This window comes from Colossoma macropomum, unplaced genomic scaffold (assembly GCF_904425465.1).
Source record: "Colossoma macropomum unplaced genomic scaffold, Colossoma_macropomum, whole genome shotgun sequence".
Lineage (NCBI taxonomy): Eukaryota > Metazoa > Chordata > Actinopteri > Characiformes > Serrasalmidae > Colossoma > Colossoma macropomum.
In genome coordinates, this window is record NW_023494806.1 from 28,168,334 (window position 1) to 28,312,512 (window position 144,179).

Sequence of the window (144,179 nt, forward strand, 5' to 3'; positions counted from 1 at the left end):
CAAATAGCGAAGTTCAGGTTGAAAGAAATGGCATTTCTCTTCAAATTGTGTTGCTGCAATCTTTCCAAAACCATCTCAAGATGCTGCAAGTGAGACTCAAAGGAGGAAGAAAAGATCACAGTGTCATCCAGATACAGCAACAAAGATTAGAAGTGTTCATCTCCAAAAATCCATGTTCCATGAATTGCTGGAACATGCTGGGTGCATTACATAGGCCAAATGGTATACGATTGAACTCGAATACAAACGGGGTGCAAAAAGCAGTCTTTTGCTTGTCCTCCTCTGCCATAGGAACTTGGCTATACCCACTGGTCAAGTCCAAAGTGGAAAACAACCTGGCTCCTGCCAATGCATCCAGAGATTCCTCAATTCATGGTAAGGGGTATGCATCCTTCCTTGTCTTCGTGTTTAACTGTCTATAATCTACACACAACCGTATGGTGCCATCTTTCTTTTGCACCATAAAGATCGGAGAGGAATAGGGACTACAGCTCGACCACACAACTTTTCTCTCCAACAGCTCTTGAATGTGCACTTTGACCTGTTCATACTGTGAGGGTGAAAGGCGGTGGTAGCGCTGCCGGATAGGGGCATCATCAATCAAAGAGATCTTATGATGTACTAAATCTGTACACCCCAAGTCACCCTCGCTCTGACTAAAAACTCCACTGTACTCCTGAAGCTTTTCTACTTGAGCAGGGGACAATGTAGGCCATGAAAGACTACCCAAATCCAGTAACTGGCCTTCTGTATGTAGTGACTGGATGACTGCAACACACCCTTGACTTTCTACCCTCTCCTCAAATGTGACCACTTGACTATTTATTTGAAGTTCTGCACAAAATAGGCTTCTCAACACAGTATGAGGAGGTAACCACACATCTCTGGTTTCAACATTAACAACTGGCACATAAACCTGCCCCCTATTAATGGAGAGAGAGGCTCTAGACAGCAAAATACCTGGTGGCAGCCTGCTGTTCACTGGCTCAAGCAACACTGAATGCAGAGAAGGCCCTAAATGTTGGTTGCCAACCGCTTCGACTAGTTTAACTGACCCTGCAGGAATACGCACAGCTGTCCGTCCTGCCACCTTAACCCAAGCAACCAGTAGGTGGCAGACAGTCTAACTGGTGACATTCCATAAAAACTTATTTCCAAACACTCCCCGCTGACTGCAGAGGTGGGGCCTGGAACAAATCAGAATGATGTTGCTGGAACAGCTCATCGTAGCACTGGCTAATCATTCATGCCCACCAAACCAGGCACACTAGCCTTTTGGGCTTTAGTATGGGGGTCAATAGAGTCCCTGACCACCAAAATACCCATCCCTGGTAAAGTCCTACTCAATACTTAAATATCCAGCTCCAAATACCCCAAATACGGAACTTCGAAACCATTGGCTGCTCTGAGCTGAAGCCAGCGATATATATGCCCAGACTGATTACAGTGTAAACAAATAGGCTTACCAGCAGAATCATAACAGTAATTTCGAGCAGGTTGAACCATAGGTGCCCCAGCTACCGGTGGCTGCTTATGACCCAAAGCGAAATGTTTTAGCAGCATATCTAATTGGGCCTGCTGTTGTCTTTCAATTCAGACAATTCATTACCATGTTTAGCTACCACAACTTGACTGGAAAGATTACACTCACCCACTACCTCAATTTGGGCATCACAGGAGTATGCACGATAACCCTGGGACTTCTACGAACTTCCATTAAAGATAATAAGGCATGGGAGTACTCTCGCAGATTCCCCTTCTAATTGTCTTCGTTGGAAAAATTGCTTCTGTAGCCCGATATAAGATTGAGAACAACCATAAATATCAACCAAGATAGTCAGAAGTTTCTCAGGGCGAAACTTTATTTCGGTTTTAGCTTCCCCATCTAAATGATCATATATAAACAAGGCCTGTCGCGCTGGGGACATGTAACGGATTTCCAAGGATCTGCGCATCTCCTCAACCCAATCTTCCACTGTTAATGAATCGGAGGGTTTACCAGAAAACCTAGGGCACTTCCTTTCCTTTGGCACATACACATACTGACTAAACCTAACTTGACCAGTTTCAGGGAGGGTACTACCTCTAGCTCCCTCAGCATTAGTAGCACCAACACTAACCCCTTCTTCTTGTTATTGTTGCACACGCTCTGTCAAAGCCCTAAGCTGTTCTTCCAAATCAGAAGTGGTCAGAGACATGGTGTACCAAGAAAAAAAAATACAAACACCCCCTAAAAATTTAAAAAAGGCAAAAAATAACACCACTTATAAAAATAAAAGAAGAGCTCAGGACGAGATCGGCAGCACGTTCCAAAGACGATCCTTGTTGCTGTCTTCCTTGTTGACTTCGTCCGTGGTAGTGACAAACCTTCTGATGATGACTGTTTTTCCTCCCTCCAATAAAAAAAAAATACTAGGTGCCCCCAACCTGCCGCTCACTAATGCCCTTACTTTGTCCCTATATCAGCACTCATGTCCTGCTGACTACACCAAGACTGTGGCCTTAATCACTGCTGGCAACAGTATAGTAATAGTATGTGCTAAAGGGTTATTACAAAAAATAGTTGGAAGTAACCCTTAAAAAAATGCAGCTTAACTATGGCTTAAAAAAAAGAGAACAGACCCTGATGTTGTAGGTAAGGCCCCACCCCATTACTAACCAAAAATACAATATGCAAAAACAAACCAAAGACACAAATACACTACAAAAGAAAGGGTAATCAAATAAATAAACAACCAAAAAGATACACCCAAAAAAGTACACTCACTCCAAATTGTGACTCCAACTTAATTAATGGGATGAAAAGCCAACCTACTTAGACAGGATGCTGTTAATTTAAAACGGCCTTAAGCGCAACCGGCTAGGGCACCTATGGTCTCACTAATCAGTCCAAAAAAACTAAAGAACAAGCAAACAAAGAGGAAACACTAAAAGGAGACACTAATGAGAAAAGCTAAGGAGGAAAAAACAGTGACCATCACCAGTAGTATTGCTCAATCTGTAATACAGATAAAACATAAAATTAGCTCTTTAACAGTACTGACTTCCAAAGTTTAAAAGTAAATATACTCATAGTCTTGTACATGTTGAAATGACAGCACTAGTTGCACTCAGTGCCTGATCTCCCTTTGTCTCACTGCACACAAATACTCTGAATGCTCTGCAAACATGAAGGAAGCATATATTTTTTAAGTTTTAACCAAATATTACCCATAAAAAGGTAGCATCCAAATGCACACCACTTGTTCCTAGATCACCCACTCTCAAAAAATAAAAACATTCTTTAATATTTGAGCTAAAACTTGGAAAACAACCACTCTCTCTACTATTGCTACCAATATGCTATTTACGCATTGTTAGAGAGCATCAACGCTATAAAAACGGCTTACTTTCACAGCCCACCGTTGTCTGCTGCCATGCACGAGACCAAACGCTACTTTACTCTTGTCACGCGAGACTTTAAGCATTCTAGGAATGTCGCAACTGTGATTTCATTGTCAAAATACAAGTGCCCTAAAAACAAAGCCTTTCAGCCCTGCCGGCTACACTAGCGCACTATTTTCTGATGTATCTCAAGCCATCACTAAACTAAAAACTTTAGATATTATTTAAATATAAATTTATATATATTTAGATATTATTCAAACACGGTTCAACCAAACGATTAGACACTGATTACCCCAAGATTTTTTTCTTAAAAGGAATTGATGATCTTAAATAATAGTGTCTCAATGTAAACTCAAAAGAAGCATTGTTCAAAGCAATCCTAACACTGGTGAATCTTTTAAGCAGGATCTGAAGAATGCCCTATATTTGCATGTTTGCAATCATAAACTACATGAAATAAAAGACCTAAAACACACCCTATGTAACTATGTAAATGCAAGTTAGAAATGTGGTTTAGCAAGCTTTAGATGAAAAAGGTTTTAATTAGTGAGAATGTCAGTGCTGTCGTCCTGCTGCTCTCATACACTCCTTCAAGTTTGTTGACAGGTGCTGACATCTCGAGGATGCTTTTTCTTGCTCTCCTTTTTCAGTTAGGTTGTAATAGCCAGACCTGCCAGAGTCACTGCTTGAACTCTGTGAACACTTTGTATTCTTCTCAGTCACCCTAAACAAAACTAACTGTTTGTGTGTTTCGTTGCTGAGCTGAACAACTGCATCCTGTGTGGTCTAATGTTGCTGCTTCATCTGCCTTGATCTTGTGCCCCTTCTCGCCTGCTTTCTGAACCACCGTGTCTGACCACCATGGAGCTTCCTGCTTTCCAGTGCTGTGGAAAAAGCTTCACATGCATGGCACTCACCCTCCTTATGATACTTGTGTCTGCACAGATTTAAACTATTTGATCATAAACATCATTTCACCTGCCTCACAATACACTGAGATCTTCTCATATTCATGCTAACATATTATTCTAACGGTAATCATTGAGGTTCATAGATTTAACTCTCATTTTCACTGTGAGAGTAGTCATCAATTATTATTAGTTAATCTAAATACTTCTGTCTAATGACAAGCTGTTTTTTTTATTATTTTCTCTTTATTAAATATCATATACTAATTGAAAAATGTTTCTCTATTTACATTGCTTGTTGTATAATGGGTTTGCTATCCAGTGTCCACCAGAGAAGGATGGGTTTTAAAAACTTAGAAAGATTAACACATTAAAGCACATACTGAAAAAATACGATAAAAGACCTTGTGTAATAAATGGGAGGTGTGACAAACAAAAAAAATTATGTTGTCCTCTACAGATGGTTAACCAATGCTATCCTAGAATGAAGCATGGCCACCCTTCTGGCCACCCCAATTTTGGAAAGCCAAACAGTCAACGTTCATCAGTTAGCCATCATAAATAAGGCATCAGTTACACTTTATGGTAAAAATCTGCCATCGGGATGGTTACCAAAAAGTTACAAGAGTATTATGACATGGCATTTAATAATTAGCGTGTCTTGTTGCAATAGGATAATTTCCTCAGCAAACAGGTGAGTGAATGTGCACTGGATCCCTTCAGTGGTGTTGATCTGTGAGCTATATTTATAAGTAGACTGTGCAATGGTAAGATGAGTTAACTTTCAGCTATAATGATTTATTATGCTAACTTTTTACAGTTGAATATGTTCGTGTTGTAGGTTCATGCGGAAATGAACAGATTTAGTCATGTTCAGAGAGAAAAGAACAAGAGGAACACCAATGCTATTTTATTTAGTGTTTTTGTACCACAATAAAATCTCTGGTTCATACTGTTCATACATTGTAGCTATGCCCCTGGTCCTCAAATATGAAAAAAAAAATGCTCCCAAGGGTTTTTTTAGGACATCAGCTGAAAAATAGCATACCTGTTGCTGAAAAGATCTACAAAATGGGGTTTGAAAGTTTGAATGGGGTCTGTATATTTAGCAGATAAAGCTGTATTAATTGTGTCAGAGCTAAATAAGCCTGACAGCAATAAAACTAGCCATGCTTTTGTAGTTACTGTTGTTAGGTTGGATAAAAATAAAAAAAAATCACATAATCCTGGTAAAATCCCATTTAAACTAATGAGAATTGAAATATGTCCATTTCCTTTCTAAATTTAGAGGTAATTTCACATGATTTTTATTTAGTATGTATGTAAATGTAAAAGCTTTCAACTTTGTCCAAAAAGTTCTGATCAGTTTAAAAACTGAAAATAGCCAAGTTCACTACAACAATAACAAACCCCGGTTCTCCATTGAGCTCAGGGACCTGTGCACAGCCAAGGAGGAGCCTTCTAGGAGTGGTGACCATAATGCATATAAAAGGGCAAAGTATGCACTCAATAAAGCAGTCAGAACTGCCAAACACAAATACAGAGGAAGACTGGAGCAGGAATTCTCCTCAAACGAAGGAAAAGAAAAGAGCTGTAACAGACTACAAACCTAAAACTTCAAACAAAGCAGCTGCACCCAAACTGGTTCAATAACTTTTACTCAAGATTTAAAATACAAAGGACATCTCCCTCCAGTCTCAATTAAGTCTTCAGTCTGCTTGCTACACACTGTCTACAGCCTTGTCAAACTTTACCCCCACCTGCTCTCTCCTCCACAACACCTACAACCCTCTCCCCACCACCTCCTATCACATCACTGGACAGCAGGTCAATCATGTTCTCAGGAAACAGAAGATTAGGTAAGCTACTGGCCCTGATGGTGTCTCACCTGCAACACTCTCCCACCTTCGCTGGTCTCGCCAATCAGTCCAAAACCAAGTCTGTTGCAGCTGCTTGTTATAAGACCTCTGTTGTCATACCAGTTCCTAAAATGCAGAAGAGCCTTTTACTTCAGCACCTCAAAGTCATGACGGATACCTTCCAGGACCCTCTACTGTTTGCATTTACAGCTCACAGGTCTATAAATGATGCTATTAATTTAGCTCTGTACCATATCCTACAACACCTGGCTGGCCCTAACTCTTATGCCTACATGCTTTTTGTAGACTTTCGCTCTGTTTTCAACACCATCACTCCCAGCTTTCTACTGGATAAACTGTGGCAGTTTAATGTCCTTCTATTCTGTCTGCTACTGGATCCACAACTTCTGGTCCAACAGAAAACAATATGTCAGGGTAGTTGACCACATTTCCAACCTCCAGCGCTGGTGCTCCATAGGGCTGTGTGTTCTCTCTGTTCTTTATACCAGTGACTGTGACTCTGTTAAACTTACTAAGTTTGCAGATGGCACCACCCTGGTCAGTCTAATTTCAAACAATGATGAATCCACATACTGGAAGGAAGAAATGCAGATGGTGTCATGGTATGAAGCTAACAGCCTGGAGTTAAACACCCAAAAACTGGCGATCTCTAATCTCATAAAGAAACTCAACCCACTGCCTTCACTTGAAATAGCAGAGCAGAATCTTAGAAATTCCTGGGCCCCACCACTGATCAGGATCTTAAATGGGACAGACACATCACCGCAATTATGATCAGTTATAAGAGTTTTAGTGCTTGTGTTTCCTATGACAGCTCAAGAAATGTAAGCTGCCACAAGCACTGCTGGTCCAGTTCTACATTTCCCATAATAGAATACATCATCACATACTCCATACTCGTTTGGTTGGGCTCTGCTTCTTCGCACACAAAGTGTGCGCTACAGTGGATGGTGCAATGTGCAGAGAAAATCATCGGCTGTCAGCTATCCTTGAAGACCTTTACTCATCCAGGATTAGGAAGAAGATGAGGGTGGGGAAAATCATGGCTGTCCCCTCAAACCCCAGTTACTTCCCTTCCAGCACTTCCTGTCCCAGCAGAGACCAAAAGTGAGAGCTCTAAAGGCTTGGACCAACCGCCACCTCCACAGCTTCTTTCCGCAGGCCATCATCCTCCTAAACAAAGACACTTCTCACATCTATTCACTTTAAACAGCTGCAAATGCACTTTATTAACCACATTGTAATAAATGGTTATGGCACCACTAGAAATTCTTGGAAACACATTGTAACTGAAGCATTTTACTTTTTTAAGTTGATCAGAGGGTCTAGGAACTTGTACTGTGGTATTAATAGGAGGTGACACAGAGGTGAAATTCTCTTAGACTGTGGAGTGGATAAGCCATGCTAGCTAGGAAGGTAATAAGAACCCAAGGAACAAGACTCCTTACACTACATTCACCCACATTTACAGCATGATTAAATCGTTAGTCACTCTAGATAAGATTGTCTACCAAACACATACATGTAAAATTCACAACACACCTAGATCCCAATCTCCTGAACAGCCCAAGTGTTGAGATGAGCATTTTCAAAAGGGAAATTTGCTGTTTGTTTGGTGAGGGATTTAGGTGCTCCTCTGTGTCACCACATGTACTGCTACTAGACTGCACTTCTGCATCCACTGCATCCAACATCTTCTTAAAGACATGCCCCTTGCTGTATATAGGGATCTTGGGGAACAAAGAGGACACCCCTCCTCTGTGAATGGAGTATGTTTATGGAAGTGTAATGTCTATCTGAATGCACCCAACCTAGTCCTAACACCAGTAATCAGTTGCTTGCTTCCTCATTAAAGTAACTTTAGGCTATCACAACAAAATACACTGCGTATTGGTGCAGCACAGTCAGACTTTTAAAAGTGACTGTAACCTTCTGTGATGGCAGACTTTAACCACAAAGTATAACCATTCATATAGGGTAAGAGACTTTTTCTGTGGTGATTGCTTTATTGATGGTGGCTGACTGTCTCACTTATCTATAACTGAGGTGGCCAGAAGGGTGGAAATGCTTTGTGCTAAGGTGGCACTGGCCACCCCTTGGTTAAGGCCCTGTCTGAGGGCTTTATAAGAGTGGTTTTAACAAAATCCTGCTAGGAATCACCCTATTTTTAATGTATCTGTAATCTCATTACTTTATTTTTTCTGTAACTGTAATGATATATATGTAACTATGTGCTTCTAATGAATACAAGCACTGTGTAAATCCAAGTCTGTTATCTCTTGTCTATGTACTTTAAGGAGACTGGCTGATTTAATTAGACCTGGCTGGCATTAAACATATCCCTTGCACCCCAAAGATGACAAAAAACAAGAACTCTTAATAATTTGATGAGTGTGTTTTTGTCTTTCTTTACTATTAACAGAACTAACAACAAATATTAAATCTCTAAAAATCAAGTTAAGGTTATGAAAACAATAAATATATAAATAAAAACTAGCAACTAACTATACTTTATACTGAATATACACTATACAGTGAAGTTGTGTTAATTGGGCCCAAAAAAGCAATGAACAAAAAAGAATAGTTTGAAAATAAATCAAAATGAGATCTTAATAAAATAAATAAACAATAAAATATTTCTAGTACTCATCAAAACTCAAGTTCCCCTTTCCCTGAGTGCATTCAGTCCCTACTACCCTTACACTACATAATGTCTCTGTCCCTGATTCTAGAGATAGTGAGTCTCAGGAAGTTGAAGGTGTGTTGTTATGATGAGTGGATGATGACATGGCTCAGTAAGGGCAGTCCAGCTTACAGCCAGAATCTGTCTATCATGTACAAAGTATGTGTGTGTGTGGATAGTCTTCTTTAATATTCTGTCTGTCTCAAAGTATTTTCTTAGTCAAAAAGGTCTAAATTATTTGGAGACTTGCTCTGCTATCCGCTCTGCAGTTTGAAGGAAAATAACACCAACATTTTTAACCGACATTCTGAAATTTGTATTTAAAGGAACAGTACAACAGTGTGCTTGTTCTGTTAGACCAACATTCCATGTTTGTTAAAGGGACAGTAGAACAGCGTGCTCTTGCTATGTTATGAATGACATACAGAAGGTTACATACAGTTACCTCATTTTTGTATCAGAATATATAACACTTTACTACTGTTACTACTCGTCCCAATTCACTTCTCCATGACCTGGAAATGATTACCATGTTTCCATCTTGCTGGCTATCCCAGTACCAGAGGAGTTAAGAGAACCTGCTCCAAACACCTCCTGAAGTGGCTCTGAGCAGAGGATACACGAGTGTATGCTTCTGGAAGTCTTTTTCAGATTTTAGAGTGACATCACTGCATACATGCCCAGAGATGATCGACAACATTCTGTGTTTTAATTAGATTTATATATGCTGAGTGTTTAATGTAAAATAAAGTAACAAAATGGAGGAGAAAGGTTACACACACAAATGTGGCCCTTTGTGGCAACTGTGATTGGCTGTCAGGAGTATTAGGGGCATACTTTCAAGTGAGACTATGATAGGCTTACTTCATTAATAATCAACATAAAATTAGCTGTCACTTTTCCCCATTACTGCTCGTTTTCTCCATTCCTCCTGGTTCTGTCCTCCCAACCACTCCTCCACATTCTTGCAGGGTAGAAGAGGAGCAGTAGCACACGTTTCAAGCTGCAACCAATGAAGACAAGATAAAAAAGGATCTAGTTGTTGAGATACATTAACAAAGACCCAAAAGCATACAGATCCAAAATCAATTTAAAAGTCTACCAGAAGTCTACCATGTAGGGTTGAAATAAAAGAAAAATGGAATAGAAATGCCAAAAACATGCTCAGACATGCAAGACAACTGCAAGACTTCATCAGGCTAGAACACTAGGCTAACAAAGTATGTACATACAGTCTGCATCATCAATTTTCATACAAGCCACAGTAAACACTTTGATGACAGCGACCTCTGGTGGCAACTTTGGGTTTCCACCACTACAGACTTGACATTCAGGCTTTGAACTCACTCTATCACGCTAGAAAAGTGCAGCTAAAAGCACGGTAAATCAAACCATTACTGTCTGAACTTTAAACTCGGAGCCCATGATTGTTATGATATTCTCAAAGAGCAGATCTGCACCAACAATAATGCTATGAAAATATCCAGATAGTCATACCTCTCTAGTGTAATTAATACACAAATAATAAGTCGTCCTTTTTTCCACCATAGACTGACCAATTAACCCCACCTTTTCTGCTAGTGTGCCTCAAATTGATTTATCTTCTAAAATTTGTGAAGAGTTTGCAGACTTTTTCAAAATAAAATAGCCTTGATAAAACAGAGCATACCTCAGCCTGCTGAAACAAGTTCCAGTAACCTTTGTGATAAGCTACCTACATCAGTAATGACATTTCTCCGTTCTAAATTATCAGTAGGTTACAAGTGTTTCAAAGAAATTAAGTTCATCCACATGTAATCTTAAACCTGTCTCTTCTTCATAACTTAAAATGTTTTTTTTTGACTGTGTTCTAAATGATGTTTTAACTACTGTAAACTGTTCTGTCAAAAGGTGATTTTCTAAATGGTTTTAAAACTGCCCTAGAGAAGGCTCTGCTTTAAAAAAGAGTAGCATGAATCCTTTCGTAATATCTAGACCAATTTCTACTCTCTCCAATCTGAAGTCATAGAAAACTCTTGTTTTCAAACAATTAAATATGTATGTAGTGTCAACATAGTTATTTAAGCAATTTCATTTAGGTTTTAGTTTTAGGTTTTAGTGCTGAGACAGCACTGGTTTGTGTTGTCAATGACCTCAGGATTTGTGCTGATGAACAAAATACTTCTGTTTGGTCTTATTGGAGCTTAGTGCAGCTTTTGATACCATTGATCACAAGATTTTAATTGACTATCTTGTATCCTCTATAGGTCTCTCAGACACAGTTTCAGAATGGATTAAATCATATTTAATGAATAGACAGTTGTTGCTTTTCTCTTTGTACACGTTACCTCTATGTGATGTCATTAGGAAACATGATCAAGAAAAAACTGAAATATTGATCCTTGGTAATTAAAACTTAAGATTCTGTGGTCTGTTTTATCCTGCATGTAAACACAGTCACAAAGTAGCTTATCATTTGAGAAATATTGCTAAAGTTCAGCTTTTTGCATCTCAGAGAAACTTGCTCACTCATTGTTAGAAGCAGAATTGATTACTGTAATGCTCTTTTTGCCAGGTTTTCTTATAAAACAATTTGTTCTCTACAAACCAAAATGCAGTAGCATAGATCCTAACAAAAACAAAAAGATAACTCATATCACCCCCATTTTGAAAGAACTGCCTTGGCTACCTGTATCTTTTAGGTAAGATTTCAAAGTTCTGCTACTAGGTTTTAAGGCTCTAAACGACCTCACACCCACTTTCCTCACAGAATGTCTGTTTATGTTCCAACACATGGTCTTAGATCTGCAAATACTGCCTTTCTGCAAATATCTTCTATAAAATGCAGAAAATGTGGAGAGACCTCCTTTGGTTATTATACTTTTAAACTGTGGAACTCAGTTCCACCTTTTATTAGACTGTCAAGTTCAGTGCACACTTTTAAGAAACACTTGAAAACATCTCTCTTTAACTTAGCATTTAATTAAAACTCTACATCTCTTTGGTATTTATATTTTTAGTTTGATTTGTGTCAGTCATATGATGTTAAATTAATACTCAGTTTCTTCTACTGTTGAGCTTAATCACCTGTAAAGCACTTTGAACTGCCAGTGGTGTAAAAAGTGCTCTGTAAATAAAGATATTTTTTTTAAGTTGTTGTTTGAGATGTCAAAAAGGATCATGAGTAATTATTTGCTTTATTAAACAGTGTATAATGGCTATGCAAAGGGACTGTCAATCTTAACAATAATTAACAAAAACTGAGAGCAAATGAGTTACAAAAGGAATATTTTATCCATTTATAAGTGATACAGTGTACAATAGTACTCATTGCTAATGGGTTCTTTAAATGACATAGGGTGTGTAAATACCCTAAAACAAAAATATGGGAGTAGCTGAACTGATTAGGAGGGTAACTGAATTGGTTAGGAGGTTTACTAAAGAGGCGTAGCCAGAGAAGTGGCACTGGCTACCCCTGAAATCTGGCTGGCCACCAAGGCATCACGTCAAACTTTCTGTCATGTAACTGGCTGATTAGAATGCCTCCTTCCACTTACCTGGGAGAAAGCTGAAAAACACCAGCAGAGAGAGAAGCAAAAGTGAGTTTTGCAGAGCTGCAACATGATTTTAATGTTTTCTCCATGTCCTCCCAGTAAACTGGCTATTATCGACCACCTAAGTAAAACACGGTCTTTGCCATAATGTCATGATATATGACTTTATAGTTAACTAACTATAGTTAACTAACTATAGTTAGCTAAAAAATGAGCAAACTGAAGAGCCTAGCTAGCTAGCTGCTAGGAAATGTCAGCCAATCTCTGCACATAGAGAAGTTTGTCATTTTGCAAAAGCTCATCAGAACCCACAACTTATTTTTTTTTATTTTATTGCTGTGTAAATTGTATGAGAAAAACAAAGTATATTTAATTAGCATAATAGGAGGCAAAAACCTTATTGTGTGGGTGTGTGTGTATATATATATATATATGTATATATATATATTATATATATATATATATATATATATATATATATATATATGTATATATACATATATATATGTATATATACACACACCCACACCCACACATTAAGGTTTCTGCCTCCTATTATGCTAATTAAATATGTCAAGAGCAAAACACCCTACGGATAGGTACAACAGCACACTGCCCGATATACTGAAAATCCCAACACTCAATACACCCCTAAGTTTGTAAATACACACCCTAAACATACACACACACACACACACACACATACATACACATATATATACACATATGTATATGTGTGTATATTATATATACATATATACATACATACATACACACACACATATATATAATATTACTAGTGAGTTAACACCAATGAAGGAAAGAGGGTACTGACCATAACAGTCAGTAATAAGAATATGCACCATTTAGTCCAGATAGCAGAGTTGCAGGACATGTGCATTCTAGACCTCAATTTTTGAGAAATAACAAGTGCTTCGCAAATGCCATGCTGAGCTTCAAAGCAGGGCATGCAGTGATGATGAAGCTACCTGAAATACAGAGTGAGAGTTGGGCAGGGCCCCTGGCTGAAAGGGCTGGATCTGCATGGAGGCAGCGGAGGGAGGCGAGGCCACGGGGGGACAAGAAGATGCTACAAAGAACAGGGTCCAGCAGCCCGGGGGGAAGAGTATGAAGTCCCAAAGATGGTGAAAGAAAGCAGCAAGTTGTTGTGAAGCAGGGCTATTTTCACAAGCTCTGGAGGAAAACCCCTGAAGTCTTGTGGCATTTGAGATGAAGGCGTGCAACGATCCTCCCCCATATGCAGAATAGCCAAAGAGAAAAGCAACCCGCAGCAGTTAATATGTTTCCCATGGTGTCCTCACGCAATTCTGAAAAAAAAATGACTCGGGGAACACGGCAGCAATCAGAATGTCAAAGTTAAAGTCAAAGTTTATTTATATAGTGCTTTTTACAACAGGTGTTGTCACAAAGCAGCTTTACCGAAAAATTCAGGTCCAGGCCCCCATGAGCAAGCCGGTGGCGACAGTGGCAAGGAAAAACTTCCTAAGAGCAACAGGAAGAAACCTTGTGAGGAACCAAGACTTGCCTTTCCACCCACTGGAACTCCTTCTGGCCCTAAGGGCAATGTAAGACCAGCAGCATACAAATCAGAGACTCTGGCCCCACCTAACAGAGGAGTAAATAAAATGACAGCCATGAGGAAAATCTGGAAAAAAAGAGTTTGGGTGAGTTGAATGAACAGCAGCGAGATATGTTTGTACAGCGTTGTACAGCGAGAAGCTCCATGGTGGTAAACCGGTCCAGAAGGCTGGCGAGCAGTGGGCATCTGATCAAGGAAAAAGAAGCAACAGCATCAGACCACACAGGATGGGCAGTTGTTCAACTCGACAAAGAAAAAAGAAAACACACAGAGAGTTAGTTCTGTAAAGAGTTACTGATTACAGTTTACAGGGTTAGCAGAGTGCAGCAGAGACTCCGGCAGGTCTAGTTATTACAGCCTCCCCTCCTCTAATGTTAGTGTTGTTGTTTATTAAGTAGCGATGATGTGAAGATGATGGACAACTCCGCAGACACTGTGTTGCTAGTAAAATGTTTATTACAAAGTAAAACAGTATCATATCAAGCACCATAAAGTACCTGAGAGAGGATCTGTGCCAATTCTAAATGTCCCCTCCCGAACAGACTGACCAACAGCATATATATATGGTTCTTGTTGTTGAAACAGGAGACAGAACATATGGTTCTTTTTAAAATGATCTCATCTATTGGGACCTAAGAGAAGAAGAGAGAAAGTGAGAGGCCTACTCCCAATGGGAGCAAAGGGCCCCCAACTTACATTCCTAACCCCTGCACAAACAGAGCACACAGAGACCTCCAGGCCCCAAATTCATGCTGAAAGAGTGTTTTTACCTTCTTCTATCAAAATGTTCCTTTTTAAATATACTTCAGTGTCACAGCCTAGAGTTCATGATCACCTATGCCATAATTCCGTTTGGCTGGTTTGAGTTTGTGTGAATAGAAGGGTACAGAATGAAGTTTCTGATGTTTGCCTACATATTGTGACAACACAGCTCCTACTCCAGTCTCTGAAGCACTCACTTCCACTACAAAGGGCACCGAAGGATCAGGATGTTTTAAAATTGGGGCAGTGGTAAAAACTGGTGAAGCCCAGGAACCTTTGTAGATCTTTGATTGTGACAGGAGTTGGCCAGTTAACCACTGCTTCTACTTCATGGCCAACCATTGCCACAGTGTTAATGGCTATATATATATATATATATATATATATATATATATATATAATATATATATATATATATATATAAACTAAGAAGGTGAAACTCACCTTTCTCTCTTTTGACATACAATTGATTCATCAGTCTCTATAGCACCTATTGCTCAATGTGCATAGTAATGTCGAGAGAGTAGATCAGGAAATCATTTATATATGCTATCACAAACTGGCCTATCATGTCCCTCAGCGTGTCATTTGTGAAAGCTTGAAAGACGGAGGGGGCATCAGAGAGCCTGAATGGCATGACCATGTATTCATAGTACCCTCTAGCAGTGATAAATACAGTTTTCCACTCATCTCACTCTCTTATGAAAACTAAATTACAAGCACTCTCGAGGTCTAGCTTGGTAAATACCTTGGCTCCATGTAACTGTTCTAGGGTGCCTGGAGTAAGTGGCAGAAGGTAGGGGTAGGGTTGAGATAGCTACTGAAAAATTAGTAGTTAGTTACTTTGTAGCTACTTTCCCAAAATTTGTAGCTAGCTACAATTTAGCTACTTTTCCAGAAAAAGTAGTGGCTACTTTTTAGCTACTTTTTGAAAAATAGTGCAGTACTTTTTATCCACTAAGAGCGCGATTGTCAGAATGTTTGTGTATCTCCACCTGACACACCAAACAAGCCCAACTGATAGTGTGAACAAGACACTGCATTTAATCATGTGCCAGAAAGAAACATACAATTGAAAAGCTGCAAATATACAAAAAGATCACCAAAAGGTTTAGGTGTAACCAACAATCAAACTTACACAACCAAAGATGTGATATCCAACAAAAATTTTGACTAAGTAAAGGCAAAGTCAATCATTCCCAGTTTTTTCTAGCAAAAATGAACAAAAATAACTGTATACAAACCAAACAGTTTTGTGCATTGCATTGTCAGCTATTGAAATAAAACTGCTCCAATTTAAACTTTTCAGCAAGATATGTACAGACATGACATTCAGAGTCCTTTGTTAAACTTCCACAAGACTTCAGCCTCAAAATTCTCATCAGGGACCCTGGCTCTGTTTGGGGTGAGAATCATGCCTGCGCAGCTGAGTAATATCTACACTGCTGCAGAGCTGTTGCAGCTCCACAGCAGAACTAGAATTTTAGGTAAAATGACAATCCTCCTTTGCTGTAAAATCGTTTTAACATACAGACTGACGCACAGACTGCTGTTCACACAGTAATGCAGACAACAAAAAGGCAAAGAGAACGATTTAAGATGAACATCGATAATTTGGACAAAACGGACTTATTTGCATTTATAAGCACTCAGCTGATTTCTTGCTATGTTTAATCTGCAACAACTCGCGAAGCTGAAGTCAGCTTCTCTTTCATATTTTCCCATTCCAACTTAAATGGCGCAGCAGTACAGTCTGGCACCTCAGGCACCATTTAAGGTGGAATGGGACAATTTGAACAAGAAGCTGAAGAATGAGAAGCTGAATTCAGCCTTGTAAAAAGTCAAACACTGAGAGATATTTGCGGAGAAGTTTTCTGAGAGGCGAGAAAAGCAGCTATAGCTGAACTGAAGCTTAAAGCAGAGCAAATTAAGTCTGCATTTGTGTTTATATTCTATTTTTAGCCTGTACTAGCACATTAGCACATACTGAGACATATTTACAGCCAAGATGGTAAAACGGATATGTAATATTGTGGCTCTCAGGTGGTTTCATTTTTGTTGAAAGGACAAAATGGCTCTTCTTAACATTTTGGTTGTGACCCCTGAGCTAAGCCTACTAGTGAGGGGTAATCATCGCATGGGGCCAGTGCGTGCCTGTTTGCTCAAACTGTCCGCAGCTCAGTCAGGATTGCCCAGTCACCACCTGCCCAGTTAACGACCATGTTCTATATTTCAGATTTTGCGCGGATTGCCTGAAGCCTGTAACAAAATTGTAGCAACAATGATCTCTATCTTTATTTAAGGCTGTTACTATTGTTACTATTGTAAGTGGGGTTTTTAGAGGCTCTACTGGTATCTGTAGTTTGTAGACATGCATGATGAATTACACTGTATTCTGCAAGGACAACCACACACTGTGTAGACCACAGGTGATCGCTTGGAGCTGGACCGGACCATTTGAGGACTGGGTGTAACTCTTTGGGATTTGCGATCATGTAATAGCTGATCCAGGTAAACAGCCAATGCGATAAGCTGGTCAAGGGACAAGTCATCATTGTCATCATTGAGTCTGTTACGAAACAGAATCATGAGTGCCGGATCGTTTCAGCCACCGCCAGAGACCAGCGTACAGAACGCGGTTGCATTTTCAGAAACCTGGCAGTTTCCCTTACAAAGCTTGGAGAGTAGTTCTCTACAAGTTCCCCCCTAGTGTGGATGATAAACAGTCTCAAAATGAGAAATGAAATGATCACATGTAAGATCTCGATTGTTAGACCACACAGCTGTGGCCCACTCCAAAACCTTGCCTGTCAACGCTGAAATGCTAAAGGAGATTTCAGTTGCATACGAACTAGGCAGGGAGTTACCAAAAAATACAGAGCACTGCAAAAGAAAACTGCAACACTTCTCAGGTGTTCTGTTGAATTTTTCAGATTTGCCTACAAGGAAAGCAGTAGCAGGAGCTACAGCAGGAGCTAGAAAGGCTAGTAGCAGAACCAGTCAAACCCAGTGATTGCAACTGGACAGTTAGGTTTTTCTTGCTGGGTTAGTTAAGCCTGCTGCTCACTTTGCTGTTGAGCCAGGTTACTCATGGACTGGCTAAACCTGGAAAGGAATTGTTGTTGTTGTTGTTGTTGTCCCAACATTTGGCCCTGGTTAGAGATTGCCTTTTGTAAAGCCTCGAGGTCTTCCGTCTGCATTAGTGGCAAAGTATTCTGTAACATGGCAGAACAGACCAGACGCTTGCAGTAAAAACAAAAGTTGGAGGCTTTAATGTAACGAGGATCAAACACGACGCAGTAGAACAGGTGACAGTCAAACCCTGACAGAGGCTAGCAACAATAATTAGAGATGTTAAAGGGATATTCGAGGGCAAAACAGAGGTGAAAACAGTGTGGCAAAATATGAGAAAAAGTAGACCAAGCCAAAAAGGACAAATACAAAAATGAGGTCAAAAACAAGCCAGGTCAAACACAGAGTAGCAATGCAGAAAAGAATGTTTGGTATGCACAAGAACCAACTGTGGCAATACTTCACAAAGAAGTGAACAAACTGAAACAGTCTTTATAAGGTGTAGTGTTGACAGTCAGTTGTGGCTGGTTAGTTATTAGGTGACCGGGATCTGCAGAGTGCTTGACAGTCGGCTGATGCGGGTAGAGTCAGCGTCACATGCTCTCCTGGAAGACTCTGGAAGTTGAGTCCAGAAGAGGACCACAGAGCCAGAGATGACTACAGAGCCCTTGGCAGGTGTGACAGCTCATCTGGATCAGGTAATTAGTTAAACAGAAACAATCCAGAAAGCAAGTACATGGATCAGGAACACTTAACACATCAGAAACTCTTAATACCTACCTCAAAATGTATTGTTCGAGAATAGTAAATGTAATACAGCATATCTTAATTGCATCTGTTTTGGTGCTACTATACTAATTTACTAAGAAAGCATAATTATGGGAATGTAGAAAAATATTTATATAGTTTATATAAGCCAAATGTTAATTTTAAAAAATAGTATTTTAACAACACATAATTTTATGTTTATATATTGGTTTAACACATTTTACACATCCCCATAGAAGTTCCAATCTTGGACATATTGAAAAAGTGTTCCCTGTATAAATGAAGCTTAGAAAAAAACTGCATGGTAAAACTTGATGTTAAAATAAAATAAAATAAATATCTTGACAATTGTTAAAATCTGGGAAGGTGAAAGAATCAGTCTTCCAATTATCCTTTACATTAGCATTTATTGGCCTCTGTGAAATGAACCAAGTAAAATACATGCAAAATGAGGTTCAAATATGCTGAGCATATAAAACATTGAGGACACCTGCTCTTTCTTTGACTTAATTTCCCAGGTTAAAAAAGGGAAAAGCTATGATCCCTTTTTTGGTGCAAGCTAAAGGGAGTTTAAAGAAAGGTTTTAAGGTAAGAGAACTCAGACCTGGATATGTAAGGGAGAATAAGCAAGAATAATACAAATATTTTATTACAATTTTCAAAAATGAACAGGGTTTGATAGTCATCATATGATGGGTGCACTGAGTGTGTCGAAACCTGTTGTAATGCTGTGGAAGGCGATGGAGTCATGGGCCAGCATTTTCGAAAACTGCTTTCAATACTGTATTAACTCTATATGTCAACAAACTAAGGCTATCCTGAGTGCAACACAATATAAGCAAGGTGTCCTCAATGTTTTGCATCCTCAGTGTACAAGATTCTTTACTCTCCCAAGTACATGCACTATATATTTACAATTCGATATTTAATAATCAAAACAGCAGTTCATTCCAAGATATGTGTACTAGCACAGACAATAGTCAGGCCACTCAGCAGGAGGGAAAATGAACAAACAAATGACTAATTTGACATAAATCATTAAATTGTGTCCAAAATGCATTGTTATCTAATGGGTCAGAATTCATGGTGAACGTATCCCACTAGATGGCAGAATTACTACATGTGTGAGTTTGCAACTCAGTGCTAATGTTCTGAGTGGTGTTATTTAAACTGCACTGTAAAATAACTTTCCTTGAAAAAACTGCAAACCCATGCTGTGATTTAATCAGGTTTATCCTATTAATTTAACAGATTATCAAGTGTGTAACTGAATTTACTCAAGGTTGTTAATTACCAGCAACCTATACTTGATACAAAGCAATGAGGTTTAAAAAAATATTGTGAGGTAAATTTGAGAGACTAATTTAATTATACACAGACAACTGTAAAGGCTTAATGGGCCAATTGGATCTCTAAAGATTACGAAAAGCAAAACAAGACAAGAAAAAAAAGAAAAAAAAATATTGCATGCACACACACACACACACACACACATATATATATATAATATATATTATATTATATATATATATATATGAGAAAGAGAGAGACATGCATAGGTTTTTATAATGAAAACTTGCAAAGTGTACAAATCCCGAAATTACGAGGTCATTCCATTGTATAGTAATGTGTGCTTTCCTTTAATATTCACAGGTGCCTGGGCTGTAACTACAAGGCAAAGGCAAAGCTTCAGATGATTCGTCTGGAAAAGAGGTCTGTACTCCCTAAGAGGAGCAACTGTGCAAGAGACACTGTGGATAAATAGAAGGATCACCCCTAGAGTATAATAGCCCAGGGACAGAAACTGTACTCACTTTTCATGCAAATGTGGTATATCCTAACAAGAGAACTTTATGGAATTGTGCCCTGTAACAGGATGAAAAATAGCAGAAAGACTAGAGCATGGTGTAATTGTGTGGATTCAGTACAAAAGTGGTTATGATAGAAAATGCCCTTGCTTACATTTACATTAATACCTAGAACAGATTGCACATCCATTGCATTCTTAAATATTTGTACCTAAGTATTTGTACTTTGTGAACAGCTGAAATAAAAACAAAATCCACATGCTTTGCATGTTTGAAATTATTCACATTAATATATATACAGTATGTCTTTATCAGTAGACCACAAACAGCATAGTTTGTCCTCTTTATGGCTACACCCGGATGACCTACATTATGCAGCTGTATCGATCAATATCTAAACACATAACATTAATCATAAATAAACATCCACACAGACGATCACGTAAAGCTCCTTCCATTTGTCAAGTGTAAAGATCAGCATCACATCAATGTAAAACCAATGTTCCAAGTGAGGCTTTTTCATGAACCCCTTAAACTTGGACCTCCTATTTAACCTGCTAGTAATAAGAAACAAATAAATGTGCAAAATATATGCTGCATGGTTACAGGCTTTTGTGGTTTTCTTGAGATGTGAGCTCAAGCACCAGCATTTAGTGATCTGTGGAACATCATGCTGACACAAGTAGTGTTGTGTCTAGACTGCTTCACTGAACTTAAATTTTTAGGATTACAATCTGCCAGGCAACCTTTCTTATGCTTTTAATTAATGAAGAAAAGGCATATGTTCTTGATTTTGCTTTAAGCCATGGGGTGTCAAGCCACCACAATAGTTAACCAAGACATACAGATACAATGATCAATGCCCAACAGCAAATGTAAACAGTGTTTGCCCAACAGTGACTTTAGGAAAAGGGACTGAGAGTGCAAAGATGTGAAAATGTGCCTTTAGGTACATGTTTACAATTCCAACAGTTGTTGAAAGCAGTGGACCAATGTAAATAAATCAAAGAAAATTTTACTATGCTACAGCAGCTAACTAAGAGCATGTCTACTCACTGCATGCTGTTTATGCACTTTTTCTTGACTTAAAGCAAACTGAACTGAATTCAAGCCTTTTTTCCAAACATTCACCATGTTGGAAGCAGGTAAGGAGACAATTTTAGATAGAACAATGCCTACAGTGAAAAGTATGAGAGAATATGTAAATTCTAGTCTAGTGAAGGACAAAGGGTAAGAAGGGGTTACAAAATGACAAGGTAGAACTAGGATTAGAGTAGTCATCTAAGGCATGCATAAAGACTCAAGGCATGAGCCTTAATCACTAGAGACATGATTTTCATTGATCAATGTGTGCCAGCGTTCAATCTTCTTGTCTTTGTTCTTGAGACACTCATACCAATGTTTCAGACGTTCCCCTTTGGCACTGATACCCAACTGGCATCCCCCTAAATATAAAAAGAATGAATTACTTTTAACGAAATACTTCACACAAAAATTCAAACACTGCTAATTATGAATTAAAGCTAATGCCATTATGAAAGCAAGCTCACAAAATAGAGGCTACCAGCTATCATTCACTCAGACATATTAACATTTTCAGTGGAAGTCCGTATTTGGTCTTACTATGTAAATCAAACTGACTAAGACATAACATCTTACAACAGAAAAGTGTATAAAGCAAAGATACTGCAGCTGATTTTACTATTAATATATGAACATATCAACATATACCACGTAGTGCCTTTGTATTCAAACATTAAAACAAATTAATGCTGTACCTATATAATCATTGCATTTGCCAATATCATAATCCCACACAGAGATATCCAAAGTCTTCTTGGCTAGCTCTGCATGTTTGATTTCATAGCTGAATTCCTGCACAGAAAATAGAGATGATAGATAACATTTATTAACATCTACAAGTATGCAATTATTCATCAATTTTCAGCAAGTTAGCAATCTTGTCTTTCCTGCATTAGGGATTCAACATTATATAAAGTTTGATTCTAGAGGAGCATACAGTGCCCTTCAGAATTATTGCTATTGGTATGTGTGCACGTGTGTGTTAGTATATATACACTCATCGTCAAAAAATAGTTGCACCTAGAAGGAAGTATCGGATTGCAATGCTATTTGGAAGGAAAATAAAGGTTACCAGGAACAATAAAGGATTACAATAATTAGAGTGATATGGAAATATTTATTAAGCTACACATACAGAAGTAGTGTCTCTCAAAATGGCATCGGGCCACCATGTTTGCTAATGCAACATGCCAGACGTCTCGGCATGGAGTTGTGGAGGTTCCTGATGGTGTCCTGCAATAATCCATCCCATGCAGCTCGAATATTCTCATGCAGTTCCTGCAGATTTTGTGGTAGGGCTGGAGTGTTGATAGCGTGTCCAATAGCATCCCATACATTTTCAATCAGGGACAGGTCTTGCGATGTGGCTGGCCATGACATAGTATTTGTATCTTTAAGGCAAGCTCTTGAGATGGCAGCAGAATGAGGACGAGTGTTGTCCTGTTGGAATAGTGCACCGAAGTGTGCATTCAGAAAAGGTAGTGTTGCAACCAAGAGCTCTCTCTTTTTGCCCAGGGTCTGGACATTTATAAGTAACTCTAATATTATCTATACTATTGCCCTAATAACTATCTGTAATCTAATATCTTTAAAAAGAATTAAAAGAATCAAAAAATACCAGCAAAAATGAAAAAGGATAAAAAGGAATGCAAAAAGACTTGTGAGTTCTTGTGTAATGAAGGAAAAGGCCTTCACTTTATTGAGCGTCAAACGGCAAGATGCTTCCCGGTCAACCACAATGCAAAGAACATCTCAAAACATCCCTTTTTTATTCCCCTCTGGGGCGATGAGGTAATCTCCCCACCCCATTTACACAATTCCATACCATTTTAGTCCCCATCATGTCCTTACACCTTTTTGGTAACCTTTAAAACCAAACGCATATGATGTCTTTTTCTTTTTTAAACTCACTCTGGTCTGACTCTTAATAGATTGTTCTCTCCTTACAGGGCCCTCCTGCACAACTCTCCATAGGGCCATCTCACACAACCCTCCACACACTAACTTAAACTAACTTAATAACTTATAATAATAACTTAAACTGTCATCTGGCACAGCTCCATTCTGTGTGCCCAGAAACTCTTTCCCTGTTAGAGAGTCTACTGCTTACAATCCATAGTCTGCTTCCCTATATTACCTTATTAGGAGGGCTCTCTAGTCAGCCAATGTTTAGTTTATTGATTAGGGAATATTTTATTCAATCTTTCCCATCAGTAGGGCCACTGGTTGCAGGACCTCATTAATGTTGGGTACAGCGATAAGGCCCATCCTTGCTTACGTCACATGTTCGGCCGAGCGTGAAACGTGAATCATTCGCATGTCTCATGATGTCAAAACTACCCACCAAGGTTCATTCCTGTCGGTTGATTCCTTCTGGGTGCAACTGTTTTATTGACGATGAGTGTATATACATACACATACACACATGTACACACACACACACACACACATACACACACACACACACACACACACATACACACATACATATTATATATTGCATCACCAACACTGATTTCATTTATTGAAAGATTGATTAGCCACACTAATCAATCCTGAATGGCATCTGCAATTACTGGCCTTCTTCAAGGAAATTTTTGAAAATTGTTAAGCTATCACACTCACACATATAAAATCACAATACAGTATTTATTTGTTCATTTATATTTATTCTAATTTAAGTTATTTTTTGACAAATAAATGCTTAACGCCCAGACAAATACTTAGCAGATGCCGAAGGCTTTTCCAGAGAATAGTATATATTGGCTGTGACAAAATAACAGCATTAGTCTTCACTTGTAATTCTGAATGAGGTTAAAGTTCGTATATGAAGAAAACTCCTTACAAATCTCTGCAGATGTGCAGAAAGTCATCCTTCAACTATCCTACAGGTTTTCACAGGGGTTTAGATGAAGGGATTGAGAGGACCATTGCAGTGGCTTAATTCTGTAGTCAGTGAACCATTTTTGTGTGTCATTTGGTGGTATGCTTTGGATAGCTGTTCTACTATTGCTCACTCTCAGTGCTTTCTTTGAGACGATTACCCATAAAATTCTCACAGATAGATTTGACAACTGAGTTGTATTCTCAGAGAACTGTCCTAAAATTATTCTGTGCAAGGCAGAAACTACTTTGTCAAACATTACATTTAACTTGTACATGCTTACTCTTGGCCAAATCCTGAATGAGATATGTTACCACAGCTATGCAGATGATACTCGGCTTTACTTGGCCTCTCCCCCAAACAATTATGGTCCCCTTGACTCACTTTGTAAGTGCTTTGAGCACATCACTAACTGGATCAGACAAAACTTTCTGCTGTTAAATAAAGGCAAAACAGAGATTATTTTATTTCAAAATAACAACAACGCTAATCACAGACTAGCTGCCTATCTAGATTTGAGAGCCCTTAAATCTAAAGAACTAGCATGTAATGTTGATGTACTAATGGACTCTGATCTCTGTTTTAGCAGTCATGTCAAATCAGTTACTAAATCAGTTTTATCACCTTAAGATCATCAAAAACATTACAGATTTTCCTATTTTACTAAACTAGACCTGGAGAAACAAATAAATGCCTGTATTTCTAGCTAGATTGATTTCTGTAATGCTCTCTTAACTGGCCAGAATGTAACTGCTGCACCATTTGAGGAACGGGAAAATTCAAACGAGAAGCTGGAGAACGAGAAACTGACTTCAGTTTCACATGTTTAGTGTTTGACAGTTTCTTGTTGCAGATTAAATGTATCAGGAAACCAGCTGACTGGTTATAAATGCATTCCATGCAGGTCCATTAGTCTCCAAATTATCGATGTTCATCTTAAATCTTTCTCTTTGCCTTTTTGTTAGCTTAATTCCATTAACATTAATTACATTAATTCCAGCGTTTAAGCTCATTTATTGTTAAAACTGTGTTTGAACGATCAGCAGAACTTTATTTTACTGCAAAGGAGGATTATTTTATTTTTACCAAGAAATATAATTCTGACATGGAGCCGCAACAGGCCAGTGAAAGAGCCGTAGGTTGCCGACCCTTGAGCTACTGCATGGAAGTGCCTTGGCTTCTGCGGAGTTGAGGGATAAAACCATATTGCATGTTTTCATCCATTTTCCGCCCGGTTGTAGTTGCTGCCAACCAGAGGACCATCGATCAAGCGTTGTCAAAACTTTCACCCAACTCGGAAGGGACGAAGTGAATTACAAGCTCTATCACAACTTTTATTGCCAAGGATTTGCACTCTTACTCAGTCTTTGAGAACCAGGGCTTTCGCGCTATGCTGAGCATCCCATCTTGAAGATATTTTACTGACAACCAAAGTTATGAAATCACTGAAGAAAACGGGTAGAATAGCTGTAATCTGTGGCATGGACACCCGTTGCCACAGGATCTTATTTCACCGTAACTGCTTATTTTATCGCAGATGAGTGGCAGCCTACGTCTCATGTGCTCCAAACAAAAGCAGTGAATGAGATCCTTCCAGTTCACTTGCCACATCACTTCCATTTGATTTAGTAATAAAAGATATTGGAAGTAAATTCATTGTGGATCATTACAAGTACTTTGCTTTAAAAGTTCCAAGTTTTCACACAGTGAGAAAAAAAGAAATCCTGTATAGAAAAAAAGATGCATCAAGATGCATCGATAATCGTTTATAATCATCACAGCCCTCTGAATCGTAATCGAATCGAATCATGAGGTGCCTAGAGATTCCCACCCATAGTTGACAGAGAGCATTAGAAGATCCCCGACACTAGACACTTTTAAATCTGGGCTGATTTGAGCAGGCTTTTGGCTCAGTTTAAAACCCTGTTAGCTGTACCACACTTCTCTCAAGTGCAAAGGCACTTTATTATCTTAACTGTTAGGAGAGTATTAGGAGAGTGTTGAGAGTGTGTGACCCAGCATGGAAGATTAATTTTATTTACTTAGTTAGTTTTATGCCTTTTAGTGTCATGCCTTTTATTTTCATTTACTTCTTTGATCTGTTTTATTTATACTTGTAGTTACCAGTATTTATTTAAATTTCATTTCTTAATTCTGCTTCTAATTAGGTTTTTATTGGAGCTAATGCAGAACGTTACTGGCACCTTGGAAACTTTTTAAATGACGGGACACACAGAATTGCTGTCAAAGCTGTTCCCGTTTGATCCAGTGGATCTTGAGGGCAGAATATCTGTGCTTTACCAAATTAAGAAAGATAAAAAGCTATTGGAATCCATGCTGTGGTAAGCTGTGCTACCGCGCACGCTACCACCACTGCGCCTGATGTTTCAGCTGAATTGATTCACGTTCTCCATCATCAATCATGGTTGTGGGCAGCACTTACACAGCGGAAAGTGAAAAGGGTCAAAAGACTTATGCCAAAATGAATTATCCAAACAGCATCAAAGCATATTTACACCAGTCTTGAATGATTTTGCTTTCCATAGTAGCAGTTGTTTGGTGCTGATAGCTGCTCAATGAATGTGCGCTTGTGAGAACTTGATTCGTGAAGAGGAACGTGATTTTGAGGGAGAACTGAATTGGATGCAACACCGCTTGGATGCATCAGCTCCCTGGGAGGACACTGTCCCGCGTCAGGACACCTGGCTTTGGCTAGGAGCATGACCTAGAGTGGTCTGCAGCTCGACCCAGGATCTGTAGCGGCCCATGTTGTGTGTTTACTGGGACTGTGGACACTCTGTAATCCCTTCCAGGCTGCAACTGCGAGCGGGAAACGCTGTGCCCCCACGCACAAAGGGACTCTCCGCTTGGGAGTAGGGGTGGCATCCCGCTACTGACTTGTTCAGCCGTGGACATTTGGGAGGCATAGCCATGCAGGAGCAGCGAGCACGGAGCACCATGGATACCACTGTGGCAGCAGTGAGAGAGACTTAAATATGTGAATAATTGTTGTTGTGCCTTAAGTGCTGTATATATGTGTGGGGGCTAGTGGTGAAGTATAAGTGCCTACTGTCCCATTGAAGTGTGTGGCTGCTGGTGACCTGCCTGCTATCCTAGCCATTCAGTAGCGCTGAGCGGCGTGTTTCTCCTGCTTCTGAGTAAATACTAGAGCTTGTTTAAAGCACCGCTTCCCACATCATCTTCTATGCTGATGTCACATTATTTTTAAACCCAAAACATCATCGTGTAACTTGGGAAAATCTTGTATAAGTATTTATAGCTCAAAATTCTAGTAGTATGATTATCTTAAAATTGGGACTAATAAACATAATATTCTTGGCTCCAAAAACTGTCTTTGTGCATGAGCTCCTTTTTTTAAGTTATTTTAGCTTAGTTGAAACATGGTTAAAAACACACTCTATTATAGTGTTTTAAATGAATGTACTACTTCTGGTTATAGCTATAAACAGAAACCTCACACACAAGGACGAGGTGGAGGTGTTGCTACCATCTACAAAGTGACACTTGGTATCACAGAAAAACACTTGTTGACTTCTTAAAAGAACTTTCAGAGATTTTTTTCCAGTCTCATCTTGTCTACAGACAAAGCTTTAACTGTGGGTGATTTTAACATTCAAATGGAGAAGCAAAACGACCTTCTAAGGACAGTGTTTATATTGATATTATACTCTCTTGGTGTTTCCAGCATGTTTTAGGTCCCACTTAAAGGTTTTATCATACCCTAGATGTAATTTTGACCTTTGGTGTACATATTAGCAAGGTACTTACAATTTCAGTGAATGAAGACATATCTGATCATTGTCATCACTGATCATTACAGCTATAAGAAATTATCATTTACTGCAATCATGCTAAAAAATTACAAACTAAGCTAAGTCAAAGACCACAGAAGTTAGTATATACTTTCCACAGCTACAAAAGAACATTTAATTCCAATTCTAAAGCCGTGCAGAGAAGTGTTCCCATAAGATGGCCTTTCTCAATCAAAATCCAGGTAGCATCAATGAAAAGTATGTAATCCTCTTGAAATTAAATGTGATTTTGTAGAGAGACAAGCAGGATAAAATTTAGATGAATAATAAATACAGTAAAGTGAGTTTGTTTTCCAGGCCTTACTTCATTGAACTCTGGGTTTAGGGTCTTCTTCTTAATCTGGGTCTTGTTCTTAGCCTTCTTCCCCATATCTGGCTTTAGGCATCTGCAAAAATTGAAGACGCAGAAAATATTAACAAAAATTGAACAAATAATTAGTATTTTACATTATAGATTTCTATGGCCAAGAAGCTGAATGCAAGCCTTACATCACCAAGCACATTGCCAGGCATCGGATGGAGTGGTGTAAAGCGCCACCAGTGGAGCAGTGGAAATGTATTCTGTGGAGTAACAAATCATGCTTCTCTATCTGGCAGTCTGATGGACAAATCTGGGTTTGGGGAATGCCAGGGAAATGTTACCTGCCTGACTACATTGTGCCAACTGTACAGTTTAGTGGAGAGGGGATAATTCTATGGGGTTGTTTTTCAGGAGTTGGCCTAGGTCCCTTAGTTCCAGTGAAGGGAATTTTAAAGCTTCAGCATGCCAAGACATTTTGGACAACTGTATGCTTTCAACTTTGTGGGAACATTTTGAGGACGGCCGTTTTCTGTTCCAGCATGACTGTGCCCCAGTGCCCAAAGCAAGGCCCATAAAGGCATGGGTGGGTGAGTTTGACCCACACAGAGCCCTGACACCCCACACCTTTGGGGTGTACTAGAACGGAGATTGTGAACGAGGCCCTCTCCTATAACACCAGTGTCTGACTTCACAAATGCTCTTCTGGATGAAATTTGCACAAATACACTCCAAAATCTTGTAGAAAGCCTTCCCAAAAGAGTGTAAGCTGTTATAGCTGCAACTCCCCAACTCCATATTAATGCCTATGGTATTAGACTGGGTGCCATAAAAGCTCCTGTAGTTGTACTATGTACGTGTAAGTTCATTGTTCGTTCTGGATGGTAAATAAAATGACTATATATGCACTGTAGACATTATGACCCCTGTTTCCTATCACTACCACTATAAAGAAATCTAAGTAATTTTCTCTACAATGCTATTTACTATCAGTGTTATGAATGTGTTAATAATACAATATAATTAATGGGATTTGGTTAATGAAATTAATGAGTAAATCAATAATCTCTATAACATTGTTCTTCAATATTTAGTTAGGTTACTTCCCATTTTGAAGCTCTGAGTTAGCAGCTACAGTCAGAAGTCACATGGCCAATAGCAGTCTGATGGGGGGCGGCAGGGTGGGGGGCTCTGAACCACTGACCTTTTGCCTTCAGACTGTACAAATGGCCTTTTGGTTGGCAGGTGCACTTGAGTTTTTCCCCCATTCATTTTATATTTCAAAATACAGAAGAGTGTTTAGAAATCTAGTTAGTTAGTAGAATAAAACACCCTGCTTATGAGCAATGGAGCAAAAAGTATGAACATCAGAATAAACACCAGAAGTAACTGTGACTATGTTCATGTTATTACATATAATTCAAACTTCAGCTCTGTTGAAACAATTTCAGTTGACTCACATTTTAACAAAGGGGTCAGAGTAGCCATTAGCATCCATGGCTGCAAGATGAACACACCGTATTACACCCACGATGAGACGATTCTGCTGGCTGTTATACATTAGGGAGATTAGGATACGACCTCTCTCCTCCGCTTCACCTCCATCCTTACCAGACTACATATACACACACAAATGTTCCACATACATATATATTGTGCATATACACACGCAGACAAAAACAACCATACAAAGAGTCAAATAGAGAATTTGATTTCTTCTTTACACATATAAATCTACAAATTCAACCCAAATATGTTTTAGTTGCTGAATGTTTCAGTTACATTCCGAGGAAATCATTATGTAAAAATGTAGTGTGATGCATAAATCTGATAATTGATATAATCAATTATAATACCAAACTATAATTGGAAATTTTTGAATCAACCGTCTAGTACGCATTTTTTTTTTAACAAAAAAGCATCAGCAATAGTCACCACACATGGTAATATAAAATGTAAATTCTATCTGCTTAAATTTCAGTAAAAATTGAATCAATAAACCTAGCATAACCTTCTGGATTGCTGTGCATTTACCTCATCCTCATAAAGAGCTATTCCTCTCGCAGCACCAGCAGTTGCTGTTCTCTTTGTCTATAGCAGAAGAAAGATGACACATACAGCTACAGTTCTATGACAAGAACAATATCATCGTTGTGTGCGAGAGAGGGGAGAGAGAGGACAAGAAAGAGAGAGAGAGCGAGAGCAACAGGGAGTGGGAGAGGGAAATACTCACCGGCACCACTCTCTCTAGACATACATTGAAATTCTTTTTCTGGTTATTTTTGAGCTTTTTCAGAGCTACTCTGGTCTCCCCAATAAACTCATTGTGCCCAAACTTGTCCTCGTCACAAACAGAAATTCTGCAGTCAAAGAGATAACAAAGAACATGTCAGTGAAATGTATAAGTGCAGATGATTTTGGATAGAAAGACAGAATTTATATAATAAGCATATTTTAACTTCCTTAAAATAAAAATCTCCATGTGTGGTCAGATATTTGCCTTTGAGAACAGTTCCTTCTCTGTGTTGATTCCAACTATATTTGTTTAATTTTAATAATTAATTTTAATTGTTGTGTGTATGTATGTATGTATGTATATATATATATTTTGCAGCACTGTAAAATTATGGCACTCCTATCTCATATTTATCACTTGTTTTACAAAGACAACCTGACTAATCAGAAATTATCATTTTATTTTATTAGACAATCAGGATCAGTTAAATTAGATACACCCAGGCTTGATTAATGCTTTGCCTGTTGAATCTAAACATGACTTTAATAAAACCTTTCCAGCAAAGACTAAATGTTGTACATTATTAAAAAAAAATCCTGAAGAGATGAGAACAAAAGTTAATGAAATATATCAGTCTGGAAAGGGCTACAAAGCCCTGGGACTCCAGCAAACCACAAATGAAGAAAACCTGTCAGTTAAAGTCAGTTAAAATTTATTTGTATAGCACTTTTTATGAACTTTTATGTCAAAAAGTAACTTTACACAAATCTGGGTCCAAGCACGTAAGCAAGCCAATTAAGCATTATTAAGAAACCTAAAGCTGTTCTTTACAGTAATACATTTTTGTGTTATAAAAGATGTAAGATATTCACATCAAGTGTGTGAGGATGTTCCAAACCATGATGATCAAAATGTTGCATATTTATGTAAATGTGAACACATGCCTGTACATTTTATTTCTTTCAGGCTTGAATCAGTACAGCTTTTCAGTATAGGTGTCTGATGTTGGCTTGAAAAAACGTGTCTTATGGCTCACATTGTCTACTTAGCATGCATGTATCAAATTAGATTCTTATGTCATTTTCCTGTTTTCAAATCATTTTATTGATTTTTGTTTTTAGCAGCACATATAACATCAGTGTGTTCGCTGACCTGAGAGTCTTGCGCTGCATGTCGTCATCTGTCAGGCCATGGTACACCAGTGTCTCATTCCAGGCAGGATTCCGGGTGTTGCGGAGGGTCTTTGTGCGTAATTTAGTTGACTGCAGTGACAACAAAGACATGACAGTAGAGACACACTGTCTGTTTAGCCAACTTTTGCTACAACTATACTTTGTCCAGAATTACTCCTGGGGCTAGCATAATCATTGTATAAAATGAAAGGTAGACAGCTAACTGCTGCTTGTCCAAATGGTCCCCCTATTAATTCTGGGTATTACTATGGCATGTCCATAATTACTTTATGTAGGTATGTTTGCTCACAGGCTGTCTATGTAATTATAGCAACATTTTGGCAAGCAAAATCTTTTTATTACTAATGATTAAAATGTCTTTCAGCTAATTTCATCTGTGACATTCATGTAAGCAAAATAGTTGAAAGAACAATTGAGCAAATAATGGAGAATTCAGCAAGTAACAATTTAGCAAAACTCATGAAAAGAAATAAAATGAAACCAAAAACAGGCAAAATGTTAATGAAAATGAAAAAAAAAAAGATGACTGCAATGAATACCGCAATCTTTTGAAAAATAAAGTAGATTAAATTGTTATTATGCATTATTTGCAATAAAAACTATTTGCCTTTTGATATAATTTTATACTATATTTGTTTGTGAATTTTATCTATTAAGACTTTTGGCACAACACCAAAGCTGCATTCAGTTGTTCATCAGAAGGTCATACATTTCAGACATTTAACTAAAAATATGACTTCATTCCATTTAGGTGCTTGCTGGAAAATCTGCCCATAACATGGGAAAATAATAGTTTTATTTTGCAATATTAAAATCATATAGAGATGTGTTAACAAGAAGTTAAATGCACCAGATATATATTTTTATATTCACTGCCAGTACAGACATTTTTGACTATTGGAAAAGGTGAAAGAAAAACTTGTGTATCATGTCACTCCCGAGTTTCCCACTTGTAAATATGGCTTTATCAGCTGTTCAATAATACCTATAATAACTGTGATTGACATACACTAGTATTGATCTCATTTGCATAGTGATATCTAGCTTCTGTTAGCTATCATTCATTACAAGCAATATTGACTAAACCTCTTAATATGGCTACACACTAATAATAACCTCATCATTTGTGCAATGGTAGCAGGCCCAAACTATATTTTAGATCTATATATAATCTATATCTATATATGGTCTGTAACCATGTTAGGATTTGGGGTAAGAGGACTACTAAGCAGACTAGCAGACTTTCAAGCAGACTAGCAGCATTTGGAGTAAGATCACAGAGGACTACCAAGTAGACTAGCGGCATTATAAACTCACTCACTATCTGCAATTAATGAGCTGCCCACTCAATCTGACCTTGCTTGCTCCAGGTAGCAGATGCAGCTTGACATAGGGATCAGCTAGTCCATTGGAATCCATTGGCTTCAGGCCCTGGAAGGAAGAATGACATTTCTAGAATTTTGGCCTCAACACAGCACACCAGTGCCAACAACACACAGTTTAGCAAGGACAAATTATAGGATGAATTAATTATTAGAGAAGCAAAAAAGGAGAACCTTTAAGGATATCACCAAACATTGGATACACAAACTTTTACTTTATATTTTAAAACAATATCAATGCCTATATTAAATATTCTATCATGGAGAAAGAAAGAATGCTTGTGTACACATGGTCAAATTTGTGTTTCTGGTGTTTTACCTTAGCTCTGATAATGTTGCAGTGGAGACTGTTATTCTCTTGTTCGTACAGCAAGCTGAACTCAAGTGCTCCCAGAGTCGCTACAGCAAATACATTTGACAACACAATCTGAATTGGAATACCATGTTGTCAGATACAAAAAAGCCAAGAACGCCAAAAAAAGAAAAAACAGGTGTTTCCAAAACTGGAGCTAAAAAAATATAAAAAGAATTGAACAAATGGGACTAAATGGAACTAAAATGTACTAAAGCTGTTCAAGACTATAATGATTACAAATGGTATTTTATTGAATAGCTTATGAGTGAATGTGTGGTAGCAGGTGCACCTTAAGACCAGCATGACTCTTAATTTAAAGGTTCAGACAACATAAGAAATACCTCAACATGTGCAAAAAGAATCAAGACTATGATTAGAAGCATCATTTTTGCAAGAACTGAGAATAAGCATTCAATTCTAAATTGGAATAACTTTGATAACAAAGGATGGAAAAACTCACACAAGAAGCTGACTGCAATACTGTTTAGTTTTACAATAATTACAAATTGACCTAATTTGTGTGAAAATATCTTATCTTGTCTGTATTTTTAAACACCTTTTGAATTTATCCACAAAACATGAGTAAAGTTCTTTTAGTGCACTACACAGCAAAGTGACTTTCTGGGTATGGTAATGTGATAATTGACTTGAGAACAGTTTGGAAATCTATATTTAACCCTTGTGTTCTGTTGACAATTACTGCCTTGTCGTTTGGGGCATACTGTTGTATGGGCAAAATAAAATTACACCGAGTTCAAAATGAACTATTGTTCTTCCAAATATTATATCATTCAAGATATTTTAACATAGTACACTGAAAATAAGTGTATTCGTCACCTCTTTTTAACAATAAACTGGGCTTTCAAATTTCAGGATGGTGAATAAATATGTAAATTCCCATAACAAATTATTATTAGGGCAAACAGAGGTATTAACATTATTAAAGCTCATTGACAGATTAGGAAAATCATATCCTAGAAAATACCATCAGTCAAATCCAGGATGACCATCATGCCCTGGTTCTTCTCTGGAGTGCTATCTGGAGTTTTTCCTGTACAAATATGCATTTTCCAAGCATAGCTTGATAGTACATCACAGGCACCCCATATTTGCTGGTGTGTGTGTGTGTGTGTGTGTGTGTGTGTGTGTATATGTGTGTGTATGTTTGTATGTCTGTGAGAAACACAGAGAGAGAGAGAGAGAGAGAGAGAAAGCAGATTTTGTAAATGTGCGTGTGTGTGTGTGTGTGTGTGTTTGTGTGTGAGTATGTGTAAGAGAGTCAGCTGTCACTTTAACACCAGACAAAAACTAAAATCTATTGCCTCTGAGACCCCAAATACAAAGTTGTGTATAAATTTCTCTAGGGGGTGTTTGGAACACAATATCAGTATAAAAATATTGTTTATTTACAGTTTCCATAAAATTAGGAAAAGTCATGAAGTATCAAGTTGATTACAAAGATTAAGGATACTTTGTAAGCTGCTGAAGAGGCTCTGTGGTCTCAGGGACCCCAAAAAGAACATAAAGGTTAAAGGAATGATTTCATTTATTTCAAAAACGTATACTGCTCTCAAGAAAATATCTCTGCAAACATAGGTAAGAGACATGCTGGATTAAAGTACAAGCTTGGCTGAAATAAGGCAATATATGTATGATGAAAGAAATGTTATTTAGCTTGTCTGCCTTTCTATAAGAAAGAAGTATAGACTCTATAATAGTAATTATTCAAAGATTTGCATTTATAGACAAAGAACATATATTACCCATATAACATCCATCCATGTTTTGTAAGGTACTGGTAAATAACTGCAATGAAGAGGCACTCACAGGCACTGGAGAATTTGATTGTGTAATGACTGATTCATAAACTGAAAATTAAAGTTATTAATTTGAAGTTATTATTAAAAGTTATGTACATATGTACTTAATAAACAATGATTGCTTAATACAATGTCATTAATTATTTTTGTTTATCCTTGGAAATCTCTGGTATGTTAAGAGTATTTTTAGAGTACAGGGACTGAAGTACATCCTATATACCAGCTGCAAAATCATTTGATGCAGGTGTTAATGAACTACCCAAATCACTGATTGAAATTGGGAAGTAGGGCGTTGAATAAAATAATATTTTAAGATAAGACAATTTGGAACAATGAAATCTGTTACTTAGAATGTCACTGTGGTGATTCCTTGGGGAGAAGTTCCAGCTGCTATTTCTGATCAGACAGAAACTCCAGGGAAATCTATTTCTACTCTATCTACTCTAAGGCCTCACATTTTATGTAATGAGACTTGTCCTCAATGCTTAGCTTTCCTCATTGTAAACAAGTGGCTTCTGTGCCAGCATACATGATCCATACCTTACCAAAACATCTGTGAATATACTAAGAGCATAATTTATGTTCTGTTGGATATCTCTTGGTTTTTGCTACCAGAATATTGATTTCTGTGCTTTGGCAGCAAAGAGGGATGATCCATCTCTAGGAGCATTGTGGCACAAGTGTCTCTAGACAGAGCACACACTCGCAAACACATGTCTCAAAAAGATGTATAATGTACAGGAATCACGCTAAACAAAGATGGCAGCAAAAATATTAACTGAATGTGCCACACATCAGGTTAAGTTACGTTTAGACTATCTTTCATAAAAACAGAAGACAAGAACAATGGACATAATGAAAAAATAAATACACTGCATGCTCGCACTGCCCGAGTGCAAATATTAAGGACAGCTTTTTAATAAATTAAATTGCCATCTTAGATAATAGTACTGGATCCAATTTTACATGTTTTTCATAGGTATGGTACAAAACATTTTGTGAAAATGATGTCAATTCTCAAGGGCTTTTCTACTGATTTCTTATACTTCAGTTTCAATCGATTTCCGTTTTCAGTCGATCAGATCCATTTACTATTTCACTACACTGTTGCCTTGAATGTACATAATTTCAATTTCAATCATTATGTAGCCTAAACAAGGAATCACACATTTGTGACCTTAATATGATATTCTAGTGAACTGTAATGTGAATTAGAACTAGAAACCAGGCAAGAATTGCAAGCTTCATAATCTGCTTTCAGTAATATTTATTTTCCCAAATAATGCTGCAGAGCACTGTAAAGTATAATAAATAAAACCATTCTAGTGTAATTTTTGCCCCATCTTTATAAAGTTCACCGGCAAACATTCCAGCTTCACATACATTTTTGACTGCATTTTACATGGACCAGCTAAGAACGCTATTGTCTTTGTGGTTATATCAGCTGTATACTGAGTGTAGAGTAAATAAATCAAAGACACAAAGCACAACTGATCTTACTGGTTTCATCAGAGTCATAGCTGTTGGCCTCATCCTCATACTCCTCTGGTGGAGGAGCCTGATGACGGGCTGGTGGGGTATTGTAGGAGGCTGACTGTTTCCTTTCCTCCCTCTCTGCAGGAGGTACTCTGTCCAGGAACCCAGTGGTCAGGTAGGCTCCTCTCTCTGGTTCCTGGAGAGCAGTAGCTGCAAACAAAAATGTATTACCAAACTAGAAATAGTCAGACAAGAACTCTCAGTGGGATGTCCAGGTCTGAACTCACTCTGGTGGTTTTTCAGCGCTGCAGCTGATGGGGGTGGTCTGGAGCTATGTACTGCAATTGCCTTTTTCATCACAACAGGACCATCTGCCTCTGAGTAACAGGCACCGGCAATGCTGGTCGGCTTTGGAGCCACAGCTGGTTTTGGAGCGACAGGTGGACGTCCTGTGAGCACAGACAGTCTAGTCACTTTCGAATTTGAAACCTTTAGAAATTAGGTTATGCTGTACATGAGCAGTATACATCTAAATTTGATGTAAATAAACGCAAGTTTTCATGGAGAAAATCAGAATCATTGTCATTCTCACGGAGCAAGCATCAAGAAAACATTCTGACATTCCCATAAAAAAAGGCTCCATGCTCTACACCTGCAATTCTAAACCCTGGTCCTAAAGTACCCCTTACCTGCATATCTTAATCTTCTCCCTGCTCCTATCTAGGGCTGCAACAAATGACTAATTTGATAGTCGAATAATCTAGCGATTATTGAAATAATCGATTATTTGGATTATGAATCACTAAATTGCCAAATAACTCTTATGTAACTGTCAGCTTTAAAAGTTAGCTTGAGGTTGTTTTATGTATTTGCTAACTAACAATGAAGGCAATAAAGATGAATAACTTTTAATACAAAAGATAACTCCAATATCTTTTTCCTGTCAAAATTTAAAACCAAGGGTGTGCAAAGTAGCAGCAATAAAATCTAACAAAACTAAATCAGTTTTCCTGATCTAATAAAAAAATCAGTCTGAATTTAAATGTAAACTGTGCAGTCTGTGTTGTCTTGTTGTGAGAGGCTTGCTCTCTCCTGAGGGCAGATACTCCCCACTGCAGAGAAGATGCATTCTGATAGAGTGGATGGGAAAGTGGCAAATGTTTGTGGCAAACTTGTTCTCTATGAACAGTTACATTTGAACGATTTTGTGTCAACATTCATTTCAGCAGTAATCCTTCATCCAGCTGCCTTGTATGTTTGCGGTGAACTACCTCCTGAAACTGTTTGCAAGTGGTGCCAAACGTTTGCGGAATACAGGAAACTGTTTGCAACTTTTTGAAAACGTTCTCCTATGTTCGCTGAATTTAAACGCATCTGTGGCCTTAGTGTTAAGACAGCGATGCAGTGTTTAAAAGTGTAAACATTATTTGAAAAATGAACAGGTTCGTTGTGAATCAGTTAGTTGCTTCTCTGTTTCAACTCCATTAATGATTCCAAAGACCATGCATTTCGAAATAGATGTTACAGTTCAAAACATGAAGTAGGACAGATTTTAACATTAACATTAGCTAGTTAGCACAATCTTACCGAGTTGAATCTTCATCCAGTGAGCTGAAGTGTTTCCTCTTCAGATGCTCCAACATGGAAAATGTGCTCCCATGCCAGCTAAGGTTGGCTTTACAAATAGCACAACTGACAACCTTTTTTTTCTAAGTTTTGATGATTTTTTTCTTGAAGCTGCCTTTACACTTTTGTCAACTCTCCAGTAAGCAGTAATGTCAAAACATTCCTACTGAGCGCAAGAAAGATACGTTATGACATCACCAACTAATCGACTATTAAATTAGTTGCCAAATAATTTGGTCGTGTGGTCGCTACCTGATCCAACTAACCAGCTCATTAACAAGCCCTTTATGACTTGAAGTGGGTGTGTTGCAACAGGGAAAACACTAAAATGTGAAGGGCAGGGAGTATTTTAGGACCAGGGCTGGAAACCTGTGCTCTACAGCAAAGATTCTTAATCCTGTTTCTGGGAACGTGCTGCTCTCCATGCTTTGACGTAATCTCTGCCCCAAAACACCTGATCCAGCTCATAAGCTAATTATCAAACCATCAGACACATGGATCTACACTGTAAAATCTAACTGCACATCTTAATGAAAGAATTAAGTTAACACAAGTGAAATACAACAGAAAGTTGGAGTAACTTAATCAGAAAAATTGAAATTAACTCAAAAATGAATTGGGAATATAGTAACTGAGTCATTTTGAGTAAGATCATTTTTTAGCATATTTTAAGTTAAGGTAACTTTATCCAGAATATATTACATTAAATATTTTTATTTGAGTAAGTAAATACATGGTTAATTTGTAAAAGAACATTTTGCAACATGCATCTGTTGTATCAAAATATTCCACATATTATCTTATATGAGGTTTATGAATTTTAACCAATTTTCTCCCAGTTTAGTCATTGCCAGTTCCCCCTCACATGATAACTACCAATGCAGGATAGAGATGGCTCACAATTCCTTCCCCTGATTTACTTGAAGCCAGCCACAGAGAATTTCTTGAGCTGCTGCTCATGCAACGTCACAGGGGCTGAAGGCGGTTCAAGGAGAGCAGTAATTGTCCAATTCTGGTATGTTACCTAACAGAGGGCAATTATTTAAGATCAAACTGAATGACGATTTTCCAATGACAGAGCAGTTGTACCATTCAGAACCAACATCTGTAATCAAATAACTATAATACATACAATGTAAATACATACAATATAAAACAATAACTAAGTAATAATACCTGGACCTCATTCTCCAATATCTTCCTAAGTTTGTTCTTAAATGTGTTTTTAAGAAAGGTCTTAAGAAAAGGTCTACGTCAGATTCATGACGTGTTCTTAAGCGCAGAAATATTCTCACCTTTGTGCACCTTTGTGTGTGTGTGTGTGTGTGTGTGTGTGTAGATTCTGTTCTTACCTAAGAACAAATTCCAAATAAGAAAACATTGGTGAATGTCAGAATCTTCGTAACAGCTGTGTGAGTGGGTTTTAAGAAGAAATTATCAAGAACAGTTGGTGAATGAGGCCCAATGTGTTCAGAACATACTCCACATGAGACTGACATTTTTTTCAATGCTTTGTCTAATGCTAATTATTCCCACTATTCTTGTGTACTCCAAACACTATGCTAAAGCACCCTGAAAGAGAATGGTCTTCCAGTTTCCAAGAATCAAGACTCAAGGTCCTCTTCATGTACCACAGTGCTATATGAATAGACTTTTCTCCAGAGCGTTGGACAAGCACAAGTACAAGCTTGTTTCCCTTTCAATTGTAAGGAACTAAATTAAAACTAGGAAATATCACGGGGCTGGGCCATCTACATCTGAACAGGCCACCATATCTGAGACTGAGAAAATTCAGAAAAACAGGCATGAGCCAAGACATTGAGAAAACAGCAGTGAGCAGCAGTGCTGGGCTTCATGTGTGGGAGAACTAAAAATGAGTAACTACCTCCCTGTGTTCAGGAGTCTTTTCAAACAAGCCTTTGAAGCTCAACAGTTTACACTGTTATCTGGAGACCAAACACAGTGAATATTTGTCTAAACTGTCAAACAGAGCAAAAACTCTGTTTGCAGATTTCCTCTCTTCAGCCTATTAAAAATCCTTTGGGTCACAGAAGACTTTGTGGTCATTTGTGTGGGCTGTAAGTTGCAAAAAAAGGTTGATATCCCTTCATATGAGGTTATTGCTCTTACCTGCTGGCTGCATTTCTGGACAAGCTGCCTGACTCTCCACCAGATCTGGGTGGTAATGAGAACATAATACAGTTAAAATGCACAACATGCTCACACACAAGTAAAGCATCACTGTATCTTTTATCTAGTCAAATACACTATATGAACAAATGTATTGGGATGCACCTCTTAATCACTGAATTCAGGCGTTTCATTCAGTCCCACAGGTGTAGAAAATCGAGCACCTAGCCATGTAGTCTGCCTTTACAAACATTTGTGAAAGAATGAGTCGTTCTAAAGAGCTCACTGAATTTGAGTGTGGTACTGTAATAGGCTGCCACCGTTGCAACAAGTCAGTTAATGAAATTTCTTCCCTCCTAGATATTCCACTATCAGCTGTGAGTGGAATTACTGAAAAGTGAAAGTGTTTAGGTACCACAGCAATTCAGCCACAAAGTGGCAGACCATGTAAAGTTACAGAGCAGGGTCACCATAGAGCATAGACCCCTGACCTCAACCCCAGTAAAAACCTTTGGGATGAACTAGAAAGGAAATTGCGAGCCAGGCCCTTTCATTCAACATCAGTGTCTGACCTCACAAATGCTCTCCTGGATGAATGGACAAAAATTCCCACAGATACACTCCAATATCTTGTAGAAACCCCCACCAGAGGGGAGCAGAAGCTGTTATAGCTGCAAAGGGGGACAAACTCCCTATTAATGCCAATGGATTTAGAATGGGATTTCATAAAAGCTCCTGTAGGTGTCCCAATACTTTTGTCCATCTGGTGTATGTTTATCAAATCAAACTTTATCAAACTTCATGAAAATGACTTAATTCAGTCTATCTAGTTTGGAGCTTACATTCAGTGGGAGCCTAATTAACCTAAACATAATTGCTGGCAGTTAAACACCATGAGTATCTTTAGTTTGCTCTTACATACTTTTATGATATTTGGCACAAGTGACCATTTATCATGAAATTACCCTATCTAAATTACTTTAAGTATTTAATCTAGTTCAAAAGTTGTTATATGTGTTTGTACGATATTTTTTTTGTCCTTTTCTTTTTATTGTACTAATTTTAGAAACTGAAAAAAAACTCTTACATATGTTCAAATCTACTAGACATAAGTAAATGCTCATTACTGATTACGAATTCCAAAATTACTATTATTAGGAAGTCTACGTGTAGCATTATAGCTTCACAAATATTGACAAAGTTTTCAAAGGATACGGTTAATAGTTATCTTAGTTACTATTAGCCTGTGGTTTTGGCTGGGCAGCAGCTACAGATGCATCAAGTGTAGCCTGGTTCTCAGCGGCCTTCTGGAAATTAGGCTCTTTGGATTTGGAAATGGGCATAGGTGAAGGTAGAAACTGCTTAGGTAGGCCCTTAAAGAACCAAGCCCCAGATCGCTTCCATACCTTTGGAAGAAACAAGAAATAGACAAAATAAGGTAATGCCTCACATTAACTCTGAAAAGCAACAATTATTTGCTTTGTTTGTTTTTTATATAACAGCTATATCAGCACATCAGAGAGGGTGTAGCCTCTTATGTAAACAACGTTCTCTAAAGAGCATTTATGTTTGTCCTAATCCTCATTCATTCCTGTGGCAAAACCTATATCCTAACAATGCAACTTGGTCATCAAGTCTCTGTCTCTCACCTCTCGCTGTTCATTACAGATCTTGCAGAGCCATACAGACCGTGGACGGCTGTTATTTTGCACGCCACACTTGGTGCACATGTTCTAGAAAAAGACACATTTCACTGAAAAACATAATTTGAAAGACTCATCATTGCAATGGCAGTGTCACAACTTCATCCATGCCTCTTGTCTTACTCAGGCGCCTCCAGCCTATTGACCACCGGCTCTGCCTAGTTGCCTCCCATTCATTACCATTTCCTCCTGTTTTGCACTATTGACTCAGGCACTACCATTGATATACATCCTCTGGTCTGTTTGTTGCTTTTAAAATATCTCAGTGTTTCAGTGTCTCTGTCCCGCTCTGTCTTTCTGTAGGCGGAGTGAGCTGTCAATCTTCATCCAGCTAGTGTCAGCCACCCAAATAAGCACAGTCTTGTGGTAAAAAGAGGCAAAGCTTCCCATTTAAAAGCAGCGTGGACAGTGCGGCTGTCCTCACTCATTTGCCTCTAGCTCTCGTGTTTGATTGATGATTCGCTTATACTGAATTGTTGATCTGTTTAGGTTGTTTATTCCATTGTCAGTCTGTAGCTAGTTCGCTAGTGTTGTTAGTTCTGTCCAGTGTTTTGGCTTCTTATTGTGATAGGGCTGTTAGCTCTGTCTAGTGCTCTCACTTCTCCCTTTTATCTCGTTTTTCTCATGGTAGTCCCCTCGGTTTAAGAACAGGTTAGATTGTGCGTGCACTTACATTACACCACGTAGATAAAATCTGCTGTCTAGGCACACTAGGTTAGAGGGTGGGTGCTGTCCCCTGTAATTTTGGGAAGGTTAGCTTAGCGCAGGGGTCAGCAAAAAGGGGCTCCGGAGCCGCAGGTGGCTCCTTCACTGCCCTATAGGCCCTTTTCACATTTCTGCATTTTTTCTGCAGTAAGTAGTCGTTGCAGGGTAACGCTGCTTTCTTCCGTTTCATGTGAAAAGGGCCTATTGCGGCTCCAGAGCAGAATTAGACTTTTAGATAAAAATTACTGTGCAGTAAAATAAAGCTCTGCTGATTTATTCTAACAAACAGTTCTAACATAATTTTAACAATAAATAGTCTTAAATGCTGGAGTTACATGTATAACTGCTTATTCACCCTTTAATCCTGAAAGTCAGCAAACAGACTGCTGGTCACACAGCAACGCAGATAACAATCTCTCCTAGCTAGTTGCTAACGAAATGGCAAAGAGAAAGGTTTAAGACAAACATTGATCATTTGGAGACTAAATGACTTGTTTGCATTTGTAAGCATTTCAGTTGGATTCCTGATATGTTTAATCTGCAACGAGAAACTATCAAACACTAAAAAGTCACGAAGCTGAAGTCAGCTTCTCATTCAAAATTTCCTGTTCCACCTTAAATGGTGCAACAGTTAGCTACATAGTTAGCTACCTTCTGGCACCACAGGCACCATTTAAGGGGGGACGGTAAAAATTCGAACAAGAGGATGGCGAATGAGAAGCTGACTTCAGTTTCGTAAAAGGTAGAACGTTAAGAGACATTTTACAAAAAACTGTTCTACTTTTGTGGAAAAGTTTCCTGTCAGAGTTGCGAGAAAAGCAGCTACAGCTGAGCTAAAGCTTAAAGTAGAGCAAAATAAGTCTGCATTTTTTATCTACATTATATTCTTAGCCTATACTAGTACATTAGCACATGTGGCTCCCAAAGTGGTTAGATTTTTGTCAAAACTTGACAAAATGGTTCTTCTCAACATTTGGGTTGTCGACCCCTGGCCTCATGTAGCTTGTTAGTTTTGCTTTCTGTTTTGGTAGTTTGGCTAGACTTCAAAAACAGTACAGCTCAGGGTAGTTTTTGTTTTTTTCTGTTCATTTCTTTGTTATCATCCACATTCTCTTTCTGAGGTAAGATTAGCTCAGCCCCAATACTGGTGTGTTGTCTGTTTGTGCTTGTAAGTCCTACACCATTGTCTGTTGTCTGAATCCTTTTTTTTCAGACCATTTATTTATTCACATGTAAGCCTGTCCTAGGTAGTTTTCCCGTGTTTTCAAATCTTTGGCTATTTTTATGCTTGTGGGTTAGCACATTTCTGGTCTAGACTGTTTTCTGAAGGTGCCTAATAAAGTCTTATCAGCACACGCACTAGTCTCCTCCACTACTGTGATAAAGATAGCTATTAACACATTTACCACATTTCCAGTGGTCAGGAAAGGCTTATATGCACTGTAGGACTATAGAACTACATGCACATTTTTGAGCAGGTAGCGCTGATGCTAGAAATGTTTTGGTACTGTATTGTACCAAAAAAATGAAAATATTGTTGCAGTGATAATAAAAATCCATAATAATAAATATAAAAAGTGCAAATAACACTTTTTTGTGTAGGTCAAGTTCATAAGGCTACATGACAGTTAAATAAGGCTTTCATGACAAATGACATGCATAAAGGCTTTTTCCAACATGCAGTAGTTTTTAAAACTGCTTTTGTCAACTTCAATGTCAGGTTGACAAAACACTATTGCCAAGTACGTCTTGTTAGCATGTTATAACAACTGATCTGGAAGTTCAGTGCATTTTTGATCAGACACATAATAATAATTATGTTACACAACTTAACAGGTGAGAGAGGTTGCAAAATCAAAACAATCATATTGTGAAGGTTTTAATGCTGATGATCTGTTAAGACACATTTATGTATTTTTTCTCTGACCCTTAAGTGTCATACTTATAAATATGATATATGTATCATGTTTATAAAAATTTTATTAAGCCCAATGGCAAGGCCTAGCAATGTACTGACATAGTTCTATATTTTTCGCTGGTACTTAAGTAAAGTGAATGACTTGGATTAGAAATTTTGTCAGGATTAAAATGTCCAGTATAGTATTTAGAAACAGATGATGAACTATCAAATTGAAACAATGCCATTAAAAATTAACAATCTCTGACATTTCAATCAAGAAGGTGTTATGAGAAGTGTTATGTTAACAACCACTTCATATTGACAAATGCAACCTTTATGACAACTGCTGCTTATTGGAATGAGTCTTGATAAATGCTCATGTAGGTTTACATCAGTGGTCATGAAAAGCTTATGTAACTGTCATGTACTCTTATGAACTTTACCTACAGTAAAATGTTACCAAAGTCCATTAACCTCCTTCATCCTTCTGTTGGGCCAGCTAAGAATGATGCAGCTGCAGCCATATAAGTCACAGGTTTACTGCATATTGCAATTTAAAGTTCAGCATGCCATGCTTACATTTCTATTCCTCTATAGGTAGAAATCTATTATTTCTGACTATAAAGGAATGTAAATATAAACAGGGCATGCTAAACAATATCTTGCTTAGCTGTTTTCTTCTCATTTGATTTTACAAAACTTTGTATTTGAATGGTGACGACTGGTTGATTACTACATTTTATATTACATAAAAACAACAAAAATTACACAAGACTTTTTTTTAGATGAAACCAATGCAAAAACGAATGCAAGATCACAATAAGAAACCAATGTTTACCTTTTTACAGTCTTCACAGACTACAGACTTCCCAAGAGAACCTAGCTGCTCCCCACACAACAAGCAGCGAGACACCCCATCTCCACACACAGTCTTCTTCATATTATCCAGACGATTCATCAGACGCCTACCATACACAGAAGGTATGAAAGCATATTTAAATAATTTGTTCATTCAAGTTTGAGCATGAATGTTTCCTTGAACATCTCTGTCCAATAGAAACCTACTATTAGTAACACAAGAAAGATCTTAACTAGTTTTTCCAGTGTTCTATTTATGGCCAATATCTTACTGGGTAGAAATGGGTCAGAGCATAATGGAAACCCTGTTCCAGGAGTAAAGATTGTGAAGGAATAACCTTATGACTCGAGTTCTGAAACTCTTTAACTCTTTCCGTAGGAAAACCTTATATAGTGGCCATGAAATAATGTGTCTGGTGAACACACCTCAAGCCTTCAGCCTGTAGCCTATTGAGCCAATGGAAAGCCAAGTCTGCCCACCCAGTCTCCATGGTAATGCATGTGGAGTGTTTTTATTGTGAAAATAACCAAGAAACTCACAATCAGAAAGAAAAGACATGGTCTACTTTATAATTTCCTTAAAACCTGGTGACATTCATTTGGATATCAGGTCTACTCTATGTAAATGAATACTTTTTTTGTAGAATTATGTGTTTTTTGTTAAAAATCTCTGTCAGTGAGCTTAGTTTAAAATCCATTCTAAATTGGCATGTTAGCAAATATAATTCAAATAGAAGATATTGACTGATACTGCTACTCAGCCTGCTGATGTCAGCCATTCATTACGAGCTAGCCAGGTATCTAAATATTAGCAGTCACAATTAGTCACAATATTAACACAATATAAACAGTCTATTACATCAATACAGTAAAACTATCTGGACACTGGAGATTTTTGACAGATCACATCATGGAAAACGTATTTTGCAATAGTAGTTGTCTGACAAGCATTTGACATTTTGCTGGCTCTTTGTAGTCTTTACTTTGTTAAAAAAAACCTGTCTCGCTTCCTGTCTGTTATGTCCCTTGTTAACGGTCATTTCAATGAAAGTGCCAGTACATTTTAGAAGACAATTTTTTCATGTTGTGTTGTTAGTTTTTTAAAAAAAAATGTTTGTACCTCTTCATTTATAAATCAACTCAGCAATGTTTTTGAGCATGAAAAGAGACAGATTGTATTAATTTTTCCTGGCTATTCTTTGCCTGCTTTCCATGGAAATTTTCCTGCTCTCTACAGAAATGGTCTAAGGTTTAACCCTTTAAATGGCCAGAGCCCTCTGGCAGGCCCTGAGTTTTATTACACACATCTATAACCTAGGAATAACAATAACTAGTTTGCTTTGAAGTCCCTGTATTTATTGAATAATAAGCCTTAGTGTGTAATAAGCCTGGGATTTCAAGGGGTAAATTTGCAACTAAACTGTTTTGTGTTGGTGAATCCTGTATTTTTTTTTCAAAGCACTAATGATGAGGGAAGTAATGCCTAAGCTGGATAGAGACCTTGAATTATTTGCAACAATCACTCAGATATACTGTTGGCAACAAATTGAATGTTTTTATTCTTTCAGCTTTTTTGTGAAAATATTTTTATCAAACATTTTCAGTACAAAAATAACAACAGACAACAGACAAACAGTAATAAAAAAAGAGACACAATTAAATAAAAATAAATTCAGCTAGACTAGGGCCTGTCCCAAACTTTAAACAAAGTCAGCTGCCACAGACTAAGTGACCACATTATCAGCCTTTGCTCAATTCAGTCTGGCAGTTACCCACTCCAGTACCATCCATAAAACAGAGCAAGAATGTAGACCTTGAGTGCACACTCGGTTCTGTACGAAATTTCAAAATTGCCTTCTTCACTGCTGTCAGGGAAGACATTACTATTTTCTTTTGTCTGGGTTTTAAGTTAACCCTTGTGTGGTGTTTGTGTTTTTGTCACTCAGTGGGTCTGGTGGACCCACTGCATTATTGGTTATTTAAATAATAACCATAACAATTTACTTAAAAATACCAGATGTTTTAAATATCACAAGTGGACAGCGTAGGGTTCTCCTTCTGCAGCTGTAACCAGTCAGCAGCCTGTCCATGTTGTCCACCCTCACACACACATATACAGACACATACACACACAGACACACACACACACACACACACACACATACTAACAGCAGGCCATGTAAGAGAACAAAGTGAAGGGACACAGCACCTCCACACTTCTATTCCCCACAGGTTCACCCCAGCACCACATGTGTAATATAAATGTGTAGGGGGTGTACAGTGTGAAGTCATTGAAAATGTGTAATTTTTATGTTCTTCATAGAAAATGATCAAAGGCCAAGGAATCAGGAGTTGAAATAATAATAAATCGTTTCATTTTTTATTTTGGTACACATTGAAAATGGGTCCCACAGACCCGAACACCATACGAGGGTTAAGTATTGAAATATCTCAGAGGAGGAAGAAGGATATTAGGGCAGGTCTACTTCTAAAAGAGAAGAGAGCAGAGAAGCTATCATTTTCCATCTGTTCTTTCAGCTTTTACAAAAAAGGTCAGAGACCCCTGATGTGAAGTAGTGATGTTAAGCTTCAAAAATCAGCCAAGATTTCAGTTCTTACAATAACATTTTAATGATGGACGTGCACTAAATCTGATTCATTCTGTCACGTTACACTCTCATCTCTTACCCAATTCTTTCCTGCTCCATGGCTTCCATCTTCTCAGCTCGAGCAATTACAGAGTTAATAATCTCTTTCTCCTCATCAGTCAGCTCTGGACCAGGGCCAGGCCCAGACTGTGAATGGATACCCCTTGTGCCTGTCATTGCATCTGTCATGATGTTCAATCCAGTGGAATCTCTAAAGCATTTTAAAACAACATAAGGAAAAATTTTAATTGTCAATTACACAAGCTGTATGATATCATGGTATCTACAATGTCAAAGAAGCTGAAAATGTAACGTGGAATTTTCAGGGCTCTGGTCTTAAAAAGGTTTGAACAGAGGTTTTATAAACTCTGTGAATTTGATCAAACTGTGCTGCAAAACAAGAAGCACTCTTTGGTAATACAAAAATATACATATGCCCACAACAAACACTGAATAAACACTTTACATTTTCAAATCACATTTTTTGATTACCCACAAAAAATGTTGCTTACTGTACCATGTCCGATATACAGTAAGGAATGCAGCAACACAATGTTACAATATGTAAGTGTACCTAAGCATTATCTTCTTGTTTACATAGGATTTGCCACAATATCTAATTTACAGGACAACTACTCTGTTCCTGGCTGAACAGCTGTGAGGAACGATTGACTCATCCCTCTTATGGCTACTGTGTGATACTGTATCTTCATATGCTCCATGCAGAGCCTCAAGAGTTCATTTTGGTTACAATTCATTTAACTTCCACAGAGAAACTACTGTAAAAGACAGATTTTTTTGCTCTTTATAATATTAAGACATTTAACCAAATGTTATTGACTAATTATTTGCAAAAATATTTAGGTCAAAATTTAGGTCAACCTTATTTATTAGTCTTGGCTATGCTTACATTTTCAGCGCAAGTCACCGTAAAGTGTTTCTCTTTTTGTTCACATGAAATTAATACATCATGAATAAATGGTTACAAACAGGGTCTTTCAAAAAGAAAGATATCGATGCTGGGTCACCTACAAACAGCCACCATATCTTAGACTGAGAAAAACAAAAGTAAACCGAAATGAACATACAGCAGAGAGTCTCAAACCTTATCTGGAATTTTATGAGAGCTTTCACACACAGCTTAATGTTTGCAACTCAGTTTCAGCCTTGTTTGAGTTAATTTTGGAGATGCTAACACCATCCGTGAGAAAGCAGATCACAAAAAAAATCCTGTTACCAGCAAAAGTTTGCAAATATCAAACAGAGTGCAAATAAAACAATGTTGCATTTTCACCATTCTACACAGCCCCAATAAAGCTTGGTGATTTACTTGGTGAATAACATAGGTGTTACATCTTCCATCAAAAATTCAACAAATAATGACTTCATTGAAATAATGACTCAGATAGACGTAAAAGTACCTTTCCAAAAACCAGCTTAAGCAGAAGTACAAAGTGCCAGGTAAAAAAAAAACTTAAGTACTGAGTAGAACTGCAGTCAAACTTGAAATCTATTCAGCACTATACTTCCAAAACCAAAAATAAACCAAAATGAAGATGCAGCAGAGAGTCGAAAATCTTATCTGGAATTTTATGAAAACTTTCACACACAGCTTAATGTTTGCAATTCAGTTTGAGCCCTGTTTGAGTTAATTTTGGAGATGGTAACACCATTTGTGAGAAAGCAGATCACAAAAGAAATCCTGTTACCAGCAAAAGTTCGCAAATATTAAACAGAGTACAAATAAAACTAGAAAAGTGCATTTCCTGAAGGAAACACGGAATGGTTGCGCAGTGGTACTATGGAAGTCTATAGGAGGAACGAGGGATGAAAAAACTGCACATAGAGGAGTGCGGGTCAGTAGAGCTTGGAGACCTGATCTGAGTGAGTACATGTACTTTGGTGGCTGTTGAGAAAAAGACAGATTAGGGCTTTTGTTGCAAAAGAAAACGAATGGGACTCTATGGGAGGAATGAGGGATGAAAAAAACGACAAATAGAGGAGCGCGGGTCAGTGTGTCTGTGATATAGAGCTTGGGGACCTGCCCTGAGTGAGTATGTGCATTTTGGTTGCTGTTGGGCAAAGGAAAAAACAGGGCTACAGGTCAAAAAATAAATAGGACTCTATGGGAGGAATGAGGGATGAAAAAACGACACATAGAGGAGTGCGGGTCAGTATGGCCGTGGATTACTGTTGGAGGCCTGACCTGAGTGAGGATATGTAGTTTGATGGCTGTTGGGCAAAGAAGTAATAGATTTTTTGGGGTGGCGAAAATGAATAGAAGCCTATGGAAGAAACGAGGGATGGAATAAAATGACAAATAGAGGAGTGCGGGTCAGTATGGCTGTGGATAAGAGTTTGGAGCGGTGCCCTGAGTGAGTACTTGCATTTTGGTGGCTGTCGTGCAAAGACGTAATACAGTTTGAGTGGTGGCAAAAATGAATGAGACTCTATGGGAGGAATGAGGGATGAAAAAACAACAAATAGAGGAGTGCGGGTCAGTATAGCTATGGATTAGAGCTTGGGGGTGTGCCCTGAGTGAGTACATGCATTTCAGTGGCTGTCGTGCAAAGAAGTTATAGAGTTTGAGTGGTGGTAAAAATGAATGAGACTCAGTGAGAGGAACGAGGGATGATAAAACGACAGAAAGAAGAGTGCAGGTCAGAATGACTTTGGATTGGAGCTTGGGGACCTGCCCTGAGTGAGTACATGTAGTTTGTTTGCCGTCGGGTAAAAAAGCAATAGAGTTTGAGTGGTGGCGAAAATTAATGGGATTCTAAGGGCGGAATGAGGGATGAAAAAATGACAAATAGAGGAGTGTAGGTCAGTATGGCTGTGGATAAGAGCTTGGAGTGGTGCCCTGAGTGAGTACTTGCATTTCGGTGGGTGTCAGGCAAAGAAGTAATAGAGTTTGAGTGGTGGTAAAAATGAATGGGACTCTATGGGAGGAAGAAAGGACGAAAAAACGACAAATAGAGGAGTACGGGTCAGTTAGGTGGTGAATTAGAGCTTGGGGACCTGCCCTGAATGAGTACATGCTTTATGGTGACTGTCGGGTAAAGAAGTAATAGAGTTTGAGTGGTGGCGAAAATGAATGGGACTCAATAAGAGGAACGAGGGATGAAAAAATGACACGGGTCAGCATGGCGGTGGATTAGTTCTTGTGCTAGCTAAGTGCAATTCCACCTTAAAAGCAGTTCCACCTTAAAAAAATCATTATGTGTGCTGACACTGCTGAGCATTAAGCTGTGAGCATGTGAGACATTGTGCTCTGTGCGTGAGTTTGTATGGGTGTGTGAGAGAGGGGCCCATTGTGACATAACGTGTGGCATGCTGCCAACATTTCAGTCAATGTAAGTCTATGGGAGAAACGAAGGATGGAATAAAACGACAAACGGATGAGTGCGGGTCAGAACAACAGTGAATTCATGCTTGGGGGCCTGCCCTGGGCAAGCAGAAGTACCTTAGATTGGCATGCAAATGTTCACCCCATTCATTCTCTATGGGAAAAAAATTCACAAAATTCCACTGCTACACGGAATCCGTGCATCCGATCAAAAAGCTGTATACAAGCACACATCACACAATCAGACCGGACAATCCGGAGTTGGAATGGTGTTGATATTTCGAAAGCTGCGGGACGAGTTACGCGGCAAAGAAACGCGGTATAATAATAATAAAAGACGAGAATAATGTAAATCGGATAGAAAGCAATGCGCAACCATAACAATATAAATCGGATAGCAATAAAGTTGGGCATTTTGCGTCTGGTGTGCAGTATATTTTCAGTTATACACATGATTTAATTAACTTACTGTTGTCACAAAATACTGCACAAATAAATCATGTTTGGTGTGTAAAGGCTTTTAGGCTTCACATGAACAGAAAACAAATAACTACAGCTTTAAAGCCACACAAATGATGCTGTCAATTGGAGGCTAAACAGATATGCATCTAAACCTATTGAAATTGAATTTCCTCAGCATGTCATTCAGCACTTGGTAGCTGCAACATCAGCTAACTCATTAGAAGAGTTAGAAAATGTTTGGTGATTTTGTAGTGTTTTGCGTTGTATTATAATACCAAGCAAAATTGTCAGGCTACGTTGATTTTGTATTACATTTGTTTGCACTTTAAATTATCTGGTTGAATCTTGTGGGCTGTGGAAGCTTTTGTATGTCAGTTGTGTGGGCCGCAGGTTAGAAAAGGTTGGGAACCTCTGTTCTTGTGGGCTGCAAGTTAGATAAGATTGGGAACATCTGTTTTAAATTCAACCATTGAAGGATGGTTGTACACACCTAGTGGAACTGTACACTGTACAATTACTGCTTTTAAGATTGCTGCAGCATGTTAGTATACCAGATAAAGCAGTGCGTTTAGAAGAACAATTGTCACAAACTTGATAAAATATTACATAACTGCAGCTACTGGCTTTTTATCACAACAGAACCATCTATCTCTGAATAAGAGGCACCAGGCTTCAACAGTGCTCCACTAGTAAAGCAATGGTTGCACACCTCTTGGGGCTTAGGGACTTGTGATCAAATCCATAATTGATGTGATATGTTGATGAGTATATGGAGTATATGAGTTTATCAACAATGTGCTTTTTGCATATGGGCTGGGATGGAAGCTAGGGTCAAAGAGTAAAAAATGTAAACAAATCACTCTAGCGTTAATTTACATACTGTTGTTACTGCTAGAGCTCCAAATTATGCACTGCAACCCAGTTACACTACCCAGTTGAGCAGTCTTTGTGACTGAAGCACTGCTTATGTTTCTCCACTAATTTATTCAGGTTTTTCCTTGTATTTGCAATCCATCTGTGTCTCCATCCATATTTTGTCAAGTCATAGGGCTATTTACACTACTTAGCAGTATTGAACAATTTCCCAACTGCCAAGCCAGCCATTACATTTATTAGGATTAATATTTTTATTATGGCCTTTTTAGTGCTACCTGATCAAAAAAATGAAAATGCAGCCTTTATGCATGCTGTCTTGAGTATGGCCATTTTCAAACATCTGAAAACACAGCCCCAATAAAACTTTGTGATTTACTTGGTGAATAACTATCTACCATCTAAATTGTACTTAAGTTCAAGTAATTAAGTAAGTGTAGCTAGTTACTACCCCTTTCTGCACTTTCATTAAATAGATCTGGGTGCAGAAACAGACTTGCATTGTAACATGGTGTAGAAAAACAGTTGTACATACTGCGACTCCAGTGGCAGGTATACCTATGCAATAAAGACCCCCTCTTTTCCTTTGGGGCTAGGTGTGCAAAGGCTTGGCAAGAACGTCTCTGTAGTTCTTTAATATTGATGATTATTTGGGTTTTCTGAGGTCTCGTCACTCAGTGGCATTGGACTAGAAATATAAAAAGAAAGAGAGGAAGACTGAATGGGGAAAAAACAGAAAGAGATGGAATGAGATGGTAAGCAGAGATCACTTAACTGTCTATGGAGTTCAAATATAGCACATCTTAAAGATTTGCTTAATCAGATGCTACAATCAGTGCCAATGTATGTGTTCAACATATTGCTTCTTTTCAAATGAAACACGTCTACTTACAATGGGTTCTTATGTAAACTCTTTTGATGAGCTTAAATATTTCGAAGCACTTGAGATTACATTTAGTTTTATTTATTTATTAATTTTGTTGAATTAACTTATAAGAGTACAGGTGTCAAGCACAGGTAGACAAAACCCAGCATGATAATTGAATTTGAGCAAGACAAATGACTTGTACTTTTATTGACATCTCTAATCATAGGCTAATCAATGTTTCATAAGACAATTAATCCAGTTCTAAAATTATTAACAGAGATCCCATCTAATTTACTGAACCCAAAGTCCACATTTCTGATGTTTGTACATACAATAAGAATTAGTCGGTTCTGCCACAATATAGTGTTCCTCTAGAACTCCACAGATGCTTTTATGAAGATTAACAGAGTTTTCAGTCCATCACTAACACCACAGTGCCAAGCCACACAGAAACAAAAGCACAAGGAAGAGAAGAAAGGAAATGAAAAGGAAACATTTGATTTATGCTGTCGTTGCCACCATCAATATCATTCTTCATTTGCTTGGGGGAAAGCGCAGAATTGCTTTTCATACAATATCAGCTAATTTTATTACAGCTTATTTAATATTTTTATGAGAACATCAATATCTGAACCTGCATTAGTCACACTAGTAGTCCTTACAAAAGACTACTGCTAACCGAAACCGTCATTAATTGGTAGCTCCATTCTCTTGCGATTTGCACACTATTAGTACTGCAAAACACAGGACATATACAAAAATATAAAACACAGCATCAAGCAGAACCAATAGCAGTTCATATAGGACAGCTTAAAACTGCAGGGGCTGTTTTGGTTTAGGTGGTAGCCCTTTTATAGAGCTTTTCAGATTAAGTTTACTTTCTGTATTATTTAAGTTACGTTTAGTTAAGTTACATTTACATAATTCTTTTTTTAAGATGTGCAGTTAGATTTTACAGCGTGTTATTGCATATTTGTCACTTTAAATAAAACCTACTAGATAAAGGCGAACCTAAATGAACTGATTTCACATTAGATTTTTTTATTGCTTAATACTATTTAATTTATTTAATCAACGAATCTATTTAACATTCACATCTCTTTACACTGCATATCCTTTAGCTGCAATAAACACAATCAGATGCTTGTTAAATTCAAAAGCAGTCTTTCACATGGCTGTGGAGAATTTTACTAGGTTCTTGAGCACGAACAGCTTGTTTCAAGTGCTACAAAAGCACCTTTAATTAGTTCTGGACATTGACTTTGGCATTTCAAAACCTGTAGCAATTTTACTTGGACTTCATATTACGTTTTGGACTGTATGTCTTGCTGTAGGACCAAACACTTAAATCAAGAAGAATAAAAATCTTTTAAGGGAAGCGAACTGTGAATTTCAGAGAGGTGTCAAGAAGGACAAGGACCAATACTACAACAACATCTGTGAATCTGTACTGAAAATGAGAACAAACATGCAAAAACAAATATTGTTTTTTAGAGGATATGTGAGATCAAAAATACATTACAGATACATGTGAGTATACTAAGAGATGGCAATGTACAAATTAAAACAGATAAAAAAAAAAATCAAAGAACAATGGAAGGAATACATAGAAGACCTCTACAAAAAGATGTCATTTCCAAGACAGTGATGTTGGTTACACAGACGAACTTTCACTGCTAGAAGTCAGACAGGCCCTGAGAACATTGCCAAAGGAGAAAAACACAGGAATCAATAACATGACAGTAGAAATATTTTAAGATTCTGAAGAAGATTCTGTTAAAGAGCTCACCAAATTATGCTAACAAACCTGTAAAACAGCTCAATTGCCAGCAGATTGGAAGAGGTCAGTTTATATCTCAATACCAAAGAAAGAAAACAAGGAAGAGTGTGCAAACTATCACATAATTTCCCAAATACCATATGCCAGTAAAGTTGTGCTCCAGATCATTCAACACAGACCTGACAAATGTTCAGGCAGGATTCAAAGAAGTTAAAGGAAAAAAAGAGTATCATTGCTGATATATCCTGGATTATTGAAAAAGCCAAAGTGTTCAAGAAGGTCAGCATGTGTTTTATTAATAACCTTCAATATAAACATCAATAACCTTCAATATGCAGATAATACAACACTCATAGCAGAAAATCTGGAAGACATGAAGGCCCTTATAAAGGAGGTTAAAAAACAGAGTGAAAAGATGGGACTTAAGCTCAGTATGAAGACGTCCAAGGTTATAATGACTGGAAAGACTGCTAGCTTTACCAGTGAAGGAGAAGATGTGGAAATTGTGGACAGCTTTTGCCTACTCGAATAATTTATTAACAACAAAGGCACTCAAGATACATGATACAGGTTACTACTACTACTATTACTACTACTGCTATTACTACTACTACTACTACTACTAATGATAATAATAATAATGATAATAATTACCACACAACATACCAAATCATGAACAGAGTAAATACAAGGATGTATGCGGCCATGTGAGAATGACGAACAATAAGCCTGACGAATGAAATCACTTACATTTGTAATAGATTTCACAGCATTCACATAGAGTTTCTAAAGTTAGGAAGAAAAACATCTTTTGTGCACACTATGTCATGTCATGTTAAGACCAGTTTAGATTACTGACCAAGCCACTGGGACCAGTGCCCACAGGCCTCTGACTGCCAGAGCTTGAGACTAAATAAATCTCAGCCCATGCCCTGCCATATTTTAAACACTGAAAAGCCCCCAACACCAAAAATGTGCACAAATATAACATGCAGAAAATAATACACTATTGCACATTAACTTAGAATGAATAATTTTGTTTGTTTACATTTGTTCCTGCTAACACAAACATGGACAAGTTTTTATTGAAGTTATTTCTCAGGTCTAGTTTCTTTTTTGCATTATTGTCAGAGTGTGGGGATGGGGTTGAGAGTATGTAGGTGAAATATGTAAACATCTTCAAACCCTTCTGTTTGCATGCTATATCAAATTCCTTTACTTAAAGAAATGTTTACCAGAAATAACAAAGCCTCTCTTATCAATAATAAACTCTTCTTTTAGCAATGGTCACATTAAATTAGCAATAATTAAACTTCTAATTAATTAACCTAATTCAGATCCCTATCAAAGAATAAACCTTAAATCTTAATGTTATATATCTTGAATTTTCCGAAAGAGAAAGCTGTTGTGCAACAATTTAATTCCTACTTGCATAGGAATCACATACATTAAAATTTTCAGTCTGGATTAAGCCTCAGACAGCAGCGAAATTGATGTATTGATGTATTATTATTTTCTGACCAAGAAAATGTTTTTGAAGGTAAACAGCGAATGATCTGTTCAAACAAAAGTAAAGTATGGTGTTCCACAAGGCCTTGTTTTAGGGGCTCTTTTATTCACATTATATGTACTATCACCAAGTACTGTTATCAGTAAACATATCAACAATTTCCACTGCTACGCTGTTGACACACAACTGTATATATTAGCCAAACCAGATGATAAATTTTAGCTTAATAAGGTTGAGGATTGTGTAAAAGACATAAAAGACTGGATGTCAAATAACTTATTCAAGATGTTGTTCTTCTTGGTCCAAAAGCTATTAGAAACAACTTTGTAACAGTGTAATTTAATCTTAATAACTTCTCAGTTTCGTCAGGTCCATCTGTGAAATATCTTACCATCATATTAGATCCTTAGATGCACATTTAAGCAATATTACTAGAGTAGTTTTTCTTCATATTTGAAATATTGACAAAGTAAGAAATGCACTGCTTTTACAGAATGCAGAAAAACTAGTTCACGCCTTCATTGCCTCAAGGTAGTATTAACATAATGCTTTACTATATAGATGTTCCAGCAAAAGCATTAACAAGCCTCAGCTAGTCCAGATTGCTACAGCCAGATTAACCTTCATTGTTAGAGCCTCAGACACAGTCTAGGCTAAAAACCTACTTGTTTAGCCAAGCCTTTGTTAATTAGCTTTTCCCATTAGACAAGAGATCTTACAGTAAAATGTCAGTGCTGTCATCCTGCTGCTCTCAAGTTTGTTGAAGCTCACTCGAGTTTGTTTTCAGTGGAGCAGAGGCACTGACATCTCAGGAAGCCTTCATGTATTTGCTACCTTCTGGCTCTCCATTTTAGTTAGCACTTCTAGTTAATAGCTAGGCCTGCCAGAGTCACCGGTTGCACTCTGCCAAACATGGTATGTTGTCACAGGCACAAACGGATGTGAGCAGGTCAGGGGGAGGTCTTGTGCTAGGGCAGAGAGAGGCACAAAGCTGATGCAGCTGAGGCAACAGGGCGTCTGAGACCTGTGCAGGGACTGCTTGAGACACAGTGCATCATGCCATGCTGAGGGCGGGTCTGGAGTATGTCATCTACAACGCATGTCACAGCTGTCCAGGCAGCTGGAGTGCCATTGACTGGTACTGCTGAGAAGGCAGGTAGCTGGGCCCAGTAATCAAGTGACTTAAAGGGAAAAGAACCAGTATGAGGCCATTTTGTTGTCCCTGTGAGGCCTCTGGACCCTGACCCGGCCCAAGACAGTGAAGGTTGGCACATAGCCAAAACACGCATATACTGAGCACCTGGGACCACTATGAAAATCCCATTCACCACATGAGCTCCATTCTAGCAGGAAAGGTCCTGCTTGACTCAGAGGAATGCAGCCAGCTCTTTTGGGACCCTGTGAGACCAGCCATCTTGGAGGATGGTGCAGAGCTGAGAGAGAACTGGGTCCAGTTCAGAGGCTTCCCTCAGCTCCCACAGTGAGACCATGACCCGGAGGGGTCTGTGTGTAGCATATGTCCTGTTCCCTATGTTTCGTGTCCCTGTGATGGAATGGGGCAGAGTCACAAAGAAAGAGCAGATCAGCCACAATGTTGTCACTGCCTGGGGTGAACTGAAGAGTAAAGTTGTACTGGCAAAACAGCCTGACCCATGGCCTTGAGGGCATGCACAGCATCACTACATGCCTGAGACCACACCCACAGCTCATCCTTACACAGCAGCTGGTGAAGTGGGGTTGTAGTGGTGGAGTTCTGAAGGAGGAACTTTTAATAATAGCAGCCCATCAAGCCCAGGAAGGAGGCAACCTGAGCAGCAGAGCTGGGCTCAGGGATCACTAGAATTGCATCCACATTAGACTGGACATTAGACTGGAGTAAGGTGATGTCACCTGCTGACAAGAGGAACCCCACATACTGGTATAGACAGGACACACATGTCAGCCTAGAGTGTCAGCTTGTGTCTGGACAGGGCTGCAAAGACTCTTGAGTCGCTTGTCGTGTATTTCAGTGGTGGGCCTAAGCATGACAACGTCATCAAGGTAGATGATGACACTTGGAATGTCAGCCAGGACAGAAACTATGAACTTCTGAAAGCATACTGGAACATGCCCACATGTGTCACAAAGGTAGTGAGTTGTCTGCTGCTTGAGAGCAGTCTGTTCCTTGTCTGAGGTTGAGTTTTGAAAACACTGTTGAGCCATGGAACTGAGCTGTATGTTCCCCAGAGGTGAGGAGTGGATATTTTTCAGGAATCCCAACCTTATTAAATGCTGAGAGGTCCATGCAGACCCTCAAAGCCCCTGACTTCTTCTTGGCCACCACCTGTTTAGAGACCCAGGGTGAGGCATCCACTGGCACACCAGCTTCAAGAACACCAGCTTCTAGCAGTTTCTGCAGCTCAACGATGACTCCACTGCAGAGAGTCCGCAGGATATGGTGCAGTGGCAGCATGACTGGGATAACAGAAGCGTCAAGGAGAGGCTCATGTGCAAAGGCAGAGAGGCAGCCCAGCCCCTCAAAAAGCACAGGCCATTTTGATGGCCAAGGTTTAGCCACAGTCTTAATTCCACAACGCCCTTGGGTGCAGAACCTCTGGGTGCAGAGTGGTGAAGCAGTCCAATTCCGTTAGATGGGTCTCACGGCAGGCAACAAGAAAGCCAAAGCTAGGTAGAACCTTGGTTCTGTAATGAACCATCATGTGGAGGGAGCCCACTAAATCAATTCTGAAGTTGCCATAACCACAAAGGGCAGTAGTTGGCATGGACAATGGCAGTGAACTAAAAATTGTTTGTGTCAACATTCAGGAGAGACACACTGGTGTCTGTGTCCAAGAGTAATGGATTATACACATCATTGAGATTAACTGCACAACTTGAATGTTACTAGCCCTGAGTTCATATTGTGGAAAATGGTGGTTGCAGACTCAGCTGAGACAGAGTGACATACATGAAAAATGATTCAGCTTAATGCAGCTGCCACATGTCTTTCCATGAGTTGTGCAGGTCTGGGCTCTTGTGGTATGAGACCTCAATCCACAGTTGCCACATGGGTGCTGTGAACATAGCAGAGAATGCTGTAATCATCCCCGGTGCATTGACAGTGTCAGTGGAGGAGTCAGGCTGCTGCGTTTTATTCTGCCTGGAGTGCGGAGGAGGATCTGAGGAGGTTGCTTGGCTGGAGGTAGGCCCTTGCTGTTTAGTTAAAGGACTTGAACATTCAGCTGTGCTCTTTATATTCAGTACAATGGTCAGGGACAGCTTGACATTTTCCAGTAACAGTGCCTCTTGTACTTTGGCGTTATTTGTGTGCTCAATTAGGTGGTCGTGTATCATCTCATGCTGCAATGTGCCAAACCTGCATAACATATTCAGCCCCCATAAGTTAGCAACATATTGCAACAGATACTCGGAGACTCACTAGGCATTTGGCGACATTGCCTGAATATAAACCTTTGTGAGAGCACGTTCTGTGGAGCAGCGAAATGTTCGTTAAATTGTGTAGACTTCTGGCCGAACCATTGCTTTAAAGTGGTAGAATGAATCAAAAGAACAAATCCTCTTTGATTATGTCATAGGGTCCTTTGTCCTACCTTCATTACAAAGCAAGTCCATAAATGAGGATTTTGCTTTTGCTTTTTAGAGCCTGCATTTAGTGACTGGTGGGATGATAAAGAGGTGTAAAGTAGATGTTTGCCACCACAGTTTGCCCTAATCCATAACTACGTGTACAAGGTTCACTATTGGATTTAGTTTGTAAATTATTTCAATGCTGCTCAGACGAGGTTGGCTTCTTTCAAGGGTTCAGTTTCTTTAGACTCTATACATTCTAAGTATAGAGTTTTAGTATTAATTTCTGTTTGCTGTTTGGTTAACATGTCTGATATGAAAATTTATGTAGCAATACAGTTGTTTAGACTTCACTACATTCATCCTTTAAATATTCAGTTACAATTTCAGATGTAAATTACTATTTTACATTTTTGATATACAAATGTGGTTTCTGAGGTCACAGCATTCGCGTTTTGCATTTTCCCTGCTATAGCACAGGAAAAGCTATTCCAGCCCATTAGCTAATTCCAATTCATCCAGCTTCCAACTCATCAGCTAATTACATTTAACAGTGAGGCATAGCATCAAAGAAAGTGGGTTCAGCAAAAAAAAGGGACAGGATGCTAAATTTAATCACTGTGTCTGATGTTTTTGAAACACTTTACTTTTTTCTTCCTCACTGCAGATGGAAAACATCACTCAGCACTTCTTAATTATTTATACCCATCTTTGCCTCCACCCCAAAGGACTAACTTATGCCTAGTCCATATGCAGTGTTTTTGCCTAGCTCTTTAAGGTATTGCGCTGCACTTTGATTACTGGTTCATTTGCCTCAGACCTTGCTATGCATACAAAGCGGTAATAATCCTTAATGAATGCTAAACCTAGCCCAGAGTAGATCTGCTAAAAATCATTAATGTTTCAGAGTGTGCCTCAGAGGATTCAGCAGCTTTTGTCCTTAGTCACCGTAGCTCCTAAACCTGCTAGGTTTCCTTCAATCCCAGATCAAGCTTGGTCTGACACTGGGAGCCACGACTCCCTAGCCTCCCAGGTCTTCCTGAATCTTGGATGACCAAACGGGATATCCTGGCAGTAGGGGACCAAGCCGCTCACAATCCAAGGGACCACAGCTACTCCAGCACTCCAAACATCAGTGCTTCAAACATCCAGCTGTAAAGCAAGAATATTTTATGTTGATTATGCTACTGAACGCTTAGCCTCAAAGTTATTCTGAGGATGTGTGCCTCTGATGGATTCAATCTGTCCAGCCACTGACTTGGATCCAGTCACTTGGCTCACTGTTGAAAGTTCTTTCTGATTCCGTCACACATTCTGCTCAGCTCCCTATGACATATTCTACTCAGCTACCTTTCACAAATTCCGTGCTGAAATTTTAAATCCCAACATCTTTTTACCAAAACTAAGGAATAATAATACATTGTTTATTCTTGAAAAAGTAGACAGGTTCATGTTAAATAGCAGGGTAATTAGTTAAATAAAACAAGTTGCTGGGATGTTTGGTTATAGTTTGGTGAAAAACTATGCATACTTACTTAGTGCCTTGTTCAAGTATTCTACTTGATACTGAATAAACAAACCTGATCTATCACCATTTCTGCTAAGAAAGAACTGCTTTACAGCCACAAGTCATCAAGACAAAGTAGTCTCCACTGAGGTCAATGTTTTGTCTATGATTACCGGCAGCTCAAAAAAGAAGGGTGGGAGGTTAGTAGAGGTCTTTCAGGTCTCCCTTTGGCTACAGAAAATGCATATTATCATAAGCTGTGTGATAAAATAGGAGCACGGAGAGCCTTCTGCCCAACCATCTGTCTAGGGCTCAGGATCACCCGTTTCAAATCATTATAAAACAATGTAAGAGAAGGGCCAGGAATGCTGCTGATTCCAGCTTCCTCTTGAAAGGAACTATTTCAGATCCTGTCAAAAGCAAACAGTTTAAACCTTTTCAAAGCCACTATCAGTGATCGTAGTAGCAACAAAATCTCATTTTCTTCTTAAAACATTATTAACAAACTTACAGCATACTGCGGTGTCATACAAATGTAATGGTTTTACTAAATGTGCCAAAGGTAATAAATGTAGAGGCGGATACAATTCATTATTAAATCACTGTTGTTTGCTAAAGCTGTGCCCCTTAACCTTTCTGAAATCATATTGTTCTTTTTTTTTTCTCAGATGGCACCAAGGACTCGTACAAGTACTTCAAGCAATCACACAAGTAACAGTAGAGCAGAATTAATCTCAAGAAAAAGAAAGTTTTCATTTCTGCTCTGTTTTTTTCAGCGTTGGTTGATATAGAGGCAAGCTCAGACGTTTCCTTACAGCAACTATCTGTCAATGGCCAAATCACATCAGCCTCAGACTATTAGCTACAATTGCCATTATATATGGTTGCTTACCATCTACACTGATGTTTTTGTGAAAGAGATCGTTATGAAGTGAAATGAGACAGCTTACACATAATATGTACTCTACCAAAAGTACACTCTAAAGTTTGTACACCCCTTACTGTATGTGTTTAAATTTACTTAAATGCATGTTGATCTAAAGGCATATGCTCAAAATGTTTTAAGGCAAATATAAACATTAAAAGTGATATATAAAATTATTGTCCAAAACTAAAAACAACAACAAAAAAATGCCCAAAACAAAAAATGTAAACAATGTTTAAAAGCTGTTTCTTAGTAGGACTTAGAGTTAAAACCACAATCATTATATCTTCTTCTGTGTGTCTTGTTAAAATAGTGGAATGTCTGTTCTCTTTAATGCATTTCAGCCAGTCAGCTGTGTTGTGATGGGAAGGCAGAGTATAAATAATCCTATTCAGAAGAAGGCCAAAAAATTCAGGTTAGAGTGATTCTATATGAACCCATTTCTATGTTTTAAGGTCTTCATTAATATTCTAAAATGTGATAAATAGAAAAGAAAGTCGCTATGTCCAAACTTTTGAATTTTAGTGTATATTCTTTGGGAAGTTATTTTTAACATATTTCAGCAAAGCTTATATGGCAATGAATCTTGCATCCCTCACAGGGAGGGTGCAGGAAATGAAGACGAAAGGCTCTGGCACAGTGCAGCTAATGGCAGTACCTCAGTCACTGGCCATGCACTTCCTGATACAAAGTTTCTTTACATGTGTGCTTCCAGTTAATTCTTTATTGACTGATACAACAAAAACGTCTCTCATGGGAAAGCAGAACTCTCTATAACTCACTCCATAAATAAAGCAACCCCTTTATAAACAGAATATGCTTGTCTTTTCTTTCTTTTTGACTACTGCTCAAACCTTCTTGAATATTACTCTGAAGCAGTGAAACTGTTGTGATAGGTTAAGGATTTGGAATAAGAAAACACAACAGTAGATATATATCAGCAAACTCTTGGATAAAATCAGATAAGTGAGATAAATATTAGGCAGCTAGGTGTCTAACATTACAAACTGTCAAATTACCATACATACATACATCATCTAAACCGCTTATCCTTCTGGGTCGCGGTGGGGTGCTGGAGCCTATCCCAGCTGTCATTGGGCGGAAGGCAGGATACACCCTGGACAGGTCGCCAGTGATATGATATTCCTGCTCCACATTGACTCCATCTTAGTTTCACCCAGGTTTCATTATGTTAAATTCTTTCACTTGTTCCCTGTTGGTTTCTTTAATTGACTCTTTAAATAGGTTTGTTCTAGTTTTTGCTGATCCTTACAGACATGTATTCTTAGGCTTACATGCATAGAAATCTTAAGTTGTTGGTTCTGTTTTATTGTGTGATAGCATGGATTACTGTGTGTACACCTCTGTTGACTGATTTACCTTTGTTAATGTTAATACAACACTTACAGCAAACATTATGCCACCTCTAATTTTTCAAAAGTACAGTGTGGTTTGTTTTTTTGAGATTGTATTATGTTACATAATACAAAAACAATCAAAATGTTGAGCTGTAGGTTAGAGCTTCACATTATACAGATTATAGCTTGGACTGCTAATAGCATGCAGCTAGAACAGAGTATGGCAAAATAGATGTATTAATGTATAAAGACATTAAAGATCATGTATGATCTGTTAAATGCTTAATAAATATTCAGGGTTAAGAACAGTCTTTTTTGCAACATATTAGGATAGGAACAGTTCAACCATTACATTCGCACCTTACTTTCCATTTCCTCACTGATACTCCTAAGCAAACAACCAGGGGCATGGTGCTAGAAACGATTACCCAAGAGAAGGAGCTTACTCAGCTGTCCTGCTATTAAAGTTATGGGACTAAAGGGCCATCACACTTGTGCACTATAATGAGTTGTGTGATGTGCAGAGATGTGACCTGGACTCGAGTTTGACTCGAGTCAGAGATTTGATGACTTGACTCGAGAAAATCGAGAAAGATATGCGACTCGACTTCAACACTCGGACTCTGACTCGGACTTCAGTTTTAAGACTCAGTAAGACTCGAGAAAGTAGAAGAAATGTGGAGAGTCTGACTGAACACAGCTACACAGTCGATTATTTTTCTTGTGAATGGATTCATTTTCTACTGTAAATTGAATAAACAGAAGCATCGTCAAATGTCTGTCACTGTGTTTATGCTCGGTTTATTTTATTTTGGAAGACAAACAAAGCATTTAGAGTTCAAGTTCGCCTCCATAAGCTGGAAACAAGCAAAGCATCAACAGCATCAATGCGCCCTCGCTCAGCACTTACACTCTTACTGGAGAAACTTACAAGGTGAACTGGCCATTTTCCTCACGGCAGCAAAACTAAAGACCCAAAGAAACACAGTTCTTGCTATTTGATCTATTTTTAACAGCTTCTGCAGGTAAAACAAGTCTAACATTCACCACAAGGCTGAAGTTGACTTCTTCGCCTGCTTCATATTGGAATTTGCCATTCCACCTTAAATGGTGTTTTGGTTTCTGTTGTAGTTGGCTGAGCTAGTTTTTATTTTAATCCTATGGGCCACGTGTTCCCAAAAACCGTCAAAAATTATCTTCAAATATAAAGTTTTTTACTTTAGTTCAATACATACACACACTTTCTAAGCCGCTTATCCTTCTGGGTTGCGGGGGGAGCTGGAGCCTATCCCAGCAGTCAAGCCCTGATAATAAGAGGATAGTGGACCACTGTCGGCCTGCAAATGGCAAAGCTGGTGGTCTGCTGGCGTTTTGCTCATTGTTTTCTGGGCGGCCCACTGGTGGTTAAGCAGAGTAATAGACAAAATTCCACTTACCATTGCTCATTTCTCCCTCACAGTCGAACTTACTGATTTTCCCTTCCTTCATTTCTTTAGTTATACTTTGTAAATTACTTTAGTAAATAATTTTAATCTAGCACAGGGTCAGCAACAACATTTTCTATAAAAAATTTTATATCAGGCCTAGTCATTATTTTTTTCTCTCAGTTGTTTGTAATATTTGTCTTAGAAATAAAGTTTATTTTCTAAAATAAAAGTCTCTGTGCATTTAAAATCTGCTTGAGGAGATTGAAGAACTAGTTAAAGATTGTGTGCAGGACAGTAATCTGGGTGGTCCGAATGTGGACCAGTGGTGGCAAACACTCAGCGGGGTGCCAACCTTATCAAGCCAGCGGACTGATATATGCTTGCTATCTGGGTGGACTGAAGGCAAGACACACCCTGGACAGATTGCCAGTCCATCGAAGGGCAGATAGACATATACATCCACACACACACTCACACCAGGAGGCAATTTAGTGTGTCCTTACTGCATGTCTTTGGACTGTGGAGCACCCAGAGGTAACCCACGCAGACGCATGGAAAACTCCACACAGAAAGGACCCTGGGGAATCAAACCCAGGCCCTTCTTGCTGTGAAGTGACAGCGCTATCCACCGCACCAGCGTGCCACCTAAGTTCAATACTACTTTTAAAATTCTTTTCATGTGTAGTGCACTACTCTTTGTGTATACCAGTATGTCTGTCATGCACTGTTAAAAAGGATGGTTCTTCAAAGGTTCTTTGGTAAAGAAAATAGTTCTAAAAAGAACCATGAACACTCAAAGAACACTTTGCATTATTAATTGGTTCTTCAGATTAACGGAAAATGTTCTGTAGATGGTTCTGTATAGAACCTTTTTGAAAAGGGTTCTATAGAGCACCCAAAATGGTTCTCTTATTGTTACAAGCTTGACATCGTAACAATAGAAGAACCCTTTGGGTGCTATGTAGAATTCTTTTCAAAAAGGTTCTATATAGAACCATCTACAGCACATTCTTAAGAACCCTTTCATGATGCAAAGAGCACTTTAACCATGCAAAGAGTTCTTTGAGTGTTTTCAGAACTATTTTCTAACCCTTGAAGAACCATCCATTTTAAGAGTGTGGTTATCTATGTACCATTAATTTTGTTGGAAGTATAAATTTTTTTTTTGAAAAATTAATATATAGCCACGCACTGTTAAACATGCTGTTTTAACATGCTGTTGTTAAAAGCCTGTATTATTGTTACCTTTATTCAATGTTATGGCTTTAAATTAGCTTAGAATGCATACTGACTTGTTTAGGACTCAAAGATAAGGACTACTGACTTGGGACTCGACTTGAGACCCGCCTGTACTGACTCGGGACTTGACATGAGACTCGACTATCTTGACTTGGATCTTGAGTTGAAGACTAACTTGTTGCTTGCAACTTAGTGACTTGTTCCCACTTTTAGTGGGAAGCATTTTGAAAATACTATAATAGTGTACAATAAAATGTTACAGTATAGTGGAGAACAAAAAAAAACAGTGGAAAAAACATGCCTTTTTTTCCAAGACCATCAAATGGCAAAATGATTTGTATTTCAAATATAAATGTTGAATGCAAATATCAGAAAAACCGCTGTCCAGAAACCTAACTTCTCTAAAAAGGAACAAATTCTATTGCAAAATGTAAAGAACAAACCAAAAAGTAGATCTACAAGATAGTACTCTGCTCAGTCATGAGAGTCTTTTCCTAAAAAGAAATTGGGGTTAAAATGGTTGTTAAAGAAGTTTTTTTTTCAAATATTTATAAATACAACCCAATTTCCAAAAAAGTTGGGAATCTGTGCAAAATGTAAATGAAAACAAAATGCAATGATATGCAAATCATTTAAACCCTATATTAATTTGAAAATAGCACAAAGACAACATATCAAATGCTAAAACTGAGAAATTTTATTGTTTTTGGAAAAAAATATATGCCCATTTTGAATTTGATGGCAGCAACAGGTTCCAAAAAAGTTTTGATGGGGGCATGTTTACCACTGTACTACATCACCTTTTCTTTTACCAACACTCTGTAAGCATTTGGGAACTGAGGACACCAGTTGCTGCAAATTTGAAAGTGAAATATTTTCCCATTCTAACTTAGGATTAGATGATGATTAGGCTATAGGATTTTAGCTGCTCAACAATTCAGGGTCTCTTTTGTTGTATTTCTCATTTCATAAAGTGCCATATGTTTTCAGTTGGTGACAGGACTGGACTGCAGCCAAGCCACTTTAGCACCCTAACTTTTTTACTATGGAGCCATGCTGTTGTAACATGTGCAGAATGTAGTTTGGCATTGTATTGCTGAAATAATCAAGGTCTTTCCTAAAAAAGACATCGTCTGAATGGCAACACTTGTTGCCAAAACCTGTATATATCATTCAGCATTAATGGTGCCTTCACAGATATGCCAGATATGTCACCCATGCCATGTGCACTAATGCACCCCCATACCATCACGGATGCTGGCTTTTGAACTGTATGCTGATAACAAGCCTTTAGCCCAGAGGATGCAGTGTCCATGATTTCCAAAAAAGAATTTCACATTTTGATTCATTGGACCACAGAACACTTTTCCACTTCGCCTTAGTCCACCTCAAACGACCTGTTTACATATGATTTCTTCTTTGCATAGTGCATTTATGGATGCAGTGATGAACTGACAGTGGTTTTCAGAAGTGTTCCTGAGCCTATGCAGTGATTTCCACTACAGAATCAGGTCTGTTTTTAATCCAGTGCCACCTGAGGGCACAAAGATCTTGGCTAGCCAATATTGGTTTTCGGGCTTGTCCTTTGCATACAAAGATTCCTCCGGAACCTTCCTGTCTAAATCTTTTAATGATATTATGTACTGTAGATGATGAAATCCCCAAGTTCTTTTCTATTTTACGTTGAGAAACATTATTCTTGAATTGTTGCACTATTTGCCTACACAGTCTTTCACAGAGTGGTCAGCCCCCTCCCCTTAACTTCTGAAAGACTCGGCCTCTCTGGGATGTTCTTTTTCTACTCAGTGATGTTACTGATCTGTTGCCGATTAACCTTAAGGTGTTTTTTAAGCATTAAACAACTTTACCAGTCTTTTGTTGCCCCGTCCCAACTTTTTAGGGGTCCAAGCACCTTTAGGTGCATGGAACCCTATTGCTTTTGCTCGGATTTTTCTTCTTTTTCTTATTAGGGTTCAAGCATGCAATGCATTGAACCCTATTGGAATTGTAAAGATTTTTCTTATTATTTTTCTTCCCTGAAACGGAACGCACAGCCCAAACCGCAGGTCCTAGAGACATGAAACTTGGTCAATAGGTAGTAGTCCCTCCCGCTACTCAGGCGCAAGGAATAAGCCCAGTCGGACACAAGGGGGCGCTACAGCGCAGAAAAATCAGTTTTGCCTAATAACTCCTAAACCAGATTTTTGCCAGCTAAGCCATATTTTTTTCCTGGTTCTATGGGTCCAATCAAACAACTTTGCCATTTGGTTCGTCAATCTCCGCCCAGAAAATTTTTTCGCAATACTGCAAAATATGCGAAAACTACTTGCGAACTAGTCCTACAGTTTTTGCCCAATCCTCATGTCTTTAGTGTCAAAAAATTCAGAAGAGCCTGAACCTCAATAATTATCAAAAACATTTTGACTTGTAAACAACATGGTTATCATATGCAAATGAACCCTTCTGGATAAATTCAAAATAATTCAGAATTAATTGAAAATTCTGTAACTCAACAACCCTTCAGCCAAAAAATTTCAAACTTGACAGACACATTTGGGAGAAGATTCTGAGGTTGCCATTCGATTTTTGTGTGCATTAGTAATTAGGGGGCGGAATTAATGCTACATGGCTGTTTCTCAGCATCCCTACATCCGATCAGGCTGAAACTTTGCAGATACCATCTGGTGGCCAGACTATAACGGAATCCATAAGGACAATTTGATTCATTGAAGTATATGGTCGCCATCGGCCAATCAGCATTTAGCAGTCTTTTGACAGGCTTAACATTGACCAATCATCATGAAACTTGAATGACCTCTACATAAAGCCAATTTCTAACAACCAATCAAGTTTCAAAACATTTGACCACTGGGGGGCGCTATTCATAAAAATCAACATATTATTACATATTATTACTATTTTATTACAAGTTTGCTTGAAAGTCCTTGTATATCATATGTAGTACATTATTCCAAACAATTTTGCAAATGAATATTTATTACAAAACTGCATAGTTTTTTTGTAATCGGTAACTGTTTAAAAAGCCTACTTTTCGAACTTGTCCCTGGATTTTGATCCAATCTTTTCGAACTTGGTCTAGAACAATTCTTTGGCATCTCTAGGTAAATAATTATCAAAAACATATTGCCTTTCTACTCAGGGTCATGTGGATCAATCGATTAATTACAGTGACCATGGCATTGTTAGCTTGATTAGCTATAACTCAACAGTGATTGGTCAGATCATGTCCAACCTTTAAGGACTTTTACAAATTTGGACTGTAATGGTGTCTGACAATTTTGGTCCAGATTGGCCTTTAGGGGGCGCTTTAGCACTCAAAAACACTTAAAAATCAATTAAAATGCTATTAAAATGTTATTACAAGGTCGACAGATAAACAAATGGTGCCATACGACTCAGGTCACTCACCTGAACAACTTTCTAAGTACATCTTCTGTCACAAATTGTACTGTTTGTCTGGTATTTTGGCTTATTCATTCGAAGACTACATTATACGAAGGCTTATTATACAAAGGTCAAAAGGTCAATCTGACCAAAACTTGGTAAACATCTTTGGATATGGTCCCTGATCAAGAATCATACCATATTGTGGCCTTTTCACTAATTCTGACCCACTTTCACTGAGCTCATACTTTACTTTAGCCCTATGTTTCAACTTTTCATCTTTCTCAACTTTACTCATATTTTGATCAGAGTGAGATAGAGACAAAATTCCTTTTTCTGCTGATTCCTTGGGATGTACTGAACAAGTGCATCTAGTCACTTTTAGCCCCAGCCCCTTAGTTTTTGAGCTAATTTGCATAATGTGAAAAACCTATTCTTGCGAACTAGTCTCAGGATGTTTTGCCAATTATCATCAAATTAGTATCTTAAGATTCAGAAGACACTGATCCTCAATAATTATCAAAAACATTTTGACTTTTCTACTGAGTGTATTGAAAATTAATCAATTAACTACTGCAACCATGGCATTGCTAGCTTGATTTGCTATAACTCAACAGCCATTGGTCAGATCATGTCCATTCTTGGTTGATTTGTGCAACTGAAGACTATAATGGAGGATGCCAAGTTTGGTCCAGATTGGCCTTTAGGGGGCGCTTCAGCACTCAAAAACACTTGAAAATCAATTAAAATGCTATTACAATGTTATTACAAGGTCTGCAGACAAATAATTGGGGCCATTTGACTCAGTTCAGTGACCTGAACAACTTTCTAATTACATGTTATTTGAAAATTTGTACTGCTTGTCTTTTATTTTGGTTTATTCATTCAGAGTCTACATTATACAAAGACTTATTATACAAAGGTCAAAAGGTCAGTCTACTCAAAACTTAGTTTACAGCCTCGTATATGGTCCCTGATCAATAATCTTACCATATTGAAACCTTCTGACAAATTCTGACCCACTTTCACTGAGCTCCTCACACCATTACTGCGCCTTATGAGTGCATTAGGCCTCACTGTGGCCTACATCAAATCAAAGGGTAAATATAGAACCAATCCACTGTGCAAGTGCTACTATGTGAGAAATGCTGCCATTAGACATGTAGTTTTGACATCTATGTTGACGACCTCTTGGATGTTCTACAAACCGGTGTAGATCAGTACATATGAATGTAAACCTATAATGTGTTTAAAGACCTCTACTCATTGTTTAAGGCAACTTAAGATCTTTTGATGAACTGAGTTCCTTTCAGTTCTATTCACTCTGCTTATGAATAAGACCCACAGCTTGAGGCCTTTTTAGGCCTAATGGGCTAAACCAAAAGCTTGAGGCCTTTTTAGGCCTAATGGGCTAAACCTGCAGAAGGGCCCATGCTGCTGTTGCATGCTTGAACCCGCTCATTGCCGCTCGCGGCTATATTTATTATTCTTTTTCTGCCCTAAAACGGTTTGTGAAGAAGACACTGTAAGTCATCCAAAGACCAAACTTAGAGGGTAGGTGTAGATCCCTCCCCCACTACTCAGGCAACTGAAATGACCCCAGTTGGCCTGATGGTGGCGCTATAGAGCAACATTTTACGTTTTTGCCCATATCTCCTGAACCATGGGGGCTAACCTCAAAATTGCTTGTGCATAATCCTTGCTTTATTCTACATCAACACACCACTGCAAGTTTTTAGCTCCACCCCCAAATTTATCATCATAATTGGCAAAATATGTGACATCTACATTTTTCTACTAGTCTGAGATTTTTCAAGATATCAACACAATATTAGTCTCAAAATGTTCAGGGGAGTCTGGAGGTCAAGAAATATCAAAAAAACATAACATAAATGGCTACAGATCGAGAATGCTTTGGCCAATTCACATCAAACTTAACAGTCCTGTACCCCACATGATTCTGTGGAAGCCCACCAAGGTTGATACCAATTCCTCAATAGAGGGCGCTATAACAGCCAAAAATCTGTTTTTCAGCAACCGCTTGGCTAATTGAGCTGAAACTTTGCATGCTGTATCCATGGCCTAATATTTACAAGATCTATTAAGGACAATTGAATCATTTGACAAATGTGGCCGCCATTGGCCAATAAGCTTTCAACAGGCATTTGGAGGGCTTAGCATTGGCCAATCATCACAAAAATTATATCATGTGTCCATATAGGCAATCTCTAATAGGCTATAAAGTTTGACCTCAATTGGCCATGAGGTGGTGCTATAGAGTATAAACAAGAATAAGTCCTATAAATTTTATCATATATCAAAATAAATCAATAAATATCATTGCTTACACTGAGCAAGACATTTTATCTAATAAAAGTCTTTTAAAATTCTGTAAAGTTTTTCTTTGATTGATCAATGTTTGAAAATTGAGCTTTTCGAACTAGTCTGTGGATTGGTGGTTTCAATTTTGGTCTTAAAACAATCAGTGTAGTCCGTAGGTAAATAATTATCAAAAAAACCTTGACTTTATTGCAAAGAACAGCCATGAGACACCAATGAATCTGTTCGGCCTGGCCTTTTCTGACTTAGGGGGCTATAGATTCTTTAGTTTTTAGGTGATTGTGATAAATCTTGGTAAACTTGTACATTACTGTTTTCTGATGATACATGCAAAGTTTCATTTAAATTGATTATCATAAGCCCCTACAATACTTAATCTAGTGCATAATTATTAAAATGTCATTATATACTTCTATGAATGAAATAAAGAAAAGATAATGGTTTTAAATTACACATCTCTAAAACATTGCAATTATATGTCTGTTCCAAAATTGCACAGGAAATGTGGAAATTTGAGTTAAAGCCAGGATGGCCACATAATTAATAAGGGTAATATCTTTTCTGCCCAGCAGAGGGAGCATCAGCATTAAATGCAAATTATGACTTCAAACATACTTATGGTCATAGTCTTTGCAACATCTATCTTGCGGCAAAGGAACTTTCTGAATTTTATGTATTCCACTGAGCCAAGCAATTTTGCTTATACAAGTCTTTTAAAAAACTCTATTGTTTTTCTGTAAATCATCAGAGTTTGAAAACTGATGTTTTCATATTGCTTGCTGCAATGTTTTTGCAACATCTCAAACTTGGTCTCAAAACAACTGTCGAAGTCTAAAGATCAATAATTATTTAAAAAACCTTGGCTTTTAAGTACAATGTTATTGCAAGTTATGGATCAATCAGTGCGGAAACAAGGGACCACAAATCTGTCACTTATGCTCCGATTGTGACTAAAATTGATATATACATTGCAAATAATCAGCTGAGGAAACCTATGAGATTTAGTGTGAATTGGCTTAAGTTGGCTCTTACAATGCTCAATGTACTGCCAACAATCTAAAATGTAATTATTCCTGTCTAAGATTAAAATAAAGACATGATTATTGTTTCAAATCATGCATCTTAATGACACATTAACACTTTGCATAATGTGTAGGTTGTACTGTACAGGAAATCCTATAATTTGATTTCAGCAAATTTTGGTCAGATTTTTCTCTGGCCACCAGAGGGAGCCAAATCAGTAACTGCACGTCATTGTTGACATATACATGGAAAGCTTTACTGTATGTCTTTAAGCAAAGAGCATTTCTGAATGTTATGTTTTTCACTAAGCCTAACAATTTTGCAAATACAAGTCTTAAAAAACTTTCAGTAATATCACGGTTGAAAAAAGATGGAGAATAGACATTTCTTAATAATTCTTGAGTTTAAACCAAATTAAATTTTTCTTAAAACAATCATATTGAAAATATCATGACTTAGGCACAGTGTGGCTGAAGATTAGAATAATTTGGTGTGAATTGGCTTATTCTGCCATAAAAGGCTAAAAATACACCAATAATTGTCTGAATATAACCAAATTTGACACAAATATACAAACTGACAAACTGACAGTGTATTATGATTTCGTTGAAATTATACTACTCAATAGTCACAGTAATTGCAAGGTGGAAACTATATCCCAATGGGGTGGTGCTAGGTTCCTTATTGCTCTAGACCGATAAATTCTCTCAAAAAAATAGGTCTGCTGTGGGCCTCTTGAAGATTAAGGTCGTAGGTTTGATTCCCTGTACTGGTGTTGGATGGTGCTGTAGCAGTTGTTGTGAACACACGCTTAATTATCTTAATCTTAATGAAGGGTCTTTCTTAAAAATCCAGAATGTCCAGAGACATGAAATTTGTTTATGCTGCTACTTTGTCCTAAAATGGTGCGTGGTTCCTTGTTGTGTGCTTTCAATAAATTGTTTCAAAAACTGCAGTTTTGCCACAGACGTCTTGTGGCTCAGCGTTAGAGCCTCTGCCTTTGAAATCTAGGGTCATGGGTTCGAATCCCTGTCATGGATGTTAAAATGAGTTGCGTAGATTGTAGCAGATGTATCAGCTAGTGGCCTTAATCATAGGAAAAGGAGAACTTTCTTTAAAAATCTGAAGATCTGCTGCAGTCTACGACCAGGGGCCACTACTTTACTCCTCGAGGTCTTCCAGGTGCTTGGACCCCGCAGATTGCCGCTTGCGGCTATATTTTGGAATGTGTTGCTGGCATCAAATTCAACATGGGCATACATTTTTCAAAAAACAATTAAATTTCTTAGTTTCAACATTTGATATGTTGTCTTTGTACAATTTTCAAATAAATATAGGATTTAAGTGATTTGCATATCATTGCATTTTGTTTTTATTTCCATTTTGCACAGCATCCCAAACTTTTTGGGAGATAGGGTTGTACTTTTATTCTAAGAAAATGGCTTTTAATGCCTTAAGATTTGGCCTATATTTCAAACTCAAATTTGATGTATTATTGTACTCTAGAATGTACTCTAGAATGCTTAGATGACACTAGGTTACTGTGCTAAAATATCTGCAATTTATTCCTTTTACTGCACTAGTAATTTTACAGAAATGTATACGTTATGTACACAATTGTATGCAAAAGTCATTTATTCCTCCATGTTCATAAAAAATTTTAATCTTGTCAATCTTCCATGTTGGGGATATTGTGCTGACCTCCCAGAAAGACAAGAAAATGCATGAATAAAGACAAAAAACAAAAGGAAGGATGAAAACAGCTGCATAGAAACATACGCTGGAAACAAAATGAAAGGCAGCAGAAACGTAGGCAATAATGAGGAAGATGAAAAACTGCAATTAAATATCTGTTACCACAAAAGATATATATTAAGAAATATAAGATTTGTTCAGACAAGTTTTTAAACAGACAATTTTTTTCTGTTTTTGCTCAAATGGCACCTAATGTTGTGTGCAGATTGGGCAGCTCTTTGCAGCAAGCTGAAGCAATTTAGTAGCTTATAGGGCAGCACACCTAGCATTATAATTTTCTCAAATTAAATACCAGAAAACAGTTATGTTACTTTATTAGAAGCTGTTATTCAAAGGTCAAAATGGCCTTGTCTCAATATATTCCTGCTTTTTCAGACCCTTTGACTAAACTCCTGGGTACTAAATCATCAGCCACAACAGTTCATAAGAACCGAAACCCCATGCCAAAACCAAACGTATTCTGCTGTAAAGCCAAAAGTTTTGTTATCAAAGTAATCAACATCAACTTATCAATCTTATGCTTGAATGGCACTAGCTGTTATGGTTAACATTGTTATTTTCTATGGCTTGAGGGGGTGAGCCTTCTCCTTCACTTGTCAGGAGGGTAAGTAAATGGGAACACAGGCCTTTCATAGAACCCCCTCCCCCACCTTGTGTGCTCAAGCCATATGCTTAGCTAACTCCCTCAATTGCACTTGCTCTTTCTTGCACTCTCTATTTTATTTCCTTTTTCATCAGCACTCTCATTCAAAGAATTTTATCATCACTACAGCAAAATAGACAGACAAAATAGTGTTTTATTGGGTTCATTTAAAAGATATTGAGTTATTGCATATGTTTTATTTTTCTTGTGTTTCAATTTGAAAAATAGATAAAAGAATCATTAACAATGCTATTCTTAACTTTACACACTCCAGCCATGGAGTTATACAGTCCTTATGATCACTATTGTTCACTAAGCCTGCCACACATATTGGAATTTTGTTAGTTGCATTCTCAGTAGCTATCCACACGGCCAACTCCACTCACTTCCGTACACAGACTTTTTTTTATCAGTACATTGAAAGAAATGAACAGTGTGAAAACAATGAGCTTTTGGAAGTAAGATTTAGTGGCACAATTTAGAAAAAATGATTATGAAGTTTACAGCATCACAGCTTTAAAAGTTATTTGAGGTTTCTTTAAAGCATTTAAAGAATGCATGTTTGTAATTTTGCCTCTGTGCACCACCACAATGGATTTGAAAAGAGGAAGTCAAGATGTGTAGACTTTCAGCTTTAATTCAGGGGATTTAACAAAAATATTACATTAACAGTTTAGGAATTACAGCCATTTTTCAAATAGTCCATCCATCTTTACAGATTAAAAAAATTAATTGGAAAAATTAATATAATTATAAATACAAGGATTATTTTTAAAACTTGCAAAGCCTTTGCAGTCAATGACTGCTTGAAGTCTGGAACCCATGGACAACACCAAATGCTGAGTTTCCTCTCTTAAGATGCTTTGCCAGGACTTACTTGTTTGTAAGTCTTTCTGCCTTCAATTCTGTCCTCAGTAAGTGAAATCATGCTCAATGTTTTGACGTCAGGTGACTGACTCAGCCATTTAAGAACATTCCAATTTTTGGCCTCAAGAAGCTCTTGGTTTGCTTTCACGGTATGTTTTGGGTCATTGTCCATCTGTACTGTAAAGTACCATCCTATCAGTTTTCCAGCATAGCTCTATATACTTCAGAATTCATCCTGCCAACTTCCTCGAGAATGTCCTTGACTAGATGTGGTGAAGGGGTTTTTCTTCACCAAAAAGAATTCAGTAATCACCCAGTTGTATTCAGTGGTCTTGTTGACTCAAAGACTCATAAAGTTTCCAGTATATGTCTGATAGTTAGCCTAATCATGGCCTCTTTCAATAGCATCAATCTCCCATGAACTGCTGCAAAATGCATATTCAACACTAAATTTTTTCTCCAGACCTTTTATCTCCTTAATGTGTCATGAAATAACAAGGAAACAGGCCACATCTGGACATGAAACTGTTTATTAGTCAACTGACCAATTAATTTTGAGCCTGTGAAAATGGAGGGACTATGGCTGCAGTTCCTAAGCTGTTAATGCTATATTTTTGTTAAACCCCTTGAATTAAAGCTGAAAGTTGACACATCCGGACTGCTTAATTTTTTTAAATCCATTAAGGTGGTGTACAGAGGCAAAATTACAAAAAAAAATGTGTCACTGTCCAAATACTTTGATGGGTGTCCCGCTTTGCTGTAGGTGGGTCTATCTAATTTGAAAGATATTGCCTATGAGGTCCTGGGTTAACTTCACTCAACCTAACAGTGGACACTTAAATTGCAATTGTATTGTGGGTTATGTGTTTCAGGCACACATTGTGTGTGACAGACTTTGAGACAAGCATCCACACTGCTCCCATCAAATCTAACTTCTTTTTCAAATGATTTTGCACAGATTTGGCAGTTTATGGAATGCATGGAGACGTTGGCTCAGCTTCTTTTTTTGTGCCCTAAACATAATAAACATGACATTAGGGATTTCAGTAAAAGTATGTTTCTAAAATGACAGTGGAGGTACTGTATGAATATCTCTAACATCATGGCTAATGTGCAAGTCAGTTTACAGACTAGCATCCAATGTGCCTTCCATTACATGCTGAAGGATTTGCACATCACTGTGTACATACATTCATGATTACTTGCCTTTTTAACTTGTTCTATATCAAAATTATCAAGTCTCCAGTTCAAATAGGCCCCAACTGACAGGCACAAATCACATCCAGGTCTTCATTAACGTTAGCTAAATGCCTTGGGTAGCCATGCCCCTCATGTGCACACACCACACACAGGCAAATGGATACTAGATCACATTCACAATTTGTTATTTCTATTTATAAACAAATAAAATTCAAGATTATCATTATTTATAAATAGAAACAACAGAAATCACAAATTTAATCTGTAGCATGCATATGTCTATGTGATGTATGTGGGCGCAAAGGGCGGTCAGAAATCTACCATACAAAAATAAATGTATGTACATGAATTTATCAAATACATTTGAAAATGTATGAAAATAGCCAATTTACTTGTCTAATGCACTTTACTGTTTGGAATAAATCAAAGTTTATGATCATTAGTTGAAAAACTAGTTCATCACAGTGAGAGTGAACAAGTCTAACAAAAAGCTCAGCTCTTTAGTGAAGCAAAAATCATAGCACTATGACCAGTGTGCAAAATACCCCCCTGGTCATCAGGGGCTCCCATGTTGTCTGGCTACTCCAGCTCAGGCTGGCTGCTAACTTACTCGCCATAGCAGCACTGATACTAGCTTCAATGGCAGCAAATGTTTGGTTTAAAAATTCTTCTGCTGAAAATGGTTTTTCAAGTTTGGTAATGCTTTCTTCTACATATTAATTGATCTTGAACATTTCCTCTTGTGTCATCAGTTCAAATGAGCAAAGATTCACTCTTTTCCACCAAACTCTTAGGACATTTTTCAGATTTACAAATGTATTCCAGCATATTGTAAAGTCTTTCTAGGCTATGAAAGACCAACTGGGTGAAACAATTTGGTACAGTGCCACCCTGAGGCAGGCCAGTGTTGCATCTCTAGTTAGTTAGGAATACCAACGACAGAAGCTCGCAGATTAATAGGTGAAGCATCTAAACAATTATTTTTCCCTGAATTTGTATTTAAGTGTCTATTGTTTTCTAAAAGAGAGGCTAACTTCATTTCCAGGGACCCCCCAGAATTTTGAATTTGAGACATTCAGGGGGTCTAAGTGGTTAATTGGAGTATCCTGGACCCACCAGAACCCATGTATTTCATGGCTTGATTATGGTTTTACTTGAGCTGCTGGCCTTTCATGCAGAAACTGTGTATTCATATGGTAAAGTATGTTTGAAAGCATCTACCATGTTTTGTGAAGGACATAGGCCTAAATGTTTTCAATGAGGGAAATCTGCAGCTCCATCACACTTACAGTGAACTGTACTCCACGTTGTATTAAAGTGACTACTGAATCATTAAGAATGCTATTAACTGTTATGTATTAAACTTCTCTAACCAAATCCATATAAACTGACATCTCAGCACAAGTCATTATGTACTTAAAGACACACTGGCCAATAATAGTGAAACATTTAGAAGAAAAAAACACAATATTTATAATCTGATGATTTGTTTTACAAAACTCCAGTTATTCAAAATGGTTTTAGAGTTTTGATTTTTTTTTTTTTTGAAGGCATAGACAAGACAAATAGAAGCGTGCACATCATAACTTACAAGTAAAGGAATATAAAAAATATTTTATACATGATAATGCCTACACATTTCATTCATAATTATATCAAAGATGCCCAGAATTATCTTTAGAGAAAGGAAAGTTTGAAATCAATATTTCCTTTGTAGGTGGACCATATATAGCACAACTCTGTTAAATTGGGAAAGGATGCATGCTTACTGTGTTTTAAATTTGTTTCTGATTTCCAAAAGTGCTTTGAGTCTATAATGTTAAAAAAGTTATAAGAAATGGTTGAAAGCAAAAGAGACCATATAAACCTCACAACTCACATATAATTTAGTAATCTACTTTTTATACAATAGTTGTTTTTGTTCAGTCATTTTTATCATGTTTTTCTTAGATCAAGGTCGTGAAACGTTATAAAATATCAGTTTTGATAGGATTACTGTTTTTTCATTGAAGCGTTTTCTCCAGGGCAAAATATGTGATTGAACATGCCAAACTACCCAAAGATGCTATTGCGCACTTCCTTTTCAAGCTGTTTTAACAGCACTCGTTCCAGATATTTAACACAAATTTTTTGCACCCTATAGCGAAGTGTTTGTCCCTCTACTCTCCCAGCCACGGAGACGCCTCTTTTGTGCCAAGAAATTATTTACAGAGGAAAGATGCTGTCTTGAAAGCATCCTGCTTCCTAATGTTCATCCTATACAAATAAAAGCCAAATACCTGAATCGTTTCACATCTACAAATGTAATTTTGTATTGTACACGAGTGAACGCAAACTGTGTTTTGCAACGTACAGCATGACTGGTCAGAGGCGGTGGCATGACTGGTAAAAAAAGCTGACTTCCAAAACATAATCTTGTCTTTTTTGGAAAAATGAGAACCGAAATGCTAAACATGCGTTATTAAAATTCATTCGAAAACCATCTTTACGATGAAACAACAGCAGACATTCCGCGTTGAAAGCCACGAAGCAATGCGCCTAGCAGCATCTTTAAGTCCATTCATAACGACGATATTATTCTCATCATTTACGTGTTGAATGATGAGAGTGTTCCGCTGGCGTTTGTCAGAATTCAGTATTGACTTTTCGCAAAGATCAGAATTAAAGCGTTGTATTTCCGGCAAAAAATGGCTAAAAAATGTACCTAGGGATGGGTTTTTCACCATCTGTCGAAGACGCAAATTAATGGCAATATTGTATGCCATTTCTCTCCATCACAGAACATTGTGCAATGTCGTATACAGGTTATGCTGCTGTTGATAATCTGCATCAGCAGAGAACAAAGTAAAAACGGTTTAGTATGCTTACCTGAGGTCCCTGCCCACTCGCGAGAGAGGATGTCTGCAAACGATGCGGACTAATTCAGCGTAGAGTCACAGCAAAGCGTCGACGACTGCGCATGCAAGGACTATTAAAGAGAGCATTTATAGCCACGGGGGGTGCTCCCGATTGTCACCATACTGCAGCGAGAAACCGCATAAATCTTTTCAGATCTTGCCATAGGCGCTCATTGAGCTTTGCGTGGGACACTCCTCAAGTAGTCTTACTGTACAGCGTGCCCTTGATACTTTGCTTTGGAAACCCCACCACTCATGAGAGAGAAATGGATGAATGAGGAGGAGAAATGGGGAAAAAATATTCCATTTTTTCCATTTTATGTTCTTCAAAAATCCTATTTCCAATTTTATTCATGGGACTTTATAACTTTCAGAGTAGATTTTTTACACGGTTAGACCGATTTTTAATAGGAATATTGAAATTCTAACCCAGAAGGGTAAGCGGCTTAGAAAATGTGTATGTGCGTGTGTGAAATGGTTGTGGTTACCAGTCGTTTCAGATAAAAGCAGTTCATTGTAGCCTATGTCACATTTGCCTTGTAAGCTTCCACAAATTTCAAAGACTGCCTTATTTCTAGGTTTTGAATTACCCTACATTGTGAAAGGCGAGCAGTACCACACTGAAAAAAATGAACTTGGCCCTTAGTAAATTTTACATAATAAAATTGTGCATGTTTTTCTCAATTTAAATGTGTTTTTGCTTCAACTAAATAATAATAAGCAATGCTGAAAACCAGTAAACTAAACATATGAAACATGCCTAAAGTGAATTAGAAATAATTATGTCGTGTCAAGGGGTAGAAACTGCGCGTGCGCATGCACAACTTTTACCCGAGCTGACTGCAGCCATTTTCTACACCTCGGCTCTGGCAAGATTTGACTTACCTGAGGAAATTCTGTCATCTTACATTTACAAGGTAGGATATTGTATATTGTCTATTGTTTGTCATTATGGACATATAACATGTTCATGACATTTACGCAGAAAAATATTGGCAAAAAACGTAAAGTTAAGGGAGGACTTAGCATGGCTTAAAATTCGCTAGCTTAGCTAACTTAGCTAGCTAGCCAGGTTAGTTTAAACCGACGCATATTCAAAGTACACATAACGTTACTCAGTCAAATAATCACTAAACTTACTAAAGCTGATCGCAGTGTTTTAATTGCAAAGCTCAGTGTTTTAATATTATGTGTCCTTCATAAGTATCTGTCTATGTTGAGGTCACTTGAGGTCCTCACTAAGTTTGCTCATGAACACAACCGTTAGCTAACGTTACTGTTGACCTAGCCTAGCTAGCTAAGTAACGGCGCCATTTTCTGAAGTTCACTGCAGACGAGTGCGTTTAGCTGCTGTGTCATCGTACAAGTACACGGTAAAATATTGTTTTGACTGTTGTAGACGCACACAACGCAGCGTTGGATATATCTTTGATGAAACGTACAGTTAAGGGACGGCTAGCATAGCATAAGTTTGTGAGGGGCACAGCTCAACACATATTCGAAGTAAACAGACCTAGCTAGCGTTAGCTAGTTGTGTGTCCTTGACATGGCCTGTAATAATCTTTTCCCACGGAGGAGGCTGTGCTCGCTTCGCCTGTGATTTTGGATCTGATGTTTGGGTACTAGGTGTCCACAAACCTGTGTAATTTCAACCTTAGTTAGTTAGGTTAGCTAGCTAGCTAGCTAGCTCCACCGAGCCTGGGGTTTGGATATGGAGCCTGCAAACTCTATTGTAGCTAGCGTTAACTTAGCAAACATAGCGTTGGCAGCTAGTAGGTTACAGACATCAGCTAACTGGTTTAATTTCAACGTTTGTCCATTTAACACTTAATGCTCCGTTCGATGAACCAAGTTTGCAATGTGATGTTCGAACTTGGACTCTGATACCGTTCGCGCAGCTAGCTAGCGTTAGTTAGCTAAGCAAACGTTAATGTTAGCAGCTAGCTGGCTAACTTAGCTAGTAGGCTACAAGCACCACGAAGCAGGTTTAAGATTAATTTCAGCTTTCTGTTCCTTCAAAACCAATCGCTCGACTTTGCTCTATCAGAACTGTCAGTGGAGCTTTAGTTCGGCATAATAGAATCCGTTATCTTGTTAATTAGTAAGCTAATGCTAACTGTTAAGCTCTGTAGTGGAAAAGAGGTTTATGTTTGCCCACATAACAGCAGAGTGTCATTGCTCATTATTATAATCAGAACATTATTTTGTATATAAGATGGTGCACACACACTCACAAATGTATTTTGCTCATGTAACTCCCCTGTCATTGTTACCAAAAGGGGTTTACCTTATGTTTAGTCAAGCAGCATTTATGTTAAACATTATGGTCTTCAAGTGCTAAGTGGTAGAAGTAATTATTATACATTGATTTTGATGCTCAATAATGCACAAACCCTAGACAGGGAATCCTGATAGCCATATTGATTAAAAGAACCTTGACGTGACTTAAATATCATAGTTGGTTTCAAACTAAAACAATGTTCACAGGATTAAAACAAATGAGTAAAATAATATATATTATTGTAAGACAATTAAATTTCAGCCAAAATAATGCACTGTTATGTCCTTCCACATGGTGAGATAAAACATTAAGGTAAAGCAATAAAACATTAAAGTAAAGCTTATGTTTAAGATAAAATGTTAACATGGTCTTTCATTTAATTTTATTTAAATGCCCACTTTGTTTATAGGTTACGGCTTACCAAGATTGTTAAGTGCCATGTTTTAAAGGATTCTCTGGCATGTTCTAAGTCTCTGGTAAGTGCATTTTTATGACCCAGATTTGATATTTAACTATGAGGCTATTTGTTTTGTAAAGCTACTTTTTATTTATTTGTTTTATTGTTCAAATGAGTAATCATTTTTCAGTCTCTAAGATGATTGGGATTTTGATGTTCATATGTTTCTTTTATCTGTTCCTTGTATTCTTGTCAAGTTAATGTACCTTTTAAACAGTTGAAGATATATTCTAACAAGTGCAATCAATATGTGCAGGCGAAGAATGTCCACCTTAAAAGAGAAGCCATCATAAAAGCTCTTTGTCGGCACCTGAATGATGATGATGATGGATTTCTTATCAAGGAGTACAGGGTAAGTCAGTATGTGACCTAAGCACATCACCATCATTCTAATTCAATTCTAATTTCTGACTAAGGTAAATTCATCTTATTTTGTATTTGTGCTCTTTTAAATACTGTGTGTGTCTTCCAGGCACCTCAGTTCTTATATCAATTGCTTATAACATTTGCTTAATACAACCAGCCCCCTCCCATCTGTGTAGTAAATCCAAATCGAAAAGAGGCGTTGATGTGTTAGTATGTTAGGACCAACCATAGATTGTAGGTGCTAATGTGAGAAGGGTGATCTCGAACTATCCATTTTGTAATGTGTATTTTACCATTGAATGGAGTTTTGTGGAGATGGGGGCTGATTTTATTTATATTCATCGTAAAATAAGTATTTGATATTAAACTGTCGGAGATACCTAGAAGTATTTAGAAGAGCTCAAATGAGAAATAAACTGAACTTACTCTTTATGGAGCAAGAGTACAATGGAGTTTAGTATTAATAACAAGATTTAATTCGTAGGACGTTCATGGTGAAGACATATTGAGAGACCAGCACAGCACTGAAATGGGCATTTATGTCATCAGAAGAGGGTGGAACTCTTGGAGAATATGAAGACGTTGACGCTGATGGAAACGTTATTGTAGGAAACATCAAATCAGTTGCACCAGACTGCACAATGGGTGGAAATACTGCTATGAATTTGTACATTCCTCATGCCAAAGGATGGTGCAAAGCTCTCCCCTAATATTCTTGGTTTGGAGAACAAAATCTTGGGATAGTCAAAATAGGCTGTCCATTCTGGAAATATATGGAACTTTTCACACTAGCTTCTGTTTTGATTGAAAAGCAATGGGCTTTTGAACAATGCTTAAGTCACATGAAACAAGTATGGCTGTATTTGTCAACATCTCTTTTAAAATTCAATGACATTTCAGTGATTTTCTATACAACATGTCAAGATCCTGGTCATGTTTAGGAACAATTTGTCTTAAAACAGCATGCAGTTAAATTTTAGTCTTTTTTTGCTAAAGCTGTACAAAGTAGTCTTTTGAACAATTTGAGGTCTATAAATTTTCACCCTAAATTTGCAAAGTCTAACAAGCAGCATAAGGTTGTGCTAACTAGAGGCAGTGCTTTGACAAGAAGGCTGTACTCTGTAGGCACTATTTCTGGGGCATTATTTTGATCATTATACAATATCCAATTATCATCAAAGTCATATAACATTTAATACTGTATTATTGTGCTGTTCTATTTTAAATATCTGTTGTTGTAAAGTTGCACTTAAGGTTGGTGTTATCATTACATAATTACTGAATCTTACTTCATTGTTTCATAAATTCTGGGCCACTACTTAAGACTTAATTAATTGTGATTAAAGGCACACACATTTAGGTGAATGTGTTTATAATTGCAGTGTTCTATTTGAAGCTTATTGTTGTATGTAAAGTTGCATTTTAGCTTGTGTTGCCTGCAAGACAAGCAATAATGTATTGATACCTGTGCACTTTTAGAGAAGTATTTAGTCTATTTTTTTACTACTTTGCTTTATTTTGTCTACAGTTGTTTTATTACTTATTATTCGGTGTTTTTCTAAAATTGTACATTAATAAATGCTCTGTGATATAATTAAGCTGTTGTACATAATAAACAATGAGTATTTGGAAATACATCAGAATTTAGTAGTTTTACTAAAAAGTTATTTAACAATCTACATCATTTAAAGAAATAGCATGAACATGATTAAATTTAGTTAAAATTACACTTCAAGGAAATTTTACAAAATATAATTAAGCTGACATAACTTACAAGCAATGAGTAAATGTCATCAGAAAGGCATCAAATTTGAGTTGTTTTAACTAAAGTTGAATTTATAGCAATCTACATAATTTGCCTAAGTAGAAAGAACATGATTCATTTTAGTTAAAGTTACTGAAGTTATTGAAGTAAATCCTGCAAAATATAGTTAAGTTGACATTGCTTATAGGTAATAAGTAAATGTTACTATTATTATATTTCTGAATGTAGATAATTTAATTTCGTGCAACACTTTCATGAAAAAAAAAAAGTAAATTCAAAGTCATTTTTTTTGAGTGCAGTCTACAATGCTAGTGCAGTACAGAGTGAGAGTGTGTGTGTATATATATATATATATATATATATATATATATATATATACACACACACACACACACACTCTCTCATGGTGTTTTTTTTTCTCTTTTCATAACCAAATGGGTCATGGGTGAGATTTGAGAGTGGCTGATAAATGACACACACAGTACATCGATTTTCAGCAAATACTAACACAGAGCCAATACAGCAGTCTTCAGCTAGTACTATCACAGACCAAGGTGAAGTATAGGCAGCCTCAGCCAGTACTAGCATCAGATACACTTAGTAACATTTAAGATTGTATGGCAGATGTGCATTTGTGTAAATGACTGTTTAACTAAATAGGTGATATAATTTCTAAGTTTCTTTCAGACAGTCCAGATAGACTGGTGCCCCTGCTGATGCTGAAAATGTCCAGGCTGTAGAGGAAACCAAGAGTTAATCACAGAGATTTAAGGGATTTATTTTATTATTTTGAGATAGCTACAGCCAAATACCAGGCAGCAGAGCCAAAGCTCATTGTTACATTTTCTGTTTTTGTAATTTGATATTTTCTATGTTTTTTTTTTAGGTTCATATGTTAATATTCACTTCAATAAATATTCTATTCAATAAATATTATTTGTTTTTACCTTATTCTGCTCTAAATAGGTCTACTTATTCTTAGACCAACAGATGGAGCAAGGAGGGAAGATTGTAGTGGGAGCACTGGGGTGTGTGGTTTCAACTTCAAATGGTTTACATGGCTCATGGGTCAGGTAGGAGGGCTCCTTTGCAGAATTTTACTTTGGGATCCAGAAAGATAAGGAGGACCACTCTCTTGCATCTTTTACCATAAATAGCTCATGTTTAGCTACCAGCCTACTGGCATGTTGCATCCTTATAATTGTCTACTACTACCAATATTACTACTACTACTACTACTACCCTATTTCCAAAAAAGTTGGGATGTTGTGCAAAATGTAAATAAAAGCAAAATGCAATGGAGTGCAAATCATTTAAACTGAAAATAGTGCCAAGACAACATATCAAATGTTGAAACTGAGAAATTTTATTTATTTCTTTTTTTTAATATATGCCCATTTGGAATTTGATGCCAACAACACGTTCCAAAAAAGTTGGGACGGGGGCAGGAAAGGAAAGTTGTGTAATGCTAAAAAACACACCTGGTGATTAATTGATATGGTATAAAGAGCATCCCAGAGAGGCTGAGTCTTTCAGAAGTAAAGATGAGGTGGGGTTCACCTCTCTGTGAAAGACTGCACAATCAAATAGCGCAACAATTCAAGAATAACGTTTCTCAACATAAAATAGCAAAGAACTTTTACTTTTCATCATCTACTGTACATAATATCATTAAAAGATTCAGAGAATCCAGAGAAATCTCTGTATGCAAGGGACAAGGCCAAAAAACAGTATTTGCTGGCTGTGATCTTTAGGCGGCGCGGCATCAAAAACAGACCTGATTCTGTTGTGAAAGTCACTGCATGGGCTCAGCAACGCTTCTGAAAACCACTGTCTGGGAACACAGTTCGCCGGTGCATCCACAAAGGCAAGTTAAAACTCTAAAACGCAAAGAAGAAACCATATATAAATAGGATCCAGAAATGCTGTCACCTTCTCTGGGTGTGAGCTCATTTAAAATGGACTGAGGCAAACTGGAAAAGTGTCCTGTGGTCTGACAAATCAACATTTGAAATTCTTTTTGGAAATCATGGACGCTGTGTCCACCAGGCTGAAGACCACTCGGCTGATGATGGTATAGGGGTGCATTAGTGCACATGGCATAGGTGACTGGCACATATGTGAAGGCACCATTAATGCTCAATGATATATACATGTTTTGGCAACATATGCTACCATCCAGATGACGTCTTTATTTCAGCAAGACAAGGCCAAACCACATTCTACACGTATTACAGCAGCATGGCTCTGTAGTTAATGAGTCCAGGTGCTAAACTGGCCTGGCTGCAGTCCAGTCCTGTCACCCACTGAAAACATTTGCCGCATTATCAAATGAAAAATACGACAAAGGAGACCCCGAACTGTTGAGCAGCTGAAATCCTGTATCAAACAAGAATGGGAAAACATATCACTTTCAAAACTACAGCAGTTGGTCTCCTCTGTTCCTAAACGCTTACAGAGTTTGTTAAAAGAAGAGATGATGAAACACAGTGGTAAACATGTGCCTGTCCCAACTTTTTTGGAACATGTTGTTGGCATCCAATTCAAAATGGGCATATATTTTTCAAAAAACAATACAATTTCTCAGTTTCCACATTTGATATGTTGCCTTGTTGTAGTATTTTCCGTTAAAAATATGGTTTACTTGATTTGCATATCATTGCATTCTATTTTTATTTACATTCTGATCTTCCAAATTTTTGGAAATGGGGTTGTACTACTACTGCGACTAATAGTAGTAATAATAACCTTTATGTAAATGGCCCTTTTCATTTTAGTTATGAAACCTTTTTTGTATTGCTACCCCGTTTCCAAAAAAGCTCAGATGCTGTACAAAATATAAACAAAGATAGAACACAATGATGTGCAAATCATTTAAAGCGTTTTATTTAAATTAAAATAGCACACAGAAAACGTATCAAATATTGAAACTGAGAGATTTTTTTGGGTCTGAACTGGAGGCAAAGCAGTTGCTGAGCCATGCTGCTATAAAAAATGCTGAATGTGGTTTGGCATTGTCTTGTTGAAATAAACAAAAGATGTCATCTGTATGGCAGCATGTGTTGCTGTATTAAATATTTAACTAGGGCCCAGAGAACGAAACCGTTCTTATGTGCTTGATTTTTTGATGTTCTATTCAGGGCCTAGACCCTGCCATGATGGCGTATTACCCCATAAAACACTGTGTCACAGCTTCACATTCCCAAGCCCTATTAAAAAATCCAGGACCAGAAAATTACCTTAAGCTCTGGAGTTCAAGACCTGAGGTCTGTACTATACCGGGTCCCAAAGTCTGACCTAATGCAAATTTTAGCAGATTGCTTGCTTACTACTAACACTGATGTCACAGTCTGTATATAGTAGGGCTAGTCTGGACAGGTCCGAATTCTGAGACACATGGAACACTGGCAAAAATGCTACAGACATTCAATCATTTTTTCCTCTCTCTTTTTTCCCAGACCCCATATGGCAAGCCATTTTAGTCTAAAATGACACCAGCAATACAAGCTGTATTTCAGTTTTTACTAGTACAAACATTATTCTGACTAGTCAAATTGTAATTCTGACTAGTAAGAATAAGAATAATAGATGTGTAATTTAATTTTAACTACTGAAATATATATGTTCACTAGTAAAAATTATATTTTTACTAGTCAAAATTTTATTACAGCTCTCTTTAATGTAATTATACACTGATTAGGCATAACATTATGACCACCTCCTTGTTTCTATGCTCACTGTCCATTTTTTGAGCTCCACTTACTATATAGGTGCACTTTGTAGTTCTACAATTACAGACTGTAGTCCATGTGTCTCTCTGTATACTTTGTTAGCCCCTTTTTACCCTGTTCTTCAGTGGTCAGGACCCCAGTGGACCCTCACAGAGCAGGTACTATTTGGGTGGCGGATCATTCTCAGCACTGCAGTAACACTAATGTGGTGGTGGTGTGTTAGTGTGTGTTGTGCTGGTACAAATGGATCAGACACAGCAGTGCTGGTGGAGCTTTTAAACACTGTGTCCACTCACTGTCCACTCTATTAGACACTCCTACCTTGTCAGTCCACCTTGTAGATGTAAAGTCAGAGATGATAGCTCATCTGCTGTCAGTTTGTGTTGGTCATCCTCTAGTCCTTCATCAGTGGTCACAGGATGCTGCACACAGGACGCTGTTAGCTGGATATCCAGCAGTGACACTGAGGCACTCAGACCAGCACAACACACACTAACACACCACCACTACATCAGTGTTACTGCAGTGCTGAGAATGATCCACCACCCAAATAGTACCTGCTCTGTGAGGGTCCATGGGAGTCCTGACCACTGAAGAACAGGGTAAAAGGGGGCTAACAATGTATGCAGAGAAACAGATGGACTGCAGTCTGTAATTGTAGAACTACAAAGTGCACCTATATAGTAAGTGGAGCTGATAAAATGTACAGTGAGCATAGAAACAAAGAGGTGGTCATAATGTTATGCCTGATTGGTGTAGATATTAACTAGTAATTATTTCTTATTAGTAACAATAAATATAACCAATCTCATTTATAAAAATATTACTCGTTGATAGATATACTAGTTAAACTAATGTTTCAGATATCTAAAACTGACTTCTCACTAGTCAGAACTCATACAACATATGCTAATTTATAGATGACAATTCACCTCCTCTTTTCTCTGTCACATTTTAAGCACAGATTCCTTGGACTGTATTTCAAAATAAAAGTCACTCATGGTGTATGGCAGGTTACTATTATTTAGTTCACAAAATGAAATTATAACAACGGCCTTTCATTGTGTAGCGTTAAAGCCCTGTTATCCCACATGCAGCAGTCTATCTGTGTACTCGACAACCCAATGCATATGTGTGGTGCATGAGGCAAATTTCTCACTAAGATATCTGCATTTGGCAGGAGGTGGAAGATGCTCTGGCTTTAACATTTATGTATCAATTAATATTATAATGTATTTTTCATGGCTTGCCAAATTGCATACATGCTAATGCATTTTTAGCTTATTTGGTTAAATTCTGGTTAACCTTTTAATTTTTTGGCTTGTTGGCTGCACAAGATTTAGATTTTGACCTGATCTAGGCCAGAAACAAAAAAGATTTTGAGTAGGCCTGGTTTTCACTTTCACTGGAAAAACAATCTATCCACATTAACTCTCAAAAGTAACCTGCTGTTTATTTATACTGGCACATTCATCAGGCACACTTAATAGCAGTTCAGTTTAAAAGTTAACATACTTTTAAAACTACATGGTGCAGTACAATTAGATCTAAAATAAATCATAGACAAGGAAATCACAAATTAAACTCTGCTTTATTTTATCCTTTAGGGTCCAACCCACCACAAAAATGTCATGGCCAGTAAAGGTATTTGGCACATGTGTTAGCTACTTAAAACTGCTGATAGTTGTTGATAATTTAACTGCTCTTCTTGTTGCTGAAATGTTGTTGATGTTCCTGGAGCGCTCCAGTAACTCCCTCACCAATATGATCACATTTAACACTCTAAATTGGTCAGATTCTTCCTCTACCCTTCATTCCTCTCCTTCTCAACTGCCTTCCATCCTGTGCCCTGCACTGACTTGCTGCACACATACCACCCTTTCCCTGCCTAATATCACTCTCATAAATATGCATTAAAAGACAAAATTACAATAGTTTATGTATTCATTAAACCACTGGACAGATTTAAAACATAACTTTGACTATTAAGAATTAGAGCTGCATTTCAGAGATTATACATAATTATACATATCTCTGATGCATATTATAACTAGTCATAACTAAATTAAAGATATCTTGAATTGGTATTTCTAATAGTCACAAATCAATCATGAAATTATAGACCTGGATTTTTTACCAGGCAAAATTAAAGTGTAGACATCTGTAATTAGAATTTCTACCAGTACAAATGTAATTGCAGATATCTATAATTGTATTTTTTACTAGTAAAAATGTAATTTTAAGTAAGACAGATTGGAATTCCATGTAAATCAATGGTAACAAATGACTAGTCAAAATTATATAATGGATATGTCATCCTGGCAATATGACTAGAGAAAATAGCCTTATAGATATGTATACTTGATATTATGAGTAAGTAAAAATGCATATCAGACATGGAATCATAGTTTTTGTACCAGTAGAAACTGAGCTGCAGAGCTCTCGAATTTGAGTTTTTAGTAATAAAAGCAAAGTTACGACTTGTATCGGTAGTATCATTTTAGGCTGAAATGGCTTACCATAGACCCCACCCCTGAAGTCTGGGGTGAGGGTGTGTGAAAAACTACATTTCTCTGTAGCGTCATAACCCACCATGAGTTTAGCTGCAGAACAGAAAAACGGAGAGCGAACACGGTCCTCTAGCTACGCCTAGATTAAGCCTTGTCGTTGCGTTTTGTTGTGAGTTTAAGGACTAATGCCTTTGATGGTTTAGATTGGCGTATCTAGGTCTATTGCCAGCAATAACATAGTTGACTGACTGAAATATTCATGAGTAGCAAATAGAGTGCTGCGACCTCTCGTTTTATTTGAATCACGTTATTTCTTTATAAATTTGTGACAATATGAGAATCAGAATTGGCTGTCATTTGGCACTTGTGATAATACTCTGCAATTCTAGAGCTATGCATTCAGACACAAGGAACCAACAATATGAGCCTTTTTGTCTTAACACGAAATCAGCACTCGGTCGCACTCAGTGTAGTTTTCTTCGAAAGTCTGCGGCGACAGAGCCTCTTCTCTTTTACTGGACCGTTTGGACAGCAGACCACCACGTCGAAGAGTGCTCGATAAGCGCCGAAAGATCTTTGATACAAAATTATTTGACATTATGTCGTGAAGCGCGCATATGGGATTCAGATGGCACGCAATCTTTGCGTCTGAATATAAGTTTGCTTTTAGATCCTCGTAGTCCATGTCAATTTCGTCTAAGTGCAGTTGGCAACTTGATGCGACAGAGGAGCCTGGGCCATCACGTAGGAGCAAAAATTCGCCAGAAACGCGCTTGGATTTTACCTGGGACACTCTGGTGCGGCCGCGGAAGCACCGCTGGAGATTACGAGCAGTTAGGTTAGTAGATTTAGAACTAACAGCCATTTCCAGTTCTTCAGTCTGCGTCTGACTTTTCATGAATGTAAACTTTGTAGCAGCTCTTAGTTAATTTAGCATATGCAACATTGAACTTAAAGCAAAATCAATGGTAAGTAAGAAAAACTAAGGAACACTTTTAGAAGTTTATAATAGAGTCATGAAGTATTAGGACACTATTTTACATCTACATTACTTCTGTCAAATTACCTTTTGTCACCTTTAGGAATGTTTGAGCGTGTAGACAGATGTTGCCGAGAGCACGATCACTGTAGCTACATAATTCGGCCCTTCACTGTGAACTTTGGCGTCTTAAACCCTTCTCTTTTCACCATTTCACACTGCGACTGTGACAACAGGTGAGTGCTGCTGGGGCATGATTGCATTCCTCTCATATAATATATCTTCATAGCCTACAGGAAGACTCCTGAGAGTCGTAATTTATCCTCTTACCACCTGCATATTTCTGTCGCTGACATAGACTAAGATAGAAATTACCTGAAGGATTTCATTTTCTATACATATTCAACAGTAAATGGGAAAGTACCAAAAAATTATGAGAGCAAAAACTCATTTCACAATAATTTATAGACAGTACATTTGCTTATTAGGCACTTGCACAGTAATGTAAAGTAATGCTGGATTCTAAAGTTATTTATAGTATCTTGTTGTAATATCTGCAAGACAGTTTTTTCTCTAAATGTTCTCTAAACATCATGCAAATCTCTCTGTCTCTCTGTCTGTATGTGTTTTTATTTCCCTGCCTTTCTCTCTTCATCTTCTCCTTTCTGAATTTTATGCTCTTAGGTTTAAGCAGTGTCTTCTCAATGTCAATGATACAGTCTCAAATATGGTGGGCTATACTTTCTTTAATATCCTCAAGCTCCGCTGCTTTAATCTTATCCAGAAGAGTCACTGCACTCAGCTCAACTGGTTTGGAATGTGAGTGTTGAAAACAGAGTATGTTAGATGGCAATATGATTCATTTACATTTATTATTATATTGTTTTGTCTGTTATACTTAAAACTGGGATCAGACCATCAGCTTTGTGATGCTTTAAGCTTTAAACACCAGGAGAAGGTTTTAAAAACAGCAACAAGACCTACAGTTTGAAATGTCCATTAAAGTGAATTATTTATTGCATGTCTTAAGATTGAGTTCATGCAAACAATCTTATAATCTCAGTCATGTGGAAAAGCAAATTACACACTGGTTAAGTAGCGCTTTTAGACCAATTTAATAGGCCAAAAGCATTTTATTAGCAAAGACATGCTTGGTGGCCTAAATGCTTCTTTAGTTTTGCCCTGGAGCTAATATAGTACTATACTCGTACAAACAAAATTGAGCCTTCAAGATGGTTGCTACTACTTGGTTTTTGTTTGACAACTTCTATTCTTCTGTTATGATAGATAACAGTATGTAACACAATGTCAGAACTCTCATTAATAAAACTAAAACTAAAGTAAGAGATTACTTCATAACTTGACATAGTTTGATGATTTAGCATACACTTTTCATTATGGTAACTTGTGGCTATAAGCTTCTATTAGGAAAATTAGCCTTATAACTCTAGTGCCATACCCAGATTTAAGGGCAGCTTGTAATGTCTGTGGCCACTTCTGAAATTTCATTTCTCAAATCAGATAGGTAATTTTTCAGTTTGAATTTGCAGGACTTTGTTCAATTATGATTCCATTTTCAACAGTTATCACATTACACACCAGTGCACTGCTTGTGGGTAGATTAGCTTGTCTTTTCATTGTCATTTATCATTTATTTATGTATTTATGGGAAAAAAATTAAAATTAAGTGAAATGGTCAGTTAGCAGTAGTGTTAAAGTGCTCCTTAATGTCCAGCACAAAACTAAAGATGCAAACCTCTGACACCAAGCATGTCCTAGCTGACAATTTATCCTGTATTTGGGGTAAGGGGCAAGTGTAGAAATTTTTGGCCTTCCCATGACTTTAAGAAGTCTTTCTGCAGCCTGTGATGAACACTTTGGTTCATTTAAATGTATAGAAAATTGTGACATATAAAGTTGTTATTGTGTATTCACAGCTGCTACAATGAAGGCTATTGAAGCACTGGAGTTTAAGTATCTTTAGTTGAACTGCATGTGTTGACTTGTCTGACTCCTTTACCTGTTTTTGCCTGTCTCAGGCAACACAACTACATTGCTATTATGTTCCCATAGTAGTCCCTCCACGTGTCAGTGATAGTTTTTTTCTTTGTCTTTTCTTTGTCAGCCTTTGGATATATATATATTTATGGATATATATATATATATATATATATTTTTTTTTGCGTTTGGGCTTGTGTAGCTTCAGATCTTCGATCTTTCTTTACAGGTGCACATCGGTTCAGGTTGCGCCTTTTGCAATCCTCAAAAATCCCACACCATATAACCTTACAAATGCAAATCCAGGGACCAGTGGCATCTCTGATTCACCACGTGAATATCAAGTGCACACTTCAGCTAAAGGCAAGGAAAAAAACATGAAACCTAAACGAAGAAAGCAATCAAACATGAAAAGGAGAATTCATCCAGTAGTGCTTGCAAAAGGGGATACTCTTTTGTTGAGTGAAAAGATGCAGCAGCGTTATGCAAAAACCAAGAAACTGTCACCAAGGACTACCATTCTTCCTTTAGTTTGGAAAAGCGCAACACCACCCAGCTCAATCACAATCAAAAACTCATTTTTCCATTCAAAGAATCAAACCATAAATAAACTAAGGACATTATCAGTTCATAAATCTGAGCTTATGCAAATTACTCCATCCCCAGGACCCACAAGAATCATTCATACTCATACTACATTGTCTCAGGCAAAAGGATTTAGTGCTGAAATACTAATGATTACTTCGCTGACCAAAAGTTCCACAAATAGAAGAAAGGCAACCACATCTCAAAATGCCACAATACAGATTAAGTTGGTCCAGACCTCTCGTAAACCTCCAAAGTCAAAGCATAATTGTGATTACATGAAACCTCCAAGGGACTTTAACTTCCAGTCACCACAAGAGAAGGGAAAGGAATACAAAGTGGACATATTTCCAAGGACTGGCAGATTATTTGTGAATAAGACACAACCCAGAAAGAAGGCCATATTTTCAAATAGAACAAGTGCACCCCAAAAAAATACAGTGTCAACCAAATTCCAAAGCCAAACAAATTCAGGTCCAACTTCAACCATGACAACTACACATCCAAAGCACAAAATCAAAGGCAGCCATTTAGAAAACAAGTCAGCTAACATCACCAAAAGACCTAAGATCAGGAACCCAACTCCAGCTAAATATATGCCAACTACAAAACCTAGAAGCATACTCTGGAAAGACATTATTTCATCCCGTAAGACAACATTATTTGTCGGTGTGCCTCTATTAAAGTCATGGAAAAGTGCTTCATCGACAAACCAGGAAACTATATCTTCAGCCATGAAAAATATTTATGTAACGAAAAAGTGTAAATCTCCCAAAAATTCTTCCATAGTAAATAATGCTTCTAAAGGAACTATGACCACAACACCAAGAAGAACTCCAAAGCAAAAATCTACATCTATTCCACTAAAAAAGACAGTATCTTCAACTGAGACAACTGAAACACTCAGTTATTCTTGGAAGGAAACCAACTCTACTTCTAAAGAACCAACAGGTAAAGTCTTTGCTCCATGTTCTGTTGTGTGTATATTTGAAATTTAGGGGTTAGGGTTTGGGACAGCCACCTCCCAACAGAAAGTATCCTATAAATGATGATTTGATGATTGTATCTACATATATATATGTAGATACAATCATCAAATCATCATTTATAGGATACTTTCTGTTGGGAGGTGGCTGTCCCAAACCCTAACCCCTAAATTTCAAATTGTGAAAACAGTACCTTTTTTGTTACTTTAAAATATTGTTTCAGTGTTGTTTTTTCACAAAGTCTTTTCTTATTTATTTTAAAGTTGAAAATTTTAGATTTATCATCAGTTTAATTTTTAAATAAACAACTTTATTCAAACAATTCTGTCTCACATTTTTATGTCACTACCAAAACACAAAGAGTTTTAGTCCATAGGCTGAGCCTTAAGTTAGCTGCATCCCTGCATTTCAGACCAGGAAGTGAGACTGTAGGGTCATGTGGTGAGTAGTTAGATCCCATTGTTTTTAAGTAAATGTGCCCCAACATCTAAAAATCAGTGTGTAACATTAAGAATTGTCAATAACATAACACATATTTTCTTCAAATAAGTAAACTAAATAGGGTCACTCAAAGCAAAAGGATCTTTGTCTAAAGTCAAAGTCAATTAAAAGTCCGAAATATGTTTTCAACTCTGACTTTGAACCAATTCAGTAGAATTAACCTCATACAGCATTACAACACCCTGATTACTGTATTAACTCCTAAAGTCCTAAGGGCTCATGTGGTCACCACACTTCAGGTTCTTACTGTAATACAGTCGTATGCAAAATTACATGTTCTGTTGATTTTCTAAGTGAAAATACACATCCTCTAACACACTTCTGCACATTGAATAAAATTACTGTTTCTTTGCTGAATGTTAGATTTTGTATTTCAGCTAAATTTTTCCCAAAATTGTTAAACTCAGCAAATAAATAGAAATTGTGCTCTACATTTGGCAGAAAAATTACATATTGAAGTGTGTTCCCTGTGCAGGATGTGTCAACAAAACAATGTTTAATTAGAAAATCAACAAAACATGTAATTTGACTGCATACAACTGTAACTACATAATTTAAATATTAGTTTCATAGCAGTTACCTAATGTATAATAGTACTTATTGAATAGTTATTGAGTTAACAAGAAAAATTCACTATACAGGTAAGTTAGTCATTTAAAGTGCTATGTAGTTTTTAAAGATTAAAAGTTAGTGAAGATGGGTTAGCATGATCTTATTTGCATAATGTCAAATAGCCTTTATTTGTACTAACTCTTTCATTCACCATTAAAACAGAGGCACTGAATATAATATCAATTTAAAGCCAAATCAACCAGAAAAATGAAATGTAAGAATTGAGATGAATGAGAAGTAAGAATTTTTGTTTATGAAAAGCAAAATTTGCTTTGCTTAAATATCTTAGCTCATTACAACTGCAACAGCTGTGACCTGAAACTACATTCCCCCGGACCTGTATATCTTACAATTCCTAAAATGATGCTAAAGAGAACTGGAGGATGTATTTTTTCTAACTCTGTATTTTTCTAATTAAATGTATACTCCATTAATTGTAAATGTTGAACCAAATGGGGATAAGCCATCATTTACATTTAAGGTAAAACTTTTCACTGGTAGCTGGAGCCCTTAAAGTCTCTATAGAGACATCAAAAAACAGACCACACTGGATATTAAGCTTGCCGTTGCAGATGTGGAGCATTTTAACATTGCACTGCATGTCATATCTACATTTTCAACATCTGATTTGGCTATTTTTATATAAAAGGTGGGTTTATTTTGTTTTCTAGGATCCCCACTTATATGTGATGCATTTAGATACTTGGATGATTGCAAGTACAAGATTGGACCAATGGAAAATATATATGGTCATCACAACATGGAGTCCACTACAGTCTACCATTGTGACTGCATATATAGGTCAGTAAATAGTTTCATTTAAAAAGGTTATTGATTAATTTCTTTTAATTGTCTTATCTCACTCTTTTTCTTTCAGGTTTACCAACAATTTAAAACAACTTAAGAAATCCAGTATCCTGCAGTTTCTTCTTGGCAAATTTGTGTCTTTCTCCTGCATCGAAATATCAAATATTAAAGAATGCAACAAAACCACAGGGTTTGTACATTAACAATAATGCACAAACAAATGCACAAATAGTCTGCTGTTGTTCAGTCAGCTACATAAGTTTATTTTAAACTTTTCCCATTTGTTTGTTTTTTTTTCTATGTGCATAGCTGTTTTGCCATCCTTTCCAAGACCACAGAGCTAGATTCATCACTGAAGAAAATGGAAGAAGATCAAGCCATTACAAAACATATTAAACGGCTTACAAACAAAAGAGCTTTTCACAAACTTTACAAATATTGTATCAGCATTTTAAATCCCAGAAATCCTAAACATGTAAAGAAAAGTCCTTCTTCACACCTATAATACTGATGGGAAAATAACAAAATTAAAGAAATTGATCTGTTTGTTCTGAAATTAAATGTCTGTGTGCATCAACACACCCAAAGGCTAATGTTGAGTTAGATTTGTTCATAATTGCCTGAGCTACAAGGCAAGGAGATATATTCCCAACAAAGCTAAAGAGAGCAAATAATAAAGTGAGATCATTTTATCCAATTCATGCAACAAAATGTGAATATGTACACTGCGATTCAAAAGTTTTGTTTTTAATTGTTTTCAATTATACAAAATCAATTTTATTGCAGGCAAGTATATGAAATTATTCCAAAGTAGTAGTCCTGTTCTGCTTCACAAGTTTCAAATAATTAGTCAGACACTAGGACGCTGTAAATAAAAATGAAAAAAATTTTGATGTGTAGAGAATGACAAACCAAGCTGTAGATGATTATAAAATGGCCGAGCTATGTGGTTTTAAGTTTTTTAAGTTTTAATAAATAACTGAAAGTTAAGCCTGTGACACAAGTTGAAACTCAGTACTTTTGCAGTACAGTACTTCAAGTACTGTAGCTAAATATTTCAAGGTAGGGGTCGTACCTAGTGTTCAGTGATGTGTTTCTTCATATTGCAAATGATGGCCAACTAAGATGAATTCCTTCTTGCCTAATGTTTTTATTGCTTCATATTTGTGTGAAAGTTCCATATGAAAGTACATGTTCCATGACTTATAATTGATCTAACTGGTCTGGCTGAATATACAGGGTCTTACAACTATCTGAACTTTATGTTAATAGTCATGTTTGAGTCCAAAACAATAAAAATGCAGTCATCTTATTTCACCATAGTAGTTCCATATTTAACACACTATTATTTAAAGATATCCGCAGTAGCACAATTTATTGCTGTCTTCTTTTTTGGTATTTTTTTTAAATATTTTTTTCTTTTTGTCTTTTAAATAATTGATTCTGCTGAGTTTGTACCGCGATGGACTGGTGTCCTGCCTTCCGCCCAGTGACCGCTGGGATAGGCTCCAGCACCCCCGCGATAAGCGGTTTAGAAAATGTGTGTGTGTGTGTGTGTGTGTGTGTGTGATTCTGCAGATTTACCACGGATTTTCTAGAACATCCCTAATATTCAGTACTGGGCATCACAGTAATCATCCACGTGATGGCGCTACTGTTCCATACTAAAAACAATCAAACAGTCATTTCCATAAATTAGTTTTGAATGCAGGAACCTGTACTATTCAAAAGTAACCAGTGATATAAAATGGTTAGCAAGACAGTGAACATTACACATTACTGAAATAACCATAAAGGGCCAGAATCAAGAGCAGTACAAACCATATCTGTTAAAGGATATTTGATCACGTAATAACATTTTGTCTGAACGATTTATCATTGGAACGGGTTGTTGTGTATGTACAAAACCGCGGTGTACACTGGGAAAACTTGGCTCAGGAAAAATATGGCGTCTTGCTGACAGCTGTGCAGGTTTCGTTATCTAGTTGTCTACCAGTAATATCAGCAGTGTAATTCAAGGCGCACCGCCTTTGCACGTATAGTCTATTTTTATGGTCTGCATTTAGATCTTGATTAAAAGGGATTTAACTGACATAACTGTGGAAGAGCAGTATATTAGATTTCTGTGTCACGCCCACCTTTCCGAAAATACAAGAGCATAGCTTGAGCGGAGAAGCTAGCCGGCCTGCAGTGCCAAGGGAAAGCTAGCCAGCTAAAAGTAGCGAGCGTTCATTCTAGCTTGTCTAGCTAAGTAGCTAGGTAGGTAGCTCGCTTAGCTGTCTCGCTAAACGGGCGTTGCTTAGCTTAGCTGACACCAATGTACTTTTGTCGTGTTTTGCTGACTGAGGAAATTATGTAGGCTACAGGGCACAACTTAAACGTTATATGCTCTCGTTTAATGTCTGTAAATTTTGAGACTGTCTTCAGGGGAGAAAGAGATGGGATCAGGGGCCGTGGATTCGTCCCAATGGTTGTCTGTAAAGGAGGAGACTATTTTTCTTCACGATGGGCTGATTCGGGTCACGGACCTCGCCGAATTACCCAGCGAAATTGGAGTCTCAGAGCAGGGTGACGCTGAGCAGGAGGTAACCCATAGCCTATACTTAAATGGACAAATTCAAACTATAACTGACACGACCTGCTTGTTGTTAGCATACGGGTATAGGTTAAGTGGTGAGTTAGGCCAGTTGTTCGGGTACGGATCATCGACATTCGTTTTGAAACAACGGAAGTTAGAGTTATCTAGCTATTTACCTTAAGTATATGGTTCGCCTGACATCGAGGAGCTGTATGGTTGCATTCTAGCTAAGAACATTAGTAGGTCACTGTCTGATACGTTTAAGTCAGCCTGTCTTATAGTTCATCTGTAGGCGCCTCCCTTACATCGAACTGCCCAGCCCTTACAACTAGCTTACGCTAGGTTGCTAAGTTAGTTAGCCAGCGTAAGCAGAGGTTAGAAAGGTAGCTTAGCAATGTAACCACGTTATGTATTTAGCTAAATAAGTTAAGTAAATGAAGTTCTAGTAAGTACATGTATGCATGCTTAGTCAAGGTTCAATTATTAGAATAGATGGTAACATGACATCCACTTAATCTAATGTATCTGGGTAATTTGGTATAGGAGTTGGCATCTTGACAATTAACATGACGTTGACCTTTTCTGTCATGCAGGGAGTAATTCATACAGTAGCATGGTGCACTTACCTGGGTTCTAAAAATACATGAAAAACTATTGGGTCAACTAATTACAGTGTCTTGCAGATGATGCTGTCGAGGTCGAGTAGAAAGGCGGTGACATGGGCAGGCAGGTTATTAGTGTTTATTAAATTGTCACGAGAGTTCTGCTGAAGATAAGTTAGTTTATCAAGACTGGACAGAAACAGGCTGCAGCGTTGCCAAACATGCGTTTGCTGCTTTCACAACACCAGAGTCATTAGTGTATGGCAAAACCCTGTTAACACTGCATGTTCTTTCTTAAACTGTCAGAGTTTCAGTATGTTCTGTTTTCCATGTTCTGTTTTCCATTTGTGGACAGTAGCTATGGAGGATGCTTTTGTTTGATCAGAAATGTTTTGCAGTGTCTTTAAAATCAGTTCTTCATAGAAAGCTTTAAGGTATATTTTTACGTTAAATCTGTGTTTTACACCACTTTTCAACATTAAGCCCAGTGGATAAACTGGGTGGTCAAGTAGAGTGAGGTCTAATGCACTGTCCCACATGCATGCAAGAGCAAATATTTCATAGCCGTGCCTCATCTTGCTGTAGACCAAAATCCTATTTATTCCAGCTGTTGAAGTCATGTTAATATTGTGCAGTTGCTTAACTGTTTTGCCCATTGTTTTCCACTATATAACCTTACTGCAGTATGAGCACAACAAAGTCTGCAGTGATTTGCAACCTGACCCTCCTAAGGACTATGGTAACCCAATCAGAGCCTTTTCACAGTAGGCAGTGGGAAGGATGAAGTGGCAGTAAGAAGGACACTGGGAATAAAGGGAGACGTTATATCAGAGTAAAATTTAGAAAAGAAAGGGCAAAAGAAACACAAGTCTTAGGAAACCTGCTAAAAAAATTATGTGTACATTGAAACTGTGGAAATTTGTATGCAAACCCACTGTGAATGTGCTGTTATTCTTGCCCATATAAAATAACTCTTGGAGCTGACTCAAAACAACTAACATTGTTTCATTAGATGACATAAACAAAACATCAAGGCATCTGTTTTATAAAGAATTATTTTACAAATGTCAGTAACAAATGTTTGTAAAGATTAAGGTGTTGCTATCTGATACTGTCCCGGGATTGTGGTTAGGGCTGGAGCTGCTAATCTGAACAAATTGCTCTCTGTGAGGTTTTTAGCTTTTCCAGTAAAACCCCCACACCAGAACCCATAGTACTCTTTGTCTAAGTACAGAACTGAACCAGATGTTGGCACACTAACTTGGCAAAATTAGTAACTCATCAAAAAGCATTAGCAAAGAAATAGAAAGTTGGGGAAAGCATTAATATTACACAAACATTACACAAGACTGAAAGAATTTTCTATGATTTTGTGGAACTCACAGTCATATTTTCATTCTAAATTTCATGTCTGTGACACGCTCCAAAAAAAGTTGACACAGGAGCATGTTTACCGCTGTGTTACATCACAACGCTTAATAATAGTTTGAGGACTGAAGACATAAATTTATCCAGTCATATGTCGTATTTTGACCTCAAAAAGACACACATTTTCAATAGGTGGAAGTGCTGGATTGCAGGCAGGCCAGTTTAGCATAGACACTCTCTGATTATGCAGCCAATGTGGCTTGGTATAATGAAAATAAAGTTGCGTGTCCTTGAAATAGACGGCTCCTAAAAGGCAGCATGTGTTATTCCAAAATGTGTTCAGTGTTGATGGTGCTTGTGCAAGTTACCCACTAAACCTCCACCCTGACCCCCCAGTACCATGACAGTCTGGCTCCTGTTGGCTGCTGTTAATATGACTATGACTGTGCATAGTACAGTCTTAACTTGCATTTGTGGACGCAGCAAAGAACAGTTTTTCATAGTATTCCTGAGGTCATGCAGTGATATATTACAGAAATATGTCAGTTTTTAATGTTGTTCCGTTTGAGGAGTAGAACGTCACGGGCATTCAGTTGTGGTTTTCGGCCTTATCCTTTACACACAGATTTCTCCAGATTCCCTGAATCTTTGAATGAAGTTTGGCAATGTAGAGGGTGAAATGCCTAAAATCCTTGCACTTGCTCACTGTGGAACATTGTTTTTAAACTGTTGGATTTTTTGCTGATGCAGTTTTAGTAAAGTGGTGAGCCTCGACCCATCCCATCCTTGTTCATTAAGAGCAAGGCCTTTCCTGGATGCTCTTTTATATCCAAGCATGATTTTAGCTCCTGTTTCTATTCATAAATTGCCCCAACTCCCAACTTTTTTTGGAACGTGTTGCAGGCATCAGTTTCAGAATTAATGAATATTAATATGAAAACAGTGAATTTGATAACATACAATATTAAATAGCTTTTATTGGTACTGTTTTCATTCAAATACAGGTCAAAGTAGATTTGTAAATCACAGCCTTCCGTTCTGTTTTTTGTTGCATTTTACCTGCTTTTTTGGAATTGGGTTTGTATTTTCATTTTCAGTGGCTTCATTTTTAGTTTACTAAGATGCTTTGCATTGTTTTGGTAGCCTATTCACTTTTGACATGGAATTATATAGAAATAAAGTGATGTAGCCTGCATATTAACTTGGCTTGCTGTAGGTCATGTCTGACTCAGTTTTGAGGGTACAAAACACAATACCTCACTCGGACAATGGCTGTGGATGTTCCTGGATATGAAGCCCATCTGAGGTTCATCTTAGTATTCCTATTCTGGAAGACCCCTATTAAAGATCATTTAGATTGCACTAGAGCATTTGTGTGTAGGATCAATATAAAATGCCCCAACTAAAAGGCATAATGGATGATATGAGCCGTGTGGACTTTCTGTAATCGATAGCTGAGGAGTTACTTCCCCAGTACTGCCATCTGTTTGGCACATCATAATGTCAGACACAACAGGTTAGTTTGATGTACAGCAGAATGAAGGTTAGTGCTGACTTAGGGGTATGGGAACTGAACATCTAGCCTATGCAGAATGGAATATCTAGAAAGTGGCAATATTCTTTTACATTGCCTTTATAACTGAACATGGACCATGCTGCATTGTGTGTGTTTTTACAGTAGCTTTGGGTCACAATGCTTCATTATGGGCAGTTGTGTTAAATCAATATAACTATGTTTTTTTTTTGCTCTCTAACACCTTGTGTAGATCCTTACCTTTGAGACCAAGAACCCAGTGGAGCTAGCTGAGCGCCTGCGTGCTGTTTGTGGCAACCAGAGCAACGCGTATGCCCGGCTCCTGGAGTATCGACTTAATGCTCTGCGTGGCCTTTGGGGGGCACAGCGACAGCTGGCTTTGGAAGAGCAGCAAGAGCGAGAGGGTGCAGCAGCAGCTGCTGGCACCGGAGCAGGGACTGATGAAGAGGCCTTGGCCCTCCTGAAGCGGCAGGGCCTCTTGCAGCAGCAGCAGCACTTACTTGCCCACCACCACCCACCGCTGCCTCCAGGGTCAGATCAGGCTCCCTTCACATCGCGTGTGGGACTATTGCTTGTCTTTCCTCTGCTGCAGTCGCAGACCCGCCATGACCCAGCACTTGGCGGTGTCACTGCTGAAGTACTGTTAGCATGTCTGCGTGACTGTCAACCACTCAGCCTGGGAAAGGAGCCTGCTGATTGCCTCAATGGCTTAGAGGGGCTACTTTGCACTTGGTTGGAGCAGGGGGGTGAACAGGGAGGAGTAGTTCTGTCACAGGAAAGGCCATTGTTGACCCAGCGGCAAAGGGAGAATGCAGCTGCTGCACTTGTGGCATTGGCGTGTGCCAGGTATGCGCAATAAAAATGTATAAAAATGTTATATTAGCTATTATTAAAGATGTACGTAAGCCAAAAATACTAACTTCACTGTAAGAGATGAAATCTAGCATGACCATGCTAACTGCGAGGTTTTGTGCCATACTAGTTAGCTGTGCTAGCATTATTGTTGGAATCCTTTAAAATTACTGTCAGTTATTGAGGTTGGGAGTTCATTTGTAATAATTCAGCACTACTGTCACAAAATTCATTTTTAAACAGTCTCTCAAAATTTTTGCTTAATATGAGTCCTGATATATCACTTGCAGTTACAACATGTTATTTAATTAATCCTTTGTAGTCTTTTTTTATGGTAGTGGAGCCAGAGCACAGATAACCTTTAGGCGCTATACCGTCAAATTTTTTGTGTTCTCACTTTGTCCAGTGAAGCATCCAGCTTGTGCTCTTTTAGATGCCCTAGTGAATAAAGTGCATAAGCCTGCGTTTAGCTTTCTGAAACAATCTAGACACCTCCGGTCAGTATGGTCTGTGTGTGATTGTGTAGTGTTTCTTTAATGTTTTCACGTAGTTTGCTGTAATACATTCAAAAAGTGAATTTTGTCATATGTCCTCTTGGGAATTTACTAAATTGCATGTAGTCTTGTGTTCCGTCACAGATAATGCTTTCTTTGGACATTTTGATTCAGTAAGTTTCAGAAACTATATTAAACTTTTGGTGAGACTATTGCGATGGGATACAGTACAGGTAAAAGACCCTACTTAACTGGTAACTACAGACTCTAGGCTGTGGCAGTTGTGTGAAAGAGACACATGTACACAACCTGAAATTTACTTGTACAGTGACATACACATAGACATGCATTTAATATGCAAATATCCAGAATGTTCAGCCATTCTAATGTCAGTTCTAACTTGTCGTATGACAGCTCTCATTACATTCCATTGAATATGAAAAAAATACCTTTTTAAAATTACCTTATAAAATTGAATTTTTGTTTCTTTCTAAGATTTTTTTTTTTTAAAGTTTGACTACTTCAGGACCTTTTTTCATACCTGTGTGTCTAGGGGATCTTTGAAGACATTCATCCACACAGTTCACCTACTGCAGAAACAAACAGACCTTGGGCAGCTTCCTGTGGCAGATGTCCTGTATAGGTCAGGCAGAGTTGTCAATTTTGCAATGTTCTCAGTAGTAAAATAGTAATTGTATTGTTCTAAACAATCTTAGCAGAGCAAATATTTATTATTTCTTAATGAGTCTTAATACTTACCTAAGTACTAATGAAATGATCAGGAATATAACTGATGTAGACCTGTGGCACGTGCAGGTCATGTGTTTATAGCATTGTGCTTTTCTTTTTTATGTTCTTAATTTCTTTCTCCCAGACTTCTTCTTCTTGAAGGGGGTCCAGGCTCTCCATCGTGTTTATTAGGAGGTAAGCATATCGTCTCCTGGGGCTTTGAAGACATGCTCCCCGCCCCAGACAGCAGTGCTGCAGGAACAGAGGCTAAAGGTATGAACATGCTAGGGAATGTTGCAGTCTTAAATGTGGTCTTGTTAAAAGATCACAGTTCATGTTATTTCTCTAAAATACTTAAAGGAAACTACTACTATTTTCAGTTCTTAAATAATGAACATTTTGAGAGTTCAGAGGAGGTTCACTGATTACACACCTGGAACAGTAAATTTTATATTTTGTGAAGTCCTACTAATGAAGTTTTGACTGATACATTTGAAGGAAAAAGCTCAAATTTGGGATCATTTTCTCTTATCTTGCGCTTTTCTCAGGGTCTCTGTGGTTTTGCTATGGAGCAACTTAAAGCTGTAGTTGAAAAATGTAATCAGTTTTTATCTGTATTCAGATCGTCGATCATCCAAGACGTTTGGTGTCCAAAGTCTGCCTATAGTAATGGAAAGTAATGAAATGCTGCACCATTTAGCATTTTGCAAGCTTTTTCCCAAAACTATCACTTGCCTCAAACCATGTTGAGGTAATTTCCTGCAGATCTGCTTATTTGGTTTCTGACACTGCTTTTGTCAAGTTTTTAATAAAATTTAAATAAATTCAGTATTTATTTATACCATGATATTGAACGCACATGATATTGTTATTATGGACACTTTGAAATGCTGCCACTGCATTTCAGTGAATTAGGTTTCAGTTTCAATAGAGATTTTTTTTTTTCCAATATGTAGAGGGAGCCAGGTTTCACAACAGGGGATACAGGAATATTATGTGTTTTTTTTATTTTATTTATTTTTTTGCATTTTGTTCTTTAATTAAACAGTTTTACAGCATTTAGCCTAGCCATTGTGGCTCATTCTTCAAAGCCTCTAACTTTTTTGTTGTAGGTACTGGTAAAGACCCTTTACTTTTTAGATATGGAGCCTAACTCTCTCTCTCTCTCTCTCTCTCTCTCTCTCTCTCTCTCTCTCTCTCTCTCTCTCTCTCTCTCTCTCTCTCTCTCAGACACGGACCTGGGCCGCTGCTTGGCTACAGATGGCCTATATCTTTACACGACTAACTCTTTTGGGAGAGGCTTGAGCAAGCTGGGCTCAGGCCTTCATGGCACACTGAGGTAATAGGAGAACCATGTGTTCATCACTAAATACATGCACAATTACAGTCACATCCTCCCAACCTCCCTCTATCTCTGTGACCTCCAGGAAGGGCACTGTTGCATCTTGGTATCTTGGTATAGATATCCACATCAACACTTGTCATTTTTTCTGTTAACCTATTTCTGTACATTTGTTTAGGTTTCACCCACATCCCTCTGGCCCACCTGTATGTTTTTGTATTCTTAGTCTCTCTCTTTTGGCTGACTTTGCACTCAATAACTGCACCTTACATACACTGTACTGTTGCTGTCTGAATACTACTGTTTACATCTTTTACTTGCACAGAACACTACTGTTTACATCTGTTACTTGCAACATACACTTTATGGACCGCTGCTCTACATACTTGCACATACGCACGTCACTTTAATTTTTCTTTCAATTTTGCACATATAACTGTACTTTTTTGTTTTTTTGTTTTTAGTGTATTTATACTTATTCAGTGTATTTAATAAATTCTTATACTTTATACATATATATATATATATATATATATATATATATATATATATATATATATATATATATAGGTGAATGGATGTCTATATATATATATATATATATATATATATATATATATATATATATATATATATATGTTGGTGAATGGAGGAACAGTAAAGTAAGAATTTCATTGTACAGTGTAACTGCCTGTTTCTGCTGTGCGTATGGCAATAAAACTCTCTCTCTCTCTCTCTCTCTCTCTCTCTCTCTCTCTCTCAAATACCCATGTGCTATATACATATATATATATATACTGTCTTGTAGGGGTTTTGTGTACTGTCGAAATGAAGACCTAGAAGCTGGTTGGGTAGTGCACAGCAGTGGTCGACTACTCCACCGCCCAGCCTCCTTTGATTCTAAACCTCATCAGCTTTGCCAGGTCATAGACCCATTCACACTACAGGTAAGCTATTAACACACACACACACACACATACACATACACACACACACACACACACACACACATTTTTCACTTAACCCAAACGCAGTCGATTAGTTAAGACATGTTTGGTGTCCAGATTTCATCTTTGTGTAGTTTAGAACGGGAGCTGCTAGCCTAACAGTATTATCAAACACTGGAAGTCAGTCATTACCCAAAGTGATTCCAAAAATACATGCCAAAATCTTCATATATTTTTTTGCATTGTAAACTCATTTAAAATAAACAGTTTACTAACATGGCATGAATATACCTTTTTGACACTTTTAAGCTAAAATTGGAACTACATTATCCTCATATTGTCCCACTCCCTAGTACTGTTCTGCATTCAAATTCTCGGAGGTTGGAGCATTGGAGGTTTGTGTTGTAAAATGTCACTACGCAGGTACATAGTAGTACCACAGTAATACCTAGTGCTTAATTATAATAAAAGTTAGAAGTTATATATCAAATAATGATAAACCTTAGGTGTTTTGTTTTAGGTGTTATTAGGTGTTTTATTTTGCAGATTTCTTTTTGCAACAACAAAGAAATCTGTGTGTACTCTGGTATGTAACCAACAATTTCCTGCTGATGCAGGGACATGCAAACTCTGGCTTTTAGCAATTAACCAGAGACTAGCAAGAGTAAAGTTACAGTGCAAAATCTGTGGGTACGTTGATGAAAGCTAGACTGACCATTTTTCCCCTGGTAGTTACAAGGAAGATCTCCAGCGGGATGTTCAAAAATCTAACGCTGTACTTTAATTTGTGGTAAGCGTTGTTAACTTTTTCTTTCTCTTTGTTACTTTGATGCTATACATAGCCAAGAGGTGGGTATAGGGTGTCAGCAGTGGGTCCGGCATGCAACTGATGCAGTTCTTCATGGGTACATTCAGGTTCATACATATGTGCCATTGATTGAGTACACTCACTTAGCTTCTCTACCTGTGTTGCCCTACAGTGCGTCTGTGTTGTAAATTCCCTTAGGGCTATGGCTACCCTTTCTTTTAGCTAAACAGAGATGTTTTTTCATTTTTAATCGTTCACAGTGAGTTGTACTATGTTCTAAACTACTTCAACTTTTGCGCAACCTAAATTAAGGCCTGTAATGAAGTTTGAGCGGGCTAGGAAAAGTTTCAGCATATATTTATGTAATACTATTGATTTCCAGTGTTCGTTAGTAATATTAACAATACTGCAGCGCCTAGAAGCTCCAGTTCTTAACTAAAGAAACAGATTCTGGACACCAAACATGACTTGGCTTATCGACTGCATTTGGGTTAAATGGAAAAATTGTGTTAATTAAATTTTCCCCAAACTTTTCCTTTGAGCCTTCACTTTGTTTCAGCTGTGTCCAGTTCTCTTCACTTAGTCCATGTCTGTATGAAGGTGTGCCAGATTATGCCCATGCCTGCTCATCACTTCCTCATGGGCAGCAGTTTGACCACACTGCACTTGTGTTCTGATGGTACCTACCTCTACTGGGTGTGGTCGCCTGTCAGCCTCAATGAAAAGACCCAGAAAGGCCACTCCGTCTTCATGGATGTCTTCCAGTTAGCGGTACGAACTGGAATGTCCTCTTATTTGATCTGTTAATAATAGCTTTTTTCAGCATAACAGGCCTGAAAAATTTCGTAGTTGATATATATTTAGATGTTATCTCTTATTAGGTGGATATACATTTTTGAATGGAATTTTATTTCTGTAATTTTTTTATAACTGAGTAAGTAAGTAAGCCGCGTTCAAATGCGTAGGCTTAAAACATACACATACTTCAACTTAAAGGAATAAAAGCTAATTATCACTGCAAATTAAAACACAGCTAACAACATGGCATATACAGAAGAAGACAGCACTGTAAATAAGGAATAAGATTAAGGAAAACCAGAAGAAGAAATGCCTCAAATTAAATAGAAAATTCCACACTAGCTTTTTGCGGGATAATTAATTATTTTATTTTTTTTGCCCACCATTTTTTTCTTGCACCTCCAGACAGAGTCTGGGTTATGCGCGGTTACTCCTCTGCGGGAACGGGTGATTTTGTTGCGGAAAGAAGGAGAGCCGTCCAAGTGTCTAAATGAGTTGCTGATGAGCCGCATGTCCCGCTTTCGCGCTTCACACTCTGCCACACTTGCCGCCCTTACTGGCTCTGCCATCACCAACCCTGTTAAAGAAGAGCAGTCTGGTAGGTTAAGACACACACTAATACACACATTCAAAAGTATCCAGATACCCGTTATAATTATGAATTCAGCTACTTTAATACACCCATCACTGGGACAGGTGCACAGTTACGCACACACAGTTGTGCAGTCACCATAGAAAGGCACTGCTGATAGAACGGGACACTCTGGCGTAGTCGCACATGAGCCTGAGGTCACCATGCCAAGCATCGGCTAGAGGAGTATAAAACTTTACAGCACTGGGCTGAGGAGTAGTGGAACTGCTTTTTCTAAAGTAAAAGAGCACCATCAAATTGAGTGGCATTGTGCATGCAGTTCTTTGGCTTGTGTTCAGGTATTCAGCTGCCATTGTTGCCATGGAAACCCAATCCATGAAGCTCATAATGAGCAGATGACCTTGTGTTGACATTGTTTCCATAAGCAGTTTGAAACTCGGTAGTGAGTGTGGTAAACGAGGACGGATGGTTTTAAAGTGCTACGCACATTAGCTTCCATCCTCTGAGCTTGCGTGCCCACTTCATGCTAACAGCACTTACAGTTGACCAGGGCAGCTCTAGCAGAGCAGGAATTGGCTTGAACTGGCTTGCTGGTAAGGAGACATACTGTGAAAGTGCCATGGTGTGGCCCATTCTACTGCAACTGTTTGAATAGGGAGATTGCATGACTGTATGCTTGATTTGATACATCTGTTAGCAATGATTGTAGCAAGAAACCATTAATTAGAAGAGTTCCCTCATTCTTTTGGTGTTATAGTGTACTTGTGTATTTAAGGAGCCTTTAATAATAATTATGGAAAAACATGTCATGAGGATATGTAAGCATAGCACTGTCAAAATCTTAAAATAATAAATTGTGATTTAATTGTAATATGTTGAGGAGTTAACTGTGTATTGTCACATGTATTGCGTTTATTACTTTCAATAACTCAAACATTTATTTATTTTCAAACATTTCTTTTTTCACGTGAATGAAGGGTTTGCAAAAACCTGAACATGCAAATCATGTGATTTCTGTAGAGTGAACTTGGTTTTCAATTTTTATCACTGATGTGAAAGCAGCGGTGGTTGCATGTTCCAACCAATGACCTTATCACAGGCCCCTTTTAAGTACATCTACCTTAAATCTACATTCATTGTCCATTTTATCAGGTCCACTCACCATGTAAGTGCATTTTGTAGTTTTACATAAACAGATTGTACTCTCATCTGCGTAATTTGTTAACCTATCTTGACTCCATTGATCAATTGTCCAGACCCCTGCAGGAACACCACTGCAAAGGTAAGTTTTGGGTGATGGGTAATTCTCAACGTTACAGTGAAACTGAAATGGTAATGGCATGTGTGTGTGTGCTGCACATTGTGGATGAGACAGAGCAGCAATGCTGGAGTTTTTAAACAGTTGAATTTTTAAACAATGCTGGAGTAATTTTGATGGTGAACTATTCTCAGCCCAGCAGTGACAACCAAAAATATCCAGCCAGCAGCATCCTGTGACCTAAAACTGACCACTGATGCATGGATGAATAACACAAACTGTGCAGTAACAGATGAGCTATTCTCTCTAACTTTGCATTTATATGGTGGTAATAGAATAGAAAATAAATGTACATAGTGTTTAAAAAAAAATCTTCTGCAACACTGCTGTGTCTGATCCACTTGTATCAACACAGCACCTGCAAACACCCTACAGTGCTCATCCAGATCGTACCTGCTCGTTCTGGACTAACTGAAGCTTGTTAAGGTTTTTGCTGGAACATCCAAACAGCAGGGCATTGCAGTAATCTAGCCTTGAGGTAATAAATGCAGGAACTAGCTTTTCCTGTAGAGATAATGCATTTCTTAATTTAGCAATATTGTGGAGATGCAGTAAGGCTATTTTAGTAATATTCGTTATATGTGCGTCAAAGGACAGATCAGGATCTATCGTGACACCAAGATTTTTACAGATGAACCTGACGCAACTGAGAAACTATCAAGTTTAGGTGTTACATTAGACAGTTTGTTTCTAGCAGCTTTTGGACCACATTAACAAACTGATAGCAGTAAGTGAGGTAAGATCTGAACCAGAAAAGAGCAATTCCTGTTACCCCTACAAGGTTTTCTAGTCTATCTAGTAATATAGAGTGGTCTGTTGTGTCAAATGCCGCACTAAGATCAAGGAGGACTAGCAAAGACACATTTCCTTGATCAGAGAATAATAAAAGATTGTTTACAGTTTTCACTAGTGCTGTCTCTCTATTACGATGTGGCCTAAAACCAGACTGAAATTTTTCATGTATATGATTCCTATGCAAATAGGAACTTAATTGTTTTGCCACAACTTTTTCCAAGATCTTTGATATAAAGTGGAGACTCAAGATAGGTCTATAATTTGATAGTTCACAGGGATCAGGGTTAGCTTTCTTAATCAAAGGTCTAATTACTGCTAGTTTGAGTTTTTGGGTGTATAGCCAAGGCTAAGAGAGGAGTTTATTATTGACAGAATACACTTGGTCATTTTTGGTAAAATTTCTTTGAGTAAACCTGTAGGAATCGGATCTAACATACAAATAGAACATTTGGCAGAGGAAACAGTTTTAACTAGTTCATTTTGTTGAAGCAAGGTAAACGATTCTAGCCTCTCTGCAGTAGTTACAATATACTCAAGATCTAGACTGGCATTATAAGGCAGCAAGTTTCTGCCTAATTTTTTCAATTTTATCACTAAAGAAATTCATAAAATCATTGCTGCTATAGGCTAATGGCATCTGGGGTTCAGTAACTGTTTGGTTCTTAGTTATTTTAGAAGTTGTGTTAAATAATAATCTAAGATTATTCCTATTGTTTTCAAAGAGAGAGGAGAGGTAGGTTGAGCGTGCCGCAGTAAGTGCCTTTCTGTAGTCTATTAGGCTCTCCCTCCAGGTGGACTGGAACACTTCTGGTTTAGTCAGGTGCCGTTTTCGCTCTATTTGTCTGACAGTCTGTTTTAAAGCTCGAGTATGATCATTATACCATAGGGCAAACTTTTTCTGCCTTATTATTTTACTTTCTAATGGAGCCACATTATCTAGAATAGATCGAAAAGTATCCTCTAAGCACTTGGTCATGATATCTCATTTAGTAGGATTAGATGGACAGCTGATAGAAGCTGATTATTGTGGAAGGTTTCTGATAAAGCTACCAGCTGTTTAGGAAGTTATAGTCCGCTTAACACGATAGCATGGTGATGAACGTACATTACCACTAAGGCGAATTTCATATGAGAAATTGTACTCTGTACTCTGGGGGAGTAGTATTATCTACACTGTATTGCCAAAAGTATTCACTCACCCATCCAAATCATTGATCCATGGCCACAGATGTGTAAAACCAAGCACTTAGGCATGCAGACTGCTTCTACAAACATTTGTTAAAGAATGGGACGCTGTCAGGAGCTCAGTGAGTTCCAGCATGGTACCGTGATAGGATGCCGCCTGTGCAACAAGTCCAGTCGTGAAATTTCCTCACTACTGAATATTCCACAGTCAACTGTCAGTGGTATTATAAAAAAGCAGAAGCGATTGGGAACGACAGCAACTCAGCCATGAAGTGGTAGGCCACGAAAAATGACAGAGCGGGGTCAGCGGATGCTGAGGCGCATAGTGCACCAACTTTCTGCAGAGTCGATCGCTACAGACCTCCAAACTTCATGTGACCTTCAGATTAAGTCAAGAACAGTGCGTAGAGAGCTTCATGGAATGGGTTTCCATGGCTGAGCAGCTGCATCCAAGCCTTACATCACCAAGCGTAATGCGAAGCGTCGAATGCAGTCGTGTAAAGCACGCTGCCACTGGACTCTAGAGCAGTGGAGATGTGTTCTCTGGAGTGACGAATCACACACTTCTCCATCTGGCAGTCCGATGGACAAGTCTGGGTTTGGCGGTTGCCAAGAGAACAGTCCTTGTCTTACTGCATTGTGCCAAGTGTAAAGTTTGGTGGAGGGGGATTATGGTGTGGGGCTGTTTTTCATGAGTTGGGCTCGGCCCCTTAGTTCCAGTGAAAGGAACTCTTAATGCTTCAGCATACCAAGAGATTTTGGACAATTTCATGCTCCCAACTTTGTGGGAACAGTTTGGGGATGGCCCTTTCCTGTTCCAACATGACTGCGCACCAGTGCACAAAGCAAAGCAAGTCCTTACCATAACCCGATAGAACACCTTTGGGATGAATTAGAGCGGAGACTGTGAGCCAGGCCTTCTCGTCCAACATCAGTGTCTGACCTCACAAATGCACTTCTGGAAGAATGGTCAAAAATTCTCATGAACACACTCCTAAACCTTGTGGAAAGCCTTCCCAGAAGAGTTAAAGCTGTTATAGCTGCAAAAGGTGGGCCGACATCATATTAAACCCTATGGATTAAGAATGGGATGTCACTCAAGTTCATATGCGTGTGAAGGCAGACGAGCGAATACTTTTGGCAATATAGTGTATGTTTAGACCGAAGGTCAGAATGAAGTCTAAAGTGTGGCTGCAATAATGAGTGGGCCCCTTTATATTTTGAGTGAAACCTACAGAGTCTAAGATAGATATGAATGCTTTACTTAGTGCTTCTTGAGGTTTGTCAAAGTGAATATTAAAATCTCGGACAATTATTACTTTATTTGAAAACGTTACTAAACTTGATAGAAAGCCAGAGAATTCCTGTAAGAACTGAGAATACGGCCCTGGCAGCCTATAGATTGTAATTAGTGAAAAGGAATTCTTATTTGTTCTTCGATCACTTATATTAAGAAAAAAAACTTTAAAAGAAGAGAATTTGTATCCTACTTTCTGGCTCACGCCTAAAGCTTTAGTATGGATGGTTGCTATTACCTCCACCCAGGCCACTTAAACGAGGGCTATGCGCATAACTGTAGCCTGTGGGGGTGGCTTAATTTAGACTAAAGTATTCATTGTCTAATCCACGTTTCTGTGAGGCACAGAGCATGAAAATCATGATCAATAATAATTTCATTTACAACGACGACTTTAGATATAAGAGATCTTATGTTAAGCAGTCCTAGCTTTAGACCAAAGGTGCTGTCACTGCAAACTGGTATAATTGGTCTGATATTAATCAAGTTACTAGAGCAAACTTTTCGAGGATTTTTGATGCTTTGTTTTATTCGGGGAACAGACATAGTCTCAATTGGGTGGAACCTATGTGGCGTCTCAAGGCAGCTCGCAGACGGTCGATTTAGCCTGTTTGTCTGCTGCCTGGCCTTGGCCCTGGTTTGTCAGCGACTAACTGTCCTACACTGAAGGCTATCTGAGAGAGTACAAACTATTCTACATGAAATGAGAGCAGCACCCTCCTGCGAGAGGTGGATACCGTCCTGACTCAAAAGACCAGGCTTGCCCTTAAAAATAGACCAATTATCTACAAAACCCACATTGTTTTCTGAGCACCACTTGGACAACCAGCAGTTCACCGACCATAACCTGCTTTAGATTTTGGCGCCACGTCGAACTGGGATGGGGCCAGAGCATATTACAGCATGGGACATCATCTGAGCTAATTTACTTACTAATTAGCTTTAGCTTTAGCTTTGCGGTTACGCCACCCAGTTGCGCCACTGTGACGGCTCTGCTGCCGGAGTCGAGGGCATGCTAGCTGTCCCTGAGACACCCAAAGCCATACTAATACTCAGGTTGCTTCGTTGGCTGAATTGATTCCTTTCCAGGGGTCTCGTGAATCCGATGAGAGAAGAAGTGAATTTCAAAGGTGGTGCGAGTAATAAACAACAGCGAACTGAAAATGTAAAAAGCTACAAAAGACTAGCAAAATAGAGCCATGGACATGGACAGTGTATAATGTGTAAAAATCACCTATCCTCTTTTTCATCACTCTACTGGTCCCAAACTGCCTCTGGAAGCAATATGAACTGTGTGACGGGAGCTTCATGAAGTGGGTTTCCGTGGCCATCCAGCATGACTGTGCCCCTGTCCACAGAGCGAAGTGAAATCTCATGAAAAGCCCTCCTAGAAGAGTGGAGGCTTTTATAGCTGCAAAAAGAGGGCCAAGTCTATATTAATGCCTATGGTTTTGAATGGGATGTAAGCTCATGTTGGTGTGATGGTCAGGTGTTAACATGCTTCTGGCCATGTAGTGTATTTCTGTGCATTTGGCATAATGCATTTTTTTGTGTTAAGGCAACCCTGTTTTGGAAAAGTACTAGGATCAGTTAATTTGTCTTATACATTGTCCGGTGCTTTTGGCTGTGTGACCATGTTAACTGTTTTATTTCTTTTTCCTAGCAGTAAATGCTAGCTGTGGTCTCCCTCTGAAGACTCTGCGGAAGACGCCCATGTATGTTTGTGGGACCTACCTGGTAATGCTGGCCTCCCCTCCTGGTGTGGCTGGTAGTTCTGCCACTCGCTCACTCTTTGGTGGTTCCAGCGGCCTTTCCTCTCTTAAGAGTAAGCTAGTTGAAAGACCAAAGTATAATATAAATACAACCCATTAGATCAGTCTGGTCAATGTTGTGTGAAAAGTAAAGTATGTGGCATCATAACCCATCCAGAAGGACACACGATTTTGACATAATATTTCTTGTTATTTTCTCCTCCTCCTAGTTCTAGCTTCTAGTCTGATGTTTAATCTGACTGATGGTCAGTTCAGCGGCCGTGCAGACCTCATTGATTCTCCCGGCAGCTCTCTGGGTCGTGGGGCTCAGGTAGCAGGACTAGGTATAAAATGTTATATCTAATTGTCAAACATCTGTTTTCATATTGTGAAAAAAGAGTCATATATGACTCAAATAATTCTTACCTGTTTAATTGGCATTGTTTTCCTCATAATGTATCAGGGGCCTGCTACGATGCTCTTAATAACTTGATCTGGACATGCTCTAGCGACTATATGGATCAGTGGTCTAATCCTGGCAACCAGGCTTTTCATCATGTGTGTCAGCGGCTTGGTGTGAACCATATCATCAAAGAGCCCAAAGGTAAGAAAAAGTTTGAATGAAATGCTTTGCAGCATAGCGTTGAACTGTTTAAATGTTTAGCAGTTAAAACAATTTTATGGAACATTTTGTTCTATTACTAGGGGTTAAAGAATACAATGAAAGAATACATCATACACAGTATCATGTTGCAAAAATGTTTTACAATGATGTGCATTGTAAAGGGGGGTGATATCAACTCTTCATATATATATATATATGTGTGTGTGTGTGTGTGTGTGTGTGAGAGAGATCTTGTGGGCTTTTTTGTTTTTAATTATTTTATTGGTCATTATCTATGATTTGTTAAATTGTCCAATGCTTATCATTCCATGAAATGTGTACAAAAGTTTCCTCTAAAGTTAGTTTCCCTAAAATGGTTGAGATTAGGATCACAGTTTATACCAAATCTGCCAGTAGTATTGTTAATAATGTTGATATTTACTGTTTGTTTTTAAGCAGTGGCCAGGCAGTGCTAAACATGCTCAACGTGACCAGGCAGTGCTAAACATGCTCAACCTGTGATATTTTAATTTTTTTATGTAACAAGACTAGGTAAGTCTAGTTTTGTCAGACCTCCAAGCTGCGCACTCTACATCTTTTATTAAATAACACCAGGAGTGTAGCAGCAGTTTTAAAAGTGAGGGGGACACAATTGTCAGTGCACCCCTGAAACCCTGGTAGTGGTTCAAAAAATATTCCCAAACTACTTCTCTTACTTTGTTTCTAGGGAAAAGAAATCTTACAATTCTCATCAATTTACATCTATGTTGCTTTCCAAATCCCAAGCAAATCTGTGCTAGTAAATAGCCAATCTCACATCATTTAACATTTTATAAACTACAGCCAAGTCGAGAAAGTGACGGTAAAACACCGTGAGCTAGTCGCTGAGTGGGGGGAAAAAGGCCTTTTAAGTGACCATTTCAGCAGAGAATGTAGTATTAACAACATTTATTAAAATGTACTAATGTACTAATCTACTTCTTTTGGACAAATGTTGGTTGCCAGGCCAACTGAGGGCTAGCTACACTCCTCACACATGCTGGTTTCAACAAAGTTTGTCAGTTAATCAGTGAGTGAAAGTGCCTCTTCTAACATTTGTAAAACAGTAGAGAAAAATATGCAACAACATGTTGACCTTGGAACTGCTGCATGTCACCTTGCAAAGTCTAAATTATTCATAGTTAATAATTAATATTTCAGAGTTAAGAAGAAGGTTTGGCTGAATAGGCTGAATGCTATATTGGTTGGTTACGAGCAGTTATGGGTCTTCAGCTAGCTATACGAAAAAGCCCAGTATTCCAAGCATAGACATCATGGTAGAGGCTGCCAAAAGACGGAAAATGGTCAGACGAAGAGAAAAACATAGTGACTGAGCAAGAGACCAGACAAGAGTAAATCTCAGATTGGCTTTTACTAGTTGGCAAAAGCGAAAAGCAATAAAAACATGTAAGACAGTCTCATAGCTAATGGGAAAACAACGAAAATCCCTCAGCAGAATGAACATCCCTGCCAGTGTTATTTCTGACAGATTGCGAGGTAGGCGGTAACCTTATCCGTGTTGTCTCTGTCTCACAGAGTTTTGTAGTTTTTCTGGATGTCAAATTGTCTAATCTCAGACCTGTTTCAGGACTGCAAACAAATAAACTTATCTCATGCCAAAAAGTTTGGTCAGTCTTTGTCAGTTTCATGCCAGATAAGCCTTTAAAGTTCGCAGCCCTCTGTAATAAAATCCTGTAATATTACTCTACTTTTTAAGTCAACATGGTTCTTTTTCTTCTGATGTTGTCTTTGTAGGTGTTATGCCAAATTCCGAGTCCCCTTTATGTGCACTCACGTCACTTGAGCATGTTGACGATACAGATTACACTCTCGATTTCAGTTATTTACACATAGAAACAACTGAAATCACAAGTGTAATCTATAGCGTCCGAATGCCTGCATGGACAGGCGAGCAAAAAATACCATTTCTCGCATAATGCTTTAACAGATCATTTTTCTGAGAAGTATTCTGGTTGCAATTTAAGTGTGATATTTTCTATAAATAAAGCTCCGGGCTTTTTTTTCCCATGAAAACTAGCACATTAATTTTTGCAGACTTGAGAGTTGCTAAATGTATTGTGCCAGTTCACAAGCTCTGCGTTATTAGATTACATTTCCCAACTTAATTTCTCCACTTAAAACAAAAATGCTTTTCGAAGAGAATTATTGAATAGTGTTATATAGTATATAATTTAAAATTGCAGTCTTTCAAATTGATTTAGTTTAACAGTTGAGGAATTGCAACGAATACCAGAACAGTGATTTCAGTATTTGTTCACTGGCACTTACTCAGGTTCTTGAGCACATCCCTACTTACCCCTTCCTTATGCAAGTGGATTATCCTGTATCTAGTCTCCTCAGAAATATATCCTTTAGCCATGTTAGATTCACATGAGAAGGAAATTAACAAGACAGCTAAGCGGTGTTTGGATAATTGCTTGTGTGAATGTCAGTGAACTTTTGAAGGGAAACGTGATATCAGTGAGCACCTTTGGGAACACATTTGTTTGGGGAAAACACAACTGGAACTGAAGTACCAGAACTGCTGTTTTTAAGATTGGAAGAACAGAAGAATTAAGGTGCCAATAGGGTGTACAAAAATAAAGAGTGAACAAATTACATACTGGTAGAATTAAAATCATGCTTAGTGTTGGAGGCTTTTGTGTAATTTTCTGTAAAATATGTTTGCTGTTTTTTTCTGACACCCTAATATATATATATATATAACTTGTACTTAGTGGTTGTTTTGACCAGAAAACAAAATGAAAGAGTAGTGTCTAACCTTTACACAGTTGTGTACCTTTGTAAGTAGGTGTTCACAAAATAAATGTTGTTTTCATGATTTTTGTGTAACTGTTGATCACTGTTTACAATATTAATTTTGTAATCAAATGATCGTTAATGTGTGAATGTGCTTTAGGTGCACATAATATAAGAGTGATTAACATTGAAGCCTGCACTCTCTAAGTAGTCTTTGTTTATTCACCGCTACAGTCGTGCCAGTTTCTTTTACTGCCCCAGTGGCTTTTTCTGTGTTAAGTAAGCATCAACCTTACTTGTTTAATACTGGCTGTAGCATACACATGAGCTCAATTCTTCAGTAAACACTTCAGGTCAAATCCTTTCTTAAATTACTGGATTAGCCTGCTAGCAGTCTGTTGAACTCATTGTTGAAACTGTATTCTTATGTATAGTATGCCTACCATGGTTTTGGGCATTCTACTTCGTGTACACATTTGTGCAAACATGTAAACATGAGTGCAAACATGTGAAATTCTGCGTTTTTTTGCCTCCAAGCAAGGTGGAGTGTAAATGTTATGCTGTATTCGAGTGTTGTTGGAAACTGGGAAACAAGTTTGCCTCTTGTAAACTGTGTTTGAACAGCTAACAAAGTCAGGATTCTAGGCGGGGGGGGTGTAGTGCAGTTGATGTTACAAAACTGTTCTTCTGCGAGTTGTGTACAAGTACATGTTTCTACTAGAAAGGTCTCCAAGTACCCAAATTTTGATTGTGCTGCTTTAATAAAAGATTTCTATTTTCAAATTGTTACCATTGATTTTTAGAGCCATTAGCATGTTTGGTCAAACACATTTGGCTTACGTTCACTGTCTTATGCTGCCTAGGAGAGGTTAGTTTCTCTTTTGAGCCTAGGCTTTTACTCACTTGTGAAGTTTAATCCAAAATGTTTTAAAATTACTCTCCTGCCCACAGAAGAGATGATGGAGACAAGTGAGGTGATTAGCCAGCTGCTACACCACGTTGGTGCCATGTGTATCCACCAGCTGAACCTGCTGGCTGCTAGCAGCAGCAGCCTGCCTCTGGGCTCCTTCCTGGGCAAGCAACAGCTGATGGAGGCCCACCACTTCAGCTCTATCTGTGACATAATGGAGAAAGCTATGGCAAATTCTGACACTTGCATCATCCGCTGCATCCTCGTGGTCTTCCAGGTACTGTTTAATTAGACACAAAAACCCTTTCTGTTAAAGGATCATAACATTGTGACTTCAGGGCCAAACCAGGTGATTTCCAGCATTTTTCCAGCTGCATTCAATAGCGAGTTTTTTAGCTGTTCAAATGCAAATGATTTTAGAAACATTTACTTAGAATGATATGTCTTGCTGGTGGTCTTACAACAGGCTGCATAATGTACCCTGACGTTTCTGAGTCATTCCTTTGGTGTTTTCTCAGGTGGTATTTCGGTTCTTCAACCCCCAGTCGGAGCAGAATCAAGAGAGTGTGAGACGATCTGGATTGCTGTTGTGGCAACTGCTTATGGCTCCTGTTGATCAGATAGGGGCAGAAATCCAAAGAGAAGTCTGTCTGGCAGTCAGGTCAGGCTTGCATACTTGCTGCACCCCAGTACGAGCAAGCAATTCAGAAACACAAATGAGTAACATTAGTTGATGAATTGATTGTAACAGAACAGATGAGAATACATGGGATCTTATTATAGGAAACAGACTGGGCAAGTTTTTGATTTGGTAGTATGTTTTTTCCTTTTAATAGGTGAATTATGATTGGTTGGGACCATTTAGGATGTGTCACTAAGGATATCAGTTTTATTAAGCCTGAACCACTTCTGATCTTTTATAAAGGCAGTTTTACCTTACTGTGTCCTACTTACACAACTGTTATAAACTGTATAAATGATATTAATCCACAACTTGTGACAGTGAGGCACATTTTCAGAAGTTAGTAAGCAGTCTAAATATCTACAGCAAGCAACAAAGCAACAAAATAGCAAATGAATTGCTATGTCTTTGAAAGAATTTTTGTTTACAGTGCAAAAACTAACCATGTCCTTTACATTGAATCTTATTATGTTTGTGCATTCCTTACATCTCAACCTATCATGTTTGTTCTTGATGCATGTGGATACACTCAAATTCTTGTTTATACAGAAATGTCCACATTTCTATGCTTTCTGGACATAAATATAACATGCAAATGTAGTTTTGATAAATAAATACGGTCTTTATTTTACTGCAGCACTTTAAAATAACAGATAGCCAAAATTTAAATTTAAGTATTAATTTAATATTTCATAATATTTTATTATGCCAGTTTATGTCAGAGTATGTCACACTAAAAACAGGGAAAAATACAATGGGGATGGAAAAATAATCACCAGCAACATCATGTTTACCTCCATCTCCCACCACTCCCATCTTTCGTTGAGCGAAAAGGCCAAGTTAGATCAGAGACCCCATCTTTTACACTGTAAGAATATATAAATATATAATTCTTGGTATAGAAGGATAATGCATTGTGATTTATGCTTTATCTTGATCTTAAGAAACAGTGGTTGTCACAGCTTGTTATTTTGAATACATTATACTTTGTTCTGTTGGGTACTAGTTCAGCAGTACTCAGCGAAAGGTGCGCGTATTAGTAAAGAAAAAGTATTAGTTAGGCATCAGTGAGTGTGTAGTAAAGGTGGAAATGATTTCTTAATGATTTTTCATCATGATTGGGTTGTTTGGAATATGGATTCAAAACAAACTGGTATACCTCTTTTCTTTCTACTGATTTTCAGCTCTGGATTGAATGTCTTGTATCAGGGCGAGTCAGAGCTGAACAACTTGTTAAAACTAATTCTGACTGAAGGTAAGATTCACAGATTTTTAGAACTTGATGCACAAAATCCACGAATTCCTATCCAGCTGGTAGCATGTGACTATTTTACATTTGACTGTCAATAATGATTGACATCTCTCAACCAATCATGTGTCTCTAGGTTCTACTTCCTTTGTTAAGCAAACAAAAAACTCAGACAGAGGCTGTCCATGGAACAGACCTGGAGTGAGAGTGATAGTGGCAGTAAATGAGTCAGAATTATTAGGCTAAGAGATGTGAAAATGTGTTCCTGAGGAGCATTTCATTCGAACACACACTATCGTGATCATCTGGACGGTGGAACTGTTTTTTATTTCAAACAAAGATGAAATAGTTTTGTGCTCAACTAGATGGAAGACCACTCACTCCCAATGTAAAAACTATTGACAAGCTTACTTAGATCATGTCTACCGATAAGTAATATTACAGAACAATATTAACATTAGTTAGCGAACTAAGCTTTTTCTTAGCGTTTAGCCTGATAAAGTGATTATGTTACAAACAGTAATTTGGCTGTGGAGCATAAAAATAGTGAAACAGTAAGGATTTCTGCAGGGATTTTTATCCCTGTAATTGTTCCCTCTTTAACAGTTTGTGAATTAGTGCTTTTTATTTTATAACCACCAGGTGAGAGAAATAGTGGCTTGTCTCAGTTACGTGACATTATCCTTAACAATCTTGCTGACCAGTTACAGAAGAACCGTTTTGGAAGTGAGGATGATGACCATTACAGGTAAGAGCTGCAAGTTTTCTCCTTTATATATTTCTTTTATAGCCTAAATAAATATTTGTTATGTTTGTGATGTTAGCCCCAAGTGAAAGTAACTTTTTTACCTGCACTGTCAGGATGGGGCTGTCACTTACTGTGATTTTTTTATTTGTTTTTTTTTTTTTTGCCCCTCCACTGTGTTTGCTTCCTGCAGGCTAAGTGATGAACTGTTGCACTGCATCCTGAAAACGGTAGTACGCGAATCGTGCCTCCTCATCACTAAATGCCAAACAGCTGCCAAGGAAGATTTCCAGAAGCTTCTCTCTACTGTACCTGTACGTCACAGTCTAAACAGCTCAAACTTCACGATCACAGTCCTAGTAGTTTTGTTAAAAACATATTCATGCATTTTAAGGTATTTTATCCTGTTATTGTCATAAACTTTGTCATCAAATTTCCATACAGTTGTAATCTACCTAAGCCTACAAAATTTGAGAATTTTTTTAGCATGGTTTTTGATTTGCTGTTGAAGGGTAATATAACTGGGGAATATCTCATTTTGTTCTTAGAAAATAATGCACCCTGTTTTTAATTTGAGAAAAGAGACAACAGAGCAAGTAAAGCCTTCCCCGTCAATGCTAACCACTTGACATTATTACACTGTGATCAGCTAGTTGTTTTGAACTGTGTGAAAAAAGCTGAAAAACGGAGTTTGTAAGTTATTAGCTACAAGAGTACAGGTATCTAAAAGCAGATTAATAATTGAAAAAAAGACTGTATGAGGAACATTACACTCAAAGCACAGATATCCATGTATTCGTTAAACTTGTCATGAGTTCCAACCAGTCACATGACATGTCTCGCTAGGTCTAAACACAACAACCAGAACGCAACCAGAGCATCGTGTGCCACCCATACACTAGAAGACTTTGAAAAGTCTGACACCCTCTCACATTTAAAGACAATATCAGAGAGGTTTTAGTAACAGACTATGATTTTGCAAAGACTAGGGATCTTACAGGGTTACTATTTGCAAGACTTTTTGCTAGACTTTTGCCAGCCTTACACCAAACGAATTTTCAAGCGATTTCACTGTCGCAGACAAATTTCCAATGTCTTTTTCTTGTCTTGACACTGCGACAAAATCAACCGTGTTAAATATTATTGTAAGTTTTATGTGTTGGCTCAAGACAATAGTGATGTGCCAGGGGTGCAAGTGCGAGTGAGCGAGCGAGCGCGCACATGCATGCGGCGAGAGAGAGAGAGAGAGAGAGAATGAATTCATGTGTGAGTGCATGAAATCTCCACAAAAGCGAATCTACTCCACTTTAAAACGATAATCATGTTAACTTAATACAACCAGTTTACATTTTTAATATTTCACGTTCACTAAGCCTGTAACAGTGATGTAAGGAAATGTGCAGAGGACTTTAAGAATGGCTTTATTGAAGAAGCATCTCCGTTTTTTGTTTTTTTTTTTTTCAATTTTTCTTTTCTTTCTGTTACAGTCGTTTCTTATTTTGTTTGTTAGTTTTTCATGGTTTAGTTCATAACACCCAGTCAACAATACTGAATCGCTGCATATTTTGTTAATGTGTAAATATTTGTTAAATATGAAAGTAACTGCGTATTTTAAAGGTACATTAAAAAATCCTGCGTGAACTGGGCTGAGCATTCCCAGCCAAAGTATCTTCCCAATTGCAGCACTGTAGTGTGGAGAAGGAAAAGGCTTCTCTGCTTGTAAATTTCCACCAGGTGCAAATGGAATGCAAGTTACTTTTTTCATTTAACGTTAAGATTAACATAACAAAACATAGCAAAAAAGGAAAAAGATTTAATACTTCTTCAGTAATGCCATTCATGTTTCTTTACATCACTGTTACACACTCAGTGAATATTAACAGTCAGTTTCCATTTTTAAATGAATGATTATTGTTTTAAAGTGGAGCAGATTAGCCTTTTTACAGAGCTTTCAGTCACTCACACATGCATCCTTTTTGCTCGCTCGCTCGCTCGCTCTCTCTCTCTCTCTCTCTCTCTCGCTCTCGCTCTCTCTCTCTCTCTCTCTCTGTCAAGCACATAACCATGCAGTCTTTATCGACAGACAATGGGTTGTACTTAAGAGCTCAGGTTTTTTTTATTTTTTTTATTTTTCTTAATAAAATATTTTTTCTCATCAGTCCAAAGCTGCAAAATGTTAACTCATTGGCCTCTTTTCAACTGCTGGGCGAATGGTTCTGAGCACGTTCCAGTGGCTTTTCCACATAGACACGGTTCGACACAGAACGTTTAAAAATCCAGGCTCAGCGCATTTTCTTTGGCACGGTTAGCTAACCATACTCAGGGCCACTGAACCTTTTGGTGCAATGACGTAACGACATAGCTATTCACTGATTGATTTTACGTTTATGTCAGTACCTTGCCACTGCATCCTGCTACGTTATGTCAAACTCGAAAAACAATCAAGTAATTAAGTTCACTCGCAGGGATGCCAAATAAATGAAAATTGTGCATGATTTTACATCCACCACGTCAAATAAATGTCAAAGCGTCAGTCTAACGTCAATTTCTACTTGTTGAATGGCGTTGATAACCAGGAGAAAGTAGCATGCTGCCTGCTCTGCTCATAACAGAACAGAATCTGAGGAAGCGGGTGGTTGGTGTTGGAGGGAAGGAAAGCTGAAATGAAATGTGTTTTGTGTTTAGAGCTGTAGCATCCTAGCTAAGCAAATGCTAGCAGGCTCCTCTCTCCTAGCTAACTTAGCTAAGGTAAAAAGATCCAAATGGCCCAGTACAGTTAGTTTCAATTAATTTCAGTAGTTAGTTTCAGCGAGATTTCAGCGAGAGCAAAGTCGACTGATTGGTGTTGGAGTGACAGAAAGCTGAAATCAGACCTCCTCAGTAGTGTTACATGAGCGTGCGGTGCCTCCCTCTACAGTAATGTTACACACTAAGTTCCAGCTAACCGGTGCTTAAAAACACCTGTTTAGAGAATAAAGACTCATATTTGAGCACAAATACAAATGACTGGTGTTGAAGTTACAGATATATAACAAATATACTTATGTGGAGCTTTGTACTGTACCCTGCTGGCCGACCTTAATGCATAATCTATGTGCTTTTTAATACAGCAAAGAAAAAGCATGATTGTATTCTCTGGACCTCCATGCTTTCTTTTTCTGTGTGTTCAACGTATCTATGAAGAAGCACCTGAATGAAGTGAAATAGTACTTACTAGTTAACAATCTGGTATATACGATCATATATGATGTCATGAAAACAGCACAGTTACATCTATCCACATACTCAGCTTACACCAATTCAGCACCGCTCAATTGAAGTGTTTTTGACCCTAGATTGCTTTTTATAAACCAGACAGTCAATCAAAATGGACCTCATTTACATTATTAATTCTCAATAATAGAGTTATCATATTCTTATAAAGTTGATTTTGTATTCATGTTTTTCAGTAGAATTCAAACAGTGTGTAAAAGGAGTAATACTTTTAAATTGTGATTTATCATCAATTATCGTTGGGGTCCAAGACAAACAGCTATTATATTGTTAACTTATGCTAAATTGTGGCGATAGGTAAAAGTGAGTATGTTTCAGTAGCTTTTGAATGGTTGACCGTATTGCACCAGATACATGCATGCCATGTGAGTTACATTTGCTTGAGTACCAACTGTTTTCGAGCATTCTGATCAAACTTTAGACAAGCTATTTTAATCATTTCACAAAAACCTATCACCACAATTTTGCAGATGTTAGACTTTCCAATATAAGAAGTACAGTATGTTGTGTAGACGGCACTTGATTAAATACAACTTATATAAACATGTATCTAGCTGTGTGAAGTTTAGTTCATGTCTTTACTGATGTGTGCTCCATGCTGTTTACCTGGCCTCTTCAACTGCCATGGTTGCTAGCCTGTGCATGCATGGCAGGCTCCTCTGTGGGGAAGAGCTTTGGAGGCAGGGCAGGAATGCAAAGGAGAGGGAGGGCGAAGGATCTGGTTCAAAATTTCAAGTCCACTCTCTCCTTAATTCTACCTACAGCAGCCTTAAAGACCTAATGCAACTCATCGGACCCCGCCAGTGGCCACATGCGGCTCTCTACTGTAAATTACTTTGTACACAGCACCTTAGCTCTCGCTGTGGTCATGGCATCCAGTAGAAATCATGTTCTGCCTTTTAAAAGTCAAATATTTCTGACATAAATGTAGTTGTGTCTGCTCGTCTTGAATGTCAACATCAATTATTTGCAAGGATTAACCGTTTTGCACACACCATTCAATAAGAGAGTATGCAGAAACCAACTTTACCATAGTGCATCACTGGACTTTTCTGCTGAGAAACCTACACATTTAAGCTATCTGCTGCATTATGGTATCTTTTCACGATTTTGACAGGGTTCGTTCTTTGTTTTCATACAATGTGAGACAATAAAGAGGTTGCTGTTTTGTGTTTTTTCAGGCGCTGTGTTTAAAAGTGAATCAAATGAGAGGCAGTTGGGTTTAAACCAACTACAGAAAGATGCCAGATTTTATTTTGATTATAAAATTGACCTTATTGATGCCATGGATCCATACAAACTCTAAAACAAAGAGTGGTATAATGATCTGTATATGCTAACTATGGCTCCTCTTTCATTCACAGACCTTTCCTACCTGTGCTGTGGCTTAAGTAGTTGTTCTGTTGTTCTTTTCAGAGTTTTCAAGTCACTCAAACCCCATGTACAGTTTATACAACTCAGTTGCTGCAGTATTTAACTTTGTCACTGGCATATCTAACCAGACTGGCGTAAATTTCACTCCTGTGCTACCCCAGGTACAGGACGGGTGCTCGAGGCAGGATAGATGGTTGCAGGAGCCATTTTAACTTTTTACAGACGAAACCTAAATGGGTCACCTCTTCGTGGCTCCTAGACTTTTCAGTCCTTTTCTCACATGCAAGCTCCCCAGCTTGCCAGTCCTCTTCTCATGCTGCTGCTGTTGTTGCTTGTCCCTCTGCTCTTTTTGAAGGAGCTCACGCTGCTGATGCCACATCAGCATTAGCTGGCTCTCATAAAGGGCAGCATAAGCTCCTGAGCCAAGAAGGAAAGCAAGCTTGTTGCTCTGCCTCCCTGTCACCACCCCTGCTCCATGGCTCAGCTGCAAGGATTGAACATGAGGCATAGTAATGTGGCCTTGCATCAAGACCAAAGTCGGTGCCCTGGAGAAGGGCACCTTCCCATGGTCATCGCGGGTTTTCATCTGCGCTCAGAGTTCGGGCCCCGCCTTCCTGCCGGCTCTTGTGTCTGTCACTGGGGCCTGGGGGATGGGCGCATAGCGCAGTCGCCTTTTAGTAAACAATACTTAGTTAGCAAATTAATGATAATATTACTGTACTGTATCATATTAAACCTCACAAAAACCAGATTAGATCATGTGTGGCCTAAGTTTACACGGAAAGATCAGTCAACCTATAGTCCTTAAGAGAAAGAGATGTTGTTCGTTGTTGTTGTTTGCAAAATCAAAGAAATTCTGGTTATCATTTTATGTAACGTTAAATGTCTCATTAAATGTCTTGGAAACATTCTGGGAGGATGTGCAGTTTGAAGATGTCACTGTAGCTGAGTGAAGCTGGAAGTATAGCAAAGACAGGAATCTTCCAGCTTAAACCTAACAAGGATGCGCAGTGCTTCAGAATGCAGCTTCATAGTAACTCCCTGAAAAAGCCTAGCTGTTGTTGTTGAAATCTGTGCCCATAAAATCCAATCAGATGACAGACTGCCAATTGTGCAACAATGGTTTACACTTTGAATTTCCTTTATAACTGGATATATTCTGCCCTTACTAGTGCAGAGGCCTCGCTGCAGAGCAGGGGTCGGGCCCCAGGCGGTGGAGCTCAGGACTCGCTTTCCACTTTCGTGCCTCTCGTGGCTGTCATCGTTGTCGTTGTCCTCTCTCTCGTGGCCGACGTCCTCCTCCCACCGTCACTTGCGTCCCTCAGCGGTGGTCGGGAGTAGTGTACAGTTTCCCACTCACTCGCAGCCCTTTCCCCGCCGTGCTCGTCGGTGTTCGGGCCCCGCCTTTCTCTTGGGCTCTCGTGGTCGTCATCAGGGCCCGGGGAACGGCCGCATGCCTCATACCCCCAGCACCCAACTCAGGCCAGGAACCTTGGCAACATGTTCACAAGGAGAGGGGGGGGTGGAAGTGATATCTGAACCCTCTCGGAGCAGGGATGGGAGGGGAATGGAGGCGCTTTCGGAGCCGAGATGGAAGGGGAAACAAGGCGAGCTCCAAGCGCTCTTGGAGCAGGGATGGGAGACTTGAAAGGGGGTTAAGAGGGGGGCTCCTGCACCCACGTACGAGGGATGCCGCTCCGCCAGCAGGCTCCTGATCATCTTGACAGGTCTACACCTGCTGCTTCCAGTGCTGTTCAGCATCCTGGAGGACAGCCTGCAGCTCCCTCCAGCCGGCCAGGTGCAGGTGGACCAGGGTCTTGACGGCCTCCTCTTCTGCCACGGAGACTTCCTCAGTGTGTTGCCGTCCTCCTCCCGGGTTTCAGCACCAATGTAGCATGTCATGCGCAACCCTGGGCTCAAGGAGGGCACTGGAGGCAGGATTCAGGGTCGCAGCAGCCATTAACTTTAATTTCACGTTCAACTACAAACACAACAAGTAAATCCAACTAGACTTTTCAGTCCTTCCCTTTACTCGAGCTTTTCAGCTCTTCACTGTCTCGTCCATCACTCTCTGTCTCTGTTCTCTCTCCACTCTTTTTAAAAGGCGCTCACGCAGTCGGCCAGATCAGTATCAGCTGGTTCTCATTAAAAGCAGCGTGAGCACCTGAGCGGAGAGGGAATGAAAGCTTGTTGCTCCGCCTCCCCGTCACCACCCCGGCTCCACAGCTTGTCCGCCCGGATCAAACGTGAGGCAAGTTAAAGTGGTCTCACTGCAGGACCAGAGGTGGCACCCAGGAGGCAGGGCTCGGGACTCGTGCGCCGTCTTCCCCTCACTTACAGTGTTCCTCTCCCCACTGTCCTCGCCAGGCTTCGTCTGCGCTTGGAGCTCATGCTCTGTCTTCCTGCCAGCTCTTGTGGCCGCCATCGGGGCCCGGGGGACGGGTGCACGTCTCCACATGGAGGCTATAATTTCTGTAGGCTATAAAGTTTCTAAAAGTTAGACTATAGCATTCAGTTTTCTATTGACAGGTTGATTACAAACATTGGTAAAAAAGCATTTAAGCATCCCAACAATAACAATTATTTGTATTTTGTTCATTTACTAATTTGTCTTCTTACGATTTAGTATGTTGTTATGTGTATGTTTATGTATGTATGTATGTATGTGTGTGTGTGTGTGTGTGTGTATATATATATATATATATATATATATATATATATATAATGTTACGTTATATCATATTATACTTGCTGAATGTTCTGTCCATAAGAGTGCAGGAATAACGAGAATAGGCTGAAATTGTCATTTTTAAAGTTTTCACTCGTCTAAGAAAACATTAGTTGCTGCTTTGTAAAATAATTTAGAACTGTTTGTTCATGGAAAGGTAAAAATAACAATGTCCATGATCCACTTGTCCAACACAACCTTTCACTTATCGTGAACATTCAGATAAGAATTAATGTCAAGCTCCGGGTTTAAAAACAAAACTTTTATTTTACCTCAGGTTGCCTCACCAAGTTTGCGATACCTCATGGCTGTGCAGAACCATTTGCTCAGTAACACTGTTCTGATCCGCCCTGATGACAGTGACGACAGCGACAGCTCCCTTCAAGGGGAAACAATGAAGGTACAGGTAAACATCCCCTTTATATACCCCTAACTGTCTGTTTGTGTCTGTGTAAAATTGCAACATATAGAGCAAAAAATTAACTCGATCTCTGTTACAAACTTCAGAAGTCTGTAGTTGAGCTTGAGCTGCTCATAAGATATTAGTGACACTACAGCAGCATTACCTTTGTGCTAACATAATAAATCCCTAAGTAGTTCTGCAAAGAGGAGTGGGCACATTCTGCAAAATGTGGGCACAAATTCCACATGAAACGCTTATATCAAATTATAGGAAATGTTGGTCGCAGTTATTGCTGCTAAAGGTCATGAAACAAGTTATTCATTTTAAGGGGCAGTTACTTTTTCACGTGGGTGATCTGTATAAAGATGTCTTTGCTGCTTAAATAAATGAAATAATTTTAAATATATGATTTGTGTTTGATATGGTTCTCTTCTAACATGACATTTTGTGCATCTAAAAGCATTAATTGTGATACAAAATCAGAAAGGGGAAAATTACTTTTATACTGAGTATTGGCTCAAGGTTGAGTTCTCAATAGAAGTGTTTGTGTCCATGTGTTTTTCTAAGGAACTACAGACGAGCATTCTGTCACTGGCCACTAAAGTGTTGGTGGGCTGTGATGAAGTGCTTGAGACTCTTCAGCAAGTCACCACTGCTCTTATCAGGAGTGACATTAGCGATCGTGAAAGCAGGTGAGCCTGAAAATTTTACTTCGTGTTTTTGACTGCATGAGAACATCAGGCTGTACTACCCCTGCATTATTGATAAAATGATGGAACAGTACAACTGGCACCTAATTAAAAGTGAGCCAAATAAAATACATAAAAAATAAAATTGGATCTGACCAAAATTCATCAAGCATTAAGTATGTGTTAGACAGCTAGACAGTACGTTCTCATTTATTCTTGGAAATAAGTGCACCTGAGAGCCTTCTAGCTAGCAATCTGGATAAGTAGGAAACCTATTTAGACTGCATTAAGACCCACATTACTGCCTCAAGTTAGAGCTTTGATATGGATAGTTAGGAATGGAGTCTTGACAGTCTGATTATTGCTGAGATATCACCATGGCCAAGATCCACCTGCTTTGACAGGAAAGGACCATTTGACGGATGTGAAATGAAGCTGCCTTTGTGTGATATGCCAGCAGATTTCGTGTTTTCTAGATGTCTTGCTTTTGCATGCTGCTGGTGGCTTGCTAGGGTTTAACTTGATACACAAAATTTAGTTTCTTGTCAAACCGATAAAGTCAATGTATGGAAGCATGTGGTTTCAAAAAATCTATTGGTTTTTTTAAAAAAAAAGTGAATAGTAGTTGGATCTTCTAGGACACTGAGCCACAACATGGATGGGTAGAAATTCACACAGATACGTTTCAGTGACCACAGAATGACAGCTTTTGGCATGGACAACCCTGTCCCTTGACTTTAACCCCATTAAAAGTTTTGATGTGAGTTGAAGAGGCTAGTGTATATATATAGAGGCTAGTCCACAAGGATGGATGGATGGTTGGATGGATGGTTGGATGGATGGATGGATGGATGAATGGATGGGTGGATTCACATTTTTTTTCCTCGGATTTTCAGTGTGAGATTCAGCCAAAAAGACATTTTTATACCAACTTTTTTCATCTGTCTTTGAAGCATGCAATTTAATTTTTTTTATTGAAGACATTTTTTTTAGCTACAAACTGCTTGAAAGAATAGAAGTGTTACGGGACGGCGGGGAGGCGGACCCAAGTGCAGAAATGGAAACAGAAAAAAAAATGGAAAAAATGAGTTGTTTGTGATGCTGGGTTGTGAATCCGAAACATGCACATGAGGTGACCCAAAGCCAGGTTCGAACCGGCGATGTATTGATCGGCGCTTTGTGGCGTTGCCACTGCACCACTGAGAAGCACAGGTAACTACTGGCAATAACACCTCAAGGAAGGGGGAAAAGAAAAGGTGGGAAAATGACGAACGGCAAACAAAAGAGACGCTGAGAGCACCGTGCTCAAACAAAGGCTGAACTAGAGAGGCGAGAGGACAGATAATAGGAAAAACAAAAAAACACTTCCACTCCAAAAACGATGGGAAGGCAGACCTCTTCTTTTCCTTTTTTTTTTATTTATTTATTATTTATTTATTTTATTTTTTTTGGCTTTAAGCCGCTTTGGGACAGTTTCTTTTCTCAGCCCTCTTTTCTTTTCTTTTTTAGTTTTGGGGCAATTTCTCTTCTCAGCCCTCTTTTCTTTTTCCTTTTTAGTTTTGGGGCAGTTTCTTCTCTCAGCCCTCTTTTCTTTTTCTTTTTTAGTTTTGGGGCAGTTTCTTCTCTCAGCCCTCTTTTCTTTTTCTTTTTTAGTTTTGGGGCAGTTTTTTTTCTTTTCTTTTCTTTTCTTTTCTTTACTTTTCTTTTCTGACACTAAGTACCGTACCGGTCACCCCTCTACAAAGGTGTGACAAACACCACTGTTTGCCTTGACCTTAAGTAGAGGAGTCCGCAGGTGTGTCGCATTGGGCCTAATCAGCCCGCGGACTTCTGGGAATTGGAGTTCCCTGAAGTTATGGCCCTGTGCCGCGGTCGCCCTCTGCTGGCAGCTGGCGCCGCAGGCCGGACACCCTGCTGCCGTCGCCCTCTGCCGGCAGCAGGCGGGGCCGGCTGAACCCTTACAGGACCCCCCCTCCTAGGGACGGCCCCAGAAGTCCCAAGGCCAGCAGCGCGTGTCCGTCGGAACTCCCTAACGAGCTCCGGGTGCAGGATATGGCGTGCCGGAACCCAAGACCGCTCCTCAGGCCCGTAGCCCTCCCAGTCAACCAAGTACTGGGTGCCACCCCGCACACGGCGGGAGTCCAGGAGGCGGCGGACCGTGTAAGCTGGGGAGCCAGCAACAAGCTGCGGTGCTGGGGGCCGAGTCCCACAAAGGAACGGCCTAAGGCGCGACACGTGAAATGCGGGGTGGATCTGCATGGAGGGCGGAAGGCGTAGCCGGTAGGTGACTGGGTTGATCCGCCGGTCGATCTTAAAGGGCCCCACATATCTAGGCGCCAGCTTTTTGGACTCCACACGGAGCGGAAGGTCCTTGGCCGAGAGCCAGACCCGCTGGCCTGGCCGGAAGGTGGGGGCTGGGCGCCTCTTGCGGTCTGCCACCTGCTTTCTGGCCTCGGCAGTGACCAAGAGGGAAGCACGGGCCTTCCGCCATGCTCTCCGGCAACGCTGCACAAACTGCTCCGCAGCAGGAACCCCAACCTCACGCTCCTCTTCGGGGAACATGGGCGGAGAAAACCCAAACTGGCACTCAAAGGGTGACATGCCCAGGGACGAATGCCGGAGAGTGTTTTGGGCATATTCCGCCCAGGGTAGATACTCCGCCCATGAGGAGGGGTTGGTGGAGGTCAAGCACCGCAGAGTCCGGGCAAGGTCTTGATTGACCCTCTCAGTTTGGCCATTGGACTCTGGGTGGAAGCCGGAGGAGAGGCTCACAGAGGCTCCCATGAGCTGGCAGAAGGCCTTCCAAAAACGGCTAGCGAACTGGGGACCCCGGTTAGACACCAGATCACTAGGCATCCTGTGAACCCTGACCACGTGCTGTAATAGGAGCTCCGCTGTCTCCTTGGCAGAGGGAAGCTTGGGCAGGGCCACAAACTTACATGCCTTGGAGAAGCGGTCCACGAGGATGACTGTGTTGCCTTTGGAGGGGGGTAGACCCATGACAAAGTCCAGGGAGACGTGAGACAATGGACGCGCAGGGGTGGGCAGCGGGTGGAGGAGACCTTGGGGCCGTGACCGGGGTGCTTTGCAGCGTGCGCACGTCTCACAAGACGCAATGAAGGCACGGATGTCCCTCTCCATGCTAGGCCACCAAAATCGCCTGCGCAAAAAGTCCAGGGTCCTAGCCACCCCTGGGTGACCTGAAAATGGGGAGGCGTGCCTCCATAGCAGCACCCGTTGCTGCACGGCAGCAGGCACGTACAGCTTACCGGGGGGGCCGCCTCCAGGATCAGGCTCCTGCCGTAGGGCCTCCCTGATGGCAGTCTCCAGCTCCCAACGGAGTGGGGCCAAGATCTGAGGAGCGGGAATAATGGGTTCCGGGGAGGGGTCAGACCCCGGAGGTGCCCACTGTCTGGACAGAGCATCAGGCTTGGTGTTCTTAGAGCCTGGCCTATAAGACAGCAGGAAATCAAAGCGGCTAAAAAACAGTGCCCATCGGGCTTGGCGAGGGCTTTGCCTGTTGGATATAGGCCAGGTTCTTGTGGTCGGTCCAGGCCACAAAGGGATGTTTAGACCCCTCAAGCCAGTGCCCCCATTCCTCCAGGGCGAGCTTCACGTCCAGAAGCTCCCTGTCTCCGACATCGTAGTTGCTTTCAGCTGGGGTAAGACGATGGGAGAAGAACACACATGGGTGGAGCTTCTTGGCCGGACCTAAGCGTTGGGAGAGTACGGCCCCAACACCCACTTCCGAATCGTCTACCTCGACGACAAACGGTTCCTCCGGATCGGGCAGCTGGAGGACCGGGGGAGATGTCAACCGTGCCTTGATCTCCTCAAAAGCCTTTTGGGCCTCGATGGTCCAACGAAAGGGCCCTGGGGTCTTCCGGGTAAGGGCGGTGAGGGGTGCCGCCACGGAACTGAAGTTCCTCACAAAGCGTCGGAAGAAGTTGGCAAACCCCAGGAAACGTTGGACCAACCGGAGGGAGGTAGGACGGGGCCAGTCCACCACGGCTCTGATCTTGGCCGGGTCCATGCGGAGGGTGCCCTTGGACACCACAAAGCCCAAAAAGGACACCGTAGAGACATGGAACACCGACTTCTCCAGCTTAACATACAGGCGGTTCTCCAGCAATAGTTGCAGGATCCGCCTGACATGCCCGACATGTTCCTCGAGGGACCGGCTGTAAATGAGTATGTCGTCGAGGTAGACATACGCATAAAGACCCAGGGCTTCTCTGAGGACTTCATTTATGAAGCGCTGGAAGACCGCCGGGGTGTTCATTAGCCCGAAGGGCATTACCCGGTACTCATAATGCCCGGTGGGGGTGATGAACGCCGTCTTCCATTCATCCCCCTGCCGAATGTGGATGAGGTTGTAAGCACTGCGCAAGTCCAGCTTAGTGAATACTGCGGCTTGCTGCAGTGCCTCAAACGCTGTTGACATGAGGGGCAAGGGGTGGCGGTCTTTTACGGTGATGGCGTTGAGCCCACGGTAGTCCACGCAGGGGCGGAGACCTCCGTCCTTCTTTCCGACAAAGAAGAAGCCTGCCCCTGCAGGAGAGGAGGATGGGCGTATGAACCCCAGCTCTAATGCTTCACGGATGTATTCATCCATGGCAGCACGTTCAGGGGGCGAGAGTGCAAACAACCGGCCGCGGGGTGGTGTAGCACCTGGGAGCAGGTTGATGGTACAGTCGAACTCCCTGTGGGGCGGCAGAACCTGGGCCTTCTCTTTACTGAAGACCTCCTTGAGGTCCCAGTAGTCTCTGGGGACCCCTGACAGGTCTGGCATAGCGGGACCCTTGAGGGAGGGCGTCCCTCGGAGGGGGCCAGGGTCGACCAGGCAATGACCGTTACACCGGGGGTCCCATGCATATATGGACTGTGTCGACCAGTCAATGCGAGGGTTGTGCTGCCTCAACCAAGGGAACCCCAACACAAGTTGCAAGTGGGGGGCTTGGGTGAGGTACAGCGCCGTGCTCTCACTGTGGGGACCCACTCGCAAGGTGACTGGCCCAGTGTGATGAGTGACGGGCCCAGACCCCAGAGACTGGCCGTCAATGGCCATAACCGGTAGAGGACGTTCCAGGGGCTCAATGGGTAGGCCCAGCTCAGCAGCCAACGTGACATCAAGAAAGCTTTCTGCTGCTCCTGAGTCAACGAAGGCCTGCAAGGTCGTGTGTTGACTGGGCCCCCATGAAAGTTTTACTTCCAAGAAGAGCCCCGAAGTGGGGGAAAAGGATGACTGGCCCCTCACCGGTCCCCCTGACCGGAGCGGGCCCGTGCGTTTCCCCATTGCTTGCTAGTATTGCCAGGGCGTCTGGTCTCAAATGATTGAGGCCCAGAACCGCGATCAGGCAGCCCAGCACTACCGAGTTGCATGGGCTCAGGCAGGTCCCTGCTAGGTGGTGACCTGGCTGGAGAGGGGCGCCAGGGGGGACGGGAGACAGGAGCGCGGGAACCACCTCTCTGGTCCAAGTCTCTTTGACGCATGCGGGTATCCAGACGGATGCATACGTCATAGAGACCCTCTAACGTGGAGGGCAGCTCCCGGGTGGCTAGTTCATCCTTGAGCTTCCAGTTAAGTCCCTGATGGAATACGGCAGTTAGCGCCTCCTCATTCCAGCCACTTTCAGCGGCCAGGGTACGAAACTCGATGGCATAATCCGCCACCGAACGGGCTCCTTGGGAGAGGGCCAGGAGGCGGGGTGCCGCCTCCCTACCCCCGATGGGGTTATGAAAGGTCGCCCTCATGGCCTTGACAAAACTCTCTCCCGATGCTGTGTCAGGAGAGTCCTGCTCCCACAGCGAGGTGGCCCAAGCCAAAGCCCTACTGGTCAATAGAGAGATTATGTAAGCCACTTTGGACCTCTCTGTGGGGAACCGGGAGGGTTGCTGCTCAAACACCAGAGAACACTGCAAGAGAAACCTTCTACAGGTCTCTGGGTCCCCTGCATACCTCTCTGGATTGGCCACCAGAGCATCACCCCGGATGGGGTTCAGGTCAGCGGGGGGGGTGGAGTGGGAGCTAAGGCAGGAGCAGGGGCATCAGCACTGGCAGGCTGAACCCCCTCAGTCTGTGCCCTGACCAGAAGGGTCAGCTGCTGCATCATGTCTTGCAACAGCTGCTCATGCCGGCCAATAACAGCACCCTGAGTTTGCAGGGCAGATCTTATGGGATCCAATTCTGCTGGGTCCATGTTGGTCACACCTTTCTGTTATGGGACGGCGGGGAGGCGGACCCAAGTGCAGAAATGGAAACAGAAAAAAAAATGGAAAAAATGAGTTGTTTGTGATACTGGGTTGTGAATCCGAAACATGCACATGAGGTGACCCAAAGCCAGGTTCGAACCGGCGATGTATTGATCGGCGCTTTGTGGCGTTGCCACTGCGCCACTGAGAAGCATAGGTAACTACTGGCAATAACACCTCAAGGAAGGGGAAAAGAAAAGGCGGGAAAATGACGAACGGCAAACAAAAGAGACGCTGAGAGCAGCGTGCTCAAACAAAGGCTGAACTAGAGAGGCGAGAGGACAGATAATAGGAAAAACAAAAAAACACTTCCACTCCAAAAATGAAGGGAAGGCAGACCTCTTCTTTTCCTTTTTTTTTAATTTATTTATTATTTATTTATTTATTTTTTTTGGCTTTAAGCTGCTTTGGGACAGTTTCTTTTCTCAGCCCTCTTTTCTTTTCTTTTTTAGTTTTGGGGCAATTTCTCTTCTCAGCCCTCTTTTCTTTTTCTTTTTTAGTTTTGGGACAGTTTCTTCTCTCAGCCCTCTTTTTCTTTTTTAGTTTTGGGGCAGTTTCTTTTCTTTTCTTTTCTTTTCTTTGCTTTTCTTTTCTGACACTAAGTACCGTACCGGTCACCCCTCTACAAAGGTGTGACAAACACCACTGTTTGCCTTGACCTTAAGTAGAGGAGTCCGCAGGTGTGTCGCATTGGGCCTAATCAGCCCGCGGACTTCTGGGAATTGGAGTTCCCTGAAGTTATGGCCCTGTGCCGCGGTCGCCCTCTGCTGGCAGCTGGCGGCGCAGGCCGGAGACCCTGCTGCCGTCGCCCTCTGCTGGCAGCAGGCGGCGCAGGCTGGACACCCTGCCGCCGTCGCCCTCTGCTGGCAGCAGGCGGCGCAGGCTGGACACCCTGCCGCCGTCGCCCTCTGCCGGCAGCAGGCGGGGCCGGCTGAACCCTTACAAGAAGTGTAAGATATAAGTGAATAGAGAAATATTTAGACTGCTAATCCACTGTGCTCTGCACATATGGGTTCACATGCCAGCTTTGTTGAAAACGTTTTTTTTTAGTATATGGAGAATTATAAGGAGTTAATTCTGTGGTGACACTCATTGATCCAGTTCAGTCCTCAGCTGCTCCAGTTCAAGTGCTTTCAGAGCCATGTTTTGTGTGGATAGATTAAAAAATGCAAAACTCACAACTTAATGATAATTTGGTGCTGTGATGTGATGTTGGGCTGCAGTTGGAGGTGGCATAGTAGAGCTAACAAAGCAGACAGTGGCAGTTATGGCAGTTTAAAGCAGTTTTCTGAATGAGACATTTACTGTAAAGTTTGTTAAATAAAGACACATTTTCTGAAAAAAAATCGCACTGAAAGAATGGAAGATTATATTGATAGAGCGAACATTTTTTTCTGACTAGGCTGCAGGCAAAAATGCAGATTATTAGCTGATGAAACAGATTGTGAGGGTAAGTTACAAACATATCACAATCAAATTTAGAAACGTACAAGGAAGCAAAAAAGCACCACAGTAAAGCTATGGTATGTTTTAAACACAGTGTCTTACAGATTGCTTCTTATGCATGACTCTCATGCATGACAGCTGCTTTTTGCTGTTTGCCAGTGTTGTATGATTCAGAGTCAGTGAGAAAATAAGAAGAAATCACTTTATGTTGTAACACCATTAATGTATTTTAGTGACTGATTGAAAGGAAAAAAATATAGAAGATAAGTATTTGTCATATAAATCACCTGGGTCATTGTAAGAGGAGAATTATAAGCATTCTGCTTGTACTTTGGGGTTCAGACAAAAAATATCAGGAGGAAAATGCCCACTTGAGCCCCCCTTTTTTCATTTTGTCGTTTCTTTCTGTCTTACACACATTATCATTGCTTCTGCTCTCTAGACTGAAGGGACTTGAGCAGGTGACTAAAGCTACCTTGTTGGGACATTTGCTACCAGTACTGTTGACCTCTCTGATGCACCCCAACCTGCAAACCCTGTCCCTAGCTGATGCTCTCATGCCACAACTTGTCCAGCTTGTTCTCTACACCAGTCAGGTATGTATATGACAACAAAATATTAACTGCAATATTTTGTAGCATGACACTTTGATTTGATTTACATGAACAAGTTTCTTTCTGTTTGATTAGACTGCTCTACTTTTGAAGACCCAGTCTGCATTATTTGTCGAAGGCTCACTACTGATGGGTGGCCCAGTAAATCATGGCATCAATATGCCCAGTAATGTTGACAGGTAGGTTCACACAGCGTCTTTTGTCTTATCCTGTGTCTTATTTTTTTCCATCATTGAACTGTTCAAAATGCTTTTAATGTTTGTTTAAGGGTTAGTGATAATAATAATAATAATGTTGATAATAATAATAATAATAAATATTTATTTATAACTAAGCGTTTAACTAACTAAGCTTTTCTTATAACTAAGGTCATATTACAGAAGCATTACAAAAAATAAAGAAATAATCAAATCAGCTGGACAATGAATATATGTAATACAGTGTTTAATAAAAATCCTTTTCACGTTACATCTCTATATTGTTATCATGAAATACAATCTATGAACCTTTACTATTGGTGAAAAGATTGCAAATTGAAAGATATACAATGTTAGTTCATGCGCAGACTTTTCCCTCAGTTTCCGGATTCTTGATGAAAGGGAGGAACCAGGCTTCCTGACTGGTCTTAAGATCCCTGCCCCCTGGGCTGCTGGGAAAACTGTGGAGACTGTCCATCCAGTGCGAGACAACTACAAATTTAAAGAGACTGTCCATATTCCTGGTGCTCGCTGTCTTTATTTGCGCTTTGACCCACGCTGTTCTTCTCAGTATGACTATGATAAGGTATTTATCCCAATTTACATATATATGGCAGACACATTCACGGGCCATTTTTTTTGCTAACCATTCATGTTAAAATATCCACATGTGAACAGCAATTCACTATAATGTCATAAGGTGAATTGGTCGGTAAGATAGAATCTGGCATGTTATAAAGTAAGCCATTTTGTAATCAGTGTGGAATGTTGTGTCAGACAGTGCTGCTTGTTTTGTTATGTAATGTGGAAGTTTTAGTGTAATATGTTTTAATATTGAAAGTGTTAATATTCAGTTCTCTCTTTTTATACTTGAAGCTTGTGATCTATGCTGGGCCTAATACAAACAGTCGCAAAGTCGCTGAGTATGGTGGCAACACTCTGGGATATGGCAGCCGCAGTGTCCTGGGTACTGGCTGGCCGAAAGACCTAGTTAAGGTGAGGGGAAATAAACACACATAGATTGGAAAGTTGCATGGCAAGGCAAAGATTTTATAGATCACATTCAAATTGTTAGTTAATTTACCATTTCATCACAGTACAAATTGTCTAATTTCTAAAATCATTGTAAAATAAATTTCATCATATCACAAAAATGTCTGGAATGCCCAGATTTGTAAAGTTGAAAAGTAGGCTTTGGCGATATCTGAAAGTAATTACCACAATATTTTCTTTTTAAAAATCCATAACAATTGATTACATCGAACCCTGACCCCCTCCCACCACACCAGATACACCCCCCCAAGCAATATATGCAGTCCAGTGCAGTTTTGACTTATTTTCTATTTTATTTTTAGTTTTTATGCTTTTTTAAGATCGACTGTTTTAATGAAAATCTTTAACAGAACTCACGGATTAATAATACTACGACATAATACTGAGTAACCTGGCAACTTGAAAACTGCTTCATCTGTTTTTTTAATGGATGTACTGCAAATGCATGTACATGAGCCACTTCCAGTGTAGCTTTATAGCAAATTGCATGCTAATAGCCCTCCCGGCTGAAGAAATGTAAAACTGGTTCTCTGTCAGTTTCCTAGCACGCCAATTAATGTTTTTTACACAACGCTATCAGGTTACTTGTCAATCATCGATGATATCAGATTTCATCACCCTCACCCAGGCTTATTCGTAAGTTGATGGTACAGTGTAGAGCAGAAGAACTGCCCTCCAACAGTACTAAGTCATAAAGAGTTTAATTCAGTTTTAACAATTCATTATAATGTGTGATCTTCAATAACACCGGTTGCAGAATGCTACATGAATGGGATACTTAAATGATTTTGAAACTGTAGTTACATTAAAGTTGTTAAGTACAGTAAAGACAGTTTAATATAGCCCTGTCCATAACAGTTTCTTACCAGAAACACTAGCATTTGTATTTCCTCTGGTTTAAGTAGGCTTCTCTGTGGTGTTGCTACAGTACTTGATGTGGTGGGGAAAAAAAAGATGCTCTGAATCTCTTCAGTGTGTAGGTTAGGGTTAGGAGCAGCCTTTCAGCCAGAGGAGCCTACAACAGGTTAGCCCACCTTTTGTGTTTAACTCATTAGTATTTCAGCCTGAAC

The 144,179-nt window shown here is 38.9% G+C and overlaps 3 protein-coding genes and 1 long non-coding RNA gene across 13 annotated transcripts in view; 3 read left to right on the forward strand and 1 right to left on the reverse strand.

Annotated features, from left to right (window-relative positions):
* Positions 1-20,147: 20,147 nt before the first annotated feature.
* On the reverse strand, positions 20,148-81,717 carry rph3ab (rabphilin 3A homolog (mouse), b). Its single transcript, XM_036598578.1, has 17 exons — positions 81,495-81,717; positions 48,572-48,742; positions 45,864-45,990; positions 42,367-42,450; positions 41,955-42,123; positions 40,718-40,762; positions 37,249-37,410; positions 36,986-37,171; positions 33,630-33,709; positions 33,285-33,359; positions 31,888-31,997; positions 30,733-30,859; positions 30,534-30,590; positions 29,960-30,114; positions 28,506-28,587; positions 22,180-22,276; positions 20,148-21,846 (listed from the first exon to the last, which is right to left on the reverse strand). The coding sequence occupies exons 2-17, from the start codon at positions 48,718-48,720 to the stop codon at positions 21,716-21,718; spliced, it is 1,836 nt and encodes a 611-aa protein (XP_036454471.1). The 5' UTR covers positions 48,721-48,742; positions 81,495-81,717; the 3' UTR covers positions 20,148-21,715.
* Positions 81,718-82,341: 624 nt separating this feature from the next.
* Positions 82,342-86,171, forward strand: LOC118827422. Its single transcript, XR_005008862.1, has 4 exons — positions 82,342-82,440; positions 84,214-84,280; positions 84,518-84,613; positions 85,112-86,171. It is a non-coding gene; the product is annotated as an uncharacterized LOC118827422 (long non-coding RNA).
* A 6,913-nt stretch (positions 86,172-93,084) lies between these two features.
* Positions 93,085-100,358, forward strand: LOC118827048. Its single transcript, XM_036598262.1, has 8 exons — positions 93,085-93,471; positions 93,716-93,848; positions 94,297-94,431; positions 95,840-97,146; positions 98,966-99,095; positions 99,172-99,291; positions 99,411-99,477; positions 100,341-100,358. The coding sequence occupies exons 1-8, from the start codon at positions 93,351-93,353 to the stop codon at positions 100,356-100,358; spliced, it is 2,031 nt and encodes a 676-aa protein (XP_036454155.1). The 5' UTR covers positions 93,085-93,350.
* A 646-nt stretch (positions 100,359-101,004) lies between these two features.
* The window catches only part of LOC118827025 (probable E3 ubiquitin-protein ligase HECTD4), a 171,767-nt gene continuing 128,592 nt past the window's right edge, over positions 101,005-144,179 (forward strand). For 4 of the 10 annotated variants that reach the window (XM_036598209.1, XM_036598214.1, XM_036598211.1 and 1 more), the window contains exons 1-22: positions 101,005-101,686; positions 105,416-106,029; positions 107,083-107,172; positions 107,404-107,531; positions 108,489-108,597; positions 109,409-109,547; positions 110,956-111,126; positions 111,559-111,751; positions 118,004-118,165; positions 118,322-118,435; positions 118,555-118,695; positions 122,446-122,681; positions 122,923-123,065; positions 124,271-124,341; positions 124,978-125,083; positions 125,274-125,394; positions 132,733-132,861; positions 133,426-133,550; positions 141,688-141,841; positions 141,935-142,038; positions 142,438-142,642; positions 142,933-143,052. In XM_036598209.1, coding sequence (XP_036454102.1) covers positions 101,540-101,686; positions 105,416-106,029; positions 107,083-107,172; positions 107,404-107,531; positions 108,489-108,597; positions 109,409-109,547; positions 110,956-111,126; positions 111,559-111,751; positions 118,004-118,165; positions 118,322-118,435; positions 118,555-118,695; positions 122,446-122,681; positions 122,923-123,065; positions 124,271-124,341; positions 124,978-125,083; positions 125,274-125,394; positions 132,733-132,861; positions 133,426-133,550; positions 141,688-141,841; positions 141,935-142,038; positions 142,438-142,642; positions 142,933-143,052 — 3,522 coding nt within the window. In that variant the 5' untranslated portion in view covers positions 101,005-101,539. Of the gene's footprint in view, positions 101,687-105,415; positions 106,030-107,082; positions 107,173-107,403; positions 107,532-108,488; positions 108,598-109,408; positions 109,548-110,955; positions 111,127-111,558; positions 111,752-118,003; positions 118,166-118,321; positions 118,436-118,554; positions 118,696-122,445; positions 122,682-122,922; positions 123,066-124,270; positions 124,342-124,977; positions 125,084-125,273; positions 125,395-132,732; positions 132,862-133,425; positions 133,551-141,687; positions 141,842-141,934; positions 142,039-142,437; positions 142,643-142,932; positions 143,053-144,179 lie in introns of those variants that run through there. The other 6 variants (XM_036598210.1, XM_036598218.1, XM_036598213.1 and 3 more) reach the window with 4 other exon arrangements.

Excerpts from the sequence above, each read along its gene's own strand:
- LOC118827048 (XM_036598262.1), top strand. The coding sequence starts at position 93,351 with ATGCGACAGAGGAGCCTGGGCCATCACGTAGGAGCAAAAATTCGCCAG. Across the intron at positions 93,849-94,296 it reads CACTGCGACTGTGACAACAG|GTTTAAGCAGTGTCTTCTCA; the intron begins GTGAGTGCTGCT and ends TTATGCTCTTAG. Across the intron at positions 99,096-99,171 it reads CATTGTGACTGCATATATAG|GTTTACCAACAATTTAAAAC; the intron begins GTCAGTAAATAG and ends TTTTTCTTTCAG.
- rph3ab (XM_036598578.1), bottom strand. The coding sequence starts at position 48,720 with ATGACAGATGCAATGACAGGCACAAGGGGTATCCATTCACAGTCTGGG. Across the intron at positions 45,991-48,571 it reads ATGGAGCAGGAAAGAATTGG|GCGTCTGATGAATCGTCTGG; the intron begins GTAAGAGATGAG and ends TGTGTATGGTAG. Across the intron at positions 33,360-33,629 it reads GCAACATTATCAGAGCTAAG|GGCCTGAAGCCAATGGATTC; the intron begins GTAAAACACCAG and ends TCTTCCTTCCAG.